The sequence below is a fragment of the Bombina bombina genome, chromosome 3 (assembly GCF_027579735.1).
Source record: "Bombina bombina isolate aBomBom1 chromosome 3, aBomBom1.pri, whole genome shotgun sequence".
NCBI lineage: Eukaryota > Metazoa > Chordata > Amphibia > Anura > Bombinatoridae > Bombina > Bombina bombina.
In genome coordinates, this window is record NC_069501.1 from 1,037,566,242 (window position 1) to 1,037,710,420 (window position 144,179).

At 36.3% G+C, this 144,179-nt stretch overlaps 1 protein-coding gene across 2 annotated transcripts; it reads left to right on the forward strand.

Annotated features, from left to right (window-relative positions):
* Positions 1-59,237: 59,237 nt before the first annotated feature.
* On the forward strand, positions 59,238-112,698 carry COL2A1 (collagen type II alpha 1 chain). 2 transcript variants are annotated; one of them, XM_053708247.1, is made up of 54 exons: positions 59,238-59,516; positions 62,540-62,749; positions 64,294-64,310; positions 65,127-65,159; positions 65,262-65,294; positions 65,403-65,456; positions 65,586-65,687; positions 72,140-72,217; positions 72,728-72,772; positions 72,867-72,920; positions 74,876-74,929; positions 75,114-75,167; positions 75,995-76,048; positions 76,390-76,443; positions 76,683-76,727; positions 77,554-77,607; positions 85,344-85,388; positions 85,611-85,664; positions 88,807-88,905; positions 89,365-89,409; positions 89,579-89,677; positions 90,073-90,126; positions 90,581-90,688; positions 92,137-92,190; positions 92,319-92,417; positions 93,313-93,366; positions 94,113-94,211; positions 94,766-94,819; positions 95,106-95,159; positions 95,265-95,318; positions 96,206-96,259; positions 96,514-96,558; positions 97,104-97,202; positions 97,323-97,430; positions 99,122-99,175; positions 99,304-99,357; positions 100,818-100,871; positions 101,949-102,002; positions 102,368-102,475; positions 102,926-102,979; positions 104,324-104,377; positions 104,752-104,913; positions 105,525-105,632; positions 105,887-105,994; positions 106,397-106,450; positions 107,409-107,516; positions 107,987-108,040; positions 108,832-108,939; positions 109,209-109,262; positions 109,354-109,461; positions 109,670-109,958; positions 110,440-110,627; positions 111,758-112,000; positions 112,135-112,698. In XM_053708247.1, the coding sequence occupies exons 1-54, from the start codon at positions 59,423-59,425 to the stop codon at positions 112,279-112,281; spliced, it is 4,476 nt and encodes a 1,491-aa protein (XP_053564222.1). In that variant the 5' UTR covers positions 59,238-59,422; the 3' UTR covers positions 112,282-112,698. The 2 variants fall into 2 exon arrangements, with proteins under 2 accessions (XP_053564222.1, XP_053564223.1); XM_053708248.1 differs by lacking the exon at positions 62,540-62,749 and having other exon boundaries at positions 59,239-59,516.
* Positions 112,699-144,179: the final 31,481 nt, after the last annotated feature.

A 144,179-nucleotide genomic window follows, 5' to 3' on the forward strand; every position in this document is an offset into this window, starting at 1 on the left:
AATGGTATAACCAAAATTACATATAATACAATGGTGTCACTGTAAGAGTTTTTCCAGTTCTGAGTTGCTCTATAGTAGAGGTGCACAATACAGCTAATTGTTCAATAAATGGTGACCTGGCTATGGAATTGTTCTGTGGGCAGTGTGTACAATACTATGTAATCCAATGACATAAAATCTACTTAAAGGGACATGGAAGTCCCTGGGCAATTGAGGCTGTGTTGGTATTGATAGTGTGGTATTTTTTTAAAAATTCTTATCTTGTTTAAAAGTTTGATTTTACTCATCTGGAAAACTCCAGCTCTACTGTCTCTAGTATTTATTATCTACTGTCCTCCAAATACCGATTCACGTGCCTTATGTATATGTGGGCTCTGTCCATGTGCCAGAATTTACGGTAAAATACTAGTATCTGCAACATGCCTTTAATTATTTAGGAACATTTATGTCCCTTTAAACAGAATTCTTACATGGTAGAAATAAAAATATAAACTAACATGTATGGCTAGTAAAATACTATATATTAAACTAATAAATAACTAATAATTGTAAATAATATGTTGTTTAAAACCATGAAGATACATTTATTAACTAAACATAGAAGTCTAAAATATATGTAAATTAAATAGCTTATTAAATATTATTTGTAGGTGAAGGTGGCACTCACAAACAATTATTTTACACCACCAGGTAACAGCTGCTAAGCAACATATTGTGAGATACTAATAATGATCTTCTAAAACCTCAAAGTTGCTGAATGTTAAATGAAAATGAAGGTAACACTGATTAAATGTTAGTGCACTTGTAAAATAGAATGAGGACGGTTGTAAACCTAGTAAAAATAATGTAAGCCAAAAACGCTTTACAACAGTCAAGCAGTTTTATGCTTTGCAGCTCAAAAGTAACCAGCAATGTAAACTTGGCCATAAATAATGACCAGCAGGAAAAAGTAGCACATAATGGCCAGCAGAGCACCATAGTATATAATTACCAACAGGATACAGTGACATAAAATAGCTAGCATGAAAAGAGATATGGCCAGCAACAAATAATGCAGAAATGCCAGGAGCAGAGGCTATCAGCAGGTCATGTATCGATCAAGTAGTCTGGTAGTAGACTGAGCAACAATGTGTCTAACAGATGCTTGTGTTGTTCTTATATAGTTTTAGCAGCTTCTTTATGAGCAAACAAACACGTCAGAAGGTTTGGCACTCTGAGAGGGACAGAAGATACCAGGGTGCAAGCACTACCCCCATTCAAGTGCAAATTCTTGAATTTTTGCTCGGATGAGCCTGTTGAAAAGTGCAAACATGTGCAGGGCATGCACATGGGCAGCAGGCTCCCATGATCTTTCTTGTAAAGCCTACACATTCTACTAAAAATATATATACAAATATATGGATGCATAGATAGAGGAAAAGGCTGCAGGAGCTTAAAGGAACATGATTAATTTGGGAAATTAAAATAGGCCTAATAAACCCATCAGACAATTGCTTGATGGGTGTATACAATTAGAAGACATTAAACATGGTCTTCAGTATTACATCCAGGAGCAGAGGGACAGGGCACATTAAAAGATTACTTTTACCAAGGCTGAGCAGAATGCAGAGCCTTTTCCACAACCTTAAAATGGTTATTTAAAAGAATGAGTCTCTCAGAAGCTACCGGAACCATAGTAGAAGCAGGGAATTCAAGATGGAAGGAATGATAAATACACAGTTAATGAAGAATTTAAAAAATTCAGTTGACTTTTAGGGGTGGTTATTATAGGTGAATTTCTACCATTTATAGTAGCCACCATGAACCAATTATCATGAAGATATGAGTAACATAGCACATGCTGCACCAGTGTCTGGTTTGTTCTTTCAGCTTAGCCTGTGATGATAGACAGATGGATAACATTTTTTGGGAAACATTTATTTTTTTCTAAAATATTGATATCAGATATGATATTAATTTCATGCAGAAGAACAACTTTTTTTCATCAATAACGAGGTAGACACATCTTCTGAAGCTATTTATGGAGTTTAGTCTTTCCTGGTGTTCAGCTAGATTGTGATCATCAGGAAATTCTAGCTGAGCTGCAGGTTCCTGCTAGATTCTTTTTGTTCCAATGTATATAGTTAACAAGTTTAGATAACAGATAGTGTCCAGAAGTTAAGAAGTATCTACATTTTCAATAGAATATCTGCTTCACCATGAAAATCAGATCTAGCAAAGAACAGTGCCCAGGGTTTATCAGACTATTAGTATTCATTAATAAAATGATTGTTTGGATGATAAAAAGGTAGATTGCTTCTTCAGAGTTGTGAAGCCACTCCTCAAGATGATTTTCATAGACATTAGCTCTTTATACCACATTTCATAGTTTACATCAACAGAATAATGTTCTTGAAAGATAAACATAATAAGATTTAGCAAGTCTTTAGGCCGAGCCTCTAGGACAAAACATTTCCATCAGATGTGTTTTTACAATAAAAGTCAAAAAAGGGTTCTAAGATACCAATATTTTTGCCGACGTAATTATTTTGTCACAAGCTCCTCAAAAGTTGACTAAAAGTCCACTGGAACTGTGTCTGTTTTATTGTCACAACAGTAACAGGCTGAATGATTTTAGAAAGATTGCATATGAATTTCCATTTTTTAACATAAGTAATGAGCTAGACATGTCTAGACTTCTAGATTTGTCTCATGCCCCCTAACTATCAGAAAAATATCGGGATATAATCTAAATAAATCAATCAAGCAAGTCTCTGAAGGTGCAATTACAAAATGCTGGAATATTACAGGAAAATTTCTAAGAGCATAATCAAATATTTGGAATGCCCATATCTGGAATCAGAAGCCATTTTCACTCATCCTCTTCCCGTACACATACAAAGTTATATAGTTTAAAGAAGATTTCAGCTGTATGAACTTTCACATAAATAAGACTACATAGCAACATAAAGATTCCTCAAGATAAAATTAGTATTTCTAAATTTTTTTAAGGGCCTAACTGTACCGACGAGACTTCTTAGAATATCTCACCTGAGCGGCAAGGTTTTGAATATCAGGACGAAAGTGAAAATTTTTAGTCCTGCAAGAAAGGTTAATTGAATTGTGAACAGTTTTCTTGTTTTTCTTGAATATATTTACAAAACTCCTGCTGTCAATTTCAAAGAAAACAGATAATGTCCATGTAGAATTTCAGATTCTGAAAGTAGATCAGTTGAGGCTATTGTAAATCCAGTGCATGGACAAACTGAAAGGAAAATGATGGGTCTATATTCATCTATTAAAATAATTTAAGATAATGTAAATGTGTTGAGTGTGTAATTACAAGACTGCTGCTTTGCAATATATTAACATATCAGTAGAGCATGAAAGTCTTTACAACAGCTTAACACCTTGTTTTATGCAATCCTTTTTCTAGAGGCAAACTGCACCCTCAACTTGCCTTATTTAGAGGAGGCTATCCATACTTACTAGTGTATACAAAGGCATGCCACTATCATTTTGTTAACAAAACCTGTATTGCAGTAACTGATCTGATAACCTCTGATGAGTTCATATAGGGACATATATATGGCAAGCGTAGGCATGTGAGGTCTTGAGGTTTGGAGTGTGCATTGGCAGTTCTCAGTATAGGAAAACCCACAACATAAGTTTAATTACATGATAAAAGTATACTGTAATGTTGTTTAACTATGAATAATTGCACATTTTATATTACTATCTCAAGGTGTTTTATTTCCCCTTAAGCTGCTCATTATGTGTTATTGGAGATCAAAAATAACTGCTTATGGGAGGCAAGGATATATCTATTATGGGAGGCGAGGATATATCTATCAATTTTGCTAAAGGTATTGTCAAAGACCAGATGGTGAAAAAGAAATTGGTAAAGTAAGTTCAGAGAATAATATACTGGACAGCATGATTATATTGAGCTAAGGCAGTAGCAAGAGGTAAAGAGGTAAGGTCTCAGTCAGATAGAAGTCTTTGCCAGTTAGGCAATATTTGAACAGAGTCCAAGCTAATAGTGGCTATGGAGAACAGGTAAAATGGGCTTGAGTCACAGGCCGAATGTCCAGCAGGGTACCTTATGGGCTCAATAGCCAGCAGAGCAAGAAAGCAATTATTGGCCAAAGAGAAACAAGTACATAATTACTTAGATTTTAAGTTAACATCCCATTTAAATGCACTATGATCCCTTGTACATTTACAATCCATAAAAAGGAGGAGCCAAATATAATAAGAGGAATATTTTTATGAGTAAGTTCGGAAGATTCACTTATAGTTCAATTTCTGTTTCTCCTCTGAAATTCTTACCTTAGATCTGGGTCTTGCTAGCCTGAACCTGATCACACCTGTGTTCTTTTGGTATTCATAAATAATTCTCCATAGTAATATATATATATATATATATATATATATATATATATTTATTTAATAGAGTTAACAAGTTGGGACATTGTACAATTTACACATAAGATGTTTCAAGATTTAAATACATGTGATAATAACAAAATGGTGAGAGAGAATTAAAATTAGTCAAACTGATTGTGTACATATAACATCCTTGATTTTTCCCTTTGCTATTTAGCACTTAAAGGGCCATGATACCCAAATGTTGAAACACTTGAAAGTGATGCAGCATAGCTGTAAAAAGCTGACTAGAAAATATCACCTAAACATCTCTATGTAAAAAAGAAAGATATTTTACCTAAAAAATTCCTCAGTAGCCACATCCCATTGTAAAGGACTTCTAAGCAGCAAATCAGTATGCCTGTCCCGGGACAGCTAAGGAAGTGAGCTTTCGTGCACACATCTTATTTCCCTATTCAGTTAAAGGAAGTTTACTATGAAATCTCATGAGAGTTAAGTGAAATCTCATGAGATCACAGTTAAAGAGTTCATGACCTCAGCACTGTTGATGCTGAGTGGTTGCTGTTCATTTCTTCATTTTTTTTTACCTGCAGCTGGGCAGCAGCTGAGGATAATTTTTTACACAGAACTTACTCTAGTGAGCTGCAGGAAATTGTGAGGTAAAATATATTCCCTTTTTACATAGAGATGCTTAGGTGATATTTTCCTGTCAGCTTTTTAAAGTCAAACTGCATCAGTTAAAAGTGATTTAGCATATGAGTATTTTGTCCCTTTAAGGTACCAACCTCACACAAGTTGATGGTGCAAAATTTGTAGCATAGGCTGCTAGGTATCTGCATTAAATTAGGTAGGAACAGAAGTTGCCTTTTTACTAAATCCTAGCCTAGATATTCTAGTGGAGATAAAATACAAGTTCTCCAATTTAGGGGTTTTCGTGTGTTTCCTTAATCATCATTCTTTAGCCTTTAGTTTGTTGAAAGCAGCTGTATTATATATTCCTAAGTCTCATACCCCTACAAGTTGCCTAATCACTTATTTTTGGCTCTAAAACTAGGCATTGTAATATGAAATTAAAAAAACATTCTCACTTAATGTAATGCTATTCACCTTGCACTCATTCTTTAGTTAATTAAAATCTTTAAAAAAATATATATGTATATCTATATCTATCTATCTATATATATATATATATATATATATATATATATATATATATATATATATATATATATATATATATATATATATATATATATATATATAAATGTGTGTAATTGGGGCAGATTGCAAGTGGCATGCTAACGGATTTTTTCGCTCGCGTGCTAACTGCACTTAAAGTATACTTTCAATGCTAGGTGATGAGCGCGTGTATTACAAGTTGAAAGTAAAAAGTAGTGCGAGAGTAATAACTTGAACTTCGCATTTCGCGACCATGTTAAATTCTTCTTCCTTAGACTTTAATGCAGCGTGTTGTTAGAAAAAAAAAGAAAGAAAACTAACACTTATCGCTCGCCGAAGGTAGTTATTAATATTTCACATTCCAATTTTCTTCACATAGATTTTTTTTAAATATATATATATATATATATATATATAAATTATTTTTTTGTAAAATAAATATCTCTACCTATATATCTAATGAATATATACAGGTATGGATATATATATATATAGAGAGAGAGATAGAAATCTAGAAATATCTATTTAAAAATATATAAAGAACAATTTCTTCTAAGTGAAGAACATTGGAATGTAAAATAGTTATTTTAAAAACATGGTAAACACATATAAATATATTAAAATGAGTAAAAAGGATATTTCCTGTGTAGGAGTATTTGACTGGAATAGGCTCAAAAGTAAATTTATATACATTTGTATATATGTATGAATATACATATTTACACATATTAACACATAAATAAAATTTAATATACAGTATATATATATATATATATACGCACACACATACACACATTATCGCCTTTTCCAGTACATTGCCAAATACCATATCCCTTTTAACCGTTATAAAAAAAATATTAATATTTGTATGAGATATTTTTATCAGAAAGTGTATGTATGAGTGTAATAATTTATTTTAATATATTTATGTTGTGTTTGGTGCAACTTTTTTTAAACCCTTACACTTTACGCAAGGGGGTCTATGTATCAAAGGTCTTGCAGACCCGATCCGACAGTGCGGATCAGGTCCGACAGACCTCACTGAATGCGGAGAGCAATATGCTCTCCGTATTCAGCATTGCACCAGCAGCTCACAAGAGCTGCTGGTGCAACGCCGCCCCCTGCAGACTCGTGGCCATTGGGTCGCCAGCAGGGAGGTGTCAATCAACCCGATCGTACTCAATCGGGTTGAATTGTGGCGACTCCTGTCTGCCTGCTCAGAGCAGGCAGACAGGGTTATGGAGCAGCAGTCTTTAGACCGCTGCTTCATAACTGCTGTTTCTGGCAAGTCTGAAGACTCACCAGAAACACGGGCCCACAAGTCAAACTCAATTTTGTATGGTCCATGCAAAGCATGTCATTTTTAAGAGACTTTTCAATGTAATTATTTTATCAAATTTTCTTCATTCACTTGGTATCCTTTGTTAAAGAGCATACCTAGATAGGCTCAGGAATAGCAGTATGCTACTGGGACATAGCTGTTTGTTGGTGGCTATACACATATACCTTTTATCATTGGCTCACCAGATAAGTTCAGCTAGCTCCTAGTAATAGTATTGCTACTCTGTAGCTGACTTGCCCACATATGTGTTTATTTCAATTTTCACTCCAATAAATATTATAAAAAATATACCTTTTATAGTTTTTCAGCTCAGTCTTCTAAACCATGTGGATCCTTTCCTATATGTGTCTCTGTGCTGCAAAGTCCATCAAAAAGTAACTCGCTGCCACTTTGTCTTCCCATTCAGCAGGTGCATGTTTGTTCTCTCTGCATGCAATTTTAAACAACTTTCCAATTTATGTCCAGATTACGAGTGCTGCGCTAAATGTTGCGGGAAAGAGATATCGGGTTTATTGTGGATGTTTGCATGCATCCGATGTATCATGCGTATTACAAGTTGAAAGTAAAAGCGTTCGCTTGAGAGCAATTTAATTTAACGTGCGTTGGAATAGCACAACCTCAATGCTCTCTTTTTTTTTAAAATAAATCTTTTATTGAGGTTCTTATATTATACAACACAAGGTATACAGTATATCCGTATACAAGAGATGCAGGGTATCATTAGACTAGGTGAAATATATAATCTAAACATCCTGCGAGTACAATATAGCAAGAAAAACATCAATGCAAACAATATTATCTAGTATGTTAAGAATAAAATTTGATATAAGAAAAAGGCCTCTCTTGTACCTTTCTTGTCTCGAGTGAGTGAGGGAGAATTGTAACGGTCACTCTTGGACTTTAGGATTAAATAAAATATTAACACCTTATATATTTTAAAGAAATTGGAATATATTAGTAAAGAATATTAATGTAGTGAATGGGGAACATTTAGTGGAAAATGGTTTCATCTATATTATAAAGGGGGGATGAGAAGCAAATTGAGATATAAGGGGAGAACTACCAATTACCGGAAGGCCTCTATTTCAAACTAGGTAGATACCATGTCAATTCTATTTAAATTACCATTCCACATTTACCAAATGCAGTGGGATTGCTTCAGTGGGAAAAATATAGGAGGCAACCTGTGGTGACTATTACACAATGAGATTGTTTAGAATATAGGCTAATAACAAGTAATATTGGGGGACCCTACCGTAAGGTGCTATATAAATATTAAGGTCAGGGTATTATGTCAATAGTACTCACCACTCTATAGCCGCTAAGTATCTAATATTGATAAGGGGGATATTAATTTTTTTGATGGGACTGCTAGATATGGGTTGTGTAAGATAATTATAGACGCCCCCATTTGCTTACTTTTATATGTGCCGTCTTTAGTATTATAGCAAGACTGCAAGCACTAAGATTAAAAGGTCTGTTGCTAGGGTAATTGTTGTAGGCTAATATGGGAAAGGATGTTATTTCAATCATAAACTGATAACGAAGAATGTCCTGATATTTGTGGTATCTTTAGCCAACTCCCAACGTATGCTTCAATAAGTTCCCTCTGGAGCCTAATGTGTTGGATCAGATAGTTGTCAGTCCCACAAACTATTGTCCCACAAGGTATATTCATGCATCCACCAAGCTTTCACTAAGCCCCATTTGCCTTGAGCGGAGTATAGCCTACAGCTCTACATATTTCCATCTTCAGCCTTGGACCGGAGTGTATGGGAAGTAACGTCCCGCCATTCAAATAGAGAATCTCTAGATTTGCAGCTCTCACTGAAGCCTCACGCTATTTCCTGGGACCAGCTGCACTTGCTGATCGGGCGTCACATGAAGGATCCGCTGCTTCCACTTGTTCAACCAAAATCTCCGCCTTTGTATCAGACCCAGCCTCAATCTGCCCAAGGCTAAATGGCATCTCTGAGCCGCTTGTTAGGTCCTCCGTGTCTACAAATCTCTCTTGGCAGTATTCCCAGGTAGGTGGGGGTTCTACATATGCACAGCGGGTTGTAGGAGCTAGGGTTCATTGTGCTGGCCAAGCTTGACCAGACATGCATAGACTCGCAACCATGATCACCAGATGTCATTGTTGTGTCTGGGGGCATTAGAATAATTTTGCACAACTCTTCCTCTAAGCTCCGGTAGTGGTCCTGTATGAGCTGCGCCTTCTTGCTTTCCCACTTATCTAGGGCCTCCATTGCAGGACGAAATTCGGGTAGTTCCCCTTCAAAAAAAAAAAAAACTCCTTAGGTTACAAATGATTGACTGATTTGCCTTGAAAGATGTTCCTTTCTTTAGTAGAGAAGGCAGTCTATAAAAGACTGTTGTACCCCGGCTTGTGGGGGAGGGGAGTCGGAATCTTGTAGAGAGGCCGCCGCCTAAGATTTCAATGGACCAGATCTGGGTCCTATTGTTCACAAGCTCTGCAAAACAGATATAATTCAGTGTAGTGCTTCTTAGTCTAACCGGAGATGAGATGGATGTCAATATAAATTGCAGAATTCCTGCTCAAATTGGTGGATTGAGCAGATCACTTTAGGAGACACAGATATTGCGACTGTTCCCGGCCGCTACCTAGCCACGCCCCCTCTGGTTAACTTTTATGCTTGAAAAAAAATTGCACAAAAAAGTACATCAAATTTACATTAAAAAGTACAGTTACACTCATATTAACACCATCTAATAAAAATTATTGGGGAAAAAGTGCATTACAATGTTATAAGGACTCAAAGATATGAGGAATCAGGTGTTAGAAACAAAAAGTCGTGCAAAGCTTTAAAATAGAGATACAGGTGTACCTCCTTTTATTGTGCTTTTCTTTATTGTGCTTCACAGATATTGCTTTTTTTACACTTTGAAGGTTTGTGGAAACCCTTTGTCAATCAAATCTATCGGCGCCATTTTTCCAACATATATACACATGTAAACAAAAAGATACACAGTAAATGGCATTTATACATACCTATATATACACACCACCAGCAAAAAGATTATGACTCGCTGAAAGCACAGATGGTGGTTAGCATTTTTTAAGCAATAAAGTATTGTTTAATTAAGGTATGTACATTGTTATTTTGGACATCATGCTATTGCACACTTAAAGGGACATAATACTCATATGCTAAATCACTTGAAACTGATGCAGTATAACTGTAAAAAGCTGACAGGAAAATATCACCTGAACATCTCTATGTAAAAAAGGAAGATATGTTCTTTATTTTACGTGGGGAAAACGACCACCCCATTCAAAGACCGAATGGCTAACCATAGATGTTCTATTAGAGATGCACTTAAAAAAGGAACATCTGATCTTCCAGTCGCTCGACACTTTGCTGTACATAAACACAATCTGTCAAGTTTGCGATGTATGATCATAGACCATCTTCCATTACTTAGGAGGGGAGGAGATCGAGCAAAATGCTATTGCAACTGGAATCCAGATGGATATATATGCTGGACACTGTGTCCCCAAAGGGGCTGAACATCAAACTTGATTTTGGACCCTTTATTGGATAAATTACTTTCTGTGCCTTAGTCTATTAAGTCCTCTACTAACTAATTTTGTATCTCCTATTATTGATGATGGGGGATGTCCTTAACTCTATAGCTCCAACTATGTACTTATTCTTTCACCTCTATGTTTATTCCTTTTCTTTTTTCTATCTTTTTTCTATCTTTCTTTTTTCTTCTTTTCTTTCTTTCTCTTTTTCTTTTTTCTATTTTCTCTCCTCTGGCTTACCTGCTGCTTTGATCATATGTTGCGCATTGTTAACTGAGATTATCCAATACCCCACATGCTGACACTCATGAATTACATATACAGAAGAACCTTGAAATAAAACATACTCTGACTAATTGTATCCACACTCTCATAATGATGTCTACATTGGATGAGTGGGGGAGTACCCGCGACTTGTGGGGCATATACTATCTTTTGGAATATGTATATGTGCAAGACACCCCATATCTCTTTGCCCTGTAGGGCTTCTGTCCGTCATGATTATTGTTGATATAATGAGAGGAGTGAGCATGCGCCACAACTTGGCTGGCCGAAAGAGGATTTTGCTTTCCGATCACTGCATTGTTATGCCAGAAGAATTCAGAACTTCTACTTACACAAGGTTTGCCATATGATTGGCTTTGGCCTCGACGAATGCATGACAAGTGGGCGTACATGGTGACGATTCAACCTCCCACAGCTGTGGGATACGCTAGCCGCAACTTTGGAGGGCGGAGAATAAGGAACCTCTCGATGTATATGGTAATTAGCCATGTGTTCAGTGCAAACAACAGCTGTGATAGACATGGAACGTATTGACCCATCACGAGCTTTGTGGGTGTGGTGGACTTCTCTTGTTAGGGCGCAAAGAGGTCTAAAATCAGCTGCAAACAGCCTCAATCCCAGTCATTATAAATTGGTAAAAGACAGCCAGAGATTTTATGCTTTCATTGGGATATCACATAGCTGATGTGCCCTCTCAGGAACTACCTCTTTTCTCTTTTGGACATTTGATAAAGATGCCAGTCAGGCATCGAAACGTCATGTTTACCCCTGGATTTTAACCCTTTGTATGATTAAAAGTTACATTTTACTTTTTTAAGACCAGTGAGTGCTGTCTTTTTTTGAGCAGTATATATATATATATATATATATATATATATATATATATATATATATATATATATATATACACAGATCAAAAAAATAAAGGGAACACTAAAATAACACATCCTAGATCTGAATGAATAAAATATTCTAATTAAATACTTTGTTCTTTACATAGTTGAATGTGCTGACAACAAAATCACACAAAAATTAAAAAATGGAAATCAAAATTTTCAACCCATGGAGGTCTGGATTTGGAGTCACACTCAAAATTAAAGTGGAAAAACACACTACAGGCAGATCCAACTTTGATGTAATGTCCTTAAAACAAGTCAAAATGAGGCTCAGTAGTGTGTGTGGCCTCCACGTGCCTGTATGACCTCCCTACAACGCCTGTGCATGCTCCTGATGAGGTGGCGGATGGTCTCCTGAGGGATCTCCTCCCAGACCTGGACTAAAGCATCCACCAACTCCTGGACAGTCTGTGGTGCAAAGTGAAGTTGGTGGATGGAGCGAGACATGATGTCCCAGATGTGCTCAATTGGATTCAGGTCTGGGGAACGGGAGGGCCAGTCCATAGCATCAATGCCTTTGTCTTGCAGGAACTGCTGACACACTCCAGCCACATGAGGTCTAGCATTGTCTTGCATTAGGAGGAACCCAGGGCCAACCGCACCAGCATATGGTCTCACAAGGGGTCTGAGGATCTCATCTTGATACCTAATGGCAGTCAGGCTACCTCTGGCGAGCACATGGAGGGCTGTTCGGACCCTCAAAGAAATGCCACCCCACACCATTACTGACCCACTGCCAAACTGGCCATGCTGGAGGAAGTTGCAGGCAGCAGAACGTTCTCCACGGCGTCTCCAGACTGTCACGTCTGTCAAATGTGCTCAGTGTGCCCCTACTTTCATCTGTGAAGAGCACAGGGCGCCAGTGGCGAATTTGCCAATCTTGGTGTTCTCTGGCAAATGTCAAACGTCCTGCACGGTGTTGGACTGTAAGCACAACCCCCACCTGTTGACGTTGGGTCCTCATACCACCCTCATGGAGTCTGTTTCTGACCGTTTGAGCAGACACATGCACATTTGTGGCCTGCTGGAGGTCATTTTGCAGGGCTCTGGCAGTGCTCCTCCTGTTCCTCCTTGCACAAAGGCGGAGGTAGAGGTCCTGCTGCTGGGTTGTTGCCCTCCTACGGCCTCCTCCACGTCTCCTGATGTACTGGCCTGTCTCCTGGTAGCGCCTCCATGCTCTGGACACTACGCTGACAGACACAGCAATCCTTCTTGCCACAGCTCGCACTGATGTGCCATCCTGGATGAGCTGCACTACCTGAGCCACTTGTGTGGGTTGTAGACTCCGTCTCATGCTACCACTAGAGTGCAAGCACCACCAGCATTCAAAAGTGACCATAACATCAGCCAGAAAGCATAGAAACTGAGAAGTGGTCTGTGGTCACCACCTGCAGAACCACTCCTTTATTGGGGGTGTCTTGCTAATTGCCTATAATTTCCACCTGTTGTCTATCCCATTTGCACAACAGCATGTGAAATTGATTGTCACTCAGTGTTGCTTCCTAAGTGGACAGTTTGATTTCACAGAAGTGTGATTGACTTGGAGATACATTGTGTTGTTTAAGTGTTCCCTTTATTTTTTTGAGCAGTGTATATATATACTAGTCCTAAAGCCCGTTTACATGGGCCATTTTTTGCAGTACAGCGGTCCCATCCCTTGCTCTCTCTCTCCCCCTCTCTTTTGTGCTCTCTCCCCCTCTCTTTTGAACTCTCTCTCGCTCCACCTCTCTTTTGCTCTCTCTCTCCCCCCTCTCTTTTGATTTCTCTCTCCCCCCCTCTCTTTTGCTCTGTCTCACCCTCTCTTTTGCGCTCTCTCTCGCTCCACCTCTCTTTTGCTCTCTCTCTCCCCCTTTTTTTTGCTTTCTCTCCCCTCTCTCTTTTGCTCTCTCTCCCCCTCTCTTTTGTGCTCTCTCTCCTCCCTCTCTTTTACGCTCTCTCTCTCCCCCCTTTCTTTTGCATTCTCTCTCTATTTTGCGCTCTCTCTCTCCCCCCCTCTTTTGTGTGCTCTCTCTCCCCCCTCTCTTTTGCGCTCTCTCTCTACCCCTCTCTTTTGCGCTCTCTCTCTCCCCCTCTCTTTTGCTCTGTCTCTTTCCCCTTTTTTTTGCTCTCTCTCCCCCTCTCTATTGCTCTCTCTCCCTACTCTCTTTTGCTCTCTCTCCCCCTCTCTTTTTCTCTTTCTCCCCCTCTTTATTGCTTTTTCTCTCCCCCTCTCTATTGCTCTTTCTCCCCCTCTCTTTTTCTCTCTCTTCCCTCTATTTTGCTCCTTCCCCTCTCTTTTGCTCTCTCTCCCCCCTCTCTTTTGCTCTTTCCCCTCTCTTTTGCTCTCTCTCCATCCCTCTCTTTTGCTCTCTCTCTTCCCCTCTCTATTGCTCTCTCTCTTCCCCTCTCTATTGCTCTCTCTCCCCCCTCTCTTTTGCTCTCTATCCCTCCTCTCTCTACTCCTCTCTTTTGCTCTCTCTCTCCCCCTCTCTTTTGCTCTCTCTCTTTCCCCCTCTTATTTTCTCTCTCCCCCTCTCTTTTGCTCTCTCTCTCTCTCCCCCCTCTCTTTTTCTCTCTCTTCCCTCTATTTTTCTCTTTCCCCTCTCTTTTGCTCTTTCCCCTCTATTTTGCTCTCTCTTCCCCCTCTCTTCTGCTCTGTCCCCTCTCGTCTGCTCTTCCCCCTCTCTTTAGCCCTATCTCTTTCCCCTCTCTCTTGCGCAGACCACGCCCGACCACGCCCCCGCTACACCGACCACACTTCCGACCATGCCCGGTCACGCAAACAGCATGTCAAGTAAGGTCAGGTGTGTTTGTCCTCGTGCTGTCTCTACTGCGCATGACAGCTTTGGACTAACACACTTGGCCTTTTATATTATAGGATATATATATATATATATATATATATATATATATATATATATATATACAGTATATATATATATATATATATATATATATATTATATGTGGGTATATATGTATTTATTTATATGTGTATATATGTATTTACAGACATATATGCACATATAAACACATAAATACATATGTATACATATATAAACATATATGCATTGGAGCCCTCTGCAGTCAAGTAGCTGAAAACATGTAAAAGCATATTTATGCAATATTCATATTTAATAAAGTGTTATAATGTGTTTTTAGTGTAAATATTTCATAATCCAATTTTCTTCACATAGGGGAATATGTTCTAAGCATTTTTAAGTATTTTTAAATAGATATATATATATATATATATATATATATGTATACCTACATATAATCATATAGATAGATGATAGATATTTTGCCAAACAAAAACATTAGATATATATAGAAATATGTATTTAAGAATAAATAGAACATATTCTATGTGAAGAACATTGGAATGTGAAATAATCACATGTCATGTCGGGTTAGCTCACTTGAGAAAATGTGATAGGGTTAGATTTTTTTTCCACTTTTCACACTCCATTGAAGTATATAGGAGAATACGTTAATGCAGTCGCAATATTCTAACTTCTGCTTATTTGCGTGCTCCAGTTAAGCGCACAAGCAAAAACTTTTTACTTTCAACTTGTAATACGTGCGGTACCCAACGTGCTTAAAAAGCTAAAGTGAAGCACAGTTAGTACCCAAGCTGGAGCGATAAATAGAGCTCCACTCGTAATCTAGCTCTTAGTTATTTTATCTAATTTGCTTTGTTTTCTTGGTATCCTTTGTGGAAGAGTAAACCTAGGTAGGCAGATAGGAGTTTAGGAGCGTGCACATGTCTTTAGCAGACTATGGCAGCAGTGTTTGCAATGATGTATAACATAAGCAATGATGCAAACACTGCTGCCAGATGGCTAAAGACGTTCACTCTCAACTAGGATTACTCTTTAACAAAGGATACTAAGAGAACTAAGCAACATTGACTATAAAAGTAGGTTAGAACGTTGTTTAAATGTGATGTTCTATCCAAGCCATGTAAGTTTAATTTTGATTTATATTATCAAGGGGGGATGGGAAATCCTGTGGTGACTATTACACAATGAGATCGTTTAGAATATAGGCTAATAACAAGTAATATTGGGGGACCCTACCGTAAGGTGCTATTTAAATATTAAGGTCAGGGTATTATGTAAATAGTACTCACCACTCTATAGCCGCTAAGTATCTAATATTGATAAGGGGGATATTAATTTTTATTTATGGGACTGCTAGATATGGGTTGTGTAAGATAATTATAGACAACCCCAGTTGCTCACTTTTATATGTGCCGTCTTTAGTGTTATAGAAGGGCTGCAAGTACTAAGATTAAATGGTCTGTTGCTAGGGTAATTGTTGTAGGCTAATATGGGAATGGATGTTATTTCAATCATAAACTGATAACGGTACTCAAGCAATGTATTGTTAGAAGTTACAGATATAACTTAGGCATCATTTGGCATCAACAATTGTTACTACATACAATGTGACCTCTAAATCATTCTTTATAGTGCAATTGGTGTTGGAATGCATAATAAAAAAGTTGGTGGTCCTCAAGGGAAAATTAAAAGGAGCAGTCTCGGCCGCAGACTGCACACTATTAAGGTAAAGTGAAGTAGAGCCAACAACCTTAATTCAACTATACAGAGTACCTATTACTTCAGGTAGGGAACATAATTCTCATGGGGTCTCAGACAGTAAAGTGTTAATTTATGTTCCGGTAAAAGCAAAATACTATAAGGTAAGTTATAAGATAATAATGAGGGAGTCCAAACCTCTCACAAAAGTGTTAAGTTATATGCCCTAGCCTGCTGCAGATTGACAATATGTTATGGTTTGGATTAAAGCTTCAGCAGTTACAGTATTAGATCTATTGTGGAAGTTCCTGCTCATATATGGGTTACAAGTCAGTGGGAAGGATGCATGAGCAGCTAGTCCTAAAATTATATAGTAACAGATTTAACTATTATCTACAATGGTGGACATTCTGAATTGGTTAAGGAGACTTTTGTAAACTACTGAAGCACAGTGGGTCAATACTGTATAGAGCCTACATATATAAACATACAGTTGCAAGAAAAAGTATGTGAACCCTTTGGAATGATATGGATTTCTGCACAAATTGGTCATAAAATGTGATCTGATCATCATCTAAGTCACAACAATAGACAATCACAGTCTGCTTAAACTAATAACACACAAAGAATGAAATGTTGCCATGTTTTTATTGAACACACCATGTAAACATTCACAGTGCAGGTGGAAAAAGTATGTGAACCCCTAGACTAATGACATCTCCAAGAGCTAATTGGAGTGAGATGTCAGCCAACTGGAGTCCAATCAATGAGATGAGATTGGAGGTGTTGGTTACAGCTGCCCTGCCCTATAAAAAACACACACCAGTTCTGGGTTTGCTTTTCACAAGAAGCATTGCCTGATGTGAATGATGCCTCGCACAAAAGAGCTCTCAGAAGACCTACGATTAAAGGGACAGTCAACACCAGAATTTTTGTTGTTTAAAAAGATAGATAATCCCTTTATTACCCATTCCCCAGTTTTGCAAAACCAACACAGTTATATTAATACACTTTTACTGCTGTGACTAGCTTGTATCTAAGCATCTCCTGACCGCCCCTAATCACATGACTTTTAGTTATTATCTATTGACTTGCATTTTAGCCAATTAGTGCAGTGTCTGCCACAACCCACGGGCGTGATCACAATTCTATCTATATGGTTTACCTGAACTACTCTCCCCTGCTGTGAAAAGCAAATACAAAGCATGTGATTAGAGGCGGCCTTCAAGGGCTTAGAAATTATCATATGAGCCTTCCTAGGTTTAGCTTTCAACTAGAATACCAAGAGAACAAAGCAAAATTGTTGATAAAAGTAAATTGGAAAGTTGTTTAAAATTACATGCCCTATTTGAAAAATAAAAGTTTTTTTTGGCCTTGACTGTCCCTTTAAGAATTGTTGACTTGCATAAAGCTGGAAAGGGTTATAAAAGTATCTCCAAAAGCCTTGCTGTTCATCAGTCCACGGTAAGACAAATTGTCTATAAATGGAGAAAGTTCAGCACTGCTTTTACTCTCCCTAGAAGTGGCCGTCATGTAAAGATGACTGCAAGAGCACAGCACAGACTGCTCAATGAGGTGAAGAAGAATCCTAGAGTGTCAGCTAAAGACTTACAAAAGTCACTGACAAATGCTAACATCCCTGTTAGCGAATCTACAATACGTAAAACACTAAACAAGAATGGATTTCATGGGAGGATACCACAGAGGAAGCCACTGCTGTCCAAACAAAACATTGCTGCATGTTTACAGTTTGCACAAGAGCACCTGGATGTTCCACAGTAGTACTGGCAAAATATTCTGTGGACAGATGAAACCAAAGTTGAGTTGTTTGGAAGAAACACACAACAGTATGTGTGGTGAAAAAGAGGCACAGCACACCAACATCAAAACCTCATCCCAACTGTGAAGTATGGTGGTGGGGGCATCATGGTTTGGGGCTGCTTTGCTGCGTCAGGGCCTGGCCAGATTGCTATCATCAAAGTAAAAATGAATTCCCAAGTTTATCAAGACATTTTGCAGGAGAACTTAAGGCCATCTGTCTATCAGCTGAAGCTCAACAGAAGATGGGTGTTGCAACAGGACAATGACCCAAAGCATAGAAGTAAATCAACAACAAAATTGGCTTAAACAGAAGAAAATACGCATTCTGAAGTGGCCCAGTCAGAGTCCTGACCTCAACCCGATTGAAATGCTGTGGCATGACCTCAAGAAAGCGATTCACACCAGACATCCCAAGAATATTGCTGAACTGAAACAGTTATGTAAAGAGGAATTGTCAAGAATTACTCCTGACCGTTGTTCACGTCTGATCTGCAACTACAGGAAACGTTTGGTTGAAGTTATTGCTGCCAAAGGAGGTTCAACCAGTTATTAAATCCAAGGGTTCACATACTTTTTCCACCTGCACTGTGAATGTTTACATGGTGTGTTCAATAAAAACATGGCAACATTTCATTCTTTGTGTGTTATTAGTTTAAGCAGACTGTGATTGTCTATTGTTGTGACTTAGATGATAATCAGATCACATTTTATGACCAATTTGTGCAGAAATCCATATCATTCCAAAGGGTTCACATACTTTTTCTTGCAACTGTATATATATAAGTGCATTGGAGCCCTCTGCAGCCAAGTAGCTGAAAACATGTAAATGCATATTTATGTAATATTCATATTTAATAAAGTGTTATAATGTGTTTTTAGTGTAAATATTTCCCAATCCAATTTTCTTCACATAGGGGAATATGTTCTAAGTATTTTTAAATAGATATTCATATATATATATATATATATATATATATATATATATATATATATATATATATATATATATGTATAAATGTATACCTATATATAATCATATAGATAGATAGATAGATAGATAGATAGATATTTTGCAAAAAAAACATTATATATATATATAGAAATATGTATTTAAGTATAAATAGAACATATTCTATGTGAAGAACATTAGCTCTTAGTTCTTTTATCTAATTTGCTGTGTTTTCTTGGTATCCTTTGTTGAAGAGTAAACCTAGGAAGGTGGATAGGAGCTTAGGAGCGTGCACGTGTCTTTAGCAGACTATGGCAGCAGTGTTTGCAATGATGTATAACATAACTATAAACAATGATGCAAACAATGCTGCCAGATGGCTAAAGATGTGCACTCTTCTGAGCTCAACTAGGATTACTCTTTAACAAAAAATACCAAGAGAACGAAGTAAAATTGACAATAAAAGTAAATTAGAACGTTATTTAAATGCCATGTTGTATTCAAGCCAAATAAGTATATACATGCTTTAAAATAATTTAAACTAATTTTGTTAGAAAATGTTGCATTATTTTGCAATCCATAGGCATATCCTTTTTAATGCTGCAGCTAATTATGGACAGAGATAAACAAGCTATAGCCGTAATCAACCATTTGCTGAGTAGAATGTTGCAGGGTTAGGCTTCTGATTTCCGAAGTACACACTAGGGCCTCTAGTTATGAAGCCGTCTACTTTCCTGCATTCGCCGGCCCAATACGCTCACCTAAGATCGCCTAACATCGCTGCCGCGGACCTGAATACATTCGCCAAAGTTATCAAGAAAGCTGTCAAGAAGCTGCGCACCAAGTACGGAGCGATGAGCAGCGGACTGTTGTTAACTGACAGTTATCGATCTCACTGCTCATCGGCTTCCTCGCAGCTTTCTTGCTAGCCTGTCACTAAGCACCCACACTATACTATACTGTTTTACCCCCTAAACCGCCGCTCCCGGAGCCCCCCGCAACTAAATAAAGTTATTACCCCCTAAACCGCCGCTCCTGGACCCCACCGCAACTCGAATAAATGTATTAACCCCTAAACCGCCGCTCCCGGACCCCGCCGCCACCTACATTACATTTATTAACCCCTATCCTGCCCCCCACTACACCGCCGCACCTACATTAAACTCATTTACCCCTAAACCACTGCTCCCGGACCCCGCCGCAACTAAATTGAATGTTTAACCTCTAAACCGCCACTCCCGGACACCGCCGCAACTAAATTAAATGTTTAACCCCTAAACCGCCACTCCCGGACCCCACCGCCACCTATATTAAACTTATTAACCCCTAAACCTAAGTCTAACACTAACACCCCCCTAACTTTTCTTTTAATAAATCTAAATAAAACTTACTATTATTAACTAAATTATTCCTATTTAAAAATAAATACTTACCTGTAAAATAAACCCTAAGATAGCTACAATATAATTAATAATTATATTGTAGCTATTTTAGGGTTTATATTTATTTTACAGGCAGCTTTGTATTTATTCTAACTAGGTACAATAGTTATTAAATAGTTAACTATTTAATAACTACCTAGCTAAAATACTTACAAAATTACCTGTAAAATAAATCCTAACCTAAGTTACAATTAAACCTAACACTACACTATCATTAAATTAATTAAATAAATTAACTACAATTACCTAACTAAATTACAGAAAATAAAAAAATACAAGACGTTTAAACTAATTACACCTAATCTAAGCCCCCTAATAAAATAATAAAGCCCCCCAAAATAAAAAAAATGCCCTACCCTATTCTAAATTACAAAGTAATCAGCTCTTTTACCAGCCCTTAAAAGGGCTTTTTGCGGGGCATTGCCCCAAAGTAATCAGCTCTTTTACCTGTAAAAAAAAATACAACCCCCCCAACATTAAATGCCACCACCCACATACCCCTACTCTAACCCACCCAAACCCCCCTTAAAAAACCTAACACTAACCCCCTGAAGATCTCCCTACCTTGAGTCGTCTTCACTCAGCCGAGCGAATTCTTCATCCAAGCGGGGCAAGAAGAGGTCCTCCATCCAGCCGAAGTCTTCATCCAAGCGGGGCAGAAGAGGTCCTCCATCCGGTAGAAGTCTTCATCCAAGCGGTGTCTTCTATCTTCATCCAACCACGGCTCCATCTTCCAGACCTCCGACGCGGAACATCCTGCTGGCCCGACGGACTAACGACGAATGAAGGTTCCTTTAAGGGACGTCATCCAAGATGGCGTCCCTCGAATTCCGATTGGCTAATAGGATTCTATCAGCCAATCTGAATTGAGGTAGGAAAAATCCGATTGGCTGATTCAATCAGCCAATCGGATTGAAGCTCAATTCGATTGGCTGATCCAATCAGCCAATCGGATTGAAGCTCAATCCGATTGGCTGATCCAATCAGCCAATCGTATTGATCTAGCATTCTATTGGCTGTTCCGATCAGCCAATAGAATGCGAGGTCAATCCGATTGGCTGATTGAATCAGCCAATCAGATTTTTCCTACCTTAATTCTGATTGGCTGATAGAATCCTATCAGCCAATCGGAATTTGAGGGACACTATCTTGGATGACGTCCCTTAATGGAACCTTCATTCGTCGTTAGTCCGTCGGGCCAGCAGGATGTTCCGCGTTGGAGGTCTGGAAGATGGAGCCGCGGTTGGATGAAGATAGAAGACACCGCTTGGATGAAGACTTCTACCGGATTGATGACCTCTTCTGCCCCGCTTGGATGAAGACTTCGGCCGGATGGAGGACCTCTTCTTGCCCCGCTTGGATGAAGACTTTGGCCGGATGGAGGACCTCTTCTTGCCCCGCTTGGATGAGGAATTCGGCTCGGCTGAGTGAAGACAACTCAAGGTAGGGAGATCTTCAGGGGGTAGGGGTATGTGGGTGGTGGGTTTTAATGTTGGGGGGGGGTGTATTTTTTTTTACAGGTAAAAGAGCTGATTACTTTGGGGCAATGCCCCGCAAAAAGCCCTTTTAAGGGCTGATAAAAGAGCTGATTACTTTGTAATTTAGAATAGGGTAGGGCATTTTTTTAGTTTGGGGGCTTTATTATTTTATTAGGGGGCTTAGATAAGGTGTAATTAGTTTAAATGTCTTGTATTTTTTTTCTGTAATTTAGTGTTTGTTTGTTTTTTGTACTATAGTTTAGTTTATTTAATTGAATGTAATTTTAGGTAATTGTAGTTAATTTATTTAATTAATTTAATAATAGTGTAGTGTTAGGTTTAATTGTAACTCAGGTTAGGATTTATTTTACAGGTAATTTTGTAAGTATTTTAGCTAGGTAGTTATTAAATAGTTAATAACTATTTAATAACTATTGTACCTGGGTAAAATAAATACAAAGTTGCCTGTAAAATAAATATAAACCCTAAAATAGCTACAATATAATTATTAGTTATATTGTAGCTATCTTAGGGTTTATTTTACAGGTAAGTATTTATTTTTAAATAGGAATAATTTAGTTAATAATAGTAATTTTTATTTCGATTTATTTAAATAATATTTAAGTTAGGGGGGTGTTAGGGTTAGACTTAGGTTTAGGGGTTAATAAGTTTAATATAGTGGCAGCGGTATAGGGGGGCAGGATAGGGGTTAATAAATTTAAGATAGGTGGCGGCGGTATAGGGGCGGCAGATTAGGGGTTAATATATTTATTATAGTTGCGGCGGTTTAGGGGTTAATATGTTTATTATAGTTGCGGCGGGGTCCGGGAGCGGCGGTTTAGGGGTTAATATATTTATTATAGTTGCGGCGGGGTCCGGGAGCGGCGGTTTAGGGGTTAATAAGTATAAAGTAGGAGGCGGCGGTGTAGGGAGGGCAGATTAGGGGTGTTTAGACTCGGGGTACATGTTAGGGTGTTAGGTGCAGACACTTCCCATAGGAATCAATGGGATATCGGGCAGCAGCGAAAATGAGCTCTCGCTGCTGTCAGACTCCCATTGATTCCTATGGGATCCGCCGTCTCCAGGGCGGCGGATTGAAAACCAGATACGCTGGCCCGGAATAGTGGCGAGCGTTCCTGGTTGTTCTTTGATAACTACCAAAAGTAGTCAGATTGTGCCGAACTTGCGTTCGGAACATCTGTAGTGACGTAACCATCGATCTGTGTCGGACTGAGTCCGGCGGATCGTAGGTTACGTCACTAAATTCTACTTTTGTCGGGCTGTAGGGCTTGATAACTACGGTGAATCAGCCTCGCCACAAATACGCTGCGGATTTCCAGCGTATTTGTGGTTGACGGCTTGATAACTAGAGGCCTAGGTATGTGCATTAGTTCATTACATACTAGGCATGTACAAATCCTGATATTTGTGTTTTCCATTTTAACACTAATTAATGCAGTGTGAAAAATAGCATACAGGAAAGGGGAGCAAAATAGATAATGCAAGCATACTACAAAGGTTTTTGCACAATATAAAAGCACAAATATTAGCAGTATTGTCCTTTAACATCACACGAGCGTAATCAACACCACTTCTATTTTTGCACTCATATTAAATCCAAAATGATATTTTATTGCGCCAGTGCTAGTCTAGGGCACGCTAACATCTGCATCTGCACCTCACATTTCAACCTCTTATTCACAGCCTGGAATTGACTGTACAATCCACAGAGTAACACAGCGTGAGCTGGAAAATGGGATGTCATCACCGTGGGCCCCGGTAGTGTATAGTAGCCAACACTGTGCAGCCAAGCGGGGTCTGGTTATTGAAGGATGAAAAAAAATAATCTGCTACTTACTGCTTAAAAGTCCAACGTTATTGTAATCCAAGGTTAAAAACAGACATTCCACACATAAAAGGAGCACGTCACGCATTTCGCAAAGGGGGTGTAATCATAACGGTAGCCATAGTAATTACAGCTCCTTGCCAGTCTGCAATGTTATGATCCTTTTATGTGTGAGATGTCTGCTTTTAACTTTAGATTACAATAAAGTCAGACCTTGTAGCAGCAAGTAGCGGATTCATTTTTTTCATACATTAATTACCTCACATAATAGACTTCTCTGGGGGCACGCAGTAAAATTAATGTTGAATAACTATCAAGCTGGAGCACAAAAATCCACTCAAGTAGTAGAGTTTAAAGAAACTTCAGCATAAAACTCTTCACCAATACATACATAGGCACACACATATACACCTTTGACCCCTTCCCAGTCCCACCCCTTTGTCTTATATACCATATCCCACAAAACCTTTTTTCATTAATAAACCTTTTGTTTATAAATATTAAGTGTAAATATAACTTAAATTTCTTAATCTAAAATTCCATGGCATTTTCATGTGTTTAGTAATGCAAACTAGCAACAATAAATGTTAACTTCAGGTCTCAATAGTTTTTTACTGCAGTATTTTGGAATGCACTTGAGAGCAACACTTAACTCACCACAATTATCAATACAAACGCAATGAGCGCACTAATATCACTCTCTGCTCTATCCATTAAAAATATAGGGCACACTTAAAATTTGGACGAGTTAAGATGCTTTGGTAAACATTTTTAACCATCCACTTGTAGTACCAGACTTGCATTATTCTTTGCCAGAGGCCAAACGCAAGATAATGGATCCTGTGCTATTGATTGTGCTCCACTTGCAAACTAGCTCTTTATGGGGAATTCAACTTTATGTCCCTTTAATTTCTTCTCATGGAGAAGTAGCATAATCAGGAAAATGAATAGGACTAGCCATGCTCTGTCCTGGAAGTTGCCATAAACAAAACTGGGCTTTGAGTAAAAATCACAGTCTCTCAGATCTTTCATTGTTGGCAGCATCAGACACTATTATTTTACAACTATCTGGGAGTAACAGCACTTTAGATTTGGAAACACTGCGGTGATATTGATTGCAGCCTTTTATGCTGCCATTAATCTTCACCTTTAAGACTATCATGCTCCTATTTCCAGATAATTAACTAGGACTGTGAGCATTATACATTTTGTATCATGTTTTTGCTAACAAGTGCCCAGATCCCAATCAGTTTGAGTTTGCACAGAATTCCAACCAAGTAGAGTTGACTTTTAAATCAGAAAAGATAAATACATTGAAAAATTATATAACACAAAAAAAAAAACAAAAGGAAAAAAAAAAGTTATTTCTTGAAAGGATTTTCACAGTTCTTCACAGAAACAAAAAATATACAACTAAAGCAAAGGTAAATCATTACAGCTAATTAATCCAATATGGATGACTTTCCAAAATGTTTCCTTAAAGGAAAATAATAAATACATTGCATTAACATATTATTGAGGTTATAACAAAATGGCTGCACCCACAATTAGAGGCAGGTGCATGAAATGCATTTAGATTTAAAGGGACACTGAACCCAATTGTTTTCTTTTGTGATTCAGATAGAGCATGACATTTTAAGCAACTTTCTAATTCATTCCTATTATTAAATTTTCTTTATTCTCTTGGTATCTTTATTTGAAATGCAAGAATGTAAGTTTAGATGCCGGCCCATTTTTTGTGAACAACCTGGGTTGTCCTTGCTGATTGGTGGATAAATTCATCCACCAATAAAAAAGTGCTGTCCAGAGTACTGAACCAAAAAAAAAAAAAAAAAAAAAAAAAAAAAAAAAAACTTAGATGCCTTTTTTTCAAATAAAGATAGCAAGAGAATGAAGAAAAATTGATAAAAAGAGTAAATTAGAAAGTTGCTTAAAATTGCATGCTCTATCCGAATCATGGAAAAAGAAAATTTGGGTTCATTATCCCTTTAAGGATGTTCATGAACTTGAAAAAAAAGCTTTGCAACTATCAAGAAATGCTCCAACAGGTCCAAAGTATCAGGGGCCCGATCCGATATAAATCGTCGCCCGCAAAAGCCGGCAACGCCAATATTTACACGGGTTTGGTATCCTATATACGGCATAACGTAGAAGTTACGAGCGTATATTTCTGACTTCGTCCGTCGTTTTTTGGCCCATAGAAACACACGCAGTTTGGTATCCAATATACAGCGTAAGTACTTACGCGCGCAGATTTCAGAAAATCTACTCCATTCTCATCTCGCCACAAATTTCAGCCACAGGAACCCTTGCACTGACTTAGAAACCAACGTAACTCTCTGAAGGCCTAGCAAGTGCATGCTTAACAACATACATATCAGCAGCTAGATCACAAATAGTTAACCTCTTCAAAGCATTTATTATTCCTGCCCCTGCAAGTTTGTCAAATCAATCACAAAGGGGTGCATCATGGGGCACAAGGGGTCAACATGGGGCACAAGGGGTCAACATGGGGCACAAGGGGTCAACATGGGGCACAAGGGGTGCTGGAAGCCCTACAATCCCCTGTTGTTATGTCTACACATGCTGATTCTATAGTTGCTGCTGAGGTCCATGGTGATGGTGCTGCCCCTGCTGCAACTGGTCATCGAATTACATACTGCGGAGTTCCACTGCATGTAAGTGAAACTACTACATCCCACCCCCATTCCCTTAACCACCCTAATTACTGAAAATATATAATTAGTTCAATTCATGTTTTGGTCATTATGATTTATTGACTATCATTTAAAGGAATGAAAATGGATGTTTATACCTTATGTTCACACCTTCTGTAAAAACATTATTATTTATTTATATATACCCATGTGCAGGGATAGGCAAGGTGTCCTTCACTAAAACTCTTTACCTTAGAAAATGTCCGCCACAGCCTTGGCTCGTGCCTATCCCTGCACATGGGTCAATTTCTATTGGATGTGAGAAACCTTGATTTACATCTTAAAAGTGATTATCACTATATGTACCCTTCATACACAACTATGTGATGTGGTTTAGAGAACATGATTATGTCATAAACATGATGATATTACCTTTTCTGGGCCATTTCCACACAGGCCTTATTATATTTTTCAAAGATATTGGTGTACTAAAACACCCCTCACATGGATGTGGATGACAATTATATGGTAAATAACAGAGGACAAGATTTAGGATGAAATATAACAATATTTTTTTTCTTCGGCTTCTTAGATGAGGGGGCTGAGGGGCCTGGAGTGGGTCTCCTGCCTCTCCTGGGTTGTGTGTATTCAGAGGATCCTGCAGGAGTGCTGGCCACAGATGAGATGCTGGAGGCAATGTCCTGCTGGTGTGTGAAATGCTCCACCAACACACCCAACAGTTGGTTTTGTTCCCTCCATCTGTTGTCACTCTGAATCTGCATGTCCGAAATAATTCTCAGCATCTGAGATTGATTCTGGACAATACTACTCAAAGATGCTGCCATGTCCCGTTGCAGCTCAATGGAACGCTGTAGTAAAGTCTGTTGGCTCCTGTAAAACCTGCATTGGTCTCTCTGCATTCTCTCGCAGGTTGATGTGAGCCTCTCGCAGGTTGATATTTGCCTCCTCTGTAGGGCAATGTATTCGTCGCCTATGGTGGAAGTGAGAGGATCTATAGGCTCTTCTACAGCAGGGACTCTAGGCACAGGTTCACCTCTATCTGCTCTTTCAACATCAATATCCTCATCTGCTGGTGCTGCCAGAGGGATCACATCTGCTGGTGCTGCCAGAGGGATCACATCTGCTGGTGCTGCCGGAAGGATCACATCTGCTGGTGCTGCCGGTGGGATCACATCTGCTGGTGCTGCCGGAGGGATCACATCTGCTGGTGCTGCCGTAGTGATCACATCTGCTGGTGCTGCCAGAGGGATCACATCTGCTGGTGTTGCCTGAGGGATGATGACAGCTCTATGCTCCTCCTCAGATGCTGGAGCTCTTCCAAGCGAAGCAGATGGTGGAGATCTCCGGATGGACTGATAGTCCCATTGCCGGCTGGTGTGCACCCACTCAGCCTGGTGGTATAATCCATGAGTGGCCTGATATTGTTGGGGGGGTAAAGGCATCTACCCTTCGGGGCTGACTTGGCTCCCCCTCCAAGCCAAAGGAATAGTCCTCCGGCCAGGGCTCATGCCAGGTATCCTCTGGCACTGCTGGCGGCATGACCTCTGGATTGTCAATAGAGGCAGTCCATCCCAGCTCATGCCTGGGAGCATACTCCTGTTGGAATCTCTGGACCGGTGGTCGAGGTGGAGAAAATCTTTGTGGCGGTGGTGGAGGTGGATGCATGGGCGTTGGCACCCTGGTGACTGGAGGTTCTGTGGAGGAGTCAAATGATGAGAGGGATTAGTACAGTCAGATATATATCCATGTGGGCATACAATGTACATGCTAGGGCCTATACACATTCTCATGTCAAATTCTATAACATGCATGTGCACATTAAGATTTGTGATATGAGGGGTTTTAATATGCAAAGTATACATGTATGTGTTTCATACAATAGTTCTGTTTACATGTCAGTGATGGTGAAAATGTGTTCTTTAAGTGACACTATGGTTGTGATGACTATAGTGTCCATTTACTGAAAACTCTACATGTGGCTTGTGGCCTGTGTTACTCTGAGACATGTTAGTATTTCACTATTCCACCTCATATCCTGAATTTCAATGTGTTAAGTAGCATTAAATTGACATTAAGCCCATTTTTATTCTTTCATGATTCAGCTAGAGCATGCAATTTTAAACAACTTTGTAATTTACTTCCATTACCTAATTTGCTTCATTCTCTTGATATTCTTATTTGAAAAGCATATCTAGATAGGCTCAGAAGCTGCTGATTGGTGGCTGCACATCAATGCCTCGTGTGATTGCCTCACCCATGTGCATTGATATTTAATAAACAAAGAATAACAAAATAATGAAGGAAATTAGATAATAGAAGTAAATTGGGATGTTGTTTAAAACTGTATTCTCTATCTGAATAATGAAATAAAAAAAATTGCTTTCATGTCCCTTTAATGTGAAATCTAATTGTAGATGTTTTTGTTAGTAGGCCAAATACCATGCTCCTCATTGTGTACATAAATGTGTGACATTATAGGATGTTATATCTCAAATACATATAATACTGGTGTGTGGGATGTTACTCACCAGCATGCTGCGCTGATGCTGCAATCCCTGAGTCACGAGCCCCTGGAAGTCCACGGGCTGCTGTGATGCTCAGGGACCTACGAATCAGCTCCTGCCACTCATTATATTCTGCCTCCTGGTGAGGCCCACCTCCTGTTGCCCTCTGTGACATTGCTTCTTGGCCCATCTTCTCCTTCACTCTCCTCTTACAATCGTTCCAACGTTTCTTGAGGCCATCCACAGTCCTCCTCTGCTGGGACACACCATTAACTGCCTCCTCCACCTTCAGCCAGGCATCTTTACGCCTTCTCTTTTCCAAAGAGGGCGGTATGGTTCTCCAGGACGGCCTGGACTAGAGCGAGGTTTTCTGCAGCCTGGCTCCCTCCCTGGGATGTCCCTGGTGTGGGTTCCTCCCTATCCTCTCCCTCCTCCCCCCTTCTATCCCCATGTGCACCCTCTATCCCTCTTCTACTGAGTGTGCCTGGCCTTGGGGCAACCCCACTCCCATCCTCCCTTCTAAGTCTCCCTCTGCCCACCCCACAGACTCCCTGACGGGGACCCTGCTGCTCTTCCTGACCATAATCCTCTCCCTGCAACTCCCCTTCCCTCCTCCCCCCCGCCCTAGCTCTCCCTGACATCCTCACACTACACACACTCACACACTCACTCCCACTTCAATCACACACAATCACAACCAAACACTCAGCCTTTCACACTGTAAAAGATAAATAAAATATGTAAGGTGTTAAGTGTTGTGTATTTTGTATATGTGTATATGCAAAATGTGTGTAATATGTAAAAAAGTGACAGTAATGTACAAGCTTAACAAATCCACCAAATCCGACCTAACTAAATCTATGCAATGCGCCTCTCTCTCTACTCTAACCACTTTCTCCTACTCGTTGTAGTGTGCTGTAGCTCCAAGAACCAACCAAACACACTAAAGAAAATGGCGGCTACGCAGGGGTTTAAGTATGATTTTTGAATGTCGTAATTACGTGGCGCATCTCTTAGAACTGGCGGTTAGTTGCGACAATTCGTTGCCTAATTTGCATAAAACTACACTTTATTGAGAGTTTACGTGAACAAAATACTGGCGTAAGTACCTGCGACGACTAAAATGTGTATTTGCGCACATTTTAGCTGATCGCCGGTTTTTCCTACTTACGCCAGTTTAGCATCTGACGGCGCAGTATATTGGATAGGTCGAGTTGCGAGGTGAAATTACGGGCGGCGCGGGTTCCTTCGCTTGCGCCGAAAACTACGCCGTATATCGGATCGCGCCCCAGATCTGAAATGTCCTAAAATCCTGGATTTTCTTATTGGTTGGAATTAAATTGTTGAATTGTCCCCATGCTACAGAATGTATTTACAAATTGGAATGGGTCTAAATTAAAAAGAAACACCAAAAGCTATGCAATACAATTTGCATGGTGTTTCTGCTGAACGAAATGGACCTTGGTGATCCTTTATTTCTCTATAATTAAAGGGACAGTCTACACCAGAATTGTTATTGTTTTAAAAGATAGATAATCCCTTTATTACCCATTTCCCAGTTTTGCATAACTAACACATTTATAATAATATACTTTAACCTCTGTGATTATCTTGTATCTAAGCCTCTGCAAACTGCCCCTTTTTTCAGTTCTTTTGACAGACTTGCAGTCTTGCAGTCTAGCCAATCAATGCCTGCTCCCAGATAACTTCTCGTGCACGAGCACAGTGTTATCTATATGAAATACGTGAACTAACACCCTCTAGTGGTGAAAAACTGTTAAAATAAAATCTGAAAGAGGTGGGCTTCAAGGTCTAAGAAATTAGCATATGAACCTCCTAGGTTAAGCTTTCAACTAAGAATACCAAGAGAACAAAGCAAAATTGGTGATAAAAGTAAATTGGAAAATTGTTTAAAATTACATGCTCTATCTGAATCATGAAAGTTTATTTTGGCCTAGACTGTCCCTTTAAGATGGTGAAATTGAGATAAACTCAGGTAGTTTAATTTCTGACAAAAACTATTTACTTTTAACTTGTAATACGCGCACTACTTGAAGAGCTCAAAAAGCTTACTTCTAGCTGAGTTAACGCGGAAGCGATAAATAGCAATAAATAGCACTCCACAAGTAATCTAGCCTTTCTTTGGGAATGGAATTTTGAGTGTTAAGTCCCTTTACAAATCTGACGTTCCTTCCTGGGAATTCTGAAGGCCTTTCTGTACCCATTGTTTTCCATTACTTTCCGTTGTGCACCCTGTGAATTATGCAGGTTGCGGGTTCACTGGAATTGCGCCTTAAGCGAATCAGGAGCTGGTTCCTACATAATGCATAGGAGCCTGTATTAGGATGGTAATGGAAAATGTTAGATGCTGCGTAGGAACATTTGGCTTTAATTGTGCTCTCTTTGCTTAATCACATAGGGCCTGATGAGAGTTTGTATACAAAAATGAGAAAAAACACGTTTAGCCACGCAATGGCAGTCTTAGTGCAATTATCAAAGAAAATAGGCTGTCCCTGCAAGTGGTAAGATGTCTCCCATAGAAATAATGAGAGCTCTGTGCTATGTAAAAGTTTGCAATGGAGGATGAAGTATCCAGGGAGAACCCAGTGTATGTTTAAACTGTAATATTACGCATAATACAAATCAAAATACTCTGTTTTCTGTGCACTGTATTTTTCCGCATGCATAGGTTTTCCTTTCCGAGTAATTAGTGTTTTACGTATTTTGATAAAAGCTCACCACCTTTTAAGTTGTTAGAATAAACAGTGAGATCCAGTAGCGGACCCTGGTGCAAAAATGTTTTGGGGCCCCCCAAAGATACTTTAGTAGTAAGCAATAGTAACACTATTCATGCTGCTCTGTATAATGATTTTGTGGATAGAGAGATAGACCTACAACCTGCACTAAAAAGTTGCTACCCTGCATTAGAATTGTACATATTCTGCACACGCCATATGTATAGGCTGGCTACTATGGGCCCCTCAGCACTTGGTAAACAATTTTGTTACAATTATTTTTTTTTTATTTTTTTTATTGTCTTGCAAGTCATACAACAAAATTTTGCAACAGAATAGCATCACAGCCATAGATACATAGTGTTGGGGATGTATTACAATATACAAATTATGACCTGGTGCTAAAATTAAATATTTTTCCTTGGGACAAAATCAAGTGGCATACATGACAAAAAGGAAAACAGTGCAAAAGAAAAAAGCTATTAGTTCAACTATATCAAATCAAATGGATTTAGATTAAATGAAATGAAATGAAATTAAATTGAAATTAAATGTCAGCCGCTAAGTAATAGACCTTCATTGTGTATTTCTTATTTATTTATAATGTTGTATTTTACCTCCTGTTCCCTTTTCTCCCACAAGAAATGTGGTTCTTTTTAAGTCCTATTTATAAGTCAACAGGTCTAAATCCCAATCCTCCAGTGTAGTTCGCAAGACAGTTAGGATAACTCACGGCACGTAGCATAGCACGCCAGAGAGGGAAGACGAGATAAAGGAGAGAAAAGGACAGAGCAGTGTCAAAGTACTTAATGTCACTTATGTGTCTTGAACCTGTCTTAAGTAAGACCCTTCCCCAGGCGTGTCAAGCCTTCTTCCCAGAGAATTCTCACTTCTGCAAGGAAACCCATTTTTTCTGTTTGGAGTAGCCATATTCTTCTAGTGTTAATAAATTGGTAATTTTGCTCGTCCAATTGGTCATTGTCGGGGGGAATTGTGTTCTCCAGTGAAGGGCTATTAGTGCCTTTGCTCCCGTCAGTCCCAACTGAAGTAAAGTGAGCCTCAATTTGCAGTGAAGGTTGGGAAACTCATTCAGTAAAGCTATTCTAGACGTTAGGGAAAAATCTCTGTGCATAAGCGCTTGGTAATAATTTCCCACTGCTTTCCATAAGGGTTGAACTTTTAGACAACTCCACCACATGTAGAGATAGTTACCCCTACCGTCACACCCTCTCCAACACTTTCCCAATGCCCCTGGATATATGGATTGCAATCTAGTGGGGGTAAGGTACCAGCGCATCAGGACTTTAAAATTGAGTTCCAGTGATTGGGGTGAGGTTGAAATCCTTTTAGTCTGTAAAAATATTTTGTGCTATTCTTCCCTTGTTAGTTTAGCCTCTAGTTCAGTCTGCCAATTGAGTGTGTAGGAGGGGAGCTGTATCATATGGTCCGTCTGTATTAATTTCCTCGCCAATGACAGGGAATGTCTTGTGTCCCCCCCGATTTGTACAGCAGCTCTCAAATGGTGTGGGTTCTCTTAAGTAGTCTTGTCTGTATGGGGAGGTGTGAATGAAGTGGACTAATTGGGAGTATTTCAACCAACTAGAATATCTACCCTCCGCCACGTCTACCAAGTCCTCCCTACTCTTCAGTTTTTTTCTTGTGTGGTAAATTTCCATAGTGGGGTAGTGTAATCCCATACCGTCAGTCTCCTCTGGCCCCTGTCTAAACCTCCTATCAGTTCTGCGTTCCTAGGTATTGGAAACATGGGAGAGCGGGTGCTCGAAATATGTTTCCTACGCTGTATAATCGAATCCCAAGACTCAAACACACAGCGATGTATCTCTAATTCTGTGCATTGGGGCGGTCTGAGATCCCTAGGGATCCAGCAGAGTGCTCCTACCTCCGGAGCCCTAAGGATGTGGGAGTATATTGCCACCCAGGCTTTGGAGTCTTTAGATCTATGCCAGCCTATTAGCCTTTGCAGGGTGATGGCATCTAGGTAGTCTGCAATACATGGTAGGCACAACCCCCCATTTCAATATGCTCTGTATAAATTCTCCTTACAGACCCTGGGTTTGATCTTTCCCCAGATGAATAAGTTAATGTGTTTCTGTAGTTGTGTTATGAACCATTTGGGTATGGGAATGGGGAGAGTCCGAAACAGGAACAAGATCCTGGGCAAGGTCGTCATCTTTACACACTGTGTTCTACCCCACCACATAATCGGTTTCGCTGCCCATGAATTTAAATCCAGCTGTATTCTATGGGAGAGTGCCAAATAGATTTCATCAAAGAGCTGGGGGATGTTAGGGGAAAGTTGGATACCTAGATATTTGAGGGATTTCTCTTGCAGGTTTAGAGGACAGATATGTTTTATAAATTGGAAAGAGGCCATCGGGAGGGATATATTTAGTATTTCTGACTTATTTTTGTTTATTAGGAAATTTGAAAATCTGCTGAAGGCATCGAATTGCTCAAGTACTTTTGGGATAGAGTTGTGAGGGTTGGAGATTGTAAAGAGTACGTTGTCTGCATACAAGGCGATTTTAAAATTATGTGGGCCAATGGGGATTCCTGTTATTTCTGGGTCCTGTCTGACGTGTGCGGCTAAAACTTCCATAGTAAGGATAAACAATATGGGCGAGAGGGGGCAACCTTGCCTTGTGCCGTTATGAATACGGAATGGCTCTGATAGCATTCCATTATCTTTACTTTTGCTGAGGGGTGTAAATATCTGGTTTATCATATTGGGGCCGAATCCTTGGGACATTAGTGTTTCCTTTAGGAATTTCCAGTTTATGCGATCGAATGCCTTTTCGGCATCCATCGATATGAGTACAGATGGGATCTTAATTCATTTGGCATATGTAGACAATGTAACCGCCCTGATGGTGCTGTCCCTCGCTTCCCTCCTGGGGACGAAACCAACCAGGTCAACCTGTATTAGCGTGTGTAGGATTTTATTGATTTGTGTGGCTAGGATTTTGCCCAGGATCTTGACATCTGTGTTTAAGAGGGATATGGGTCTGTAGCTGCCGGGGTCATTGGGGTCCTTATTGGGTTTCAGGATGACAGAAATGTGTGCCATCAGCATTTCCCGTGGGAGTGAGTGGTTGTCATCTAGCGCTTTGAATAGGGGGAGTAATTATGGGGCCAGAATATAAGATTTGTAGTAGGCGTTAGTGAATCCATCTGGCCTAGGGCTTTTCCCAGAGGGAATATCTCCTTGAGCACTTTCATGAGAGATATAGGTTCCTCTAGGGCATCCTTCTGTGATGCCTCTAGTTTGGGTAAATCTGCTTTCCCTATATAATCTCTCATTTGTTCAATGTGTTCAAGTGAAGTGTTGCTTTCTAGTTTATATAGTTTAGAGTAGAATGTACCGAAGTGATCGGCTATCTGTTTGCTATCATATAAGCTCTGGTTATCTAATGTGACCAGTTTATTTATTTGGGATCTAAGTGTTTGTGCTTTTAGGAACTTTGCTAAGAGTGGGCCTGCCCGGTTGCCTTCATACGCATATAATTTCCTAATGCCTATGACTTTTCTTTGCGTCTCCTTTGTTAATATATAACATATATATAACATATATATAATATATAAGGTCTTGTCTGACCCCCTAGTAGCTGGTTATAGAGTGTATTGTCCATTGGCGCATTTTTATGTGTAAGTTCTAGGTCTCTTAGCAGCATGGTTAGGGCTCCTACTTTCTCTTTGTATGTTTTTTTCCTGTATGCCGAGTGTTTAATGCATTCACCTCTCAATACCGATTTATGGGCCTCCCAGATGGTATTTGGGTCCATACCTGGGGTGGTGTTAGTTTGGAAATAGTCCTGTAAAGATTTTTGTGAGCGCTGTTATGGTATCTAGGTCATGGAGAAGGGAGTCATCCATTCTCCATATGTAGGGCATGGTGGAGTAATCAGGCCATCTAAGATCAATGCTTATCCAAGAGTGGTCCGACCAGGCAGTTGGTTGTATATCTGAGTCTTTAACCAGGGAGAGTTGGTTCCTGTCTATCAACAAATAATCTATTCTCGTGTACACTGACCAGGGATGAGAGTAAAAGGTGTAATTTCTGAAAGTACTGTGTTGTACTCTCCAAATGTCAATCAGACCCAGGTGTGATAGACAATTAAATATCGCGTTTGGAGGTCTAGTTTTGGTTAAGGGATTGTCTGTGGAAGAATCCAATTTAGGGTCTAAGGTGGCATTTAAAGGGACAATCTAGTATAAATTAAACTTTCATTATTCAGATAGGACTTGTAATTTTAATCAACTTTCCAATTTACTTTTAGCATCAAATTTGCTTTTTTCTCTTGGTCTTCTTAGTTTAAACTAAACATAGGTAGGCTCATATGCTATTTTCTAAGCTTTTGAGGGCTGCCTCTTATCACAGGCTTTTTAAATCTCTTTTCAACACAAAGAGACAGAAAGTACACGTGGGCCATATAGATAACACTGTGTTCAGGCACAGGGGGTTATTTAAGATTTAGCACAAAACAAAGCTAAATTTAAGACAATAGATAATAAACAGTCATGTGATCAGGGGGCTGGAAGAAGGTTCCTAGATACAAGGTAATCACAGAGGTAAAAAGTATATTAATATAACTGTGTTGTTTATGCAAAACTGGGGAATGGGTAATAAAGGGATTATCTATCTTTTAAAACAATAACAATTCTATGGTAGGCTGTCCCTTTAAGTCCCTTTCTTGTTGTCAGCTACTAATTTAGATAACTGATTAAAAAAATTTGGGATTATTACTGTTGGAGGCGTATACGTTCACTAAAGTCACTGGGTTGTTGTACAGGGTGCCTACTAGGATTAGTATTCTACCGTCCTCATCCATTATTTTGTTTTGTAACACAAAGTGGAATTTTTTGTGCATTAGATTGCCTACTCCATTTCTCTTTTTATCAGGGAGAGAGTTAAAGGGACACTGAACCCAAATTTTTTCTTTCATGATTCAGATAGATCATGTAATTGTAAGCAACTTTCTAATTTACTTCTATTATCAATTTTTCTTCATTCTCTTGCAATCTTTATTTGAAAAGAAGGCATCTCAGCTAAGGAGCCAGCAAATTGTGGGTTCAGAACCATGGACAGCACTTGTTTAAAGGGGCTGTCCAATCAGCAAGGACAACCCAGGTTGTTCACCTAAAATGGGCCGGCATCTAAACTCACATTCTTGCTTTTCAAATAAACATACCAAGAAAATGAAGACAATTTGATAATAGGAGTACATTAGAAAGTTGCTTAAAATTGCATGCTCTATCTGAATCACAAAAGAAATTTTTTGGCTACAGTGTCAATTTAAGAAAGCTCATAGGGTGAAATTTAGACCTAAGTCTGTGCTCGGCTGTCTTTGTAAAGTGGGTTTCCTGAATAAAAACAATAGAATCTCTATGTCTGGCAAAACACCTGAGCGTTACAGAGCACTTCATGGGTGAGTTGAGCCCTTTCACGTTCTGTGATATAATGCTAAGCGTCTTTTTCAGTCATGTGTGATTGCGGTGGTGTATCCGCTGTGTGTGCAGGAGGGATCTTACAGGTTGTTGACGGTCATGTAGGAGTGGAGCATATCTCCGGAAGGGAGGTCGTAGATATATATAGGAGCAAAGAGGAGAACAGGAGGAGAAGTATTGTGGCAATCTCAGCGTTATTGAGGCGGTACTGACAAACAAAACTAATATAAACAACATAATTCAACTCTAGTAATACAATTGTTGGGGCATGCACAATAAATATTGCTGGTGTAGCAAATGGTTGGGATGTAAAAAGCTGTGTTGCCCGGCAATAAAAACACCAGTAGCCATGGACGCTGCTTTGGGGGGAAAGTGAGTGGCTGGCTAAATGACAGCCAGTCCTGTCTCAGAGGAGGGTCACTTTGGGGGGGGGGGAGGGGAAGGGGTATTAAGTGGCCAAGTGGCCTAACAGATTGGCTTGATTCCAGCTTATGCTAATAAATTTGCAGAACCATAACACATTCAAACAAGTTAGCAAAACATCAATACATTTCAACAAACTGGCAAAACAACCATTTCCTTTCAGAACAGTGAAATCAGCTCTATGCTGATTCTAAGTTACTGGCTCTGGAGCCTTCAAAAGCCCCAAACCCTGGATGTAGGTAGAGTCTCATACAGTAGAAAATGGTCTCATGTTGGATCATTTTCTTCCCCAATCTGACTTTGGGTGTTGTTTGGTGTGTTCCCCTTTTTTCTTGGGAACTGTCATCCATTCTGGGTGCTGTGGCCTTGGTGGAAGATTGTTGGGGGTTTGATCATCCTTACCGTTAATTTTAAATGAAGGGAGGGAAGGCTGGGGTATTCCCAGCTGCTTACAAAAGGTGTAATCATCGGTTGGTGCTACCACGGCCTAATCCACGTAGTTTAAAATATTCACACAAGCACGTCTCACAATTTATTTATTTTCCTTTTTTTTTTTTTTTTTCTCACGGGTGGATCACTTTTGATTTTTTGTGCACTACTTTATGGATAAATATCTTTCACAAGGGAAGTCTTCTTCCCCCAGAATGCCAAGTAAAATAAAAGACAAAAGAGCGAAAGCTCCAGAGGCCAATACTGATGATTCTACAGAATTAATAGCTAATACTATTGAAACACATACCTTGATTTCCCAAATATCTGTCTTATTTTCACCTCAATTTGACATGATTAAAAAAGAATTGGGCTCTATTTCTGCAGAAATTATATCCTTGTCAGCCGAGGTAAGACAATTCTCTAATCGAATGCAGGAAGCCGAGAGTAGGATATCCGACTTAGAAGATCAGGTCAGTACTCAAGATAATATTATTACCCGACAAGATATGAAAATTAATACCCTACAGAGCCGGTTAGATGACATGGAGGATAGGGCGAGAAGGAACAATATAAGAATTGTAGGTCTCCCAGAGGCTTCGGAGTTTGAAGATTTGCTACATTTCACGTCTATGGTATTACCGCAGAGTCCCACAATCTATGCTTCCTATTGCAATTGAGAGAGCCCATAGGATTGGTCAAAAGAAATCGCTAGAATCAGTGCAGGGTAGAAATAGGATTGCTATATGCAAGGTATTGAATTTCCAAGACAAATTAGAAATAATGAAACTTTACAAAAAGTTATAGGATCCCCTGAGTTTTGGTAACAATAAAGTTATGTTGTTCCAGGATTTTTCAGTGGAAACTTCTCAGAGAAGATGGACGATGGCCCCCTTATGTACTCAAATTATCAATAAAGGAATTCAGGCACGCATGATTTATCCTGCAAAAATTATAGTTGAGTACGGAGGATCTCGTCTGACCTTCTCTGAGGCTGAGGAAGCTAAAGAATTTCTTAAAGACAAATAAGTTTGACGAGACAAATATGTGTGCCAGTCTAAGCTGGATAAAATGGCTTATGAGAACTTAAAAATGGTTGGAAATTCAGATTTATGTAGTTATTATAGGTACGCTTTAAAATTTAAGGGGTTAAACTTTAAAAAGTCAAGATTGCTTTTTATGATATGCAAGTTAAGAATATTACTCGTTTTTCCTTTTTTTTTTTTTTTTTTCCTTCTTCTTCTTCTTTTCTTCTATTCTCCTCTCCTTCTTCCTCTTCCTTCTCCGTCGTCAGGTTTAGGTGTTAAGATAATAACTCCCAGTAATTAATGACACTTAGGATTACTTCTTGGAACGTGGGGGGGATTTCTTCACCCTCCAAGCGTAAACTCATTGTTAAACTTATGGCAAGGAAGAACCCAGATATTTCTTTTCTTCAAGAAACTCATCTAGAGGAAAAGGCTGCTAATAAACTTAAGATTAAATGGGTAGGGGAGGTGATAACCTCTGCGGCTCAAGGTAGGAAATGTGGAGTAGCGATTTTGATAAATAAGACCCTTGATTATAACATTATCCAGGCTGAAATAGACCCGGAAGCCAGATTTATTATTTTACATATCAATATAAATAAGACTAAATTTACGTTATGTAATATTTATGGCCCCAATAAATTTAATAGAACGTTCTGGGATAAAATTAAGACTAAATTATTTCCTTATATTAAAGAGAACTTAATAATTGGAGGGGATTTCAATAGGACCCTATATCCGGAAATAGACAGACTATCAGCTAAAAATCTATCAGACAACAAGAGAAACTCAAATTTTTTTCAGAGATTCTGTCAGAAATTGCAGGTTCATGATGTGTGGCGCGGATTAAACCCGGGTATCCAAAGATTTACTTGTGAATCTAAAGCGTACAGAACGTTTTCGCGAATAGATCTCTTTTTGGTGGCAGGCTCAATTCCAAATAGTAAATTGGAGGCTGAAATTGGAGATTTAATGATCTCAGACCACGCGATAATTATGGTCACCTTGATTACACAAAACGGTTTGGAGGACAGGAATTTTAGATTTATCTATCCTAGATATCTATCTAATGAGCCGAGATTTATTGCCTGGTTGGAGGAGAGATGGAATGAATATTCTAGACTGAACGCGGATTATCTTTGTAAAACCGAAACCTTTTGGGAAGTAGGTAAAGTGGTCTTAAGAGGTGAAATAAAGGGATTTTTATATTTAAGGAATAAGAAAATCCGCGCTAGGGAGGTACATCTATCTGACCAGGTAAAAAATGCATTTAGGAATTATTGTGGCTCACCCTCTAGGATTAATTGGAATGTCTATTTGAATGCCAAGAAAGAGAGAGATGTTGTTTTGATACAAAAACATCAAGAAGAAGAGGTGAAAATTAACTTGCGTTTCAAGAGTATTCATGGCAGTTCTGCAAAGAGTTTGGCGAGATTAGTTAAAGTGAGGAAACATAAGAATACCATACCGGTGTTACAAGTATAAGGATAAATGCACCTCGGACTCAGAAGAAATCTCTAGAATCTTTCTTGATTTCTATAGACAATTATATTCGGAAGGGGTTTTTAATCGGGATAATGAAATGAATTTTTGGTCTACGATTTCGGTTCCTCAGGTACAATTAGAAGATTTGGCTATGTTGAATGCTCCCATTTCAACAGAAGAAATTAGTGGGGCGATTTCAAGGCTTAAATTGAATAAAGCTGCAGGCCCGGATGGGTTTCCAGCCGAATTTTACAAAACCTTGTCAGAACCACTTACTCCAATATTAGAAAAGTTATTTAACAGCTATTTTACAGCAGATAATACCCTTTCCTCATTTTTTTACAGCCGCTAATATTTCTTTGATTCTTAAAAAAGGGAAAAATCCAAAAGACCCGGCCTCATATAGGCCTATTTCTGTCCTCAATGCGGACTATAAAATTCTCGCTGCTATTTTATCGCATAGATTTGTCCTTTGTTTGGAAAAACGTATTCACCCGGATCAGGTGGGCTTTATGCCGGCCCGGTGTTCCTCTAAGAATATTAGAAAATTAATAACCTTGGTGGATTATATCTGGAATGTAGAACGGAGGGGAGAAAGAAGGGACTATAAAAACATAGTGGTTCTTATTTTAGACACGGTTAAAGCTTTTGATTGTATTTCCTGGAAGCATCTGTTCTCGTCATTGGCTAAATTTGGATTCGCCGGTAACTTTTCCAGTTTTGTGCAAAAAATATATCGAAACCCAGTATCATATTTATTAATCAATGGTAAGGTTTCTTCTGGGATCTTTTTGCAAAGAGGAACAAGACAAGGTTGTCCGCTTTCACCGCTTCTCTTTAATATAGTATTGGAACCTCTGGCTGTTAAACTACGTCAAATCCTTCCTGGGATTCCACTGGGTAGCCAAATTTTGAAAATATTACTTTATGCAGATGATATCCTTCTTTTTCTTAATAAAGTGTCTGATACAATTCCGAATGTGATCTATGCGATAAATCAATTTAGCTCATTTGCAGGTTATAAGATCAATATGGAAAAAAGCGAATTGATGTGGTTAGGGGAGCTGAATAGGGTTCATCCCCTACTATTTTTCATAAGGTGGAGGCGGTCCGATATATCTTTGATTAGAGATCAATAGAAATCCAAATTTGTGGTATCAGGCCAATTTTGAAGGATTGTTTCAGAAAATCCAAGAGGATCTTAAAATATGGGTAACATTTCCTTTATCACTTACGGCAGCGGTTAATCTTATTAAAACGATAATTTTCCCAAAAATCCTTTATTATCTTCAAAACCTACCTCTTTTGATCTCCAATAAAGATCTTAAAAAACTGACAGCCAGTTTCTCAAAATTTATTTGGAAATCCAAAAAACCACGTATATCCCTGGACAGACTTACACAAAAATACACCAGTGCTGGTTTGGCATTCCCCAATATCCAGCTCTATAATTATGCAGCGTTAAGCAAGTTCGTTTTTGATTGGATCTCGCAAGTGGAGTGGTTTACTGCCATTGACATTGAATCTTTCATGGTTAAACCTTGGTCATTAAAAGCCCTTATACATTGTCCCCCGCAGTCTCTCCCTGTGGAGGTATCGTCATTGATGTCTTTTAGGAATTTAATTATAGCTTGGGATAAAATTTGTAGACTGCTGAAAATTGATCCTTCTTTTTCGGAATATCTACCAATTAGGGGGAACCCACTATTTCCCCCGGGTATTGATCAGAAATCTTTCTATGACTGGCAGGTTAAGAGATTAGAATATGTCCAACAATTGGTTAATGATGACTTTCAGATGCTTCCATGGGATACTATTAGGGAACAATTTTCTCTTTCTAGGTGGCAGCGGTTCGCTTATTTTCAGGTCCGGCATTTTGTTAATGCTCAAGATTGGTTGGCAGGCAGAGCGAGCGATTGGACTGAGATTAAGGGCTGCATCAGGAAATTCATCCTGGGCGACTGTTCAATTTTCTTGGTCTATGATATTATGCTGACGAAGCAAGGTATACTGATGGGGGATAAAATAATCAACCCCTGGCGTCCACATATTACGTCTATTGATTTTGAGAAGGTCAGTGATAGCCTTGCAGGAGTTGCTAAACTTATGGTACCGGTTACATGGAAAGAATCCCATTTAAAGCTATTAAATAATTCTTATCTTTCGCCAGACCGCCTGGCCAAGTTCTATCCACATAAAAGTTATTGCTGTGAACATTGTGCCTTTAACCGGGCTGACCTCCGCCACATGTTATGGACCTGCCCTAAAATATTTCAGCTATGGATGAAAGTTCAATTTTGGTATAATCGAGTGTTTAATGCTACTATTTCGCTCTCGTTTCAGGATATAGTGTTACTCTTCTATGAAATAAAAAGAGGGGATAGATTAAATACTCTTAATACAATTATATTCACAGTTAGATATAATATCTTTAAAAATTGGATGGTGAAGAAGGCCCCCACTTTGTCTCAAGTTTTAAGAGATATACAAGCACAGATTATCTTTGAATCTTTCCATATACAATTTGTTTCTGAGAGGAAAATTCAAAATTTTTTGAACGATTGGGCGGTGGTTATAAAGACATTTCCTTGTGGCTCACAGAGACAGATTCTGAGACCATTTTTGGCTTCAGTAAGTTTTGCAGAACTGGTTATACATGGGGTTTTTCCAGATTCTTGGTTAAGAAATAGGAACGAGGTTGGATAATCCTTATTTGGCAATGATAGTTATAAGATAGATACATTTTTCCTGGTGTCTTGGGATTTGGGGAGGGGGGGAGGGGGAAGGAGAGGTTAGGCCCTTTTTTTTTTCTCTTTTTTCTCTTCTATGAGTGATGATTTATTTCTGAGTTATGTGGATTTTGTTAGACGCTATTGATCTGTGGAGGATATGATTATGTTATTTGTATGTTATTTCATATTCACTGCTTATGTATAGGAGGACTATTCTTGTGTATATTGTTTTTTTCTCTTTGTTGTTGCTGATTATATGGCTAATAAAGAAAAGATTTATAAAAAAAAAAAAAAAAAGGTGTCCAAATCCTCTGAGTCTCTGTAAATGTAGACTTTATCTCCCTTTGTAACTTTTATGGAAAATTGGAACCCTCATCTGTATGGAATCTCCAGATCTTCTAAGCGCAGAGTTAAGAAGCAAGCCTTTTTGCGTTTAGCCAATGTTAGGGCGCTGAAATCAGCATATACTTGAATTGAGTCTTCTCCAAATTTGATGGGTGAATTTTTTTCCCTGCTGCTTGCAGTATCCTCTCCCTGTCCACAAATTTATGGCAGCATAAGACTATGAGACCTATTCATCAAATGTCTGTCGGACCTGATCCAACAGTGCGGATCAGGTCCAACAGACATCGCTGAATGCGGACAGCAATACGCTCTCTGTATTCAGCATTGCACCAGCAGCTCTTGTGAGCTGCTGGTGCAATGCCACCCCGACCGCCAGCAGGGGGTTTCAATCAACCTGATCATACTTGATCAGGTTGAATTATGGTGATCTGTGTCAGAGCAGGTGGACAGGGTTATGGAGCAGCGGTCTTTAGACCTCTGCTCCATAACTTGTGTTTCTGGCGAGTCTGAAGATTTGCAGAAACATGGGCCCTCAAGCTCTGTTCGGAGCTTGATAAATGGGCCTCTCTGTCTCTAGGAGGCGCTGTGTTTGCGGGCCTAGCTCTCAGTGCTCTATGAGCTCTATCTATTGGTATGGTTTTGTCTGCTTTCAGGTCGAGCAAATATTTAAACAAATTTTGCAGGTAGGAAGGTATCTGTGCTGGATGTATTTGTTCAGATACCCCTCTGATGCATAGGTTCTGGCGCCGACCTCTATTGTCGAGATCTTCTACTTGTGATTGTAGTTGTAATATAGCAATATTTGTTGTTCTATAGCCATCGCCATATTGTCTGAGGTTTTAGATGTCTCCTCAATTTGTTCTTCTAGCTGTAACACTCTGTGTCCTAGGGCAGTCACTTCATGCTTCCCCTCTGCCAGACAATCTTTAATGGCTTGGTTTACTTGGGTAATAAAGTAAGAGTGGGTAACGTGCTAAGCGGTGCGGCCAGACCTAACTGGGTTGTCCGTTAAGGTGGTGTCCATGAGACTGTTGCCTGACCCCTCAAAAGGCTTAAAAAAAAGTATTTAATTTGTTTGCGTTTGCTGCTGCTGTATTAGTTTGTTTGTTCCCTTTAGGCTTATTTTTTGAGGCTATGGTAAGTGGCCAAAGGTGGTAGAGGATATGTTTTTCACCTCTTGGTAACTGGAATTAGGCAATTGTTTCCTGTAAATATTAAGGCAGTGTCCTGTGGAGGGATTTAGGCAGGATATGGTGTAGAATCTCCCAGATTGTCTAGGGAAGGCCCCTCAATAAGCCCCTTCATGATTCTAGCTGCTGCGTATAGACTAAAGTAATGTTTATAACTGGTGGAGCTAAGCCCTGTCTTTTGCGAGTTTCTATGGAGAATAAGAAGAATTTTGCTGTCCCATTTAAGGGGATAATGTGCCAGTCGGGGTTATCAGTTGAAGTGCAAGTGATAACTTGTGGGCACTGATGGTGGCTAGCAGGCCTTAAAGTGTGTCTTATTCTGGGAGCGTTGTGAAACTTTTGTGTTGCTTGACCAGTAGTTACCCACCGGGCTGCTATATTCTGCGTGTGACAGTTCACATATCAGTAATACTTGCGGTCGTTTGATCTATGGTCCGTATATTTCCAGCCTTGATGTTTGCTCCAGCTGCGCCTCTGTAATGTGTTCCGCTGATGTTACCTTCTTTTATAAGTACGCCATCAGTGACTTGCGTGGTGCTTTCATTTTTTGGCCGCTATCTACCTCCCTTGTTTTCCGGTGTTTATGCCCTTATTTCAGCAGGATCAGCCTGTATGTGGGTCCCCAGGTGGTTACCGGGTTATTAGCTACCCTTCTGCTGCATTACCGCAGAGCTGTTCCCCCTGATAGCCCAGCCACCGAGATCAGTAGCTCCGGATCTTCTTCAATATGCGGCCATGGGACCTTGTTTACAATTGCAACTTAACAATATAATTTTCCCCCGTGTATTTTTGTGTGAATGGTTTAATTATTAATTTTGTATGATATTTAAAATTATGGTTCTCAATGTGCTCTTTAGTTATATACGTATATCCTTCCCATACGAAAATGTAGTATATGCCCTTTAGCAAGACATCCTGTATTCAGGGAAAAAAGCAGCTTTAGATCATTACACCAGGGAAATAGAAGCAGTGGTGAGCATTCTTTAATAATCTCGCCAGCTCAGAGACCTTTAGATCATCGCCCCCAGAGGGTCTTACAGTAGTGCCTTAATCATGTAGGGACCCATGTGAATGAATACATTTGTCACCTATCACATTCCATGAGAGAAATCAACTCCTAACAATGAATACAGACAGGCATTGCAAGCCCTTCCAGTGCTACTGCGATACCTTTAATATAGGGCATATGGTGGTTTTATCATTAAAAAAAACATTATAATCATTTTTGTATTTTTCCATTTTGTATCTATCAGCTGCAATGAAACAAAAACAATTTTTGACAATATTACGATTTCTATAAATGAATGTCAGTTATTTATTTTATAGTTATTTTTTATTTATTGATTTGCCAAGTGACATTTTGTTACCTTTTTTAATCAGCTACCTACATGATTTATGCAATTGTAAGGCTTAAAATGACCTTATAAAATCTATCTTACCTATTGTCTACTGCAACTGGTGGCCCATAAAACACAAGCGGCCCTCTGCACAATTCTTTGTGCCCCTTGGGAAAAATCATAACTAACAATCAGGTAGATTACAAGTTATTCCTGGTTAGAGGGTATTTAATGGACGCAACAAAAATTGTGTTATTTCACCCTCCATAGCGCTGCCATTACAAGTTTTCAAACAGCCGCCTTGTGCGTGCGATATGGTTGCGTTGAGCTCCATACCGCACAAAATACAATTTTTGACGTGCTCATGGTCACTTTCCCCATAGACATCAATGGGGAGGGCGTGTTAGAAAAAAAACTATCACCTGCGATCGTGGAATGAAAAGCTCTGTAACGCAGCCCCATTGATGTCTATGGGGAAAAAAAAGTTAAGTTTAAACCTAACACCCTAACATAAAAACCACATCTAAACACTCCTAATCCGCCACCCCGACATCACCTACACCTACATAATCCACTAAGAAAATTTATTAACCCCTATTCCGCCACTCCTCGACACCGCCGCCACTATAATAAACCTATTAACCACTAAACCCCAATAAACTAATTTAAACTAGTAACCACTAACCCTAACTTTATATTAAAATTACAATTTCCCTATCTTAAATTAAATTAAAACTTACCTGTCAAATTAGAAAAACTAAGTTTAAACTAACAATTAAATTAATATAACTATTAAACTAAAATTAAACTAACTACCAATTAAAGAAAATTAAAATACACATTAAAAAAATCCTAACACTACTATTAAAATGACAAAGTATCTAATTACAAAAAATAAAAAAATACTAAATAACAAATAAATTACTAAAAATAACAAACGAAATGATCAAAAATAAAAAAGAATTACACCTAATCTAATAGCCCTATAATTATATAAAAAAGCCCACCAAAAATAAAAAAACCCTAGCCTACAATAAGCTACCAATAGCCCTTAAAAGGGCCTTTTGTGGGGCATTGACCCAAAGAAATCAGCTCTTTTACCTGTAAAAAAACACAAAGACCCCCCAACAGTAAAACCCACCACCCAACCAACCCCCCAAAATAATAAACCTAGCTCTAACAAAAACCTAAGCTACCCATTGCCCTGTAAAGGGCATTTGTATGGGCATTGCCCTTAAAAGGGCATTCAGCTCTTTTGCTAGCCCTGAAAAGGGCATTCAGCTCTTTTAAGAAAAGCCCAAACCCTAAACTAAAAAAAAAAACACCCAAAAAAGTTTAAAAAATCCTAACACTAACCCCCGAAGATCCACTTACAGTTCCTGAAGTCCGGACATCAAGGCGGTGAGAGGTCTTCATCCAGGTGGCGAGGTCTTCTATCTTCATCATGGCGGCATCTTCTATCTTCATCACGACGGCGTCTTCTATCTTCATGCTGGCGGAGCAGGTCCATCCTGAAGACATCTGGCGTGGAGCATCCTCTACATACGGTCGCCGCCATATGCTGAATCTTCAATGCAAGGGAGCCTTTTCAAAATGGCGTCCCTTGAATTCCTATTGGCTGATTTGATTTTGGAATTTCAAATTAGCCAATAGGATGAGAGCTATTTAAATCCTATTGGCTGTTCAAATCAGCCAATAGGATGAGAGCTACTGAAATTCTATTTGAATAGCCTATAAAATTTCAGTAGCTCTCATCCTATTAGCTAGAAGACACCGCCGGGATGAAGATAGAAGATGCCGCCTGGATGAAGATAGAAGACACCGCCTGGATAAATGAAGACCTCGCCGCCTGGATGTCGGGAAATCAGGAACTTTAAGTGGATCTTCGGGGGGTAGTGTTAGGATTTTTAAAACTTTTTTGGGTGGGTTTTTCTTTTAGTTTAGGGTTTGGGCTAAAAAAAAGCTGAATGCCCTTTTAAGGGCAATGCCCATACAAATGCCCTTTTCATGGCAATGGGTAGCTTAGGTTTTTGTTAGAGCTAGGTTTATTATTTTGGGGGGTTGGTTGGGGGTGGGTTTTACTGTTGGGGGGTCTTTGTGTTTTTTTTACAGGTAAAAGAGTTGATTTCTTTGGGTCAATGCCCCACAAAAGGCCCTTTTAAGGGCTATTGGTAGCTTATTGTAGGCTAGGTTTTTTTTATTTTGGGTGGGATTTTTTATTTTTATAGGGCTATTAGATTAGGTGTAATTCTTTTTTATTTTTGATATTTTTTTGTTATTTTTCTTAATTTAGTATTTTTGATTTTTTGTAATTTTAGTGTTAGGAATTTTTTTAATGTGTATTTTAGTTTTCTTTAGTTGGTAGTTAGTTGACTTTTAGTTTAATAGTTATATTAGTTTAATGGCTAGTTTAAACTTAGTTTTTTTAATTTGACATGTAAGTTTTCATTTAATTTATGATAGGGAAATTGTAATTTTAATATAAAGTTAGAGGGGAGTTAGGTTATGGGTTACTAGTTTAAATTAGTTTATTGAGATGTGGGGGCTTGCGGTTTATGGGTTAATAGTTTAATTTAGTATATTTTATTGTGGGGGCTTGCGGTTTATGGGTTAATAGGTTTATTATAGTGGTGGCAGTGTCGGGGAGCGGTGGAATAGGGGTTAATAACTTTAATATAGTGGGGGCGATGTGGTCGGATGGCAGATTAGGGGTTAATAATATTTAAATAGTGTTTGCGATGCGGGAGGGCGGCGGTTTAGGGGTTAATAACTTTATTATAGTGGTGACGATATCGGGAAGTGGCGGAATAGGGGTTAATAAATTTTATTAGTGGCGGCGATGTCGGGAGCAGCAGATTAGGGGTTAATAACTTTAATATAGAATTTGTGATGCAGGATGGCCTCGATTTAGGGGTTAATAGGTAGTTTATGGGTGTTTAGTGTACTTTATAACACTTTAGTTGTGAGTTTTATGTAACAGTTTTGTTGTGTAAAATTCATAACTACTGCTCTCAGATGGCAGTAAGGATCTTGTCGTTATAGGGTGTAACACAAGCTTTTTAACCTCACTGCAAAACTCATAATGGCAGCACTATGGAAGTCCCATAAAAAAAAGTCATTTTTACGAGTGCGGGACTGACGTTGCGTTACAGGCTAAAAGGATTGCGATACAGCTATACCGACAAGACTTAGAATCGCTGCATTGCTGTTTTAATGCTGAAATTACCATTTTTTTCAGCATTAAAAGATGAACGCACAACTCGTAATCTACCTAATAGTGCACTATAGTTTTTGTGTGCTTTGAAGGCATCTGGTGAGTGGGCAAACAAGGTGACCACAACTTAAAAGAGCGTTCTGGAAAGGAAAACCGCAGGTAGGTATCCTATAAAGGTACCTATAAACATAGCAAAATCAGTTCCTTGTGCAACTGGACATTTTTAGGAAATATTTTTTGTGTGAGTTTTTATATTTGGCCATCGCTGGTCTACAGTGTACTATACACACGACATTCAGCCTCTACAGGGCCCTATGTGTGCAACCCACCTGCATTTTTGAACAGGTTATTTACTGATTATGATCTATCTTTACATATACTATACACATGTTAGATGAGCATACATCAATAGCTTGAAAGCCTATTATGTTATATTTCTATACCCAAAAAAAGAGATCTGCATTAAAGAAATATTTAGTTAATAAAATGCTCTAACAAGAGCATTTGTTTAAGCTAGGGTGTCCCTTTATCAATCTGTAGTGTCATTGCTAAAGGGGGCCTGGTGGCCTGGGCTCCACCTGAGTCATGTCTGGTCCTTCTGGGTGCTCTGCAAAATAGAGTTTATAGTGTATAAAAGTGTATGGATTGCCTGTCACAAATATAGTGGCAGCATTTCCAATATGGCTGGCACAATGTTGTTGTACATAAAAGACTGCCACCATACTTGTATTTTTTTTTTTCATACACAAGCTAACAAAACATAATCAAAAAAAGGGAACTATTTTGGAAGCTGTTAAAGGGACATGAAACCCAACATTTTTCTATCATGATTCAGATAGAGAGTACAATTTTAAACAACTTTCTAATTTACTTCTATTATCTAATCTGTTTCATTCTCTTGGTATCATGTGTTGAAGGAACAGCAGTGCACTACTGGTTTCTAACTGAACACATGGGTGAGCCAATCACAATCAATATATATATGCAGCCACCAATCAACAGCTAGAACTTAGGTTCTCTGCTGCTCCTGAGCTTGCCTAGATAAACATTTCAGCAAATGATAACAAGAGAAGGAAGCAAATTAAATAATACAAGTAAATTGAAAAGTTGTTTAAAATTGTATTCTCTATCTGAATCATGAAAGAAAATGTTTGGGTTTCATGTCCCTTTAATCATTGCAAAAAAGATCAGAAAAGTACTTAGCCAAAAACTTATCTTCTGCTGGTTGGAAAGGCTTATGAGCAGTAATGAGGAATAATTGTGAAGGGCCATTCTGGTGTTAAAATAAAATGTTTAATTTAATTAGTGAATTTTATTTTAATCCTATTTTTCTTATATTACTGTTTATATAAATGTTTAAAGGGTTAACACCTTTATATTTGTATTTAAAATGTTGAGTTATGCATTAGGAACCAACTTTGCAATATATTTGTATTATTTATTTTGCTCCTTTATTATGTAATTTAGCTCTTAGGGGTATATTTATTAATGTGCGAGTGAACATGATATGATGTAGCGTATTATGTCCACCGCACATCGATAAATGCCGACAGCATACAATGTTGGCATTTATCATTGCACCAGTAGTTGCTGGTGCAATGCCGTCCCCTGCAGATTCATGGCCAATTGGCCGCTAGTAGGGGTGTCAATCAACCCGATCGTATTCGATCGGATTGATTTCTGTCCGCTACCTCAAAGCAGATGGACAAGTTATGGAGCAGCGGTCTTTAGACCACTGCTTCATAACTTCTGTTTCCGGACAGCCTGAAGGCTCGCCGGAAACACGGGGCATCACGCTCCATATGGAGCTTGATAAATCGGCCCCATAAAATTGAGCAGTTTGTACTTGTCAGAACTTGAAATGCACCTGCTGACTTCTTAAGGTTAACTATGCTACATATATGTGCCTAATTGGAATTATCAGATAACAACTGCAAAACAATGCACTTTATACTAACTTTATGACCGTGGCTTGCCTTATTGTCTGCAGACTAAAGTCCAAATTAGCTTCTCCAAATAAGGCAAATGGTGTGTGGAGTTTGTAAATTGAAATATAATGGCATTAAAAGGATGTTAATTTGTTTGTAAAATGTTGTTACTTCACTGATATTCTTGATACAGCAAAAATCTCTTGTAATTACAGTCGGCTAGATTTAGAGTTTGGCGTTAGCCGTCAAAAGCAGCGTTAAGGGGTCCTAACGCTGCTTTTTACCGCCCGCTGGTATTTAGAGTCAGGCAGGTAAGGGTCTAATGCTCACTTCCCTACCGCGATTCCAGGCTACCGCAGATCCCCTTACGCCAATTGCGTATCCTATCTTTTCAATGGGATCTGCCTAACGCCGGTATTTGGAGTCTTGGGAGAAGTGAGCAGGTAGACCCTCTACCAACAAGACTCCTACCGACAAAAAAAGTCAGTAGTTAAGAGCTTTATGGGCTAACGCGTGAATATAAAGCTCTTAACTACTGTGCTCTAAAGTACACTAACACCCATAAACTACCTATGTACCCCTAAACCGAGGCCCCCCCACATCGCTGCCACTATAATAAAAAATGTTAACCCCTAATCTGCAGACCGGACACCGCCGCCACCTACATTATAGCTATAAACACCTAATCTGCTGCCCCTAACATCACCGACCCCTATATTATATTTATTAACCCCTAATCTGCCCCCCCCAACGTTGCTGCTACCTACCTACACTTATTAACCCCTAATCTGCTGACCGGACCTCGCCGCCACTATAATAAATGTATTAACCCCTAAACACTCCCGCCTCGCAAACACTAGAATAAATAGTATTAACCTCTAATCTGCCCTCCCTAACATCGCCGCCACCTACCTACAATTATTAACCCCTAATCTCCCGCCCGCACCGTCACTGCTACTATAATAAAGTTATTAACCCCTAAACCTAACTCTAACCCTAACCCTAACACCCCCACTAACATAAATATAATTTAAATTAAACAAAATAATATTCCTAAAATTAAATAAATTAATCCTATTTAAAACTAAATACTTACCTATCAAATAAACCCTAATATAGCTACAATATAACTAATAATTACATTGTAGCTATTTTAGGATTTATTTTTATTTTACAGACAACTTTGTATTTATTTTAACTAGGTACAATAGCTATTAAATAGTTAATAACTATTTAATAGCTACCTAGTTAAAATAAGTACAAAATTACCTGTAAAATAAATCCTAACCTAAGTTACAATTAAACCTAACACTACACTATCATTAAATAAATTAAATAAATTACCTACAATTAGCTAAATTAAAATACAATAAAATAAACTATTCTATAATACAAAAAAAAACCACTAAATTACAAAAAATAAAAAAGAATTACAAGAAGTTTAAACTAATTACACCTAATCTAAGCCCCCTAATAAAATAAAAAAGCCCCCCAAAATAAAAAATTCCCTACCCTATTTTAAACTACCAAAGTAATCAGCTCTTTTACGAGCCCTTAAAAGGGCTTTTTGCGGGGCATTGCCCCAAAGTAATCAGCTCTTTTACCTGAAAATAAAAATACAATACCCCCCCCAACATTACAACCCACCACCCACATACCCCTACTCTTACCCACCCAAACCCCCCTTAAAAAAACCTATCGCTAACCCCCTGAAGATCTCCCTACCTTGAGTCGTCTTCACCCAGCCGAGCCGAATTCTTCATCCAAGGGGCGCAGAGGAGGTCTTTGATCCGGTAGAAGTCTTCATCCAAGCGGCAAAGAAGAGGTCCTCCATCCGGTAGAAGTGTTCATCCAGGCGGCGTCTTCAATCTTCATCCATCCGGAGCGGAGCGGAGCCATCTTCAACGGAGCCGACGCGGAGCCATCCTCTTCAACCGACGACTTCCCGACGAATGAAGGTTCCTTTAAGGGACATCATCCAAGATGGCGTCCCTTCAATCCCGATTGGCTGATAGAATTCTATCAGCCAATCGGAATTAAGGTAGAAAACAATCGGAACAGCCAATAGAATGCGAGTTCAATACGATTGGCTGATTGGATCAGCCAATCGGATAGACCTTCAATCTGATTGGCTGATTTCATCAGCCAATCAGATTTTTTTTACCTTAATTCTGATTGGCTGATAGAATCAGCCAATCAGAATTGAAGGGATGCCATCTTGGATGACGTCCCTTAAAGGAACCTTCATTCGTCGGGAAGTCGTCGGTTGAAGAGGATGGCTCCGCGTCGGCTCCGTTGAAGATGGCTCCGCTCCGGATGGATGAAGATTGAAGACGCCGCCTGGATGAACACTTCTACCGGATGGAGGACCTCTTCTTTGCCGTTTGGATGAAGACTTCTACCGGATCAAGGACCTCCTCTGCGCACCTTGGATGAAGAATTCGGCTGGGTGAAGACGACTCAATGTAGGGAGATCATCAGGGGGTTAGCGATAGGTTTTTTAAGGGGGGTTTGGGTGGGTTAGAGTAGGGGTATGTGGGTGGTGGGTTGTAATGTTGGGGGGGTATTGTGTTTTTATTTTCAGGTAAAAGAGCTGATTACTTTGGGGCAATGCCCTGCAAAAAGCCCTTTTAAGGGCTGGTAAAAGAGCTGATTACTTTGGTAGTTTAGAATAGGGTAGGGAATTTTTTATTTTGGGGGGCTTTTTTATTTTATTAGGGGGCTTAGATTAGGTGTAATTAGTTTAAACTTCTTGCAATTCTTTTTTATTTTTTGTAATTTAGTGTTTGTTTGTTTTTTGTATTATAGAATAGTTTATTTTATTGTATATTAATTTAGCTAATTGTAGGTAATTTATTTAATTTATTTAATGATAGTGTAGTGTTAGGTTTAATTGTAACTTAGGTTAGGATTTATTTTACAGGTAATTTTGTACTTATTTTAACTAGGTAGCTATTAAATAGTTATTAACTATTTAATAGCTATTGTACCTAGTTAAAATAAATACAAAGTTGCCTGTAAAATAAATATAAATCCTAAAATAGCTACAATGTAATTATTAGTTATATTGTAGCTATATTAGGGTTTATTTTATAGGTAAGTATTTATTTTTAAATAGGATTAATTTAGTTAATTTTAGGAATATTATTTTGTTTCATTTAAATTATATTTAAGTTAGGGGGGTGTTAGGGTTAGACTTAGGTTTAGGGGTTAATAAATGTATTATAGTAGCGGCGACGTTGCGGGCTGGAGATTAGGGGTTAATAATTGTAGGTAGGTGGCGGTGATGTTAGGGAGGGCAGATTAGGTGTTAATACTATTTATTATAGTGTTTGCGAGGTGGAAGTGCTGCGGTTTAGGGGTTAATACATTTATTATAGTGGCGGCGAGGTCCGGTCGGCAGATTAGGGGTTAATAAGTGTAGGTAAGGTAGCAGCAACATTGGGGGCAGATTAGGGGTTAATAAATATAATATAGGGGTCGGCAGTGTTAGGGGCAGCAGATTAGGGGTTCATATGGATAATGTAGGTTGCGGCGGTGTCCGGAGCGGCAGATTAGGGGTTAATAATATAATGCAGGTGTCAGCGATAGTGGGGGCATCAGATTAGGGGTTAATAAGTGTAAGGTTAGGGGTGTTTAGACTCGGGGTTCATGTTAGGGTGTTAGGTGCAGACTTAGATAGTGTTTCCCCATAGGAAACAATGGGGCTGCGTTAGGAGCTGAACGCTGCTTTTTTGCAGGTGTTAGGTTTTTTTTCAGCCCAAAATGCCCCATTGTTTCCTATGGGGATATCGTGCACAAGCACGTTTTTCCAGCTTACTGCTACCGTAAGCAACGCTGGTATTGAGGGTTGAAGTGGAGCTAAATTAGGCTCAACGCACCCTTTTTGAGCCTAACGCAGCCCCTGAGACAACTCTAAATACCAGCGTTGTTGGAAGGGTGCATTGGGAAAAAAAGCAGCGTTAGCTACGCGGGTCAACTCTTTACCGACAAAACTCTAAATCTAGGCGAATGTCTTTACTGTCCCTTTAAACACATAGGTGTTTAAATGTCCTTGATAAGGGTATATCAAATGATTGGAGCATATTCATGTATGCTTGCTTCTCATTTGCTCACCAGCTATATCCTGAACTGGAGTTGTACAACTTTGATTATGTATTTAACCCCTTTGCAAGAGTTAAACACATTATAATAGAAGGTAATTTCTTTTAAATTAAACTGCTCTAACAAGAGACATTTTTAAACTAGAATGTCCCTTTAAGGCTATAGTGATGCATGAGGGAGGGTAACTTTAAAGTTAAAAATGAGAATTTTATTACTGCACTCCAGCAGCTGAGGTGCTAATCTGTTGCCATGCACTGTTTGTCCTATACAGCAAACTGTGCTATTCAGACATTACATGCACACTATTATAGGGTCCCTGGAAATGTATCTGCTCCTGTCCTGACAAAGGAATAATGCACTATAGAAGCAAAATAAAATATAATCAAAAGGGACTATTAAATGCAGAACAATTGCATAACTAACAATGCGATAGCACATACGCTGAATGTCAAATAAGCAGCAGATTATTTTCTGACAAATTTATTTTGTTCCCCATTTGCCGGCCTGCTGTATTATGTGGCAGCCATCAGCCAATCACAGACTATTATCCGTATACACTGTGAACTTGTGCACATGCTCAGTATAATATGTTGCCTCAGAAAGTGTGCATATAAAAGGAGTGTGCAAAACTGGATAATCTTGAATAAAGGTACTCCAGCCTTGGCAGATGTCATAAAATGACCTTTATTATACCATGGCCCACACAAAGAAGATACAGTATTTATATATATATATATATATATATATATATATATATATATATATATATATATATATATATATATATATATATATATATATATATATATATATATATTATATATATATATATATATATATATATATATATATATATATATATATATATATATATATATATATATATATATAGGTCTGAAACATTGTTCTTTGTGTGGACCATGGTATAATAAAGGTCATTTTATGAAATCTGCTAAGGCTGGAGTACCTTTATTCAAGATTTGCTGATGGCTGACTCCTTGCTCCTGTGCCTGATTGTTTTGGTTGCTGTTCCCCATCTCTCAGCAAAATTGGATAATGGAAGTAAATTTAGGATGACCATATTGCCGCTTTAAAAAAGAGACATATATGAAAAATACATATGTCAGGGCTGTTTTCAGGGCTGTTTAAAGAAATGGTTTGTATAGGAACCCTGACATATGTATTTTTCATGTGTCCCTTTTTAAAGCGGCAATATGGTCAGCCTAAGTAAATTAGAAAGTCTCTTAAAATTGCTGCTTTATCTGAATCATGAAAGTTTAATTTTGACTTTAGTGTCGCTAAAATAAAAAATGCATTTCTATATTTTCTAAATGCCCTTTTGAGGTTTTCACAAGAGTCTACTTATGTGTGTTATATATGAATGTGATTAACTGTAAGCCAAAAATAGATTAAGCCTCAACTTCTGCTTGTTATTAATGGAAATTTCAACTCATAATGATGTACATTATTTGACTATCCTTGGTTATTTGGGATACACTCTAAATGTAAAAGGAAAGGGTGTCTTGGCCTAAAATTGTCTTATTTTATTTTAAATAAATAACAGTATTTATTCATAGAACATGAAAATGTGTGAAATATTCCCTCATTAGACAGATATTGCATCAGACTTATATTAATGTCATCTTACATCCTTACTTTCAGTCCAATGTATTAAACATTTCTGAAAAAGAACATGAAATGTAGAAATGAATAGATTAGTTCTCTCAGTTTTACACAAAATTCCATGGTAGGTTGAAGGTATTTCAAGCACCAGATATGAAAAGACTTCAGCACCATAGCTAGGAAGTTCCACAGACACTCTTTGTTCTACAGAGGACAGCAAATGAGCAGGTCTAATGTTCTATGTATTTATGGCTTTATTAGTAGTTATTTATTACTATTAATCACAGCCTGATATTATGTAAGTTGTTAGAAAGTAAATCTTAATAGTATCATTGAATAAAAATTACTACAGACAGGGAATATAAAAAGTATAATAAAAATGCATACATTTAATTATATGCCCTAACACTTTGGAGACTTGGCAACATAGAAGCACTTAAATGAAATTGAACATTCATTGGCTGAACTACCTTATTGTAATTGGCTAAGATCAGCCCCACCCTTTAGATGACTTTCATCCAATCAAATATGCAATGGAAAATAAAGAATAAATTGCAATTGGATTTATATGTGACTTTGATAAAAACCAAATATGTAATTTCTTTTGGAAGAAAAACTCCACCCTATAAAATCTAAAGGTTACATTTTAATGCATGATTTAATAATTGTATCTATTTGTAACTTGTAAAGAAAAATAACTGGGTTCATGAATATTTAAACATCTTTCCTTTGTTTACCCTTGAGATAAAAAGTTAAATTAAACTATGAACAGGCACATACATCAAATTTATTAAAAAAAAATCACTTTAAGGCAAATTCTTTAAAAACTTTCATATAATACAATATTGGTAACTGGCACTGGTAATATATAATATAATGGAATAGTGAAGTTTGAATCCATAAAGCTGGAGGCAGTAGAGATTTAAAAACTTACAATTCACAAAAAGAAAAAAAAAGAAAAATACAAACAAGCAATACAGATTTAATAAATTGCACGCAGCAGTATATAAGGAACAAAAAAGTGATCAATTAAATTGTACACAACAAAACTTGTTACACAAACATTTCAAAAGACATATACAGATTAAAAAGAAATACAATATTAACTGTTTTAATACCTGACTCAGTAGCATGAGAAGCATGCATATAAAACTAAAATTATGAGAATTTAAATATACTGGAAAATAAAAGTTCACTCTACACCCTCCCTTCCAGCACTTAGAGCCCAAAATGAAAAATCAGTCAGACATAGACCCCATTCAGTACACAGGACCACCTGGACTGCCTCACAGCATCTTGAAAACCGATGCCTAATTTTAACATAAGTTAGTTATAGGAAGAATGTTTTTGTTGTGCCTGAAATGTAACCGTTTGCAGCAGAGTCCATTACACTTAATGTTACAAAATCAGACTGCAACTTCAACCTGAAATAAAAAAGATACAGTTAGAAATTATTATTAAATAAATAACTTCAGTTGTCGAATAAGTGGGGTCTGAATCACACTTACAAAATAAACAGTGACAAATGTAACAGATGGACAGGTGACAGCTACATTGATGAAAGAGTATATAGATGAGTGAGAGAGATTGATACAGAATACAGAAATTAGATTAGAATATTAGTTTATGTTAAAAATAAAAACCTGATTTTGAAGAGAAAAAACAAATACTTTAGTGCAGCTAAATGCTTTCTTAGTTTATGACAGAAATACAAACCCTGTGACACGCAATGAAACCTGAGAAAAGACAGCATTAAAGAAGAAGTGTCAGATAGTCTTTTTAGGAAAAAGTTTGAATTGCCAGGTGGAGGAAGGATGAGACATTGAGACAGAATAGGAATTACACATGATGTGCCCTGAAAATCGTATCTATGTCACCAGAAGCCACTTGATTAAGTTGGATCGATCCACAGCCAGAAACTCTCAAGAACCGTATGAACCTGGGAGACCTCCCTAAATAAGCATAGTTAAGTTTTGCTCCTGTACCAGTGCTCCCTAGTAAAACTTGCAGCAAGCTGGGATGAGAGACCTGCTTGAGCAAATTGATTTTTTTTTTTCTGCTTCATTCTAAATGGTGGTACTTTTTTTCCTTGACAGAGCAATGAAAGAGTTTAGGTGATGGGGGAGGGAGGGGATAGGACAGGAGTGTTTGGGGCAGTGGGAGGGAGAAGGGGGCTGACAGTGGCAATGAAGGGAAAGGGACCTTGCTAGGGAAGGAGGGGTCTTGTGGGATGGAGAGAGGGCAAAGAGGAGTGGAAGGGGCTCAGATTTCAGCTCTGCTGGGGGCAGGGGAGGACTAAGATGTGGGCATATACGTTGACTTCAAGGCACTGAGGACTATAACTTCAGTACCTTGGCCCAGAGCAGACAGTACTAAGTTTCTGCTGGGGCCTGGTACTGGATTCTCCTTCTTTTCCCAAGAAGTCGGCTGCATGAGGACAAGATAACTATTGGGGACAGCATCCTCCTCCTCCCTTCCTCTAAACTTCTTCCCACAAAGACTGTGCATGTCTAATATTTAGACATGTTTCGCTTTGTGGATTCAAGGACTCTAGTGCTGTTCGCAGCCACCCAAGTCATATTATTAGCGGTTGTACGATGCCAAAAAGAAGATATCCGTAAGTTGCAACTTTTTTATACTTTATTCTGTCCTCTTGCATTTGCAGTAGGACCTGACAGCTGCCTGTGTAATTATGCGCACAGGTACACATGGCAACTTTTTGGAAGAATTATTGGAATTGAATAACTGGATAATTAATGAAGATAATTATTCTAATTATTTTGACAGACAGCTAATGCATGCAAAATACCAGGGATGTGATTGCTTTATCTGTGCCTTTAACAGTTACAAGTTTACTGCATCCCCTTTTGGAATGAGCATCAAAGTACTTGTAGACTTGGCAGATGCTAATGTAGGGCAGACTGTGCCAGTAGTGTTTAAATATGTTATTAGCTTTAGAGAAAACTACTACTACTACTAAAATAATATAGCATCAAAACTATTCATTCAGCACTGATTATAATGTACAGAAGTCAAATATTTTATTTAAAATGGTTAATATTTATTTAAACTCCTGAGATTTGAAACAAGGTGCTGAATTCATGCATAGATTTCAGATACTAGTAAATACAGCAGCTTTCTCTCTTTTTTTGTTGTTGTTCAGCTGTGTAATTCTATCCCTTCTGAAGCAGCTGAAATAACAATAAAAATGAAACTTTTAATGACAGGGAATCTGTTTTAGAAGTTGAAATTCCAAGCCTTCCACCGAAGGCTACAAATTTCAACCATCTGATTGATAGTGCAGGAGAAATAAAAATAGGCTTTTGTGTCATTTTTAGACAGAGCACAGACAAGCAGTCTGTCTGGTCATGGCAAGCAAGGTGTTTCTAGTCTACAGGGGGGAAACAGGAGCAACATTCTTGGGGAAACTGATAGCCAACAGGTTTTTAGGATGAGAAGTTTAGAGGCCACCTGAAGGTGGAATTACATTCCTAGGATATCTATTTGTTCCAAGTAACCTCCTGAAAAGATTAACAGTTCTAATAAGACTTTATAGGGCAAACTATAACCAATATTCCCCCAGTTTGCTTTCTATTCATTTTATTGTATACTATTATTCTCACTACTTTTTATGTCTAAATTCCTATATTTATAGTCTTCTTTCTTTTCCTATTTAAGTAACTATTCTGTACATTGTTAAAACAGATTCTGGCATAAAGAATAATGGAATATTTGAGAAAACACCTGGCTAGGATGCAGACTGGGCAATTCTTCTAGATAAATGCTGGAAGCTTTATTTCTTAGCAGAAATTTTTTAACTTGCTTGGGCAGGTCCCAAATGGTAAAAAAAAAAATTCCTTTACAATTTGTTTTAAGGCTTCAAATGCTGCAGATTGTAAATCCATTGCAGAGCTAATATGGAAAATGCATATTTTCTTGCATATTTTCCATCTTTTTTTTGCTTGAACTAATCTGTAATTTTATTAAAATGTTTTCTTAATCGATTTTAAAGGGTTAGAAAATGATTGTTTAGAAATGTAAAATAGGTAATACATAAACATAAGTATTCAGCTGAATTCATATGTATGGTAATACTTGAACTATAATTTAGTTATGTATATAATCAGTCTGTGGTCTAAATAAGTTATAGATCTTTTGGGTATATAAAATGTGTTTAATAATGTTTTTAAATAAAAGAAAACTGAGATATGATTTAATAATAATGTTTATATCTATCTATCTGTCTATCAACTATCCAAATAGATAGTAAGATAGATAGATAGATAGATAGATAGATAGATAGATAGATAGATAGATAGATAGATAGATAGATACAATCAAGGCAAAAAAGAGAGGTTACATTGTTATCATGTGATTCAATATTATTCATCTGAATTAAGATGTTAAATAGTTATTAAATTAGCAAACCCACTGTCAAATTTGTTCTTCCAAAAACTGAATTGTCATTGTATAGGTCTGTCAGGTTAGTGAAAAGATATAGCTATTTCCATATTTAAATGCTTCAATTCAGCATTGTGATGGTTTATTTGCACTGGGAGGGTTGGCAGGAATGGTTTCCAGATGGAGTTGAAATCCTGCCCATATTTATTTAAACTGGCCCCTGACAGTCAAATGTGAATTGAGACCTCTGTGTGTTTCATAGAAAGACCCATTCATTAAGGGTCCTTTGGGCTACCCAAGCCTGAGTATGGGACCTAAGGGGAGCTGTGTGGAATCTAATCAAGACCAATGATGGAATCACAATGGACTTATAGTATTTATTTTGTCACTTAATAAAGTTATGTCAAGTATTTTATTTTGTATTCTTAAATTTACACACATAATCTAATTTACAGGATGGAATAAATTATATTTATCTCAAAAGAAATAGTTATTCAGAAAAATAAATTGATATTTTTTTATAATTATGCTTTTTATTTACAGTAGCACTCTATCTGTAAAGATCCATGTCTTTTGGGGAAGCAATAGAAAGCTCCATATTGAAGCATTGTGGGAACTATTTAGCTACTGGTTGACCTTAGGAAAACCCAATGTTATTAACAATTCACCATAGCTCATGATGTTGTAATATTATATTACAACTTCCTAAATGTCAGGCCAACATATATTATGCTAATGACCCCCCCCCCCCTTACATCCCTATGATTTTTTAACTTAGATTACCTTGGTCTATTGGTCAACACTGCCCCCTTCTGGAAAAGTGTGATATTATATTATATTATATTATATTAAATTGACATTAAGAGCAAATTCACTAAACTATAATTAACTAATTTACATGTAATATATTAACAATGTTTCTACATATATTTACAAAAGCTTTTTTATTTTACATTAATTATATCAAACAGCAATACTGTTACTAAATATGGCTAATATCTGCGAGTGTGTGTATGAATGTGTGAATATGAGATATATATATATATATATATATCTTAAATATATATATATATATATATATATATATATATATATATATAAGCATATATATATATATATATATATATATAAACATATTTCATCATTTAAATGAACATATTTGACATTTTTATTTGCTTCCTTTTTTTTTTCTTTTGCTATCTATTTTTACCCTCTTTAACCTTCCATGCTTGAATACAGTGGACGTAGGGAGCTGCGTGCAGGATGGGCAAACATATAATGATAAAGATGTATGGAAACCAGAGCCTTGCCAAATCTGTGTCTGTGACTCTGGAACTATTCTTTGCGACGACATAATCTGCGAGGAGAATAAAGACTGCCCAAATGCTGAGATCCCCTTCGGAGAGTGCTGCCCTATCTGCCCTACTGAACAAACCTCAACCACCATTGGTCGTAATTTATTTATTTATGTTGTATAAATAAATTACTTAAGCATACCTATGGATAAAATACTAAAACCAGTGCTATTCAAATCCAGCTCTCAAGGGCCATAACCAAGCTAAGATTTATCCCCATGGGTACATCTACTTTTGAAGCAGAGATATCAAACATTTTTGGCCTATTTGAAAGCTTTAGGATTTGGATACCCCAACTACATTCTCTAATATGTTGTGTATATCCATAGGACAATGCTGGTTTTGAAAAGGTATCCTCTTGTTTAAACTTCTGCCTATAGCATAAACAGCTAGTGTAATCCCATATCTATCTATCTATCTATCTATCTATCTATCATCTATCTATTCTCTCTCTCTCTCGCTCTCTCTCTGTATCTCTCTCTCTCTCTCTCTATATATATATATATATATATATATATATATATATATATATATATATATATATATATATATATAGGTATCCATCATCTATCTATCATCTGTCTATCTGTCTATCATCTATCTATTCTCTCTCTCTCGCTCTCTCTCTGTATCTCTCTCTCTCTCGCTCTCTCTCTCTCTCTCTCTCTATATATATATATATATATATATATAATCTCTCTCTCTCTCTCTCTATATATATATATATATATATATATATATATATATATAAAACCATCAATTATGGGTAAGAACACAAGCTTAGTCTAAAACAATATGTGCTAGTTTGTTTCATGTTTGAAACCACAAGTCCAAAGCTGTTTAGTTTATACAGGCAGTGTGGTCAAAAGTACATGTTAAACAAATCATAAGAAACTATAAATACAACAAACTATGATTTTCACAACAGATAAAGATACCTTTTACAGAAAAGGCAGAAGTTAAACTATAATTGGAAGGTCCCTTTTCAATTCTTTATCTGCACAGGTTATATTGTAATTGTAAACACTACTTATAAATGTTTAATTACAAACCTGTGCAACTAATGAGCCATTGAGTTGTCTCTTTCACTCTAAATGTATGTTTAACAAAACTAAATTAAGCTTTTAACATTTATTTTGTCAGTGTTTTGGCTTCCTGTAACTAACAATTAGCTCACACCAGTCTAACTATTTATATGAGAAACTGCAAAATTTACTTCTGAAAGAATATTAAGCAACCTGACTTTTTAGTGGCAAAATATGTTTTATTTAATATTTAAATCGCATTGTTATGCCTCTTAACCTTTTCCATGCTTCATGCTGCAAGGTAGAATTTACTCCTAAATTCCATAAATTATCCAAACTATGGCAAATATTATTTGAAGAAAATCAATCATTCCTAAACAATCAATTTATACTGTAGAAATCCATCATAAATATAGGAACTGGAGTTTTATATAAGATGTCTTCTCAAGTTGGGTGTTTTTTGTCTCTCTCATTCTACTATGGTGTCACCTGTTGATCACATGTGTTACATTTCTTCAGTGTCTAAGCTACAACATATATATATATATATGTATTTGCTAGTAATATCTATGAAGTATTATCTAATGTATTCTTTTTTTATCTCTTGGAACAGGGCAAGGAGCGATAAAGGTATATATATGCTTTTTCTTGATTAACTTTAACTTTATTGGTCTTCTAAGTAAGGATTATGCAAATCAAGAATGTGGATCCTAACTAAAGAATTTCACATGGCCATTATGGCAACATCATAAAGTATCTGATATGAAGGCGATATTGATCGTTATTAGAACTATTCTACAGCTAAACATTTGCTTTAAAAGAGTAGAAAGGTCAAAATTGAAATGTACATGGATTTATTTCAATTTGAAATAGAAGCATTTTTCCAATATACTTCCATTAGCAAAAATTCTAGTAAAAGTTCATTTCTTTTTTAGTGGCATATCCATATATGCTGTGAGGCCTGTGCACCATTATTCAAACACCATACCTGCCAGATAGTCAGCTGTTGCTGGTATGACCAAATTAAGTCTTCACAAACACAATACACACCATGGACAGCTCTCTGAATACTGGTGCACGGCTCTCACAGCATATGGGCATATGCTACTGAAAAAACAGCCATAACTTTTACTAGAAGCATTTTTGCTAAGTTTATTGCAAACATTTTTTTTTAATTCAATTTGAATTGCATCTATTTAGATTTCAGTTTTGATGTTTCTTTCCCTTTAAGCTATTTTGCTTCTTGGCTGCTAGACTACAGTCAACTGTGATGCCAAAAAGTTGTACTAAGCCAAATGTGCTCAGTCTATTAAGGTCAAGTTAGGTGTTAGATGAATAATACTTATTTAATAATGTTTGTTTAACTACTTTGATGCTGGGAATTTAACACTTTTCAGTTGTGGCTCTAGTATCAGCAAGTGTTTGACATGCATTTAATTTTTTCAGGGACAAAAAGGTGAACCTGGTGATATTAAAGATGTAAGTCTATTATTACATTCAGTCATTTTGTTAGGCAACAGTTTTAGAGACATCAACAGTCTAGAAATTGTAACATTGTTATGTGCCCTTTTTCATTGACAGATTTTAGGACCAAAAGGACCTCCTGGACCACAGGTATTAAAAAAAAAGTTAATAGATAAGAAAATATTTAAAACTTGGTTGCTATTTTTGTGTTGTGATGCTTTTTATTTATAATTTCTAACCTTCATTGTTCTGTTTCAGGGACCATCTGGCGAACAAGGCCCTAGAGGTGATCGTGGCGATAAAGGCGAGAAAGTAAGTAAAATGAGTGAAAATATTAACATTAAAGTCTGAATAAATTTCTGTAATACTGCTTTAGCCTATATGTATATATAGTAGTACTAAGATGTGATATAATGTGGATCTGTTTTGTGCCATATTTAGGGTGCTCCTGGACCTCGTGGAAGAGATGGCGAACCCGGTACTCCTGGTAACCCAGGACCCCATGGCCCACCTGGACCTCCCGGACCCCCTGGCCTTGGTGGAGTAAGTAGAATTACTTTTAACACCCAACCTTTTCCACAAGTCTGTAACATTCACATAACAAGCTCATACTGACCAATGGAATTTGCTTCTGGTCTTGGTGTTCAGCTGACAATGTTGAAAGCCTGCACTGTTACAAAGTAAAGCATAACAGTCAGTCTTTGTAATCACACAGTATGTTTGCTTTCCTCTAGTACAAAACATCTACTCTGCCCAGTAAAGTTTTTCATTTATTTATTCAATGAGTGTCTATGCCTCTACTCAAGAAGTTTCTTGTTTTACTTTTAGTGCACATATTTGGCAAGCCTTAAACAGGTGCTTGATATGAATTAACAACAAATTTCAATGTTGAAAATGAAGCCTTGCAGTAGCTCACTTTTAAGTAGTACTACCACAAAAGCGTCATTATCAGATAACAGAGAAACAAAAATCCAATTGACTGGAAATATAATCCTAATATTTGAATTGCAGGACACTGCTGCCAGCTTACCCGAAGCATCCCTCATATTTTACAAATTAAAATAGTTATAGTTTTTATTGTATTTTTTTTTCCCAAATAACCAAGAATCATCTTTTCAGTTTTATACATGAATAAGGATTTTTATATTAATAATGACCTTAATTGTTCATGCATCCTAACTTCTCTTTTAAATGTTCTCATAACATGTATGTTATAATCTTACAAGAGACGTTCTAAGAGATTGTTTATGGTCCTGGGATGCCTAACTTCTGTTTCTCAGAAATATTAAAATCTGTAACAGATAGGGCTAAATTAATGGAAGATCAGAGAGCCACAAAAAAATAAAAAAAATTCTCATGAAAAGCTATAAACACTTTAATATATGTAGAAAAATACAAGCTGTATGGGATTGTCAGATCGCTAGAAAACATTTATACATACACTTTTAATTAGCTTTTAATATATTTAAATTATGAACATATCCTTGTAACTCAACGAAGACCCTATTCGGAGCTATATTTATGTAGATTTTGGGTAAATTTAGCTTACAAAAGAAATGCTCCTAAATCCCCCCAAATTGCAAAAACAATAAAAGTGATACTGAACCCAAATTTTTTATTTTGTTGATTCATATAGAGCATGCAATTTTAAGCAACTTTCTAATTTACCCCTAATATCAAGTTTTCTTTGTTCTTTTGCTATCTTTATTTGAAAAATAAGGTATCTAAGTTTTTTGGTTCAGGACTCTGGACAGCACTTTTTTTGGGTGGGTGAATTTATCCACCAATCAGCAAGGACAACCCAGGTTGTTCACCAAAAATGGCCCGGCATCTAAACTTACATTCTTGCATTTCAAATACAGATACAAAGAGAATGAAGAAAATTTGATAATAGGAGTAAATTAGAAAGTTGCTTAAAAAATCATGCTCTATCTGAATCACAAAGGAAAACTTTTGGGTTCAGTGTCCCTTTAATTAATGTATAATATTGCCACATTTTAAAGCACTTCCATCCCAGTATTAGATAGGAACAACAGACCAAATGTCCAACATGCTATATATACTTTAGATTTACATTTGTACAAACTCTTAAATCAGTGGTTAATTTTCTAGGTCCCATAGGCACACAATACTTATGTGTCTTCAGAACCTATGCGCTCATTACAGATGTGCGCTCATAACAAACATTTTAACCATATTCAGATTTGGACTGGATGTACATGATTGATATATTTTAAGCTGACACAATACAATACAGTAGGAAGCAGATTTCAAAGATGAACTTGAATAGACAGTTAGGCACCCCTAGGCAACTGCTTAGATTTTGTTATATTTCCAAACCTGTAAACCCCAATAGAGTTTGAGAACATTTGTTACTTGAACAGCATTTGTTATTAGATGTACCTCAATGAATTTTGAGTACCCCAGATTTTTTTTAACATATTTTAGAATATGTGACATCCCAAGTGTCTTACCTCAGTTCATCTAAAAAAGCAATCATTACAACTGTTAATAATGTAAATGTGTTATATAAGTAATGTTACACATTGGTTAATATAAAACTTTACCATAGCAAGATCATTTTTCCTGATAGTTATTGTAAGCAGTTTATCCTTTTATCATCCTCAGTTATAATTCATTGTCATGCTGTCAGCTAAAGACTGTCCCAACACTTGGTTTAAATTCAGTGATGTAATTTACCTGCATAGTGATAAATAGGAATAGTAACTCCTCATTCTCATACTGTCAGCATTTCAGTCCTAGATTATGGCTTGTCAGATGATAAAAGTGATGCATTCATGTGACAGCATCCCCTACCTTATTATTTTAGTTTCAATTGTACATTTGATGGCAAATTAGAGTTTGGGTATATTCCCTATGGAATGTTGGCAACCAGATTTATTTTTGTGTAATATTACACTAAATATTGATATCAACTGCCATTTAAGATCTCACTGCTTCACACAAATATTGAAGTATCTTGTAGTAGCATAGGCAACCCCCTTTCTAATCAGTGCTGACTTACTTAAAGTGATGGTAAACTCTTCCATTTTTAAAATCAGATCCGGAATATTAGTAATATTTTAGATGGAGTTTTATTCATCAAGTGCAATGTAGATGTGCTATAACTTACTTTTTAATATAGATATGAAATTCAAATACCCGGTGCTCTGCCACCCACTTCAAAAGTCAATTTCTGTGTGGGCTAAAGGTTTGAATTGTTCTCCAATCAGCTCTCTAGCTACAACAAAATCCATATGGGGAGAGAGCTGATTGGACAACAATTCAAACCGCTAGCTCACAGAAAAACTGACTTTTGAAGTGGGTGGGGTATTTGAATTTTATATCTATATTAAAAAGTAAGTTATAGTGCATCTTTGTTATAACTGATTAATGAAACTCCATCTAAAATATCACTAACATTCCAGAACTGATTTTAAATAGGGGAGAGTTTACCATAATTTTAAAGGACCATTAAATACAGTAGAATTGCATTATACACAAATAAACAATAAAAAGACAAGTCAATTACACTTATTCTGAATTTCAAGATATACAGTACATAGATTTGTTTCTGAGAAATGTCAAAGTTTGTTTTCATTTCCTTGACCATTGTACCATGTGACAGTCATCATCCAATTACTGAGTCATATATGCATACACACACGAGCAGTGGGTGCTAGTTTCTCAGAATGTGTGATTATAAAAAGATTGAGCAAAGAATGATAATGGAAGTAAATTAGAAAGTGGTTTAAAATTGTATTTTCTTTCTGAATCATGAAAGCTTAATTTTGACTTTAGTGTCCTGTAAAATACAAACTCATAAGATAGGTGAATCAATTTTACAGGTATTGTAAGTGAATTGGGAAAATAGAGAATATTAAAATGTACAACGAAAAGCAGTGAAGATTTTATGAGATGCATTACTCCGTCCTGATTAATCTATATTTAATGTATTTATTAAAGGGACAGGAAACCCAAACATTTTCATTCATGATTTGGATAGAACACATAATTTTAATTAGCTTTCCATTTTACTTCTATTATTAAATTTGCTTCATTTTGTTGTTATTCTGTTGTTATCCTTTGATGGAGGAACACCATTGCATTACTGGCAGCTAGCTAAACACATTTAGTTAGCCAATATCAAGAGACAAATTTGTACAGGCACCAACCAGAAGCTAGCTCCTACTGGTGTATGATATGTGCATATTATTTTTCAACAAAGGATACCAATAGAACAAAGCTCATTTGAAAATAGAAGTGAATTTAAAAGTGTCTGAAAATAACATGCTCTATCTGAATCATGCAAGTTTAATTTTTACTTGCCTATTCCTTTAAGTATGTGAACATCAAATAATGACACGGAGTGTGTATAAATGCTAGAGCTCTTTGAAGTAGTTTCTCAAGCACTTCCTATCTAGAAATAGCTTGAAAATGGGCTCTTTGTATTAACAAAACTATTTGTCATTGACAGAGCATACCATTTTGAACATCTTTCCAATGTACTTCTATTGTCTAATTTGCTTCCTTCTCTTGGTATCCTTTGTTGAAAAGCATACATAGGTAAGCTCAGGAGTAGCAATGCACTACTGGAAGCAAGGTAAAGTCATCAGGTGCATAAGTGACAACAACGGTCATATTTGTGAATCCACTAATCAGCAGCTAGCTCCCAGTAGTGCATTGCTCACCTAAGCCTACCTAGGTATGCTTTTCAACAAAGGATGCCAAGAGAATGAAGCTAATTAGATAATATAAGTAAAGTGGAAATTTGTTACAAAAATTTGCATGTGCTATATGAATTATTATTTATAATGTAAATTAGCAACAATGTGGTATTTAATTATCTAGTGAGACTTTGTTATACTTTACTGAACTAAATTAAATTTACTTAAATGGATGTAAAACCCAAATGTTTGTTTTCATGAATCAGATAGAGAATGCAACTTTAAACAACTTTCTAATTTACTTTTATTATCAACTTTTCTTTGTACTCTTGGTATCCTTTGTTGAAAAGCAGGGACATGTGTTTAGGGGCCGGCCCTTTTCTGGAGCACTATATGACAGCAGTTTTGCTAAAATGTTATTCATTTGCAAGAGCACTAGATGGCAGCAGTGCAGCACTATTTCCTGCCATGTAGTACTTAAGATGCCTACCTAGGTATCGCTTCAACAAAGAATATCATGAGAACAAAGCAAATTTGATAATAGAAGTAAATTGGAAACTTTTTTTAAATTGCATGATTTGTCTAAATCACAAAAGAAAATGTTTGGGTTTCCTATCCTTTTAACATCATAGTTCCTTTTATAACAGCATCTCCTTATAAAGTATATTCTTTAGTATATTTGCTGAACTATGGAAATGTAAACAACTTTACTTGCTCTGCAATCCCAAGCATAAGTCATTTCAATTATTTCTGTAACTAGAGTTTAAAGTGGCATGAAACACAAAAAAAAAATGATATCACATTTCAGATAAAGAATACGATTTTAACCAACTTTCCAAATTACTTTTATTAACATATTTGCTTCATTCTCTTGGGATTGTTTGTTGAAGGAGCAGCAATGCACTACTGTGAGCTAGCGGAATACACTGGGTGAGCCATAAATCAGCAGCTGGCTCCCAGTAGTGCATTGCTGCTCCTAAGCTTAGCTTATTATGCTTTAACAAGTGGAATGTTTCGTGCCCTATTTGAATCATGAACTTTTTAAAGGGACAGTCTACACCAGAATTTTTATTGTTTTAAAAGATAGATAATCCCTTTATTACCCATTTCCCAGTTTTGCATAACCAACACAGTTATAATAATATACTTTTAACCTCTGTGATTATCTTGTATCTAAGCCTCTGCAAACTGCCCCTTTTTTCAGTTCTTTTGACAGACTTGCAGTCTAGCCAATCGGTGCCTGCTCCCAGATAACTTCTCGTGCACGAGCACAGTGTTATCTATATGAATACGTGAACTAACACCCTCTAGTGGTGAAAAACTGTTAAAATGCAATCTGAAAGAGGTGGGCTTCAAGGTCTAAGAAATTAGCATATGAACCTCCTAGGTTAAGCTTTCAACTAAGAATACCAAGAGAACAAAGCAAAATTGGTGATAAAAGTAAACTGGAAAATTGTTTAAAATTACATGCTCTATCTGAATCATGAAAGTTTATTTTGGCCTAGACTGTCCCTTTAAGTTTGACTTTACTATTCCTTTGTGAGAACAAATACCCAATCTTGTTTAAAGGGACACTCAATCAAAATTAAACATTCATGATTCAGATAGAGCATGCCATTTTAAACAACTTTCCAATTTACTTCCATTAACAAAATGTGCACATTTTTTTATATTTAAACTTTTTGAGTCACCAGCTCCTACTGAGCATGTGCAAGAATAAGTGTGTATGTATTTGTGATTGGCTTATGCTGTCACATGGTACGTGTATGCATTTGTGAATGGCTGATGGCTGTCACATGGTACAGGGGGAGTGGAAATAGACATAACTTTTAAAATTGTCAGAAAAAAAAATCTACTACTCATTTGAAGTTCAGACTGAGTGCTATTGCATTATCTTGTTATCTTGCATTTGTTGATTATGCAAATCTACTGTGTTGACTGGTCCTTTAATTCCAAGCTATGATGTTTTAATACATTTAAAATGTATGTTTAATAATGCAGATGCAGATATAAATATAAATATAAATATAGACATTGTATAAGGCTCTTGGAATTTGTTATTCTGCAATTATCGGCTGCTTACAAATATCTGAAAACATGACAGAACATAAACACAGTTTTTTTTTCTAATATTTTTTTATATTATTTTTTTTAATTCCACATTATCAATTATTTTATATTTGTTTTGTTTTTTGTTTTGTTTTGTTTTTGCCAATAGCAAACACTACTGCCTAGATAAAAAACGGTGTTGGTAGTAAAATAGAGTTTTTTTTACTGAATGTTGCAAAATATATATTAATAATTTGTTTTTGTTTTTTGTCTCAACAGAGCTTTGCTGCTCAGATGACTGGAGGTTTTGATGAGAAAGCTGGTGGTGCTCAAATGGGTGTTATGCAAGGACCAATGGTAATAATCCTTGTCTTTATTAAGATAACCTTAAAAGGACAGTGCTGCCACCTACTGGTTTGGAGTACTGCATTGTTTCAGTTAACTATCCTGCAACACAAAATAATTATGTAACTTAATTTGTGCAAATAAGACTTATTTGCTTCCATTTATTATTATTTTTTCTGTTTACAAAACTCTAATATACTATTACACAGTTAAACACAATGAATGAATTGTTTGAAGCCTGGAGCTTTTTTTTTACTGGAGTTTAAGCATCCATATAACAGTTACTGTTTTGCAAAATCCCTAAAGAATTCCATTAGGAAATGTCTGTATTCCAGCCTTTATTGGCATGCGCTGAATGAAACATAGAGCTGGCTGCCCTCCAGTTTAAAGCTTTTCAGAAGCTACAGTAAATAAAGAAGGAAGAGTCCAATGCAATGAAACATGAATAAAGTTTTAGAGAACTTAACTGATAACAAATAATTTCTTTATTTGTATTTTAATTACATTTTATATCTATTATAGGGCCCTATGGGACCAAGAGGACCTCCTGGCCCCTCAGGATCTCCTGTAAGTATTTGCCTAATTTTAAGTTAAAAATCTTATTTATGTTATATTTTTCCATTTTTTAATTAACTCTAAACATCTTTATTTGGATTTTTAGGGGCCTCAAGGATTCCAAGGAAATCCCGGTGAACCTGGTGAACCTGGTGCTTCTGTGAGTGTTTTCATATGTTGTTTTTAGCTATATAATTATTTATTTTAGATCACAAAGGCAACATAAAGTCCTACATGTTGTTCTAAACCTTTTAAAATCATCAAATTCAATCAATTTAATAGATAAAATTAAAAAAAAATATATGCAAATGAATTAATGCTAAACATTTAAAATATATTTGCATTAAGAGGTTGAATTAAAGCTGTTTATATTAAAACTAACAGTAAGAACATGATTGTTCACAAATAAATCAACACTGGGACATCTTTTTTTTTAGTATATAATACATTTTAAAGTGGCCTCTTTAGACTCAATAATGAAAAATGTGTTTACTTTTTTTTTTAAATATATATTTAAAAATAGCTTTATTCCATGGATATTAGTGTTTAGGAAGTTAGATGAAATGCTCACATCACATTTACTTTATACTTTGTTTTGTAAATGTCTGAGCATTTAGCTGAAATATAATACAGATACTATGGTACATTTACTATGTGTAAAGTCACTATCACTGACTTAACTTCCTTTCTTTAAAATACTTTTATGTATCTTTGTTGAATTTCCTCCATGTAATATAAACAAATGATTGGCTGGAACACTGTCAAGTACAGTTCAACAATAAGTAAAGTGTTTAAAGGGACACTGAACCCAATGTTTTTTTCTTTCATGATTCAGATAGAGCATGCAATTTTAAGCAGCTTTCTAATTTACTCCTATTATACATTTGTCTTCATTCTCTTGGTATCTTTATTTGAAATGCAAGAATGTAAGTTTAGATGCCAGCCAATTTTTGGTGAACAACCTGGGTTGTTCTTGCTTATTGGTGGATAAATTCATCCACCAATAAAAAAGTGCTGTCCAGAGTCCTGAAACAAAAAAAGCTTAGAAAAGAAAAGCTTTTCAAATAAAGATAGCAATAGAACGAAGAAAGATTGATAATAGGAGTAAATTACAAAGTTGCTTAAATTTGCATGCTCTATTTGAATCACAAAAGAAAAATAAATGGGTTCAGTGTCCCTTTAAGTCCATCAAACTTATTTGTCTATACATCCCATGTGATACAGATATTGTTGACTGTGTATTTAGTTGTCTGAGTTGCAGGCAAATTACATTTCTTTTACAAACACTATAATTATATTCTTACATATATCTTGCTAAAATGATTGAAAGTAAACCACATGCATGGTTTAATCAATATGCAAAAGATGCTAACATAATCAACTATTACAAGTATTGTAACATTAGGATTAACAAACACACAATTACATATATTTAAAAAAGTCAGTCTTTCATGTTGACTTTTTGTTCTTAAAATAAAATGTAGTCTGAAAAACTTGCATGAAGTTGGCTTTAGGCTGGAGCTTCATATCATCCAAAAAGTTACACTAACCACAAAAAGACACAAATAAAAAAAGCTGACTTTTTATCGGAACAGACTTAAACTGAGAAGTTAACGTGATTTTGATTGGCTGTAATACATCTGCTCAACTTCACCCATCTTGTAACAGATCAAGATGGTTTCATTAACTTTTAAAAAATACTTTACAACCCATTCAAATTTAATAATTTTACTAAATCCTCTTTCCCTGTAAAAATAAATATCTTAAAAACTGGCACATGCGTTTTGTCACTGTGACACAAGTAGAGCTTGTGGTGTTTATTAACCTGATGACTAAATTAAGACCATGCAACATCACCAATATGAGGCATAGAGTTGCCTGGATTTCCCAAGTTGGTTTGTAGTCAGTGTTTTCTGGGTAGCTAGCTTGCTCTTGTGTTAGAAAGTCGGCCATTTTTTTGCCAAATCTACTTGAACTGACGCGGGTAGTGTGCTGCCTTTATGAATAAGCAGTTTATAGTTTTGCAAAATATGTCTTTGTCAGCAGAGATACAGTATTGCTGAAAATAAACTTTTGACAGTAACTAATATTTTCTTTATGTTTTATCTTTTATAGGGTGCTATGGGTCCTCGTGGCCCTCCTGGTCCTTCTGGAAAGCCCGGTGATGATGTAAGTTTCATTTTCAACTATCAAATTAAAGTATAATTTAACCTACCTAGCAATGATGTTTTAAAGGACAGTATTTAAATGATTTTAAACTTTGGTTGACCAAGGGGTCTCAAATAACAAATTATGTAGCACAAACTATCATATCACTGTACAAATGAAAGTAATGTTTTCTTATTTGTTTTAGGGTGAAGCTGGCAAACCTGGCAAATCTGGTGAACGTGGCCCTCCAGGACCTCAGGTAAAGAAAAGCTGATTTTAACCAATAACTACTCCTTATATAAGTATCACATTGGCATATCCATTGAGTAGAATGAAAACACAACAAAATGTATGTTAGCAATGTGTAGTAATTCAGTTTCCAATTTAAAGGACCGCTAAACACAGCAGAATAGCAGAATCAATAAATGCATGGAAAGACAACGCAGAAGCACTTAGTTTGAATTGAGAAGTAAATATTTTTTCGGACAAATTTTAGTTAGTTCCATTTTACTTCCTACTGCACCATGTGACAGCCATCAGCCAATCACAAAATGCATAAACATATATTTGGTGAATTCTTACACATGCTCAGTGGGAGCTGGATGCCTCAAAGTCTGCATAACAAAATATTATGCACATTTAGATAATGAAAGTAAATTGTAAAGTTGTTTACAATTGTGTGCTCTATCTGAATCATGAAAGTTTAATTCGGATTTTAGTGTTCCTTTAAATTATATCAGATCTTAGACAGCTCAAACAATTAGATAATGTTCCAGATATAAGTAATTAGATAATGTTCATACATATATATATATGTATGATGCTAAATAATAATATAGAAATAAAATAACATTAGCCCACAAATATCTTATTGTGCTATTGCCTGCCTTCTTATATAAATATAATAATAATAAAAGTGCAGTAACAAAAATAAGTGATCATTGGTCTGTACAAAACGAAAACTATAGGAGATTACATAATTATTTTATCATAGAAAGAATAGTAAGTTGATCATTGTAACACGGTAACTGCAGTTTCATTTCCACTTGACATACAGTTCCGCTAATGAGGTCTCTTTTTTCCCAGGGTGCAAGAGGATTCCCCGGAACTCCTGGACTTCCCGGAGTGAAAGGACACAGGGTTTGTTCAAATATTTTATCAATCAGAAGAACATTTTCTTTATTCCCTGTCATTTTACAAATTATAATTAGCACCAAGCTAGTTACAGATTGAAAAATACTTTTGTTCCTTTCATTGTTGGTTTTATTGGGGGAGGAGCAATAGTTTGCTTAATCACAGTATAATCCTGGTATCTTATATTTTAATACAGTCCTTGTTAATTAACTGGAGTTCTATTAATTTATATCAATTCCCCTCTCTCTTTTTTTTAGTTTATATTTAGAATTAGAATTGAATTGTTTATAGAATGTTCGTATTTAGTTATTTACATCTAACTAATATATTTGTTCCTTCTCATGCAGGGTTACCCAGGTTTAGATGGTTCCAAGGGTGAAGGGGGTGCTGCAGGTGCCAAGGTAAACTATGTTCTTCTCTTTAGGCCTTTAAAAGTTCAAAGAAAAGTAACATAATGCAATACTATGGCTGTAAAAGAAGCAGAAAGATAAATCTATTTTACTTCTGCTGTTCAGGACTGTAACTCAGTCTACATATGTTAATATTAATGCAATAGTAGTCTAAAATCATTGTGCCAAGACTGATAATGCATTTCTATAAAATATCCTTATATTTTCATTTGTCTCGTCTAATGTTATAGGGTGAAAGCGGAGCTGCTGGTGAAGCAGGTTCTCCTGGTCCAATGGTAAGTAGAAACGTGTTGTTATAATACATGGTGAAAGAGGAGATAAAGTAATATATATTAATGCATACGAAAGAGTAGAAAATGTGTTCAAAATATGTTTCCTGCTTGATAGAAAGCTACATTAAAGCAGTTTGAATTGACAGTGAAGCTAACTGTTCCTTAAAGGGACATTAAACACTTTGAGATGGTAATATAAAATGATAAAGTGTGTATAGATTGTAAGTTCTCACAGGAACTTAATTCCTCCTGTATGTGTTTGTAAAATGTAGTCTTCTCTCCTACAAGTTTTATATCATTGTTTTATTTAAATGAATTGTACCCATGGACAGCGCTGTGGAATATGCTGGTGCTTTATAAATAAAGTATAATAATAATAATAATAATAAGATATATAAAAACTCTGCAATATAGTTTAATTATTTATTTTGTCCCCTTTCCCAGTAATTCCATTCTGAAATGTTGAGCTTTTCAGTCCCTGATAGAAATGGAAGTGAAAAACAGTTATATTCCACACAGCCATTGGCTGCACACTTTAGTGACCTATTTATAACTATCCCTAATTGGCCACAGCAGAGAAAGTAACTTAAGTTACAAGATGGCAGCGCCCATTGTTTTTATAGACACTAGAACTTTACACTTATTTTGTCAATATTTAAACAGCTAATGCAACTTTAAAAATACATCTACATGTGATTCTCAGACTAATCTTTTCTTTGAATGATATGGGCAAAGTTTATGCTTAGCAATTATTCTGTGATTATAAATGACTTGTCTTTAGATAGACTATATGAACGATGCTTACTGATTTGTTTAACATTATATTTAGGGTCCACGTGGTCTTCCCGGTGAGAGAGGACGTCCCGGTGCTTCTGGTGCTGCTGTAAGTATTACAAATGTCCTAAACTACACAAGACACCTTATCAATGTTTTATACATGTAAAATATGACATTGTATTGGTCATTGCGCCTTATATAACCTAACCCACACAACAAACTGCTCCTAAATTTACACCGTATTTTGTAAACTCTCATCTATAAATATACATGAATATCACTCAGGAAAAATGAATGAAAACAGTATGAGCAATCACTTTGTTTATGACCAATTATGTTAGAATGCAGTAATTAGTCCGAACAATGAGATTTATCCTTACTGTAGGTACAAACTACAAGTGGATTACAATGCATCTAACTAATATGCATCCAAAGCTGTAAGCAATAGAGGAGTGTATTAGACCAATACAAAATGCAAGGAAATATAAGAAATGCTATGTAGGTGTTATTTATTTCCCTTGGGCACCTAAGATACCAGCATCCTGTAAACTCTCCAATCCTTACACACTGGTTCAGTTTGCTTTGCAAACTAATGCTTAGATTTCGTTCAAAATGCATAAAAATTGCCTAAACTAGCTATTATACCAGATGATTACTTAGAGCAGTATAAGCAGTGACTCTTGAGATATATGCTCAGTATCATTGCAGAGCAAAATAATACAAAATAAAATTAAATTTTTTTTCTTTCATTATTTAGAAAGAACATGTAATTTTAAACAACTTTCAATTTTACTTCTATTATCTAACTTGATATCCTTTGTTGAAAGGCATATCTAAATTGGCTTAGTAGCTGCTGATTGGTGGCTGCGCATAGATGCCTTGTGTGATTGGCTCATCCATGTGCATTGCTATTTCTTCAACAAATGATATCTAAAGAATGAAGCAAAATAGATAATAAAAGTAAATTGAAATGTTGTTTAAAATTGCATTCTCTATCTGAATCATTAAATTATTTTTTGGGGTTTCATGTACCTTTAATGTGTTAGAATAATTTATTATTGCATAAAGGCTTGATTATGTGTTTAACTCCAGCAATGAGGTAAAATAGATTAATCTCCCTCTGCTGACACAATCATGTACAGAACATTTCTGCATATATTTATTTTCGAGCAGTATTTTACTTTCTACTTGTGGAGATTAAACACATAGGGGTCGATTAAAATTCTGCAGAAAACTTTAAAGGGACATTAAACCCCAAAACAATATTTCATGATTCAGGTAGAGAATACAATTTTAAACAACATTCCTATTTACATCTATTATCTAATTTGCTTCATTATTTAGATATCTTTTGTTAAATAAATAGCAATACACATTGGTGAGCCAATCACATGAGGCCTCTATGGGCAGCCACCAATCAGAAGCTACTGAGCCTATCTAGATATGCTTTTCAGGAAAGAATATCAAGAGAATGAAGCAAATTAGATAATAGAAGTAAATTAGAAAGTTGTTTAAAATGGTATTCTCCATCTGAATCATGAAAGAAAAAAATTGGGTTTAATGTCCCTTTAATTAATGATTTTTCCTACAAAATTCACCATCAAATTCTAAGAAGATTTTTTGTAGATAAATCATTTGAAAATATTTTCTAAAGGCTGACTGATGCCATTGTTATTCACAAACATTTCTGCATTTATTAAAGGGACATATTACTCAAAAAATTCCAAGATGTATATGAAAGAACAGCTGTTAAAATATCCCTTGTATGAAAAAGTAAAGACCATATAGATTTAAGGTTGAACTAACAGGAAGTGCAGAATTGTGTGCATTTGGGTTATTCTCATTGGCAGATAGGGACAACTCCCAGGCATAACAGTTGGTTTATTCAACACATGAACAAACATTTTTTCAAAACAGAAAGTACTGTAATACATTTTGAAACATTCTCTTTTTTGATGGAACAGAGAAATATGTGAGTTTCATGTTCCTTTAAAAAGCTGTAACGCATTAGAGCATTTCATTATTTCTTGTTTTATGTATCAAAATTGTCACTTATTAGTTTATTAAAGGGGCAGTAAACACCTTGATATTTTTGTATAACATATTTAGTTCTGCATAATGAAACAACTATACTTTCATTATTTATTTACCCCCCTTTTCATGTAGTTCCCAGAATTTAAACTGCTCACTGCTGACTTCCTAAGGCTAGCTATGTTACATTTCTGTCCCTAATTGGCTTTTTGAGATAACAACTGCTAAACAATGCACTTTTTACCAACATAATAGCCAGGGCCTAGCCCTTTAATCTGCTGACAAAAGCCCAGATTGGCTCCTACAAATAAGGTAAATGGTGGGCGGAGTTTGGCTAAATAATTGCAGTAAAAAGGATGTTATCTAACAGGGTTTCCACACAGCCTTGTTTGCACAAAAGCAATTTTATTGCCTAATTTATATCTGTCTATAATTCTCAGCAGAAGACAGTGAAAAATAGAAAACTAGTTCAAACATGGGAGCCCCTATTTCTTTATAGAAACTACAGTTTTACACTTATATCTACTCTACTAATATAATATTTTCTTTGAATTCATCATTATCGCCAGTATGTTTTTGCTGTTTAATATCCCTTTAAATACCTTGTGGTGTTTCCTTAAAACAAATTAGAATGCATTGTATCCTTTGAAAATCCCATTTTGGTCCTAGAATCAGGAACAGAAGTGGGTTGTTATTTTAGCTGTTCTTTTCTTGGCAGACACCAGAAAGATCTTTTTTTTTACATGTGAATTTGTCTTTGAAGCAAGTTACATCTGTGGGGGAAATCTGACATGACTTAAGTTAAGGGTGTGAAATAAGGATTATGGTGCTCTTTAATTCACAAATGCTTTGTGCATGTGCAGACTAGTACCATCATACGGGCATCAGTGCCTGAGAAAGACAGGGACTTTAAATTAGTTTAACTTCTGCTTGATTTTTACCCAAGTACAACCACTCTTTTTTATTACTACAAGTCAATATAATTCCTTAAGCAAATATAATACAAAACCACATAGTTATTTTAATAGATTTGAGTAAAATAAACTATTGTGTAAGCTATTATTTTAGTAAACAGATCAAAACCACCTTAATCCCCTGCAGCTTCCAGGTAAGCGCAGCATATTTTACTCTGTACAGTGAATGGAAGAATCATTTCTGTTTAGGCTTGTCTCCAACATTCCATCATAGCTCACCTTGGCTCACAGCTGCCATGTTATATCTTGGTAATAGTAAAATAAACCACAAATCTACTATTTATTTTCCACCAATGTCAAGATTTTTTTTTTCCCAGCAGGCCCATTTCTAGATGTTGAGCATAGTAGAAATTATTTGCTATTTCAGCTAAGAGAGACTGTAGTTTTAATAATAAAATGGTCTTAAAGTTATTTGTGGTTATAATTTGAAGTGGGAAATCCCAATTCTCTCAGTGAAGTAATATCACTGAATATCTGTTAAATAACCACTAAACACGGTAGAATTGCATAATCAGTTAATGCATAGTAAAAAAGACAATACAAAAGCACTTTGAATTTTAAATGAGCAGTAGATTTCATTCTAATAAATGTTAGTTCGTTCAATTTCCTCTTCCACTACATCATATGACAGCCATCAGCCAATCACAAAATGCATATATATATATACATTCTGTGAATCTTGCTCATGCTCAGTAGGAGTTGGTGCCTCAAAAAGTGTGCATATAAATATATAGTGCACATTTAGATGATTGAAGTGAATTGGGAAGTTGTTTAAAATTGTATGCTCTATCTGAACCTTGAAAGTTTAAATTTTGACTGGAGTGTCCCTTTAAAGAGGCAGTAAACACATTTTAGTTACAATACACTTCTGTTGTCTTGCTATGGAATAAAATGGCAGCCAAGTCTAAACATTTTTAAAACAATTTAGCATCTTGTATACTAGAATTGATTTTCAACAACCAAACTTCCCTTATTTGGAGGTATCAGTATCAGGTTGCATTAAGTTAGTATAAAGCAAATTGTTTGCAGTTGTCAAAGCCAATAAGGTAAAGATATGTAGCAGGGTTAGCCGTGATAAATTTGCAGTGGTAATTTCCAACTTTAAGAATTGCATGAAAAGTGGGCAAAAGAAATGATCAAAGTATATTGCAAAGTTGTTTTGTTATACATAACTAAACATTTTATATTACAATCTCAGGGTCCAGGGAATTAACAAGAAGTCCATATTTGTGTCTCATTATATCTCCCACTATTGGAGGTATAAAAGGACATTGTACAACAACATTATCCATGTGAAAGAGAGAAGCCCATCTCTGTAAGCCTGGCAAGTAAATGCTGCTTTATTCAGAACATGGTCATTAACAAAATATCATACATTTCAATGAGCCAATTTTACCAATTCCCATTTTACACTCATGGTAGTCAACATTTAAAGGGACAGTAAAATCCAAAATAAAGACAGAGCATGCCGTTTTAAGCAACTTTCCATTTTACTTCTTTTATCTAACTTGCTTAATTCTTTTGGTATCATTTGTTGCAAAGCATACTAAGATAGGCTGAGGAGCAGCAGTGCACTACTGGGAGCTAGCTGCTGATTGGTGGCTGCACATATATGCCTCTTGTCATTGGCTCACTTGATATTTTCAGCTAGCTCCAAGTTGTGCATTGCTGCTTCTTTAACAAAAGAATACCAAGAGAATGAAGCAAATTTGATAATAGAAATAAACTGGAAAGTTTTTTTTGTTTTTTTTAAATGTATGCTCTAGCTGAATCATGAAAGAAAAATGTTGTGTTTCATGTCCCTTTAAGGTGGACTAGACCAGGTAAATGTTACAATATTAACTTATACCGGCTCATGTGCGCTAAACACAGAAGGAATATCCAGTCGCTCTAGCACTGTCAGGTTACATTATCGTTCTCAGTTGGCATTGCAGGACTGTACAATAGGATCCTTATTAGTCTGAGAGTTATTTCTAAGCTTAAATGTTTGACAAACCACTTACAGGTCAGATGTTCTCATCTCCTGTGCACATTCCACACTTCCAAGATGTGGTGCGAAAAGCAAACCCTTAAGCAATTCACATTCAGTTACTGATTTAACCAATGTATAATTTAGAAAGAGGTGACAGAATTCAGCCGGCTATAAATACTATTGATATTATTCTGTTCTTAATTTTAATCAGGAAAATATTTATCCTTTTTTCCTACCCATAGACATTTTACTGCACTAAATACAAATTGTATACAATACATACTAAAGGCCTTCCCAGAAATCCAGTTGTATATGAAAGTGAGCTGCTAAATGCCAGTAATATGTAAAACAATTGTTATAATGTATAAAACACATATAAGACAATGTGATGTATCTTTATTATTTAGTTTTAAAATATCATCTGCATTGTTATGAGTTTTATAAAGATGGCAATTCTAAAAAAAGAACCGATTAAAGCAAATTAAAGGGACATTGCATTCATCATAAAGGGGTTAATTACAATCTGTTAGAAAAACTTATCAAATTACTTATCTACAAAAATACCCATAGACATAAATGGTGATTTTTTTGTTGAAAATAATTTGATGATTGTGATTGACCTAAAATGTTTAACTATGCAGAATCAAACACTTTCTAGTGTATTTTGATTGTTATCAAATTCTCTTAATTTTCTTGTTATCCTTTGTTGAAACACAATGATATAAGCTCAGGAGTGTGCATGTGTCTGCAGCACTATATAGCAGTATTTTTTCAACAATGTTATACATAAGCAAGACCACTAGATGGCAGCACTATTTCCTGTAGTGCTTCAGGCATGTGCACACTACCTACTTAGGTATCTCTTCAGCAAAGAATATCATGAGAAGGAAGCAAATTTGATAATAGAAGTAAATTGGACACTTTTTTAAAATTGTATTCTCTATCTGAATAATGAAAGAAATATTTTGGGTTTAATGTCCCTTTAATATTTAAAAAAATACTCTAATATCCCTTTAATGTCAGAAATATTGAATTTGATTATAAATTCAATAAATAAATAAAAAAATATATGAATAATTATATATATATATATATTAAATAGTGACAAAACTATCATTAAAATCATAATTTTAACAGAGTTTACAATTTATTGCTACAATCAGATTTGCTTTGTTAGGTTGTGTGCATATGTCTGGGGCACTATTTGGCAAACACTGCTGCCATCTAGTGCCCTTGCAAATTGATAACACTGTTAAAAGTATTCTTGCAAAACTGTTCCAGACATGTGCACATTACTGAGCCTACTTACATGCTTTTCTACAAAGGATACCAAGAGAACAAATTAGTGTTGATAACATATGTAAATTGGAAACATTTTTAAAATAGTATGATATATCTGAATCATGAAATAAAAAGTTTGAGTTTTATGTCCCTTTAAAGCCTCTTAACATAATTTGTTGCTCCAAGTAAACATTTATTATGTGTATAGAAAATATTAGTTGAGGTCAAATACATTCAGGTGAAGAACAAAGAATTTAAAAGGATATTTTGGAGCTTGTGATTGTAATTTAATAGGGCACTGAGCACAAATGCTATCAAGCTGATGAAAAAAGCTGTGATCATACATTGTAAATACATTTCATGAACAAAGTAAAATCTGCTTAAATTTATATAAAAGGTCTCAGGACATTTGTGTTGAAGAGCTATTTATATAGTATTCAGACAAGTTTCCACAAACCTGACAAAGAAAAGTAGATCTATTCAGCACAGGGTCATTAAATATAAAAAAAAAAACACTTTAAATGCGAGTTGCTCCTATTCAGTGTTAAAGGAAAACATGAAAGTTTATCTAATTAGAATTACTGAACACCTGTTAGTCAATAAGTTCATGTTATAATACAAAGGCAGATGATTACTTTCCACCTTATGACTTTATCAGTTATATAGTTTTAGCTAGCAAGTTCCTATTTTTTGCAACCTAATGCATATGCAGATTCCAGGTTGTGTAATATAACATATTCTCCACTAGAGGGCATTGTAGAAACTACTTGCCTGTCTTTCTGGCTCTGCATGCATGCACAGTTGCACACACACACACATAGGGGTCTGTTCATTAAGAGGTGAAGGGCTGGTGAATTTAAACATTTCAATTCCCCCATTAAATATGCATTATGAAGGGCCAAACCCAGCGAGTATCTCCTGCAAAAACAGCTGAGTTAACTCTGTACATTGCAAAGTTAATGTTGTGTGCAATTCACCTAATATAGGAGAATTGCAAGTGAATTGTATGCAGCATTAGCTATGCATTGTGCAAAGCTAACTCAGCTCTTCTTGTGGGAGATTCTCACTGGGGTTGGCCATTGATAATGCATAGTAAATTAAAGATATTAAATCACCCACAATTCACCTGCAATGTATCTCTTTGTGAATAGAGCCCATAGTAACGATAAAGTTCCCTAAAGACCATAAATCAATAGGGTTAATCTTCCTGCCTTTAGAGTTATATTCCAAAATATAATCAGTTACAACTGCAGCAATACATCTAGTTCTAGACCTTGAAAAACTGGGGGGATTATTACCAAATATCCCAGAGATACATATCATTGGTAGTGCTTGGAGGTCATTATATTATACTTCTTATTCTTTCTTTCTTTATTTACATCCTGTATTCACCATAGCAAAGTATATTATTTTATTTTTACATTACAATATCCCTTTAAGAAGATCCATTTATTTAAGTAAAGGATTTATTTTACACATGTGGATTTCTTATCTGGTACATATCAGTATACAAAAATGTATTCATATTTTTACCTGAGCAACATGCGCTATTTACAAATAAACAATATCATTTTATTATTACAGGGTGCTCGTGGTAATGATGGTCTTCCTGGTCCTGCCGGTCCCCCAGTAAGTAATCTTCATTATTCCATCTGTACCTTTCATATGCAATGCAACAAAATAAAAGGACACTATAATTAAAAAGATTGTACAATTATTTATACAAAATCAGTATATTACATTTTGTCTAATTGATATTACCTTACCATATGTTTTTAAAATGTCTAATCCATTCACGAAAGCAGAACTATTCTCCCATGATTAAGTTGTCTTATTTTTTCACTTTTACAGGGTCCAGTTGGTCCTGCTGGTTCTCCTGGTTTCCCTGGTGCCCCTGGTTCTAAGGTAAGTGAATTTAAGAAATAATTTTAGGCAATCTATATATCATGCTAGTCTGGTTTCTTTAAAATAAGACACATTTATAATACAACCCTAAATGTGATGTAATGCATTGAAATCAAACTTTTGGCTCAAGTTGCATGACTTGCTTGACTTACAAAAGAAATGTGGTCATCTAATCTTATCTTAGTAATCAGCTTTTACTTCAAAAGTGCAGCATGTCCATTTCTTATTGTACTAATAATGTAACTTGAGAACAGAAGTAGTTCTATTTAGTGATGTTACAACATAGTTCTTTAGTAAATTAACTCATATAAATAACTCACATAAAAAAGAGCTGAGCAACTCAACATGAAATTTATGCTAACTTTGCTGACTTAAAGGTAATGCAGTATATTCTCCACTAGGGGGCCTTAATTAAGCTACATATACCATAGAGTAGTATTAGTACGAAATGGAACAAATATTTATCTACTAATGCTTTAGAATTAAAAGATAAGACGTTGGAAAGGTATATTCCAAATCCTGATTATTGAGCGGCAGTTCAGACAATTCCATATACGCACAATATATTGGAGGACTATACAGTAAAAAACTCTGCTCATAGAATGGGCTTGTCCAACATTTATCCTGGATATCTAGAATTAACCAGAATTAACCATTAATGTGGTCAGTTATTGGCTCAGTGTTTACATTTCCATATGAACAAGGATAATCCAAAAATGTGGTCTGTCTCAGGCCCTCAAGGATACATTTTGGGGAACCCAGTCCTAGGGGAATGGTTGAATTAACAGCATTTTGCATAGAACCTAATAAACTGACTGGTTACTCTAACACTGCCACATAAACTGCATCCTTTGTATAATAAACATTTTCATTGGATTTTACATTGTGCATATTTTACACAAAACACTTTTTATAGGAAAAAACATGCTCATTTTACAGTTCAGTAAAGACAAATGTGGGTTCTACAGAGAACATGCTTTAGTTTTATTGCGAAAACTTTGATTCGTAATAATGAAATCACACTTTAATCCTGTTTAATAAAAATAAAGTAGAACCAGAAATGATTTACTTCTGTCCCCTTATGTTAAAGACATCACTATTTACTATATTAGGAATTAATCATGTATGTATTACGCATAATTTGTTATTAATTCAGAAGCACATAAAGTCCTAATACTTAGCCTGTTGTTACTAGTGGACAAATGTTTACTAAGCACTTAAAAGGATTAGGCAAAAACAGTTGGAAACAAAAAAAAGTTCAGGCAAAGGCCACAGCAGAGCAAGTGTAATATGTATGAAGCAGCTTTGAGAGTTCCACAGAGGTTTCAGAATGGAGATGAATAGGAAGCTGTGTTGTTTTTGCTCTTGGTTTTTATTCCCATGAGTGTAGTTTAAGCAGTCACTATGGTAACCAGACACCTCAGGGTTCCGGCTTGGAATTTAGATAAACAAGACCCATTGTGAAAATAAGACAGGAAAGTCTATCAGTGTTTTCACTTGTTAAAAAAATGCAATATACAAACCAAAATAAGTAGTTTTGAGGAACATAAATAAAAAAACAATAATATGACTTCAGTTTTAACAATATATAAGCCACAAGTTTTACTACACTTAGCAAACAAACTGAAATAAGCATGGATACAAATAAAAAAGTAAGATGTAAAAAACTTTTTATGATATATATTTTATTCTAGCATAAAACATCTTATTTCACTTTTTTTGCACTAATATTTTTTAATTCACACTAAAACATTAAAAATGAGAAATGTTTTTGTTGCAGAAACCATGTAACTGCCACAGAAGTTAGTGCACACATTAACACTGCATTTTACTATTTTTACCAAAACATTTATGAAAAAATAAATGTAATGGCAAGAGAAATCAGAACTATTATTATTATTATTATTGATGATGATGATTGTTGTTGTTATTATTATTACATACAGCAAATATATTACAACAAATGGAGGTAGTGAACATTTTAAATGCTAGGCAAAATGTTAAAAATCTTAAACATAAAAAGTAACAGCTGTAGTTTGCATCTTGGTGAATTTTAAATGAAGCACGTTTTGAAAAAAAAGTGCAAGGCCCATAGCTTTCCACTAGATGGTGCTAGAGAGAAAATCAATCTATTTTTTTTGAAAATAGTAAAATCAACACTCAAGGACAGAAGATAAACCCCAATGTGGATACCTGGATATAGAATTATAATAAAATGAACTTAACTTTTTTTTTTCTAATTATTAATTATAATACTAGTGCTAGCTGTTTGTAGCACTTAATAGAAATGGACTATTACCATGGGTAAAAATAATATTGTTGAATTTTAAACACTTAGGGATTTTAGACTACTTTAGTACATTAATACATCAATACATTAACATATACTGTGGGCTGTTACCTTGTTTAGAAATGATGCAGCTTTTCATAATATGGCTGCATTTCACTAATGTTATTAATATTTGTTCTTTTTTATTATTGTTGGTCATACAAGAGAAGAAACAATGACAATAATAAACAAAACATTCTTAAATACATTCTCATAAACTTGACGCTTATAAATGGACAATAATTCATTCCAATTGTGTCAAAACAATTGTGGAGTGAGCCCAAGATAAATTATATAAACAATATATTAAAAAAATAATAATAACAGAGTTCACTACTCTATCTTCACTTTGAGACCTTATTTTCAACAAGGAAATCATAGATGACATAAAATCAAAACAAACCTTACCAAAGCAAGATGCAAAACACAAACAAATATAAAAAAGAAAAAAAAAGAAAGGGAAATTAATTGCCTTTAATGCTGCTAGTATACAATTTGTTTCCAATATGTAGGATAGGATTCTGTTAGCATCAGCTGCAAGAAGAGAGGAGAGGAGCAAAAGGGATATAGGGATCTGCTTTTGGGTAGGAAGAGCAAGTGATGCTATCAACCTTGTCCCATTTATTGAGGAAGGCTCTATTAATATTTGTTCTTGTTGCAACATGAACACTACGTACAAAATGATATTGAATGAGTCCTCTATCTATCTATTTTGCTATCTATCTATCTATCTATCTATCTATCTATCTATCTATCATCTATCTATCTATCTATTTATCTAATCTATCTATAATATATTTTTCTTTCCACTAGGGTGAAGCTGGTCCAACTGGTGCACGTGGTCCTGAAGGTGCTCAAGGTTCTAGAGGAGAGTCTGGTACACCTGGATCTCCAGGACCTTCTGGAGCTTCTGTAAGTGTTATAAGATATTTAAGGAAGAAAAGCTACCACTAGCATAAATGTATATATGGACCCCAGTTTTGAAACATTAGTGAAATAACTAGATATCAATAAATGATCATTTCAATTTGCTGATATATACTGGAAGAAATTCCACTAACATATTATCTTTTATCACATGAAGGGCTGCATTGCTATTTTGTTTTGTTTCTTCTTTCTTTTCTTCAATGGCAGTGAGAACATGATATAAATATTACTAAAGTAGACAAATGTGTGTAGTATACTTGTGTACTGAATACTATAGTATGTGTATTGAATAGCCTTTAGTTAGCATCTCCATTAATATATATTAATTACTTGAAAGGAATATTAAGGAAGCATTTATTTATTATTAGCCTTGTGTTTCGGATGAGCCATATACAAATATTGAATGTATTGTATTAACCACATGTTTACTTTTTCCCTCTTTAGGGAAACCCTGGTACTGATGGTATTCCTGGAGCTAAAGGTTCAACTGTAAGTAATATACTTGTTATTATTAGCATTTTATTTAATTGATAGGCAATATAGGAATTTAATTATATGACTTTATTGTTAAAAAAAAACATTGATATGTTTTGGAAACTATTTATTGTCTGTTTTTTAAACTTAGGCAATCATGATTCCTAATTCATCTAATTTTTAGGGTGCTCCTGGTATTGCTGGCGCTCCTGGTTTCCCCGGCCCACGTGGTCCACCAGGACCTCAAGGTGCTACTGGTCCTCTGGGTCCCAAAGGTCAGACGGTAAGTTGTGGATAAGGGGTTAGTTCAGAACACTCTCCACTTGCTATCAAATCTAGAATGAAAGGCTCTAGCTAAATATTTGTGCTTCATTTTATATACATAGCAAGTGTATCAAACATACTTAGCCTTCTATATATACAATAATTTAGTGGTAAAATCTAATTTAGTGACCTGTCCAACAACCATGTTAGCTACAACTACATCAGCAATCACCTTAAAGTTTAATGGAGATTTTGATTTCTAATACCAGTTTTTAAATATTAAAATATGCTCCAAACAATAGTCGACAGCAGTTTCATGTCTAATAACCCAGTTTATGTAACCTTTAACAGTATAGCCTCAGGCTGTAACATTCCATCACATTGTTAAACCTGATCATTATTGTGTTGTTTTAGGGTGACCCTGGTATTGCAGGATTTAAGGGTGAACAAGGTCCAAAAGGTGAAATTGTAAGTATGCCAACATTTTCTTTAAATATAATATTGAAAGATTACTAAAATACTTACTCACTGCACATAGACATACACATTGATATAATAATTGTTTCCTGATTAAGTCAATGCAAGAGAAATAAAACAATTTAAATGAGATATTGTACTACCATTATATTAGCATATGCATATATGCTTCCTGACATTAGCATGTTTCTTCACACACAGATATTAAAGTCTAAAATGTATTTAACATTAAGTAATTATCAATATTATATTTGGTTCTGTATATTACCAAAGGATCATATTAACATCCTAATCAAAAGTCTCTTTAAAATTCATTTAGTTGCCAAGGACAAATTATAGCCATTGGGTTGCCAGTGTATTATATGGTTTAGGATTATCCTTTTGTATGTCAAAATATGGTGATAAGATTTGTTTTGTATGTGACACTTGTATCATTGCTGTTTAGGGACCATCAGGTCCTCAGGGAGCTCCTGGCCCAGCTGGTGAAGAAGGTAAAAGAGGTGCCCGTGGTGAACCTGGTGCTGCTGGCCCACTTGGTCCTCCTGGTGAAAGAGTAAGTAATAATAGTTACAGACACATAGTTGGACTCACAAACTAATATAAAATGTCATATTATAGGGGCAGTTAGCAACTAATGCTCTGATGCAGAATTTACTCTGAATAAGCGACCCTCTTTAATTGGTTGATCTGTTTATTCACGATTCAAGAATATCTTCTTTACCACATTAGTATAAACCCAGTATCTTTGTTTAGGGGTTCTGATTATAATATCCACTTCTGGATATTCAAAATTTATTTATAAACCTGTAGAAATATATAATGTGACCTTCCCATAAACTATTTTGTGCTGGTTCTGATTTAAATTAAAGGAACAGAAAATCAATGTAATAAATTAGTTAATATAACCCAGCATAATGTTTGTAACAACTTGTCCATACAGTATTATTATTAGAAATTGTAGTACTAAGAGTATGTATATTATTATCTAAGATTAGTGTATCCTAGCGAAATCCTCAGTCTATACATATACGTATCATCTGTTGATCTTGGTGCATATAAAGAAGATGATTAAAAGGACAGTCTACTAGAACAGTTGTATTGTTTAAAAAGATTGATAAAATAATCTCTTTGTTACCCATTCCTTAGTGTTGCATTACCAACACTGTTATATTAATATACTTTGTATCTCTGTGATTACCTTGCATCTAAGCCTCTGCAGACTGCCCCCTTATCTCAGTTTTTTTGACAGTCTTGCATTTTAGACAATCAGTGCTGACTCATAAATAACTCCACAGGAGTGAGCACAGTGTTACCTATATGGAACACATGAACTAGCAGTGTCTAACTGTAAAAAACATTCAAATGCAACTGTCAATAAAGGATGCACCTACACTGTGTGTACACACCAGCTAGTTTCTATATATGCTCTAAAATTGGTGCCAGGGGCATGCAGAAGTTTCCAATCTTAGATTAGAATATATGCACACAGATGTGATATTAACAGTTTGTAGCAAATTCTTGTTACATATACTGTGCTGCAGCAATATAATCTTATTTATGAAGTGGGTGTTATGTTAAGGTTTAAAAAAGAATTAGCATTGATTGAATAGGAGTGACCACCTTACCAAGAGTTTAGAGGCTCATATGAATATACATTTATTGTATATAACATTTTGCATGTGTCATAGTAACTATAGAATTGTTAGTTGAAAGTATTACCTCTTGGATAAGTTTTTTTTCAAGTAGTGGAAAGTTATTACATGCTCTCACCCTAAATTTACTTATAAGACTTACTGAAAGCAAAATAAGCCATAAGATGATTATTATGGACTTCATAGCATATTAGCATTTATGTCACAGCTAATATAAATTATATAATAGCAGTGACATAAAGCATTAAGGTAACACATGCATTAGACTTTAATGCATCTCTCCAATAGTATTACTTTATATTTATATCCTTATAACAACCTATGTAATATTTCTTCTTATGTTGTCTAGGGTGCTCCTGGTAACCGTGGTTTCCCTGGTCAAGATGGTCTTGCTGGTCCTAAGGTGAGTAAAAGGCACAAATCATATTAATCATTGATACCTACCTTGAGTACTAAGGGAGATGTTAGAGTCTATTATGATATAAATGACCTATGGATATGACAATATGGTTTCCTTCTATCTCCTCATAGGGTGCTCCTGGAGAACGTGGTGTTCCAGGTCTTGGTGGTCCAAAAGGCTCTAATGGTGATCCAGGCCGTCCTGGTGAGCCTGGTCTTCCTGGTGCTAGAGTAAGTAAAACCAAATACACAAACTTTTCTTTTTTATCTGTAATAATGAGCAAGAGGAACATGACCTAATACTTTTCTATCTATTAAAAAAAAAAAGAAAAAGATGATTTCAGCAACTAGAAATGTTTCATATTGAAGTATGTACAATAATGAAAAAATGTATAATTTAAATCAGTGATGGGCCACTTCCTAACAAATGGGGGTCACTGATCAGTATTATAGAAGCTTTAGGGGCCACAGAGCAATATTTTAGAAGCCTCAAGAGCCGCAAATAAATTAATGGCTACACAGTAATAATAATAATATATTTCCTAAAAATATTCTGTGGCACAAGCCCTGATTTAGGTAAGGTTGCAGGGTAAATTCTCCCCTTTAGAGGAAGTGGCCACTTTGTCCATCACCAGAATTCCCCAAAGCACAAATTTGTAGTTTTGTTTTTTACTTGAGACCATGAAACTATGGTACAGACTCTTAATTTTGCTTTCCCCTTAGATGCTACATAAACTAGTTCATGAGGGATGTGGCCTAGGCCCACCAATTGGCCATTCCTAATTATAACAGTATTTAAACACAATTATTTATAAAACATGAGCATTGTTTAAGTTCCCTGCCATATCATATAGATAAATGTAACATGACAAACATTCCATAAAATGTAGCAGCCAATTACATAAACAGAACCAACATTTATTTCTGTCAAAGAACTCTGTTTTATCAGTTATACTTTTTCAGAATATAGCATTGCAAGCATTGGAGATTAATTTATGTAACACAAAGGGACTATTTCCTATGTTTTATGCTTTAGAACGCATAAAATCCAGTTGAAGTTTAAAGATGCTTTGTGACAACATGAAGTCAACATTTTTGTAACTCCTCCCCCTTCTATTTTCTATAGGGTCTTACTGGTCGCCCTGGTGATGCTGGTCCTCAAGGAAAAGTTGGTCCAAGTGTAAGTTTACATTTTTACTATCCTTTTATTCTCCATATGATTTACTTAAAGGAAAATTGTACTGTAAAATGTTCTCCCCTTTAATGTGTTCCCAATGGTCAATTTTACCTGCTGGAGTGTATTTAATTGTTTGCAAACAGATAATTTATCTTTATTTGATATAGCTACTTTTGCTTGTTGTTTCCCCACCTATACTGAAAATATGAGTAACAAACATTTTCTATATAGAAAAGCTACGCACTCAGGAGAAAATAGCACTAATTAATCTCCCTGTATGGGTTAGGAGGGAGAGGAAATGTTGTATCTGAAACAGCTCCCTGTGCTCATTCAACTCCCAGCCATAATTATAATTTAGATACCTAACATAGATAACATTAGAAGTCTGCTTTACTTGCAGGCTCAGCCTATTGTTATGGTCACCTTTACATACATTTAATACACATTATACATTATAGGGGGGGGGGGTTATAGTAGTGCTCCTTAATTGTTTGATAGGTTGTGAAAATAGCAACTGAACCATGTCAAGATATGATGTTTTTACACAGGGCTTTTATTTCAGATAATATTTTATTTTTAAATATGTTAGTGTATCAGTATGCAGACAAATATCAATAAGCCAACCATGTTTAAAACACTTGCTATTTTACTTGATATAATTAATTTAAAAACATGTAATTTGCAGGAAAATTTAAATGCATGTTTCTTATGATATGATGTAATTGATGGCTCTGTCTCCCTGACTACAGGGTGCTGCTGGTGAAGATGGCCGCCCTGGACCTCCTGGCCCACAGGGTGCCCGTGGTCAGCCTGGTGTTATGGGATTCCCAGGACCTAAGGGTGCTAATGTAAGAAATCTTGTAATCTACCCAACACTCCATATTTACATAGACACAACCTCAACACCATATCAATTTATTGCATCAATACATTTATGTTGTATATAGCTATATATAGTAAAAAGTAAAAAGTATAAATCTGGGGTATCCAAGGTTTTCATATCAAGTGCCACACACACAAAAATATTCACTGACATGATTGATGTATACATTATGTAAATGTTATTAATGAAAACTAAATTTACATACCTACATTTTTTAAGTAAACAGTCTTGTAATAAGCATCTCTTTAGCAAGATAACCACAATAACCACAAGTTCAAAAACATTTACATTTGATCTACACAAAAAAGGAAAAACAAACCTTAGATATGGAAGCTGAATGGGCAGCAAATAGACAAAAGGTTACACCTGACATAATCATATATATATATATATATATATATATATATATATTCATTTTTATTTATTTTCATTAAAAAAACCACAGCATGAAAATAAAAAAATCATGCACTATCTCATTGAAATATTCATGTTCTTGTTTTTAATTTAACTTTTTAATAGGGTGAAGCTGGCAAGCCTGGTGAGAAAGGATTGGTTGGTGCTCCTGGTCTGAGAGTAAGTATATATATATTTTTTATTATTATCATCAGATTGTTTTACATTTTCTGGAAGAGTGTATCTGCTGGTTCACCATCAAATCCCTTAAATAAATTAATATACCTGATGAAAAAATAAATTTATGTCATTAAAAAATACAATGGATAATGGGTTTCTAATTTATCTCGGATATATATTATAAAACTATGAAAATAACAAAATATATTATTGCACTTTTAGTTTTTATCTTTATATAAATATCTTTCATTTGTATAATATAGATTTTTTTTGTTCTCTCCTTTAGGGTCTCCCTGGTAAAGATGGTGAAACTGGTTCTCAAGGTCCAAATGGTCCTGCTGTAAGTTATCAATTATCTTCAGTGTTTATAAGCTTCATATTAAAAAGAGATGACCAATATTTCTAGTGATTTTATGTAAAACTAATGATCATGACTTCTCTATAGGGACCTGCAGGAGAGAGAGGAGAACAAGGTCCTCCTGGTCCGTCTGGATTCCAGGTTTGTAATTGACACCACTACACATCACAATGAATATCAGCCATGTGTATTTGTAACACTAATGTTGTGGGTATCATTGCTACTTAAGCAGTGATTGGAAGACTAAGTTGGTTTAGCTACCATCTCTCTTCACTTTCCTAAGAGCACAGCTAACCAGTCTTAAACTGACACTGAAGCCGGACAGATAGCTCAGCATGCTAAGGCACTGTGGCTGAGCTCCGTAGCAATCCAAGGGTTGCAAGTTCGATCCCTGGCGAGGTCCACTCAGCCTTTCATCCTTCCAAGGTCGATAAAATGAGCAGCGCCTTGAGACCCTTGCGGGTGATTAGCTGTGCTTTACAAGTATCCAATGCATGCATACACTAAATGTGCCACATGGATCGTGACCCCTTTTAAGCACTGTCACTACCTATTTTACTACACTATATCACTTCTCTGTCAACTTGCTGCATGCACAACTTTGTGTTAATTGTGCCAACTCATGGTGTTTAAAAAATCCCTCCTATATACCAAGAGCATTTGCATTGTTAATAATGAATATGTTAGATTAGCAAAGACGGGGTGTTCTATAAAACTTCTTAATATGCTGTAATCAATGAAAACATCAAGTCCATACGGCATATTTAGCTATTTAGTCATTTAGCTTTCAGTTATTATGTCATATATGTCTGATAGTCAGTCTCAGACATTCTACAAAAATGTACTTATGGATTCTAATATGGTTTTTATATTATATTATTTACTCTCTCGACAAATTTACACATTTAGTTTTACTATATTAAAAAACAATTCCTGTTGTTTACTATTTGAATCTGGATCTTAGTTCATTTTTACTAGTCTGCAAGACCTTATCATAATCATACATCATGGTTTTTGTCCTATTTCAGGGTCTTCCTGGTCCCCCTGGTCCTCCAGGTGAAGGTGGCAAACCAGGTGATCAGGTGGGTTAAGTTTGTATTTTTAAATAATTTATAATGCATTTTTTTTAAATTGAGTGCAATGTCTAAATAACAAATACATTAAAAACAGGGAAAAATAATAAAGAAAAGCAATTGGACCATTATCAGGGTTTAGTCTTTATAATAATATGTAGATATATTTATTGTAATTAACATATATATTTAACATTTAAGATGCTGAATGTTTATTAATAGTGTATATAAAAATAATTTGGAGTATGCTTTTATTATTTCAGGGTGTTCCCGGAGAAGCTGGTGCAGCAGGTCTTGTTGGTCCAAGAGTAAGTTTTATGTTTTTGAATAAATAATTTTATATTTAATCAACTCATTCTTATTTCTTATATTGAATGGCTACAGTGCTATTAACCTATCTCAATAATCTGCAAAAAAATAAAAACACTTTGATAATAAAAATGTATACTAAATAATAAGATTGCATTTGTACTACTGGTTCCCAAAATCCCAAGTTTAATGGACTTTCTCTGACATTTAAAACCACATATGCCCAGTGGTATCACCACCAATGTTCATTCTCCATATTGCCAGTTAACAAAACAAAATAAAAAAGTCAAATAGCTATAACTTTACTGTTTATAAATAGAACTACTAGGCTACTGAGCTTGCAGAACACTGAATGAAAGATGATAAAACTTAACCAACCAGGAAGGCGCCCTTCTAGTAATAATAAAAATTATTATTTTTTTACTTATAAAGCACCAACATATTACACAGTGATGTAACATTAGGTATAGTAAAAATAATAATTTGATGTGGATATTCCATTTTTACTGGTAGTAGAATAACCAATGGTATCATTACTTTGTAGGGTGAACGTGGTTTCCCAGGTGAGCGCGGTTCTTCTGGCCCTCAAGGTCTCCAAGGTCCACGTGGTCTTCCTGGTACTCCTGGTACTGATGGTCCCAAGGTAAGATTATTACATAATATAAATAAAAAACATAAAAAAAATAAAAAATAAAGCAGCTTTTAAAATCTAAATGGCTAAAACGGAAACTGGTTAATTACACATCATTGTTCTTATCTTTAGGGAGCAACTGGTCCATCTGGTCCCAATGGTGCTCAAGGTCCTCCTGGTCTTCAAGGTATGCCTGGTGAGAGAGGTACTAGCGGAATCCCCGGAGCAAAGGGTGACAGAGTAAGTAAATTAATTGCATATTTCGCAAATATGTTATTCTCAGGACTTGGTTGGTTATACTATTAGGATAAAAGTAATATAGAATGTGATAATTGATAAGAATTATACAATTCTAAAAAATCAAACTGGTGTTTTATAATTAGATAATCACTTAAAGGGATAGTGAACTCAAATTTTTTCTTTTGTGATTCAGATAGAACATTACATTTTAAGCAACTTTCTAATTTACTCCTATTATCAAATTGTCTTCATTCTCTTGATATCTTTATTTGAAATGCAAGAGTGTAAGTTTAGATGCCGGCCCATTTTTGGTGAACAATCTGGGTTGTTCTTGCTGATTGGTGGATACATGCATCCACCAATAAAAAAGTGCTCTCCAGAGTTCTGAATAAAAAAAAGCTTAGATGCCTTCTTTTTCAAATAAAGATAGCAAGAGAACGAAGGAAAATTGATAAGAGGAGTAAATTAGAAAGTTGCTTAAAATTGCATGCTCTATCTGAATCACGAAAGAATTTTTTTGGGTTCAGTGTCCCTTTAATGGGACAGTCTACTCCAGAATTTTTAATCCTTTTATTATCCATTCCCCAGTTTTGCATAACCAATACTGTTATATTAATATACTTTTTACTTCTGTGATTACCTTGTATCTAAGCCCCCTTATTTCAGTTCTTTTGACAGACATATATTTTAGCCAATCAGTGCTTACTCCTAGGTAACTCTACGAGAGTGAGCACAATGTTATCTATAAGTCACACCTGAACTAGCGCTATCTATCTATCTATCTATAAAAAAACCTGTCAAAATACACTGAGATAAAAGGCGGCCTTTAAGGGCTTAGAAATTAGCATATGAGCCTACATAGGTTTAGCTTTTAACAAAGAATACCAAGAGAACAAAGCAAATTTGATGATAAAAGTAAATTGGAAAGTCGTTTAAAATTGCATGCCCTATCTGAATCATGTAAGATTAAGTTTGACTAGATGGTCTCTTTATAGATTGGTTGATATGAGCCAAATAGAGTTACTTCCTAAAGTTCTGCATAATGACAATATTTCTCATAAGGAGTGACCAATAAGTTAGCAAATGATTCAGGTGCTAAAATGGGCAGTTGAAATATGTGCATATCCTATAAGGGCTAATTAATTAAAAATAGTTTTCCATAAAAAAAAAATGTTTAAAAATTGCTGGCAAGTATTTTAGAATAATTTTCAAAAAATAAGCAAAATGAATTACATAGCTAAGCTGCCTGGAGAAGCCAACCCCCCCCCCCCCCCCCATTATCAGTATTTAGACACAGGCATTGTATGTCAACTGGGTTCACAGCTTCTAGGCATGCTCCAGCAGATAATCCCTGTGCACTTTTACATTCTACCAAAATAACAATAGATATAGATACAGCCATAGAAGGAAATGTGTGTGGGGAGTTAGAGCATTACAATTCAGAAACTAAAAAGAAAGGGTTAATGGCGAGGCACTGCAGTATACATTTGCAAGTAAAGTAATTAAAGTATATTTTGTCTCTATCCCAACTTGTTTTATATCCCTTTAAGTAGCTGTTTTTTATATGTTTAAAAAGGAATGTTATTAATTGGTAGGCCTCTAGGGGCTTGTTAGAGTATCATTATTTGTCTTATTTTTACATACTTATATTAAATTACTCTTTTTTATTTGCTTCTGTCATTTTTACACAGGGTGACACTGGTGAGAAAGGTCCTGAGGGTGCTCCTGGCAAAGATGGCGCAAGAGTAAGTTTGATTATGCCACCTACATAAAATAATAACACCTGCGCATCTATCCATGTGATTTTCATGTTATCTAAACAAAATATTAGATCTAGATTTAATTTTTTTTATATGTTTATTTTTCCTTTTAGGGCTTGACTGGTCCAATTGGTCCACATGGTCCTGCTGGTCCTAATGGTGAGAAGGTTGGTATCAATTTATTTACTTCACAATATCAACACAATGCATACAATGTTTCTACTAATAACTGGTAATCATGATGTGTTTTATTACTAATATTAAGGTGCACCACTTTTATTTAATCAAATATTTAATAAGTAGGTTTTGATAACATACAATTACATTTTTTAATGCATTATTTGGCAGCACTGACAACTTAATACATGATTAAACTCTAAAAATAAAATCTAAATATTATGAAGATGAAAAAAAAACACTTTTTAAAAATGTTATAAATATATTTTGCATGAAAAAAAGGTAAAGAGACATTGTACTTTTTTTAATGTGTTCCCACTAGTCCATTTTGCCTGCTGGAGTGTATTTTATTGTTTGCATGCATCACCATTACCTTTATTCTGATATTTGAAATATCTGCTTTTGCCTGTAGAAACTGCCATCTATACTGAAAATATGAAAAAAAATCTTGTTTTCTGTCTAAAAGTTATGTAAACAGAAGACCATGTCAATAATTAATCTCTCACTGAGGAGCAGGGGAGAGAGAGAGAGGGATTTTGTATATGAAATAGCTAGTTTTGATCATTGAACCCCTAGCCATAACTAACATTTGAATACCTAACTTTTAGGCTGTGTGTTTAAACATAGATAACATTAACCTGCTACATTTTTTATGGGCATGTCCTTGAGAACAGCAGGTGATTGCTTTAATGAGCAGAACCAGCTATTTCAAATACAAAAAATAAATAAACACGAGGAAAGAATTTCCCATACATTTAATACTCTGCAGTAGGTATAACAAGTAATTTGGACAATATTATGGGGAAAACATTTACAGTACAGTGCCCCTTTAAATTAAAGCTGTTAGCAAAAAAGGAAATGCATGTAGTTGCTCAGTTGCTGATTAGCAGATCTCCCACTGTTTTATAGATAGACAGTGACAAGCCTCACAGACATGAAAACCACAAAAGATTGACTGCAAGAACATCAATTTTACAATGCTGTCTTTTGTGTTTTTTAAAACATATACAATTGTAATGGATGTTCTAGAGTTGAATAAAAAAAACACATTTGTTTCCTTTGTGTGGAGGCTTGTTCACCAATGCATCTATGGGAGTTGTACCTATTGAGCATACAGAATTAGTTGTGGTACACAGTTTTACATTTACTGCTAGTTTAAGTAAAATTTGAACTAGCATTATTAAATAAAACAAATTTAGCATGTTTGATTGCTACACATGCATCCTAAAAATAATTTAATTTGTTACCACTTTAAGGAATAATTCCTATTGTATACCATTTGATGTCTTGTTCTCATCTTTATCCAAGTTTACAGCTTAAAACTCACTAGATCCAAATAAAAACCTCTAGGTGTAAATATTTAGGTTGGCAAACCTTAGAAGCGTTGATGACATGATTATTATCATACTGCATATATATAACTTCATTTCTTTCTATTTTACCTTTTTAGGGAGAATCTGGTCCTCCTGGTCAAGCTGGCATTGTTGGTGCCCGTGGTGCTCCTGTAAGTTAATACTGACTTATAAATGGACATGTTACCCACATTTTAAATCTTGATTTTGACGCAGCATATTTGCAAAATGCTGGCTAGAAAATATCACATGAACATCTCTGCAAGAAAAGAAGCCACATTCAATTATAAAGTAACTTTTAAATGGACATTAAACACTTTGAGATGGTACTATACCATGATAAATTGTAAATATAAGAAAAACGCTACAATATACTTTAATTATTTATTTTGTCTCCTTTTCCTGTAATTCCTTTCTGAACTTGTGAGCTTTTCGGTTCCTGTTAGAAATTGAAGTGCAGAACTCTGATATATTCCACACAGCCATTGGCTGCACACTCTAGTGACCTATTTATAACTGCCCCTAATTGGCCATAGCAGAGAAGGTAATCTAAGTTACAAAATGGCATCTCCCATTATTTTATAGACACTAAAACTTTGCACATATTTTGTCAATATTTAAACAGCTAATGAAACTTTAAAAATACATATACATGTGATTCTCAGACTAATCTTTTCTTTGAAATGATCATTCTATCTAATATTTATCTAGTGTTTAATGTCCCTTTAATACCAAATCCAGATGTTTGTTCCAGGAATTTCAAGGGAGTTTGCATCTATTATATGCAGGCACAGTCCCTTTACTAGGAAATGTCATGTTATCATTGCGAAATCTCAAAAGATTATGGTGGAATTCCATGAGATCACAGTAAATCAAGGCATGCACTGATGATGCTGATTGGCTGTTTTTTTCACTATGCAGATGAAAGTAAAAAAATGCAGAATGGTAATTGCTCACATAGTGGTTACTCTGGTCAATTGATCTTAGTTTTAAATACAGAACAACCCTGATACACAACTAAATAAATGTTTGTTTAGAACTTTGCATTGGCATTATTCCTTAATTATATTTCATCTACTTCTCATTCATTAATTTAGTGTGCAACTATTTTTTTCCATTTATTTAAAGTAAAAAATGAGCCAAAAACATAAGGATAACTATGCTAGTGGAGGAACATACAATTCCATATTTTTACCATAATACTAAACTCATAATTCTTCCATTTTTAGGGTGACCGTGGTGAAACTGGCCCTCCTGGTCCCGCTGGTTTTGCTGGACCTCCTGTAAGTTTAAACATTATTCTTTTATTACTATTGTGTTTTATTCTGAATCATAATTACTTTTGTATAGTTACTTTGTATTAAGTCAATTTTTGTTTGGTCAGTTAAGTAGGTGTCTAGTTTTTTATATGTATAGTATTAAATTATTCAGCATGTTATTCATTTCAGTATGTCATCAGCATCAATGCATTAAATAGATTTTGTTTTATTTAAATTCCTATAGTAGAGGATTTCTAATATATACAGTATACACATAAGTACAATGTTAATATTCTATACAGTATATATATATATATATATATATATAGTATGTTCTCTGTGTGTCTTTTATTTGCAAGTTCTATAATAGCACCTTGTTTGTTTTATAGGGCGCTGATGGTCAACCTGGTATTAAGGGTGAGCATGGCGAGGCTGGTCAGAAGGGTGATGCTGGTGCTCCAGGTCCACAAGGTCCATCTGGCGCTCCTGGTCCACAGGTTGGTTAGATATAATATAAATATAAATAGTTCATTTACAGTTGATCAGCTAGATACAAAAAATGCGTATTGTTGTGTAAATATGGTTGTTCTTTAACAGAAAAAAGAGAACCAATTAAATGAACAAATCACACAATATATGTTGATTATGTAGTTCACATACACTTATGAAACAGACACAGCTTTTCAATAAGGTTCCCCAGTAATACAAATTGTCCCCAATATCAAACATTGGGGTTGATCAGAATCCTTTAAAAATGTTTAGCAAATGATTCATCTACAACAAATCTCTATAGACTGTAATGGGGAATTTTGTAGATAAACGAGATTGACCCTATTATCTGTAGATATAGTATTAGATGAAGGCTTTGTATGTTAGCACTTGACACATATACTGTACCATAATGAGCAAGGGACACATTTTCATGCATTTATTTTCCTTTTTTTCAGGGTCCAACTGGTGTTACAGGTCCTAAAGGAACACGTGGTGCTCAGGGTCCTCCTGTAAGTATGAAATGGCCTTTATTTTGTCAACTAAACTTTGTTACAATAAAGTTGTAGAACAAATAATGGGCGAGTTTTGTTTCTTTATAAACAATAAACGTTGCCCTCTTGGAACTTATAGACTTAAATTGACACAGATTTATTATATTGGTTGAAATACTTAACTGTTATAATCTAATATTTATTTGTGCAATATTATTAAGTCATAAACAGAGCAGATATATTTGTTGGGTCTTATTAGATCTGAGATCTACACTCTTATACTGCAAAATATTTCTGTGACTCAGGATCTTAATATCCTTTTCCACAACAGTTATGTAATGCAATACAGATACTCTGGAGCTTGATCCTGTTCGCAAAGCACCTCCTGCCTCTGACTCGTTTATTAACAAGCACCCAATAATTTTATAGCCACATCACACAATGATGAAAAAAAGACCTTAAAACGAATATATTGTAGTCTGAGGCAAATCTGATTGAAAGCAAATTATTAACACATTTGAAAAAATGTAAAGACTTTAATTTCTATTAACACACAATTGTGAAAAGGAACAAAAACAGTGCCAGATGCTGAATTTGTAATTCATTCTCATTGGCTGCTTAATTTAAAGAGACTGTAAACACCTTGATTATTTTTTTATAAATTGTTTATACATAATGGAAGAACTTTGCAATATGTTTTCATTATTTATTTTACCCACTTTTCACGTAATTTAGCTTTGAAAATTTAGCAACTTCTAATTTACTGACCTTTCAATGCACCCTGCTGACTCCCCAAAGGCTAACCCTACTACACATCTCACCCTAATTGGCTTTATCATATAACAACTGCAAAACAATTAACTTTATACTAACTTTATGACTGTGGCTAGTCTGCAGACTAAAGCAATATACTTTGATTATTTATTTTGCCCCCTTATCATGTAATTTAGCTCTGAAAACTGTGGATTTTGTATTATCAAAGTTAGAAATTCACACTGCAGACTTCTTGTGGCTAAACATGCTACATATTTTTACCTTATTGACTTTAACAACTGCAAAACAGTTTACTTTATAGTAACTTAATGATCATAACTAGTCTTGCTGTCTGGCTAATCTTGGAGTTTGGCTATTGAAAAATAATTACAGTAAAAAGTATGTTAATTTATTTTAAAAGAATTAACAGAACAGAAATGTCTTGTAATTACTGTCCTTTTAATATTGTGAAAAAAACAAGAACCTTCTCGGCTTATAGCTGAATCATACATCCACTGCCTGCTTCAATATTTTTTGCAAGAAAATATCTGAAAGGGAAATTAAATAGAAATAATGTATCTTAAATGTAAACATTTTTTTTATTTTTAGGGTGCTACTGGATTCCCTGGTGCTGCTGGTAGAGTTGGTACTCCTGGTCCCAATGTAAGTAATATTCTTAGTATAATTTATAATATTATGGAACCAATGTCCATTTTAGTCTTATAATATTTTCTTATCATTCTATATAATAATATAGATATCAATGAGAAATTGGAATACTGTGTTCAAAATATGGAAACATTTTAATGTGTAAAGTAACTTTAATGTGAGTAGATAGGTAACAAAGGATAGTAGCATGGGTTATTTATCTTGCTTTTTTTCTAATTATCTTATCATATTAAAGAAATTCACCTCAAAGAGGAAACAAGATTTCTTAGTCATATTATGTTAACTTTTATCACAAAAATATATAAGTAGTTTGTATAAATTGGCAAAAGTTACAAATGGGGGGTTGAATTATATGTCAACTTTTTTAGGGTAACCCTGGACCTCCTGGGCCTCCTGGTTCTGCTGGTAAAGATGGACCTAAAGGTGCTCGCGGTGATGGTGGTCCCCCTGGCCGTGCTGGTGATCCTGGTCTCCAAGGACCTGCTGGTACTCCTGGTGAGAAGGGAGAGCCTGGTGAAGATGGCCCAAATGTAAGTTCCCATATCTCAAGTAACTTTATACTAGTTGTTGAAGATCCTTTTCTGCCTTACTTGCTATTTATAATAATGCTGGGTAAGGCCAGGGCAGATTAGCACCTATTAAATATTTTATGAATAAATATGGGAAGAAATTGTAAGAGAATGCTTGATAGTTTCCAGTATTCAAATGAACATCATATGATTCCAGTCTTCAAGGTGACCCTATAAATCCTTAACATGACTCATGGAGTCCATGTATTCTACAAAATATCTTTGCCTTTTTCAGTGCAGGATTTGGTAGTTGTGTTGGAAATATATGTACCACCCTGAATACTGTGGAGTTATATTTGTTAGAAGTCAGTGAATGCTTTATATAGGAATATAGTACAGTTTATATAGAAGAATCCAAAAGTTTACAATCTATACATAGAATGTTAGCATACATGGCCACTTGGCTTCCAGGATTTGTCAAGGCCTGTTCTAAAGGGAGATACCTATTTAAGAACCGTAATAGGGTATTGTTAATCTATGTGAGCTGTGTATGTAATATTGATACCTGGTGTTTTTTATAATATATCTGTGCTGAGGAGCCATTTAATTTTAATCATCTTCCTCATCTTTAGGGTCCTGATGGTCCCCCTGGCCCTCAAGGTTTGGCAGGTCAGCGTGGTATTGTTGGTCTACCTGGTCAGCGTGGTGAGAGAGGTTTCCCTGGTCTGCCTGGTCCATCTGTAAGTAAAGCTCTCCAAGAAATACAATATTTTTATATTATTTTTATATTATTATACATCATAGTATGTTCTAATGACTGGATAATGTAAGAAGTATTAAAAAAAAAATTCTTGCATGCCAAAAAACACCATTATTGATACTGAATTGCATGCATCCAAATTCAATGTAATAATTCAGGATTTTCTTTTTTCCCCCAAACAACATACTTGAAAATATCTACAATATTTAATTGTATTTGTGTGATATATTTTAGGGTGAGCCTGGAAAGCAAGGAAGCACTGGCTCTTCTGGTGACCGTGGACCCCCTGGCCCTGTTGGCCCACCTGGTTTAACTGGACCTGCTGGAGAGCCTGGCCGTGAAGTAAGTGCATATTCATATAATCAGTGGCTTCTTAACACTTAGCGTACAGTTAAAATATTTACAAATTTGAGATCAATGGGCTTTGATTACGTTAACACATTTTATTGCCTTCTAAGATATAACCTTTATTTATAGTTCACTGTACAGAATTCCATATATAGATAAGAAACCAATGATTCCCCTATTATACTCTTTAATAGACTGAACCAATATCTTAGCTTCTGGAGCATCCTATGTTTTTTATAACAAATATTTAGCTCAAGCTTAGTGGAATATTTTACCAATTGTACAGTTACCAAAGTAAATTAGTCTGCATTGTATACCTTCAAATAATGTATTATGATAGTCTATGTCTTCTTGTCAGACTTTATAGTAAACAGTTTTGGAAACTATCTGTTTTAGGGTAACCCTGGTTCTGATGGTCCTCCTGGTCGTGATGGTTCCACAGGTGTTAAGGTAAGAATGTCCAATATTATAGTTTGTTTTACATTTTTTCTTGGTACTTACCTTCTGGAGAAAACACTTGTTTTACTGGTTATGCTTTTTGTATTTATTACACTTGATATTAAAAATTGCCCATCTCAGCTACTCAGAGTAACATAAGATTTATTTGTGTTTTAAAGGAAAATTGGGAATACATGCTTCACAAATCCAATCTTAATTATTAATTTGTCCATTATGTATCATGATTTCTCTAATACTACAAATAGACAGGCTTAGAGTACCTTTGCTGTTACAGTTTTCCATATAGAGGCAGTAGCTGCAAATAGTGGTGCTAATTGGAAAAAAATATATGTCTATATGTCGTATATAAATGACACTAGCTGGCTTAAAATAATTAATTAACACATTTATATTTCTATATATCATCATTTTATTTTTTATTTTTGAAATATACACTGGCCACTTTGATCAACTTGAGATTTTATGACGCATGCCTATACATGTTGCAACATCCGTACATGGTCAAATTGTAAAATTTGCTAATCATGTGCATCCACTGACAATTGTGAGAATGCACTTATTGTAAAGCTACTTTCAATATTTGAAAGTTACATTCAGTACAGCAAAACATAAACCCAAAAAAACAATAAAATGCTATATTTATTCTGTAGAAACATTTCAACAATTGAATGAATGTCAAGGGGAACATTTGTTCTACCTTTCAAATGTTAAAATGTAGGCATTGATACATCCCTATTTTTTAAATATTGGTAAAATGTAGTTATCCAGTTTTAATTAAATTTATATAGAACGGTAAAAAACACAATATTCTTCTTTTTATACCCATTAGTATGGGTATAAGAATATTATGGAATTACATCACCTTTACTGCAGGAAGGTACTGCAGCAATTCTTATTTTGAACCAGGAACAAACTCAAACATATTTAACCATTTTTATTGATATTATAGGGTGATCGTGGTGAGACAGGCCCTCTTGGTGCTCCTGGCGCTCCTGGTTCCCCTGGTGCTCCTGGTCCAGTTGGGCCTACTGGAAAACAGGGAGACAGAGGTGAAGCTGTAAGTATCACTCTCCCCTTTTGCAAATTCTAGTAAATACCATAATTCTAATGAAGCTCTTCAGCATTTAATTTTTGAATTCAAAGCCCCAATTAAATTCTGAATTTTGTAAAATGGTAAAACATGTTAAGATATTTGTTATATGGGTGAGAAAACAAACAATAATAACAGACCGTGGGGTATATTCTAATATTTAAAAACCTTTTCAAATGCTTTATCTACGAAAATTTCTAGACCATTATGTTGAATTTTGTAGAAAAAAAATCTTCATAAACTATTCTAATGGATTGAATTATAACTCAGTGTTATTTATAGACAATAAAACAGAATTACAAAACTTGAAAATATATGTTGGGATTAAATACTCAGAGTAATGAAAAAATATGCTTTAGGTTTTAGAAACTTTATTTTTGTGTGAAAAGTCCTGCTTAAATAAAGCAATCAAATAAATATATATTTCTTTTGTTTAGGGTCCACAAGGTCCTCTGGGTCCATCTGGTCCTGCTGGTGCTCGTGGTCTGAATGTGAGTATATTTTATTTTCATACATTTTCTCATATATTATTCTAAAGGAAATTGTAACCATGACAAATACATATACATGACATACTACATTTTATTGTGTGGAGTTTAGACTCTTCAAGATATATTCATAACTAAGCTTCCAATGGAATACTCAGTCAACCAGCTATATGATGAAGATATCTGAGTTTTTAACTGCCATGTATACTCCCTGATAACTTCTGCTCACCTCAGAGGACAAGTAATATAATTACATATCATAACCGGCACCAGGAATTGTTATCAGGCAATTTACACGTTATCTTGTTTTATGGATTAAAATAGGCAGTACAGCGTGGTATAGGGAGAATTAAACCACTTAAATTAACCACTCAATTGCAAAATATTGCATTTTGTTACTATGCTTAATTAAAAATTAAATGAGAGATTTCATTTTTACTTTAATGTCCCCTTAATTATATGGGCTGAATAATAGAACTAACATTTTTTTTCCCCATTTAATTTGCTCTGCCCAATGGGCACCTTATGACATCAAAAAGGAGGTGATATAAGGAAGCAATATAGCATCTTGCATTCTTCTAGGAAAACATCAGAAATGCAAGAGAACACTTCTATATTTATAAAAGTACCAAAAACTTACATTATTTATCAAATAACACAATTTTTTAAGAAGGATTTTCTTAGTTAACAACAGAATTAACATATTTATGGTGTGAAATATAAATAATAGGTAATAATCTTACAGTCTTTATATTTTTATTTACTTGGAAAGTGCACTGTTTTTTTTATTTTAGGGTCCTCAAGGTCCCCGTGGTGATAAGGGTGAGGCTGGTGAAGCTGGTGAGAGAGGACAGAAGGGTCATAGAGGATTCACTGGTCTTCAGGGTCTTCCTGGGCCTCCTGTAAGTAAACCATTACAGAAATGTATAATACTATTGGTAGCTAACATCTAAGGCAATGCCAAGGAAACATACTTTGTAGTGACACCTTACCAAGAAAGGGATTGTTCCCATTACTTTTGATACTCATTAGAATAGGTATAAAGTTTTTCTAATTTTAAATGTATATTTTACTTAACAACTAATATTAAATAGAATTTAATTCAGACATAAACTAAAGTAAAAATGCCATGTGCCATGATATTTTGAAACATATATGTTGTTTTCTACAGGGTACTGCTGGTGATCAAGGTGCTACTGGTCCTGCCGGTCCTTCTGGTCCTAGAGTAAGTTTTCAAAATGTATTTTAAGTAAGAAGTGTAATTATCTTCAGTTTAATTTAATAACCACTTAATATGTCACTTTATTACTTAATAGGGTCCCCCTGGTCCTGTTGGTCCCTCTGGCAAAGATGGCTCTAATGGTATTCCTGGTCCAATTGGTCCACCTGGTCCACGTGGTCGTGGTGGTGAAACTGGTCCTGCTGTAAGTATAGATGGCATAGATATCTTATAGTATAGATAATGTTTTAATTTGTAAAATGTTATTATGGAATACACAATGATAATACAAAGCCAATTAGACTTAAATTCATTGCAACATTATCTAATTATAACATATAATTTTTTTCTCTTCAATAAATGAAAATATTTTATATACTACAATACTGGAGTATTTATCCTTTGTCTAATAGGGTCCACCTGGTAATCCTGGTCCACCTGGTCCTCCTGGTCCTCCCGGCCCTGGAATTGACATGTCTGCTTTTGCTGGCCTTTCCCAACCTGAGAAAGGACCTGATCCTATGCGTTACATGCGTGCTGACCAAGCCTCCAGTAATCTCAGACAACATGATGTTGAGGTTGATGCCACTCTGAAATCCCTGAACAACCAGATTGAGAGCATTCGTAGCCCAGATGGAAGCAAGAAGAACCCTGCCCGCACTTGCCGCGACTTGAAATTGTGCCACCCAGACTGGAAGAGCGGTACGTTTAACATATTTGAGACCTAAATTTAATACAATATTTTTATAGAATAATTTGGATACAATGGTATTATTTATATTTAAAATGCATAAATATTGAATTGTTATTGTTATGCTCATTAGATGCAATTGCAGTATTTTTTATGGTGTGTTGATGAACACCATAGATCACCATACCATAGATCAACTTTAAAGAGACCATGAACACTAAATATATTATACATCAGCACTTGAATCTAGTTGAAGACAGAGTTTAACATGGTAGTACCCATGACTAGAGAAAGGTGGGGAATAACCTCAATAATATGTTTATAAAATGTATTTAATGTCCCTTTAATTAGTGGAAAGTTTTTAGGATTAAAAATTCTTAGGATTCAGGATACAATATAATTGAAAACATGTGGTATTATAGTATACAATACTCATTTTATAAATAATGTAAAAAAATAATACCTATACCCTTAATTATGTTTTTCATATAGGAGACTACTGGATCGATCCTAACCAAGGCTGCACTGTGGATGCTATTAAGGTCTTCTGTAACATGGAAACTGGAGAGACCTGTGTCTATCCAAACCCAACCAAGATTCCCAAGAAGAACTGGTGGACAAGCAAGATCAAGGAAAAGAAACACATATGGTTTGGAGAGACAATCAATGGAGGCTTCCAAGTAAGTTTTACTTAGATATTTCAAGCAATATTTCAAGCAATCTATGAAATCTTTCTTAAAAATGTAATTTAAATAATTATTTTTCATATATTGTATATTTATATGTTTATATGTGTATATTTATATGTGTGTAAATATGTATTTACATGTGTATATATGTATTTACAGGCATATATACACATATAAACACATAAATACATATGTATATATATATATAAGTGCATTGGAGCCCTTTGAAGTTAAGTACATGAAAACACATTAAAGCATATTTATTCAATATTAATTAATAATAAAGATTTTAACGATGTATTCAGTGTAAATATTTGACATTCCAATGTTCTGCACATAGCAGAATATGTTCTTTGTATTTCTAAATAGATATTCATATATATCTGTATATATCTAATAATTTATATATATATGTATAGATATATATTTTACCAAAAAAAAACATCAGCTATATGTAGAATTATGTATTTATGAATAAATAGAACATATTTTGTTATTTGAAGAACATTTGAATGTGAAATACTCATATTTTGATGTCGAGTTAGTGCAAATGAGAATATTCAATCGCGTTTGCACAAGAGTTGGGTGTTAGATTTTTTTTCTCCTTTACTTTTTTTTCTCCTTGACTTCTATACTTCTATGGGGGAATATGTGAACTCACATGCGATATTCTAACGTAGGCTTTTTGCACTTGTCGGGTTAGCAAAACCAGTTTACTTTCGACTCTTAATATGGGCTCAACCCGACAAGCGCAAAAACCTTACTTCTAGCATAATTAATGCTAGAGGGGAAGCGTTAATTTGAGGTTCTCACGGAATCTGGCCCGTAGTCTTTATATTATAAGCTTGAATTCTTCTATATGGTTTATATACATTTAAATATTGCCAATCATGGAACTACAAAATACTGTAGCAGCAATTTTGGGTGTTCTGTTAAATATGAAAATTTTTAAGAAAAAGCACCTTGAAAAAGCTAGCAAGTTGTAGTGGGAAAGAGGAAACAGCAGCTAACGGAAAAAAGGAAACTATAATGAGGAGAAGAGTGAGAAAATATATAAATAGATAAAGATAACAGAATGCATATATCACTTGAACCTACAAGTCTTTGTCTTTGGTTTTCAGTTCAGCTATGGTGATGACAGCTCAGCACCTAACACTGCAAGTATTCAGATGACCTTCCTCCGCCTGCTGTCTACTGATGCATCTCAGAACATCACCTACCACTGCAAGAACAGCGTTGCCTTTATGGATGAAGCTACAGGCAACTTGAAAAAGGCTCTCTTACTTCAGGGATCCAATGATGTTGAAATCAGAGCCGAAGGCAACAGCCGATTTACATACAATGCCTTGGAAGATGGTTGCAAGGTAAATAACTGTAATGAAACCTATAACCTCCAAATAGAGAAAGTTTAGAATGTAATTTACTATGTAAAAGTCCACTTTTTATTTACAATGACCAAGAAGAATTGTTGTTTAACCAATTTTTTTTTTAATTGTAGAAACATACAGGCAAATGGGGCAAGACAGTTATTGAATACAGGACACAGAAAACATCTCGCCTGCCCATCGTAGACATTGCACCTATGGATATTGGGGGAGCTGATCAGGAATTTGGCGTTGACATTGGCCCAGTTTGCTTCTTGTAAAAACAAAAATAATAAAATAATTAAAACCTTAAGGACCTGAGTACTTTCCAATCACTTTTAGGACTTCTGCACTGAATGGCTGAACCGACCCCAAATTTGAATTCATCCACGCGCTTACATTTTGGACTTATTCATTTTGTATTTCAATGCCAGAACTGGGCAGACTGCGAAATAAAATCATGGTATTATTTATTTATTGTCTTCCTGTAAGACCTATGGGTCAGGTGTGAAACTATCTGGCATGTTTGAAGGCCCCATTACCGAAGTACGAAGTGCAGTTAATAACAGCCCCTCCCCCCTCGCAGTGTATATCAGCAGGAGTACTGTGTTTAACTGAATGAAATGGTGCTATTGTTGTAAAACAAATTTGTATTTTATAACATCAACTGATATAAAAACTTTTTTTGGAAAGTACAAGTTGATCTGGCTTTTGTGTTTCTAATTTTTATTTTTAATTATACTGTAGATAGACGAAAGATTGAAAAGTTCCAGGATTACAGATTACCTGCCCTTGGCTTTTTTTCCAATATGAGATAAAGGAAGTTTAGGGCAAATTCTTAAACTTCCCAGGTTTAAGCTACCTCACACTAATAAAGAAGTATAAAGACGAGTCAAATCTTGAAGCTGTACTAAACACGCAGCAAGTCACAGAAAGATTAAAGAAAACAATCATGGGTACTATTAAAGTACAGATGCTTATAGCTTCAGAGTTATGAATTTTATAGCGAGATAACAGAAAAGAAAGAGGAATAAAGTGGAAAGTAAAATGGCATCTTAAATGTTGCTGTTTTGTGGTATAACAACTTGGAGAATGCCAAAGTTTAGCAGCTAGAGTCTCAAAAAATCAGTATTGTAGTAGGCAAGTGGATGATGTATACAATTATGGTCTTAGCCATTCAATATATATATTTTTTTAATTTTCCCAAATTATATTTGTGAATAATCTATCTCAAAACTCCTTTTTAAACATTTAATATCCAAAGTTTTGGGGGACACCAGGTAGATATTTTGGCCAGAGGGGGGAGGTGGGGCAGAATAAAATAAAAGAACAGTTAAAAAAAACTAAGAATATGTACTATTTTGTATATGTAAAATAGATTTTTTTTTTATTTTGCAAACTGATTTTTCAGCATGGTAGGCTAGTAAACATGTCCAACACCAACACTAATCTTTCTTGTGAAATAATTGCCTTACTGTGTCTTTTTTTTCTCATTTTCCATTCTCTTTTACTTTTCTTCAATAAAGATAGAAAGCTTTTTCTATAAAAAATAAAACAAGTTTGATTTTTTTATTTGTATTAAATTTCCATCCTATGATGTAATCTTTGTTGAATGATGTTAATCTTAAATGGGATATTTCCTGACAAAAATGAAACAACACAAATAAAAATTTTAATTAAAAAAAACACAAGGCTTTTTATTTTCATGAATCCCCTTTGGTGATCGAAATCTTTAAGTCATAAAATATTCCATGCTAAATATTTGTTAGCTTGTATTATTTTTGTCCTTTTATATTTCACATCTACAGTGACAATAGCTTCCTTGAGCTTTATGTATAGATAGATGTTAGAATCAAGGATAGCGAGAGCTTTCTGGTTTTATAGACACATTGATACCATTTTGTGCAACATATCATACTCTCCTAAACTGTCATTGATTTGTAACAAAAAAGACCCCAAACAAAGGGATCTAGTTATCAGTCCTCTGCGATCACTTGATATGCAATTGCCCTCTATTGTTACCTATCCAATCTGTATGTGGGTTTAATCATTATATTATGGTTTACTATAAAAAGAATACAAATTCTATATAAATACAAAGGGGCATATTTTTTAAGCTCTGTACGTAGCTTGATGCCCCGTGTTTCTGGCAAGCCTGAAGAAGTTATGAAGCAGCGGTTTAAAGACCGCTGCTCCATAACCTGTCTACCTGCTCTGAGGCGGTAGAGAGAAATCGACAGAAATCAACCCAATCAGGTTGATTGACACCCCCTGCTAGCGGCAGGGGGCGGCATTGCACCAGCAGTTCACAAGAACTGCTGGTGCAATTATAAATGCCAACAGAATATCCTGTCAGCATTTATCGATGTGCAGCGGACATGATCCGCTATATCGGATCATGTCCACTCGCACCATAATAATTAGGCCCCATAATATTTAATGCCTCTATACTCTCTCTGTATGTGAGAACACTAGATGTATTCCAGAATTTGCTATGAAATGTTAATGCATATTTATCATCTGTTATTTCTAAATAAACACAATGTGCCAGATTACAAGTGGAACAATATTTAACGCTCCTGCTCGTGCACTAACTCTGCTAGAAGTAAGCTCCTTGGGCGCGTCAGGTAGGGCTTATATTACAAGTTGAAAGTAAACTGTTTTCGCACAAGGAGTACCCCGATGCACGCAAAAAGCCAAACTTAGGATGTAGCGCGTGCTTTAACGTAATTTCTCCATAGAAGTCACCCAATCCCATATTCTCAAGTGCACTAACCAAACATGGCAGAATATGTTCTATTTATTGATAAATACATATTTCTTCATATATCTGATGATATTTTAGTAAAATATATAGATATATATATATATATATATATATATGATAATATATAGGTCTAGATATATACAGATATATATATATATATATATATATATATATATAAATTTAATATATATATATATATATATATATATGAATATCTATAAATACTTAGAACATATTCTGCGATGTGCAGAACATTGGAATGTGAAATAATGACTGTACATACACAGTAAAACACTTTATTAAATATGAATATTGCATAAATATGCTTTTCATGTTTTCTGCTTAAAGTGAATGTAAATTTTGATGCTAAAGTGCCCGGTTTTTAAAAATTTGATTAAAAACAGGGGCACATTAATTCATCAAAATTTACATTTCACTCCTGTTGAGAAAAAAAAACTTACCTTTTAATCTTGACAGCAGCTCCAGCTTCCTCCACCTGTTGCAAAGCCTCTTCCTGGGTCTAAAATGAGGAATCCGGCTTCCTCCAATCACGGCGTTGAATCAGACACTGATTCCCCCCAGGGGGAAGCCATCAGAAATGGCTTGCAATGACCGGAGGAAGCTGGAGCTGCTGTCAAGTTTAAAAGGTAAGTTTTTTTCACAACAGGAGTGAAATGTAAATTTTGATGAATTAAAGTGCCCCTGTTTTGAATCAAATTTTTAAAAACCGGGCACTTTAGCATCAAAATTTACATTCACTTTAACTGCAAAGGGCTCCAATGCACTTCTATGTATGTTTATATATGTATACATATGTATTTATGTGTTTACATGTAAATATATGACTGTAAATATATATATACACACATTTGTATGTATGTATCTCTATGCTGAAGCCCTTTGGCTGCCTTCTTTTTTTCTAACACCTAAGACCTCATAGCTTTGAGCCTTTAAAACTTGTTTTTGTGCATTTTTTTTTTAAGCATTTTTTCAGATAGTGTTCTTATGAGTGTAACAGTACTTTTTAATGTATTTTTTATGTTTTTTTGTGAACCAGAGCCCTGAGGATGCGCTATCCCAACATGCGCTAACTTAAATTGAGCTCAGATAGTGTTTACTTTCATTGTGTAATACGAGCGCTGAAACACGATGAGCGCAAACACCAGTGATAAACCCCTTTTCGCTTGCGCATAACTGTTATTGCTCCACTCATAATCTGGCCCAATATGAGCTAAGAAGCCTGTATAATAAAAATCTAAATTGACCCTACAACAATAATGTTTGCTATGCTATGTTGATAAGGAAACCCACAGGACATGAAACCAGTATGTCCCCTGTTATCTTCTACCTAGGAGGGAAACATGGTATTTAGTGATTGTATTTCAAAATGCTGTAATAATGTGTGTAATGTAACCATTGTGCTAGGTGCCATTATCTTCTTCCAACAGCAAGATTAATCTGTCTTACAAATGGTGCAGGTAAGCACCATGTACCTCCCAACTAGACAACATTCTACAGAGTGTACCAACTTCCTGAGGCATTGTTTTTTAGGGGAGTCAGGTAATTTTAGTATAGCAGAGAATAATACCGGGAGCAAGAAAAGATGAGTGAAAGAATGAAATATGGGAAAGATGTAGAAGCAGGAGAAAAAGATGAAAAGGAATACAGTAAGAATGGAAAAGGGAGAGGGAACTCATGTAGGGGAAAAGGCTTGTGATGTATAGAGGAGGGAAACTATGTAAAAAAATGCAGTGATTGAGATTGAGGGGAGAAGATCAGTGCAGAAATTAAGGAAGTCAAAAAATATTTTAAGAAGTGAGCATGAAAAACTGTTATGGTTGAATGGAAAGATAAAGACAATCAGGGGAACGGAAGAGCACCTGTTGATGCAATTAGATACACTGGGCTGTATCCATTGATGCTTGTTAGGCAGCTGAGGGTCTTCGTTGCTGAGGCAACATAATGTTCTAAATTCATTGAAGTTTATTACTTCACATATCTTTTCCAACCTTTTGTTAGTGGGCATTCCTTCCATTAAAATCTATTGCTCATATTTTGTACATAACATATCAACTGATAGCAACTTGGAAAAATAATAATTACAACTGCAGCACTTTGTGAAATATTCATGTCTGCTTATTTAGGGTAAAGCAGTCTCCATGGATAGAACAAGAGGTACCTTATACATTTTCAGAGGTTTATAATGGGCTGGCTGTGTGTGTTCTGTTGTTTTTTTCTAGAGGTGTGGTTAGGGTTTTTCACCTAAGACTTGTTTAAACATCATGAATTCATACAGACTCTATTGCCCTTGTAAAGTATCTTGTCTTGTGGTCAAGTCTCACTATTTCTATGCTAGCAAGGTTGTCTTTTTAATTTTATTTTGTTAAGCAGTGGTCCTTCAATAAAAAAAAAATATGTTGAACCAAAGTAAACATAAAAAGATTGTGTAAAACAAAAAGCAAACAACTTATTTGTTTTCTTGCAAAATGAACTCTTAGAAATTCTCAGTGTAGCCTCAGAGAAATGAGAGAGATTACATGTTGGTTGCATTCTCCCTCTTCTGAGCATGGGCAGATCTGACTCCCTGTTTATCTAGTATTACTTTAATAGTAAACCAGTTCATGTTAGTCTAGACAATTTATGATATCACTCTAGACATGTCTTCATGTAGAGACCCCAGCCTCCTTGTAGGGCTGTGAAAGGAAATAACAGGCACTGCACAAAATAAGTTTAAAAAACAAAGTAAAAGGTAAAATCCATTTAAATTAATGACTGAACCCAATTTTTTTCTTTCATGATTCAGATAGAGCATGCAATTTTAAACAACTTTCCAGTTTACTGTTATCATCAATTTTGCTTTGTTCTCTTGGTATTCTTAATTGAAACCTAAACCTAGGTAGGCTCATATGCTAATTTCTTAGCCCTTGAAGGTCGGCTCTTATTTGAATGCATTTTGACATTTTTTCACAACTATAGGGTGTTAGTTCATGTGTGTCATATAGATAAAATTGTGCTCATGCCCGGGCAGTTACCTAGGAGTCAGCACTGATTGGCTAAAATGCAAGTCTATCAAAAGAACTTAAATAAGGGGGCAGTCTTCGGAGGTGTATCTACAAGGTAATCACAGAGGTAAAAAGTGTATTAATATAACTGTGGTTATGCAAAACTGGGGATTGGGTAATAAAGGGATTATCTACCTTTTAAAAAAATACAAATTCTGGTGTAGTTTGTCCCTTTAAGCAACTTTCTAATTTACTCCTATTATCAATTTTTCTTCTTTCTCTTGCTATCTTTATTTTAAAAAGCAGGAATGTAAAGCTTAGAAGCCAGCCCATTTTAGGTTCAGCACCCTGGATAGCAGTTGCTTATTGGTGGTTACATTTAGCCACCAATAAGGAAGCATAACCCAGGTTCTGAACCAAAAATGGGCCGGTTCCTAAGCTTTGCATAAAGATATAATGAGAACGAAGAAAAATTAATAATAGGAGTAAATAAGAAAGTTGCTTAAAATTGCATGCTGTATCTGAATCATGAAAGTGCTTAGTGCTTTTTATTACAACAATGAAACAGACTTTCCTACCCCTTTAACTGTTTTCAATTTTTCTTTTTTTGCTAATGTTAGAGTGGACTGTTTTAAAGGGGCAGTAAACTTACAAACTAATGTTATATAATTCTGCACATAGTGGAGAATTATATAACATTAGCTTAGTGGCATATGTATACATTAAAGGATTGCAAAGTATTTTTATTAAGAAGTTCATTTTTCAGAACGCCGCTCCTTTCTCTACTGAGCGGGTCTGGTTTTTCCTAAGCGCATGGCAGCAAAACACTGTCTAGTCACATCGTGCCCGGTCGCACCATTAAACAAAATGTAGCTCGCTCCTGCTACTAGACCAGAACGGGAGCGAACTACATTCGCTGTGACTAGACAGTGTTGCCGCGATGCGCTGAGGAAAAACCAGACCCGCTCAATAGATCAAGGAGCGGCATTCTGGAAAAATGAACTTTTAAATAAAAATCCTCTGCAATCCTTAAATGTATAATTATAAAAAAATCATCCAGGATATAATAAAGCAATACAATGTATTCTATAGGTATCCTATGTATATAATAAGAAATTACTATTATAAATGCAATTAATAAAGTTTACACATAAAAATTATATAAAAACCACAGGTGGTCTAAAAACTCATTAAAACAAAAATAGCAGCATTTGTGCAACCATATACTGTATAATTGCAGTATAGGAATATTCCAGATATTGACAATGTCCACAAAAACAGCTAATACCGGATATTTTGCATTGGAAAAGTCACTGCACTTAGTTCTTTGATGGTCTGTGTATGAACCTCTGTAATAGATATTATGTCCCCCTTAATTAGGGTAAGTGTGGATTCATTAATTCCCCCGGTTCAAACAACTGTATCGGACTGTGTATTTTACTTGCCTTGTCTCCCGGCTTACACTTGTCTGAGTTAATGTCTTTTAGGGGCTATTAAGAATTCTTACCACACTATGTTTTCCTTGGTCTTGGTTAGGTGAGGTAACTTCGGACTTCTGTGGGTTCAGCTGCTGGCGTTTGCTCGCTGTTCCATCTCTGTTGTGCCACTTCTGTGTTGTTTGTCACGTGTGTGGATTCGACCAACTGGAACACTTGTTATGCCGTCAAGTGAAATTCCAGCAGCTTGCTGTGTATTTCCTCCCATACAATTCACAGAGTGCTCTGTGTTCAAACTGTAAGGGTATCCAGGTGTGTCTACGCATTTCAGCCAATCACAGGCCTTTATCAAGATGACCTTGTCTTTCAATATCCTTTATTTTATAGTGATTCTCACTTTTATTGTGGGAGTATGCTTATACAGTGCGACTTTCCAATTGGTTCTGGTTTATGTCCATCATTGTCTTAATACCTTGTTTTACAAGGTGAGCTGCCATTTAAATTGCATCAATACTTAACAGATGACATAATAAATTAAATAAAATGTCAGAATAAATCAAGAATGTAAATTAAAATCAAAAAGTAAAACATAAATAAAATCTATATCAAATCTATATAAGAAGCTATAGAGGGTGTATAAAGGAATATTAGTATCTATTGTAAATAGAAAACATTACTATATTCTATCTACAGGTAAAGAGATTCCCTTTAAAACTAAAGGGAATTTAAAAAGAAAGTATATATATTTTTTATGTAAGATATCTTCCCTTTATTCCTAAAAAGACTATAATTATAGATAAACTAATGCTTATGTCTGTAGATGCGAATATGCAAACTATTTGGATATATATATGTATAAATTTATATGCACGCACATGTGTCAGTTTGGCTATGGTATGTGCTATTAAACTAAAACCTAGTATGAATATGCATGGAATAAGTGTACTTTAAATGATACCTATAATATATCCAATATTAATTCCGTCTGTATCGTATCTAATAGAAAGGGATTTAGACTCTGCATTAAGACCCTCAGGTGTGAGACTACTAAATTCAATTATCAGGTGGGCTTCTTGATACAGTAATTTCTTTTCATAGTCTCCACCTCTCCAGTCTTTCTCTACTTTTTTGATGCCCTAAAATTGAAATCCTGCCACATCGCTGTTGTGTTTGTCTTTAAAGTGTTTCGAGAGGAAATGTCCCTCAAAACCCCTTTTTATGTTCTCTGATCCTTTCTTGTAATATTCGTTGGGTTTGTCCTAAATATTGTTTATTACAAGGACACTGAATTAAATATATGATTCCTTTATTTCTGCATCTAATGGTGTTAACAATGGTGTATTTGAACTCCCTGGTTGATGTTACCTATTTTTTCTTTGTACTTTGTTTACATGAAATGCAAGCGTAGCATGGAAAAAAACCTTTTACCATATTTCCTTGTAAATCTTGATATTTAGTTATTTTCTTATTTTTATTGAATTCACTAGTGGCCAGCCAGTTTTTTAAATTATCAGCTTTATTAAAGATAATATCTGGGTGTTCCTTTACTTTATCTCCCAATAAGTGATCTTTTTTAATTAAGTGCCAATGTTTATTTAAAATTGTTCTCATACATTTGTGTTGTTCACTATATTTCGTGATAAATGGTATGAATAGTTTTTCTTCTTCTTCTCTATCTTTCTTCGGTTTAGGAGACATAGGGGCCCATTTATCAAGCTCCGGATGGAGCTTGAGGGCCCATGTTTCTGGAGAGCCTGCAGGCTCACCAGAAACACCAGTTATGAAGCAGCGGTCTAAAGATCGCTGCTCCATAACCTGTCCGCCTGCTCTGAGCAGGCGGACAGACATCGCCGCAATTTAACCTGATCGAGTACGATTGGGTTGATTGACACCCCCTGGTGGCCAATTGGCTGTGAATCTCCAGGGGGCAGTGTTGTGCCAGCAGCTCACAAGAGCTGCTGGTGCAATGCTGAATACGGAGAGCATATTGCTCTCCGCATTCAGCAAGGTCTGACGGACCTGATCCGCACTGTCGGTTCCTTAATTTCATTTTCTATGTCTAAAAAATTAATCTTGTTTCTGCTTACATCACTAGTAAAATGTAAGCCGAGATTATTACAATTAATAGGTGGGTGATAGAGTGGCGCACAAGGCTAAGTTCCCAGAACAAATAAATAAAAAAGATAAATACCAATATCCTTATAAGAATGTATATATATATATATATATAAAAATGCTAGTTAGGCACTAAATAGACATTGAATCAATAAGATTATTTATTAATCGAATCGCAAACTCAATACCATAGATTAGATAAAACAGATTAAATAAAATAAGTTAAACAGACAAACATATGATAATGAATAAATAATAAATGAATATATTCTGGCAGTTGAAAAAGAAACAGCTACTAAAATTTCATATATTCTGATAAGATGTGGCCACATCGTCTAAAATCAGCTAATTAAATACTAAAACCAAACATTTAATCATAGATATAAAATGTAGAGAATGATAAGATGCGTGTTCTAAAGAGGCTAATACTCTAATATATAACCGCTAAATACAAAAGGAGAACTCTCACAGAAGTTATAAGTGATATATAATTGTACTTCTGCTAACATCAAAACATTGAAAAATGGCAATCCGATTTATTGGCTTTAGAAGTTCAAATTTCCCTTTTTGTGCACAAAAAGGAAAGTGCCAAGTGCAAAAGTCACCAAGAGCAAATGTAATAATATATAGCTCATAGGTTATAGTGAATCTCAAAGTAGTGAGTCTCTCCAAGTACTTGTAGGGTATTAGTGTAGATTACTGACCGGTCAGATAAATGTTAGCTCCAAAAGTAATAACGGTATAGTTGAAAGTATATAAGGAAACTAACACTTAAACGGTACTTTTTAAAAAAATCCTATAGAGCGCACATCCAACAGTATGAATATGAGTCAGAAACAAACACAGGATTATTATAATCACACAGATCTTAAAAATAAGTCCTCATTTTATCCCACCCAAGAAAAGGGTAAATACTTAGAGCTGTTTGAGAAATCAGTAAAAGAAGATATAAGTAAAATTAATATTAAAAGTAAACAAAGACAGAAATTTAATTTAACTAAAAAAGAAAATGAAATATTAAAAGATCTTAAAAATAACCCAGAGATCATCATTAAAGCAGCGGATAAGGGGGGGGCTTAGTACTACTTGATACGGAAGATTACTTAATAGAAGCATATTGTTTACTAAATGACACTGATACATATACTAAATTAAAGACTAACCCAGTGAAGAAATTCAGTCTAGAACTTGATAAACTATTGTTCTATGCTAAAAAAGAGAAGATTTTAAATGAGAAAGAACTAAGTTTTTTAAAAATTGAACATCCAATAACCCCCATTTTTTATTACCTGCCTAAAACACACAAATCCTTAACCAAACCCCCAGGGAGGCCAATTTTCTCTGGGATCAATTCCCTCACTGCTAATTTATCGCAATATGTAGACAAATTTCTGCAACCTTATGTAACCACTTTACCCTCTTATCTTAAAGACTCCACTGCATTACTTCATGAGCTAGAAAATATAACATGGCAGAAGAACTTTCTTCTAGTCACATGCGACGTCAATGCACTTTATACTAACATTACACATAGCATAGGATTAGATGCAACGAGATTTTATTTATATGAGGACAAAGATATGCACCTCAATCAGGCTGATTTTATCTTACAATGTATTCATTTTATACTCACTAATAATTATTTTAATTTTAATGGAGATTTTTTTCTACAAAAGAAAGGCACTGTGATGGGTACGAGGTTTGCGCCCAGTTATGCTAATCTTTTTATGGGCAGATTTGAACATGTTAATATTTTAACCAGCCCTTGGAGCGCAAACCTCGTACTCATCAAACGCTATATAGATGATTTGTTTTTTATTTGGAAAGGGGGGGAAGATTTACTTAAATTATTTATGGAAGATATTAATAATAATGAGTGGGGAATCTCTTTTACTCATGATTTTAATACCAGATCCATTGATTTTTTAGACCTCACTATTGAAATTTTAGATAATAAAGTTCAGACAAAAACATTTTTTTAAAAAGTGGATACTAACAATTATATACATTTTAATAGTTGTCATCTTGACCAATGGAAGTTAAACATTCCGAAGGGCCAGTTTTTAAGGTTACGGAAAAATTGCTCCACTTTAGAGGACTTTAAGGACCAGTCGAATATATTAAAAGAAAGATTTACGGAAAAAGGATATAATGAGGAACTAATTGAACAGTCCATACAGAGTGTAGAGAAAATAGAAAGAACTTCACTTCTAAACAAGAAAGAGAAAAAACAAACGAACCCCAAAGAATTTGAAACTACATTTATTACGCAATACAGTGCAGATTTTAAATTAATAAAGAGAATTATACATAAGCACTGGCATATAGCCCAGAAAGACCCTATTTTATATGATATTACTGATAATAAACCCAGGATTATTTATAGGAAAGCTAAAACACTAAAATCCATTTTAGCCCCCAGTGAGTTTAGAAAAAAGAAAAATCAAGATTTAGATATTCAAGGCAATAAATTGGAAGGCTTTTTTTCCATGCCATCAGTGTAAAGCCTGTAGTTTTAGTAATAAGTGCAAACAGATAGAGGCCAGTAACTCAGACTATAAAATTAAAATTAGAGACACTATTAGATGCTGTGATAAAAATGTGGTTTATATGATACAGTGTCCGTGCAAAAAACAATATTTTGGACAAACAAGCAGACCTGTAAGAGATAGAATAAGACAACACCTCCTTAATATAAAGTGGGGATATGAGGACCACCTACTTTCAAAGCATTTTAAAGAATGTCATGGCCAGAAGACTGATGGCCTATTGTATTGGGGTGTTAAAAAGGTAAAACCACATAGAGGAGGAAATATATTAAAACAACTTTTAATGACAGAAGCTGAGCTTATTTTTAATTTTGCCACCCTGACCCCTGGGGGATTGAACGCTGAACTTGATCTAAATCCTTTTAATTGAATATTTGCTTATATATTTTTAATCCTCTGTACTGTTTTTATGGCCAAATCTATATAGTAGTTTTATCCAGCTTTTTACCATTTTATAGTAAATTGGACTTTTGTACGACTTTAAGAGAAATAATACGTTATTTATTCATTTATTTTGCAAGTAGTAATCAGATTCATCAAATGATACCAATCATTTTAATATTTTTATACATCAACTATGAATTATTTTATAATTATAACTAATTTATACTTTTTAATTTAATATTGCAGTTATTATATTTATTTGTGTGAGCATTTTGGCTTTTAAAAAATGGGAGATTCTCATGATTATAGATATTCAGGCTAAAACGAACAATGTCTATTGAATAAAGTTTATTGACACAGCCCTCAAACAGTTAAAACAAAAAATGGCATCCAGATTAACCCTATAAAAATAGGTATCAGGTACCCTGTAAGTCATCTTGATAAAGGCACAACGTGCCGAAACGCGTAGAAGAGACTTACTAACTTTTGGATCCCACATTGGACACCTTTTACTTTCTACATTTGAAAGTGACATTTGAATCCGGACCGCTTTTGGAGAGTCCCCATTGGATGCTAACTGTCAGGTGACAAAGCACGTACGCAGATAGTGAAGACGCTGGAGTCACGCTTGGGAGCAGGAAAACAAGCTCAGCGTGTAGTGCTCATAGCCGCCCACTCTGCCGTGAGCGCGGGTACAATATCGTAGCCACTCTTAGCCGTAAATCTGTCAGGTACGTAGGATTATACTTTCAACTATACCGTTATTACTTTTGGAGCTAACATTTATCTGACTGGTCAGTAATCTACACTAATACCCTACAAGTACTTGGAGAGACTCACTACTTTGAGATTCACTATAACCTATGAGCTATATATTATTACATTTGCTCTTGGTGACTTTTGCACTTGGCACTTTCCTTTTTGTGCACAAAAAGGGAAATTTGAACTTCTAAAGCCAATAAATCGGATTGCCATTTTTCAATGTTTTGATGTTAGCAGAAGTACAATTATATATCACTTATAACTTCTGTGAGAGTTCTCCTTTTGTATTTAGCAGTTATATATTAGAGTATTAGCCTCTTTAGAACACGCATCTTATCATTCTCTACATTTTATATCTATGATTAAATGTTTGGTTTTAGTATTTAATTAGCTGATTTTAGACGATGTGGCCACATCTTATCAGAATATATTAAATTTTATTAGCTATTTCTTTTTCAACTGCCAGAATATATTCATTTATTATTTATTCATTATTATATGTTTGTCTGTTTAACTTATTTTATTTAATCTGTTTTATCTAATCTATGGTATTGAGTTTGTGATTCGATTAATAAATAATCTTATTGATTCAACGTCTATTTAGTGCCTAACTAGCATTTTTATATATATATATATACATTCTTATAAGGATATTGGTATTTATCTTTTTTATTTATTTGTTCTGGGAACTTAGCCTTGTGCGCCACTCTATCACCCACCTATTTTCTGTTTGACCTTTTACTGGACTGTGTTTGAGAGATCACAGTTCTTTTAGAGTTGGCCTGAGTTCTTTTTTAGTACCTGTCCAGACTTATTCCCCACTGTTCTTTAGAGATTATTACAATAAATATCTTCTAGAAACAAGTGTAATAATTCACTGTTACCTTTCCAAATAATAAAAATATTGTCAATGAATCTTTTGAACAGTACCAAGTTCGCGCTCCAGGGGCCCTCTTCGATATTAGTTTTCTTGAAGAAACTCATGAAGAGATTGGCGTAACTGGGCGCGAACTTGGTACCCATAGCTGTCCCTTTCTGTTGTACAAAGTATTTTCCGTCAAAATTATAAGAATTATTTTTTAAGATAAGGTCTATATATTGGATGATATATTCTGCTTGTTCTTTTAGCATTTCAGGGTCTTTATTTAGAAAATGTTTTACTGAAAATTGTCCTAATTGGTTGTCAATACAGGTATAGAAAGATGCAACAACACTTGTAACCATGATATAATTTTCCTCCCATTTGATTTTGTCTATCTCTTTTAGGAAATGGGTCTAGTCCCTTAAGTAAAATGGAAGATGTTTAACATATTTTTGGAGGAACTGGTCTATATATTTAGACAGGTTCGCTGTAAGTGAATCTATGCCCAATATAATTGGTCTGCCCGGTGGATCTTTGGGCAGAAAATAAAATATAGGTGTTCTTGGAAATTCTATGGTCAGAAATGCTTTTCCTTTCTCATTAATAAGGCTTTTTTCAAAACCATTTTGTATAAGGATATTTAATTCTTTCTTTTGTTTTTCTATGGGGTTGGATAAGAGTTTTTTTTTATAGGTTTCTCCATCTCCTAGGATTCTCCAAGCTTCCTTTAGATAATTGTCTGTGTTAATGATGACGATCCCCCCTCCCTTGTCAGCCTGTTTAATCATTACGTCTTTGTTCTCCCTAAGATCTTTTAGTGTATTATACTCTTCTTTTGTCAAATAAAATTTGATATCTTTATTTTTATACTTTTCTAAATCTTTCTTTACTCTATTTTCAAACAATTTAATATTATCTCCCTTATCACTTGTGGGATAAAAGGTTGATTTATTTTTATGTGTGGTGTGTACATACTTTTGATTTTCATTAATGCTGGTTTCACATGAATTTTTTATGAAGTACCTTTTTAAAAGTAACTTACTTATATATTGATTTATGTTAATGAGTGTTTCAAATTTATTGATTTTTTTCGAAGGGGCAAAAGATAGAGCTTTTTTGAGTACCTGATCTTGTTTTTCATTTAATTCAAGATTACTAAAATTAAAAATGCCATTATTTTTAGGATCACTATTTATCTTGATCTTTTCTGGTTCTCTTATTTTTCGTCTCCCTCCTCTATTTCCTCTCTGTTTCTTTTTCCTTTTTGTTTCACATATGGTCTTCTGTCCTGCTCTAAAAAGTCTTTTGAAGTTCCAGCTCTTTCTGGACTATTTTCATCTTCCCTTTCTGGTTTATCTTTGATGGGGTCAAATCTATTTTGGAGTGGTATTCCCACTTTTTTATGTTGGTAAGTTTGTTGTCTGGGATACCAATTTCTATTCCTGGTAAAGCTTTTATACTCCCCTCTATAATCTTTGTCTTCGCTATAGTTTCTATCTCGCTTTCTATATGAATGTGGATTTGAATAGTGATTCTGGTGCTCTCTATCTGTGTAGTACGTGTGAGTGTGTTCTCTATCTATATAGTGGATGTAGGAGTCATCAAATTGATTATTTCTCCAATTGTTATTTCTCCTAGAATTATAGTCGTGTTTATTATTATAATTAAAAGGTCCAAGGTGTAGAAATTGAAAGGATCAAAAAGTGTTTTATTATGATTAGAATATGGATGTCAAAAGATATGTGATTTAGGGACATTCACTAATCTGCAAAGATATAAATAAAAAGTGACCAAAGCGACAGGCATTCGTTTTTTTGGCTGGCCTTAAATTGATGGTAAACTCTTCTCTTTATAAAAACAGATCCGGAATGTTAGCGATCAGTTGTAATGTGCGCTATAACACTTTTTAATATAGAAATAAAATTCAAATACCCCGCTATCCACTGCCCACGTTTCTCCAATCAGCGATCTCCCCTTAAGGCACTTTTGTTGTAGCTAGAGCACTGGACAACAATCTCTTAAATTGGATACTATGGGGCCGAATTATCAATGAGCGGACGGACATGATCCACTGTAGCGATCATGTCCACCGCACATTGATAAATGTCGGTATTTATAACTGCACAAGCATTTCACAAGAAATGCTTGTGCAATGCCGCCCTCTGCAGATTTGCGGCCAATCGTCCGCTAGCAGGGGGTGTCAATCAACCCGATCGTATGTGATCGGGCGGATTGCTGTCCACCGCCTCAGAGGTGGTGGACGAGTTAAGGTTTAAACTTGTTGTTATATCATTTGTGAGGAATTGTCTATATTCATATAATCATGTCATTATCAGAAGGATTTATTACAACCACTTATAAGAAAATAAATTTATACAGGAACTTATCTATGTCTGTGATTCCAATAATTCATTTACAAGGAAGTTTACCCCTGATTGAAACTGCATCCATAACCTTTTACCATTTGTTCACATCCATTGAAGCAACAAGCCTCTGAACTTTGTTTAAAGGGACAGTATACTTTAAAATGGTTTTTCCCTTAATGTCTTTCCAATCACTTTTTTTTCAAACTGCTGAGTATAAAATGTATGAGAGTTTGCTTTTTAAGGTTTATTTGTGTATATAAAAAGCTGAATTTGTGTTTTTAAGACACAACCTAATAAAATGGGTTGAGCTTGTAGGTATAATCAGATCTCATTACATTATCAGATTGTTTACATATACCTGCTTCTTTATCTTATATCTGACCATAAAGCAAAGACCATAACTTGCAGAGAACAATGGAAAATTACCATTTTATTACCTTATCTCTTCTATACCCCACTGGGAATGTTTTTTCTTCTGCTGGCTGTGTTTATCCAGTGCCAGATTGGCCTGCCAGGAAACCGGGAGATTTCCTGGTGGGCAGTAGCAGCTGGGCAGGCTGGCCATGTCAACAATTTAGGGAACAGTCCCTACTGTGCACTAGTGTGGCTGTGTGTGTGGTCGGCTGCTACATGTGGATGGTGCTTGTTTTACCTGCTCCATCACTTGCACTTTAGCTTCACACTGTGTGGCAGACTGGACTGGGGCCCCCGGGCTATCATTCCTGTTGAAATCAGGGCCGTCACAGGCATAGATGGCTTAGTTGTTGCTAAAAGAAGCCCCTGCAGGGGGCACAGTGCCATACGTTTTGGATCTCCAGGCTTTATTCTGGTGCAGCAGTTAGTGTATGTCATACAGGTCCTGACCTTAACACTGTGCATGCTTACTGAGAAGTGCATATTGCTAAAATATCCCCTTACAGCTTACCGTTCATACAGCCTACCCTAGTATACAGTGCTGCTGACTGCCAGAGCAAGAAGCAAGAAGAAGAGGTCCAGATGTTCCTGCTGTTACATTCCACTCTTTTCAGGTATGTGCTGTTGACGGTTGTAGAAGTTGTAGTAGCAGGGTAAACTAATACAACTTGCATTATGGTCCCTCTTCCTCCTGCTTATTTGGGAGTATAAAGTTCACAAACCAAAGCTTGAACATTACTTACTGATTTGTCCAGCTTCTTTCCATACACTTTTTTAACTACTTTTTCTGCAACAGTCAAGCGACAAATTTGAATAAATAAAAATCAAATAATTACTTCCTATCAGTTAAACAAAAAATATAAAAAATGTAATTGCTATATTGAGCACATTGAAACTCCAAACAAAATCTGAAAAATTAGGAAAGATCAAAAGCTGAGAAAATACTTAAAAAAAAAAAAACCCAGAAAAAATAAAAGAAATTTGTATAATATATATATATATATATATATATATACAAGAAAGGGGGTTTCAGTGCTTAAGATAAACAGAATACAACATGCGAAATGCAATAGTCACTAATGGTACTATATACTGTAGATAATAAAAACATTCCTGGTAGGTAATCCACTTACTAGAGAATACCTCAATCACTTTGAGGTTGGTTGCCACATCTGTGAGGGAGAGACCTCCGGTAGCTCTCTATGGCTAATATTCACACAGTCTGAACTGGTATATGCTTTGTGCTGGTAAATGCTTTAAGGGAAGGTATTGAGATTTTACACAGAGTTCCCAAAGTGTCACACCTAAGGTACTATCACTCATATATATATTTGTACTTATATTTTTACTTTTGGGAACTCTGTGTACAATCCCAATACATTCCCTTTAAGCATTTGCCAGCTCAAAGCATATACCAGCTAAGACTGTGTGAATATTAGCCTTAGAGAGCTATAACCACCCACTGTTTTATACCTCATGACAATTGAGGTTTTTTAAAGGGATTGTATGAGCATTATGAGTACTGTGTTTATTTAATAAAACAATCCAGGTACACAAATAACTCACCCGGGGAGCACATAAAACAACAACTTTATTTCAAATAATTCAAATACCATCACAAGGGATACAATGTGTCAGTGTAGCACACACTGGTGCTTTTAGATCACTAAGGGTAACAGGTACAAACATAAAGGAAACTATGCGTGTGGTAGTCCATTGTTACAGACCGCATGAAGCTCCACACCGTATCTGTAGTCTTTCTGTACTGGACAAGTACCCCTCCTTGTGTCCAATTTGAACAATGCTTAAAATGACTCCAACAATCTTTTCACCAACTGCTGTAAGCTTTTTCAAGGAGAATGTTCCAGTCCTAACCTCCTGTTTCTCAACCTCCTACCCTTCTAGATTGTAAGTTCTCACGGGAATAGGGCCCTCGATTCCTCCTGTATGTGTTTGTAAATTTTGTCCTGTCTCTTTGAAGTTTTATATTATTGTTTTATTTAAATTAACTGTATCCATGGACAGCTCTTCGGATTATGATGGCGCTTCATAATTAAAGTATAATAATAATAATATCCAGGTCACAATATTTAAATCCAATCGGCATTCAGGTTTCTCAGGTTTTGATAGTTAAAAAACTGTTTTGTTAGTTAAAAACAAACATCTCCAATATAAATTCAAATTACCAGCATTTTGTGAATGTATCCTTATAAACACAATTAAAAATAAATATTTAACGAAAAATACAGTTTAATACAAATTAAAATACAAATAACAGTTTGAAATACAAGTGGCAGTTTGTAATTCAGGTATTTGTTCTGTCTTTTGCTTGGATTCAAAGCCTTGTCTCTGGGTCTCAAGGTTAAAAATTAAACCTCTAGCCTATAAAGGCTTTAAGAAAGTTACTATCTATTATAACAGACTAGTCCTAAAGCCCATTTACACGGGCCATGTATTGCAGTACAGTGGTCCCATCCCTTGCTCTCTCTCTCCCCCTCTCTTTTGTGCTCTCTCCCCCTCTCTTTTGCACTCTCTCTCGCTCTACCTCTCTTTTGCTCTCTCTCTCCCCCCTCTCTTATGCGCTCGCTCTCGCTCCACCTCTTTTGCTCACTCTCTCCCCCTCTCTTTTGCTTTCTCTCCCCCCTCTCTTTTGCTTTTCTCTCCCCCCTCTCTTTTACGCTCTCTCTCCCCTCTCTTTTGCATTCTCTCTCTCTTTTGTGCTCTCTCTCCCCCTCTTTTTGCGCTCTCTCCCCTCTCTTTTGCGCTCTCTCTCTCCCCTCTCTTTTGCGCTCTCTCTCTCCCCTCTCTTTTGCACTATCTCTCTCCCCCCTCTCTTTTGCTCTGTCTCTCTCCCCTTTTTTTGCTCTCTCTCTCCATCCTTCTCTTTTGATCTTTCTCTCCATCTCTCTCTTTTGCTCTGTCTCTCTCCCCTCTCTTTTACTCTCTCTCTCCATCCCTCTCTTTTGCTCTCTCTCTCCCCCTCTCTATTGCTCTCTCTCCCCCTATCTTTTTCTCTCTCTCCCTCTCTCTATTGCTCTCTCTCTCCCCCTCTCTATTGCTCTCTCTCTCCCCCTCTCTATTGCTCTCTCTCTCCCCCTCTCTATTGCTCTCTCTCCCCCTCTTTTTTTCTCTCTTTCCCCTCTCTTTTGCTCTCTCTCCTCCCTCTCTTTTGCTCTCTCTCCTCCCTCTCTTTTGCTCTCTCTCCCCCCTCTCTTTTGCTCTTTCCCCTCTCTTTTGCTCTCTCTCATCCCTCTCTTTTGCTCTCTCTATTCCCCTCTCTATTGCTCTCTCTCCCCCCTCTCTTTTGCTCTCTCTCTCTCCCCCTCTCTCCCCCATCTTCTTTTGCTCTCTCTCCCCCTCTCTTTTACTCTCTCTATTTCCCCCTCTTATTTTCTCTCTCCCCCTCTGTTTTGCTCTCTCTCTCCCCCTCTCTTTTGCTCTCTCTCTCTCCCCCCCCCCCTTTCTTTTTCTCTCTCTTTTCTCTATTTTGCTCTTTCCCCTCTATTTTGCCCTTTCCTATCTCTTTTTTGTCTCTCCCCCTCTCTTTCTATGTCTCTCCCTTCTCTCTTGTGCCGACCGCTCCCGGCCATGCCCCCGCCACGCCCGGCCACGCCCCTGATCATACCTGGTCATGCCCACGCTCCCGTCCGGCCACGCCCACTTTCACCCCACTGCCGCAAACAGAAACAGCATGTCAGGTAAGGCCAGGTGTGTTTGTACTTGTGCTGTCTCTACTGCGCATGACAGCTTTGGACAAACACACTTGGCCTTTTATAGTATAGGATTAATGATGGAGAAAATCAGTGTTAATAGTATTTCAACCATACACACTTTACATCATAATCCTCTCATGTCAACTTATGTCAGTAAACAACAAATACATATTCAAACATAACTGAATTGCATATCGACATCACTTAAGTGATCCTTTAATGGGATTCAAACTCATGTCTCTGAGTCCCCATTCACAAACAAAACCCTGTATCTATAGAAGTATACAGTAAATACCCTACCAATTATACTAAAGAAATATTTAACAATGATATGATATTACTTGGATACATTTTTTAACAATTCACATTAGAGGATCAAAGGAATAGTATAACAAATAGCATCATAAAAGTAAAAATGAATTCAAATGAAATAAAAATAAACATCAATAACACTTGCTGTGACTTAAACTCATAACCTCTGATGTTGGAATCCTTTTTCCTTACCACAATGCCAACATAATTACACTGTCACTTTCTCCCACAAACATATCCATTACATTCTATTATGCTTTATTAGCTTGTTTCAACTTCTCATTAATACTGGTTATGTAATGCTACATACAAACATCCTATTAATCTTCCATAGGAATTACAAATAACCTTTTATTACAAATGACTTTCACAACTTCCAATGCTCATATAAAACTTTCTCAAGATAATCTTTTTGGTCCTAACTATTTATTCTCATTAAGCTATTAAGCTAGTCACTGTCCATACCTTAACTAATACTTACTATTTGCCTTTGTACTTTAGATTGTCACAGTTTTCATTGCCAGAAATTGATCAGGGAAAAAATAAGATTCTTTAGATGTTATATAGATGACCTACTGTTTGTTTGGACAGGGGAGGAAAAGTCTGCATATACATTCATCACCTGGCTGAATTATATTAGTATAGGGATCAGCTTCACTCATCAGTTTGAGAGAACAATGATTGAATATCTAGATGTCAAGTTGTCCATTAAGATAGGAGAAGGGGTGAAGACTACCATTTACAGAAAACCTATCTCAGGGAATAAATTGTTCCATGCAAAAAAGGGTGTTTAGGGCAGTAACAAAGGGACAGTTTGACCATTTGAAGGGACAGTTTGACCGTTTGAGAAGAAATTGCATCGAGGTAGGACAATATGATATACATGCAAGTGACTTGGAAAAAAGGTTGAGGTCTAGTGGTTACTGTGGTTCCATGGTACAAATTGTGAGACAACAGGTACATGACTTAAAAAAGAGAGAATCTGTTAAATGTACCAAAGGGGAAGTTGAAAGAAAAAAGTTTAATGGAGTTACTTTTGTAACAGACTATAGTGATCAGTATCACTCAATATGTAATATAATTCGTAATCATCTTCCTCTTATGATGGCGGATGATCTGCTACTGGATACCATAAGAGAAGTGTGTAGATTGTTATATCTAAAACTATGTGTAACCAGGTTGCTCCTACCAAATTGCCATCTATGAATAAGACAATCAGCTCATGGCTCTCTTGCAAAGGGGTGTATGTTTGCAGTAATCTGGCCTGTAAAGCATGTGAATATTTGACCCCAGGCAACCACTTTGTAAGTGAAGCCACGGGAAGGCAGTTTAAACATAGAGAATACCTAAATTTTAGATCAACTTACTGTATTTATTTGCCTACAAGTGTGGAGTGTCAGGTACAGTATGTAGGGTTAACTACCCGTGAAGTCAGAACAAGAATAAGGGAACATCTAATAAATATTAAAACAGGCACCCTATCTTCACATTTAATACAGAATTGTACAAGGAAGCGCCAAAAAAAAGTAGGATCTCTGAGATGGACTATTATTCAGAAGGTGACAGCATCAGAGAGAAGAGTAAACCTAGATTATATGCTTGCAAAGAGAAAATTATTTTGGATTTCTAAGCTACAAACTATAGTATACCAAAAGGGCTAAATTCAGAAAATTATATGATCATTTCAGGCAATAAAAAAGAAAAAAAGATTATCCTGAGAAATCTTTATATGAGCAATGGAAGTTGTAAAAGTCATTTGTAATAAAAGGTTATTTGTAATTCCTATAGAAGAGTAATAAGTGGTTTGTATGTAGCATTACGTAACCCATATTAATGAGAAGTTGAAACAAGGTAATAAAGCATAATAGAATGTAATGGATTTGGTTGTGGGAGAAAGTGACAGCGTAATTATGTTTTAAAACAATAGGAGTGAAGCTCTTGTTTTTAATAAAGGGCTAATATGATGCACAGATCATCCAGCTATGACTACGGCTATAGGCCGAAATGCGTCAGCTGATCTGTGATGTTGTCGAGCACTGGCGTGTGCTACACTGACACATTGTATCCCTTGTGATGGCATTTTAATTATTTGAAATAAGGTTGTTGTTTTATGTGTTGTTTTATGGATGAGTTATTATGTTGCCTGGAACCGGGTTGAGCAATTCTCTGAGAGCGGCATGAAGATCCAAGGAAGAGTGAGAATACCTGTACTGCTGAGTAGGGGAGGGGTGGTAGCTAATAAAGGAGAAGTCCGGATGAGCTGAGAAAGAAGACGCCATGGTAGTGAGTTGCCCTAGAATACCGTAATCCCTCCCTGTGGACCAGAGAATAAGGTACAGATTGTTACTTGTCTATAATAAGGTGCACAAAAGTGGATTATTAGGCTTGTCATATGACTGATATTACAATAGGTTGAAATCGCTGTTGTGCATGGTTCTTACTTGACTAAGAGGGACTGTTGTGTTCTGGTGTTTAATAAAATAATATCACACGGGGGGCGGAGTTAACTGCCAAGCTGAGCGGCTGCAAGTGAGAAGAGCTCCGCAAGTAAATTAGCAAAAGTGGAATTTAATCGCTTGTTAAGTGTCCAGCTTTATAGATATATCAACCTATCTGCCACTGATCATATAGAGGAAACTTCTGAGCGGGCTACTTTATAACTGAAAGTCATTGACCTCTCCTGCACAAGGGAATCAGACCGCTGCAGCCGACAGTTACTACTGCTCATATCCCAGGCAGACCTGAATCAAGCAAAAGGCACCGGAGGGTCAGGGCTCCGCTCCAGAGCCTATCTCGCTACAAGACCAGAAAAGGAGGAAGATCCCTGTGTACTCACAACGGCCGACACCGGCCCAAGCCACTCCACACGACTTGCGGGTTTGCCCCTACTGCATCGGACCTGCTGATCGGCTGCCTGATGCTTCCCCGGACTTGGCCATCGAATATTGGGAGGGCTCTACCGAGGTTACTCATGCCTGTTTGAGTCCCGAGGGTAACACAAGGGCAACATCAGTGCTTCCGGAGTGGCGCGAACGGTCGCCATCTTGGCCCAGCTCACTGCAGGGGTTATACACGGGCCGCAGTAAGACAGGACCCATTCAGAGTACAGCTAAGGCACTTATCTTCTCTTTACTAACGAGCACGTACGCCCAGGGTTGCTCAGGCCGGTCACCGCTGGCATCTTTTCACAAGCCATACCACTAGAGAGTGCATGTGGGGCCTGCAGTAGTTGAAAGAGCCATACCTTGTGCTTTCAAAAGAACTAGCTTACACTGTTTCCCCAGCCAGCTTGGGCCACCCTATCCTATCTCACTAGATTACAACAAGAGACTGTGAGGTTCTACCAAGAAGGCTTGCTGGGGTTTGCAGAGCTTAGGGGCCGCATATTAAATAACAAACAGTAACACCACTTAACACATATCCCTCTACTGTTCACTCCTGGTTTGAGGAAATACAGACTCATAAGGGACTCTAAAAGTATACGTCTCAAGGCTTCTCACTCACAAGGGGTCCTGACACTGATTCCAGGATAACTGCAGGTAGCATCTCCATACCAGGTCCCAACCCACTCTCCCCCATTTCCCACCTGCCATCGGGTGGGGTCATATCCCAGCTCCCTTTTCCAACATCGCTGATAGGAGGCAAGCCCCGCTAGCATACACAGGTACTGAAGTCATCTAACACTACCCCCGCATTACTATAAGCTCTGTATGACCAGAGATACGCAGCATTCATATACTACCACCAGCAACTAGAACATAAGCACTAAACTCCTAGCCTGCTCTTCCCCATTTCCCACCTGCCCATACAGGTGGGTCATATCCCTAGATCCCTACCCAGCTTTGTCGATAGGAGACACGCCCCTGGGAGAGTGGGTTTAGGAAGCTGGCCTTGAATCTGCACTATGTCAGCCTAACATAAGAAGGTTTGGATGGAGGGGCCTACATATTCTATGCTGTATTATCACACTGAGACCTAATCACATATTTCTGATGCACAGCTAACCTTCCTGCTGGCTGCTCTCACAGTCCACACAGGTGCAAAGGCCATCACAGTTGCAAAGGTCATCATGACCCCATAATCTAATAACTCCAAGATCCTAACACCTAGAACACTGACTATACAGAGTAGCTGCACCATGTCCCAGAACCAGAGGAGGAAATCCAAGGTACAGAACTCTCAAAAAAAGACTTTCTTAGATCACTTTCACCCAGCTGCTCCAGCACCACCGGAACCCTCGGACGAAGATATGTCTGACTCTAACATTCCATATGAGACCTGCACTAGGAAACAATCGTAATAATAATAACAGTGATTCCGTGTCTTTTTTTTTTAAAACAATTTTTTATTGAGGTTGTTAAATGATACAGCATTAAGGAGAGCACATAGTTTGTAAGTCAACAATTAAGGAAATATACAGTGACATCTCAGATAAAGATATTAATATCTACAGGCAACTGCATGTTTTGGTAGTAATAATACAACAATCTGGGGAATAGGAGAACTAAAAATCTAAATTGAGTAGCAATTCACTGATAAAGAATTTTTCATATATATTTCACAAACTTCATGGTTCTCCATTGCACAAACAACGGTAAGGCATAAATAATGACTACCTGTATGTGGAAGATAGGAAATTAGACATTCTTTACAACAATAGGAAACTGAGATAGGGATAACATTAACAAAAGGACTATACAAACGTAACTGGAACCTATTTTTCTTTTAGGGGGTATTGGGGAAGAGGGTCAGTGGGCAAGAGACACTCGTATAAGGGAGAAGAGGGGTAGATAAAGTAACATGGTTTCAAGTTGGGCTAGTGAGTATACTATGACATGGAGAGGGTATTGAGTATATTCATATAGAGGGAGTAGTATATGCCTAGAATATGTATATATATATATGTATTCTTGAACAGATCAGGGTACAGATGTGATAAAAGTTCAATTGTATACATAATTCATAATGCTGAAGTAGAACTGATAGTGGCTAAGGACCTAAGTAACAAGAATTAAGGCATAAAACTTGGGGTGACTGTGAGCTAGGTGCAGGTAAGGTACAGGCCCTAGTCCTCACATCCAATAAGGGAACCTTTAACCAAAGCTATAACAGATATCTGCCCCAAAGTGATATTGCTTCCTGTTTCTCTCATAGAGTACCTAGACTGTCTATCTAATAGGTGCATAAAAAAAGGAAAACATTATCCTAGATATCTAGCAGCAATATCCATTATGATTTATCTAACAATACAGCTTAATGGTCACCCTTTGAGTATAGCATGACATCACCATCCAACTGTAAGACAACATATACCCCCACTATATGCTAGACTGGAGACTCATCAATAAATCTTGTACATCAGTAGAAAAAAAAAAAGAAAAAGTGATTCCCTCAGTTGGGTTTGGATGTAAAACAATTAATGAGGCTATCCTAATACCATTCAAACTGCATCAAAACTGTGGCTGGGGAAATAATTGAGCTATATCAGAGGTTAAAAGCGTCAACATGAGTAATGAATGGAGCACAACATACTCAAGAGTGCTAAAACATATATATATAGGGATTTGCATCAACAAGTAGGGCTCAGAAACATATACATATAAAAGAGTGGGTTGTAACTTAGAGCAGCAATGTACAGTACTTCAGATGGGAAAGTAGGTCCTAATGATTAGCCCACTCCTCTCCTGAAGAGCTGGTCTGGATCGGGACAATTACGTCTGAAAAAATCAGCAACCCCGCTTGAAGGCCCAGGAATCGATAATCCTGCATAGATCAGGACTTCAGATGTGAGCTGCTTGTGAAAATAATCTCCACATAACCCATTCCGCTGGATCGCCGACCGCCACTCCGTTGCTTATTAACAGAAATAGACTTCTTCCCTGAGGTCCTATCTCCCCTCCGGAGGCTGGCCGCACCATCCAGAGAGATGATCAAGGGGAGTCTAGTGGCATTCTTCGACTGGTAGATATGAGTGCAGGAGGCGGCTCCAGCAGAATAGGAAACTCAATGTTGCTGAAAGCTCGGATGTTCTCTAGTTTCTCCATACTGTCCCCACTCTGAAAATCACAATTAGCTGTAGCTAGAGGGTGAGTACTGGATCCGTCCTGTAGCGGTGCATGTTCTCATGTAGAGAAGGCCCCCTGCGGGGCTACTAGCTCCTCCATTTCCAGACCAGGCAGAGGATCGCATGTGAGCTTCAGTAAGCGGTGTTGCCTATCTAGGTTAGACTTCTCCTGCTGCGTAGCGATTCCTATTACCTCTGCTGTTCCAGATGGCTCGTGATCTTCCTTACCCCTGGCTGTTTGCAAGGTACGATGTAAATCCTCAAAGTTGCGGAGCATCTGTAGTTCCAGCCCTTCAAGCATTATCCGCATCTGCACCTGAAAATCCCCCTCCATATCTAGGTATAAGGTGCTGAGGAAAAGTTAAGATATTCACTAGCATGAGACTATTTTACCTGGCTGCTAATAAACTGGGGGGGGGGGGATGGTTGGATGAAAAGTAAATATGAGGCCGCAGCCGTCGTTCTTTGAAACCTCAGATTGTTTTTTGCTGCCGATGTAAACAGGGCAATATGTGGTATCAGACAACTCCTTGGCTTTTTCTCTGTTAGGTTCGCAATTTATGTGTAATTATAGCTGGATAGAGAAGAAATAACTAACAAATTATGAAGTTATAGAGAGAGCTTCTCAATCTTGCGACTACTCACGGCTGCGGCTAGGACACGCCCCCAGTGATTCCGTGTCTTTAATTGATACCATGAAAAACCTGCTAGCGGGACATCATGATTCAATGGCAAAGAAATTTGATAGATCCCATGCAGACCTTAAGAGGGATATAGCCTCAATTGGAGAACGTATGGATACCCTGGAGAGGAAACAAGAGGACATAATAATAGACCATACCAATCTTCTCTCCTACTCTGAGAACTTGGCTACCCAAATCTCCTCTCTGGAGGCTAAACTTACAGATCTCAAGGATAGATCCAGAAGAAACAACTTAAGAATCAGGGGGATCTCTGAAACAATCCCTCCCCAGGATCTGGATGGCTATCTGAAAGAACTCTTTAAAGAACTAGTCCCAGAGGCGAAAGACTCAGATCTCCTGCTGGACAGGGCCCACAGAGTGGCCCGCCCACGCTCCCTTTCAACAGATAAACCTAGAGATGTGGTGACCAGGCTCCATTATTTCACGTTTAAAAATCAGATCATCAATGTTGACATGAGATCCAAAACCCTTCCAGAGAATTTTGAACAAATACAGATCTTCCCGGACTTGTCAGCACACACATTATATCTTATAAGAACTTATGCAGACTACACAAGAAAAAGAGCCAAGGGCATAAGACACCGGTAGGGTTTCCCGGTGAGACTCCTCATTACAAAAGACAGCCACCTGCACACAATCTCAACGCCAGATGAGGCACGACTTCTCCTGCAAAAGTGGGGTCTTCTCCCAGAGGACCGAGAGGACCAAGAAATACCCTCCTCACAGTTGCTCCCACTGAGAGCTGGAGTTCCTGAATGGCAACCCCTTCCACGCAGACCTTCCCCGACAGCTAGACGGCATCTTACCAGCCACAGCAACCCTCCATGAGGACGAACTTTCCATGTCCCAGCTTCCTCCTCTGAGCCAGGAGACCCAGTAAGATGTAAGCTGGGACAAGAAATGGGAGTCTTTGTGGCTCCAAAGTATCCTTTACAGCATGCTTCCTTAGTCCATGGAGAAGCCTCAGGACTTTGAGGTATACATGTTTTGTTATGCTATGTTTTTGTGCAGTTCTAAAGATTAGCAGTTCAGAGACTTTTCAGTTAGATTAGTTAATAGTGACTTAGCTGAGGATATCTGGCCAGCCATAAGAGACTTGTGTCCTTGTGTTCCTATCTATATGGTCAAGTTACTGTTGATGTTTGCACTGTTTATGTTTCCCTTTTCTCACAGGTTTGTACCCAGCAGGTCCTGGAGCCACTATCTCTCCTTAAGTTAGGAACCCCCTTAGCACTAAACCAATGCCACCTGCCTGTTTAAACCCCGGAGGTATGGCAAATAGAGTAGCTAACTATAAGCACCTTACCTATCCCCCTCTAATACCTTAACTAAACTGGCCTAACAGCCCACACCTTAGCTAATGGCTCACCTTCTCCCTACAGTAATCATTTCCCCTGAAGACTATGCAGGTTAGCTGATGCTGCTACGTAAGGTTTTGAAAACCCTCACACAGGTGTGGGTCTCTCCTGAATCCAAATCCCAAACCTCATTACCCTTCCCCCCCCCCAATTTATAAGCACTTAAATAAACGCTTATATAAGAGTAGTCCTAGGACCCTAAAGCTAGCTTCCTTAGAGCTACCCTGAGCAGTGCTATTACGAACTGATGATTCTTCAATTTGTGACAATTAATGTATGATGCAGATATGTTTCTTTTTCTCTTCTACTTCTTTTTCTCTGTTTCTCCTTCACCTCTCCTCTCTTTCCACCACCCCAACAGGTTAAACGAACAGATATACACCGAGACCACTTTGAGGTTGACCCATGACAGAGTTAACAATTACCACCCTAAACACAAAAGGACTTAATACCCCCATGAAACGAAGCCTTCTGGTAAGATATTTGGAAAAAAAAATCGTCAATAGCATACATACAAGAGACACATTGGACTGACCCATCCCCACATAAACTCAGTTCCACCCTATACACAATTTGTGAGACGGCCTCCTATACAAACAAAAAAAGAGGTGTCGCCATACTCATAAGACAAGGCATCAAGTATACCCCCATCACTATAGACAGGGATCCAGAGGGCAGATACTTGATACTCGTCTGCTACTTGGATGATAACCTATACACCCTAGTTAATATTTATGCCCCTAACACACATCAGATCCCATTTTTGAGACAATTACTGGAGAGGGTGGATCAGCTTAAGAGGGGCTCCGTGCTCCTAGGTGGAGATTTTAATGCGGCTTGGGACCCCTCACTAGACAGGCAGACTAGTAAAGACCCAGACCTTGATAGAGGGGTGTGCCTTCTATCTAAGAAATTTCGTAACCTCATAATGTGACATAACTACTTCGACATCTGGCGATGCTTACACACAATGGAGAGGGATTATACATTCTACTCTAGGGCGCACCACTCTTACTCCCGTATAGACTATATGTTTACAGACTCATGGACCCTAGACAAAGCTCGCTCTGCAAGAATAGTGGTGTGCCCGTGGTCTGATCATGACATGTTGACTGTCAGCATAAACCCATTCCCCTCTGATGGTAACTCGCATTCGTGGAGGCTAGCTGACTACCTCGTTAAAAACCCTTGGACGCAACAGAGAGCCTCTGACTTACGGGACTTTTTCACGCTGAATGACACCAAACAAATGACAGACACTAACTTATGGGCGACTTATGGGAAGACTTTCCTTAGAGGTACATTTCTAAAAAGAGCGGTGCAGTTGAGGCGAGATAGGAGTGCCACTCTGGCACAACTTTTCGGAGAGCTCAGGCCCCTAGAACTACAGAATAAACTACACCCTGACCCTACTCTGGCAAGCCGTATTGGACAGATTCGAGCTGAGATCACACTTAAGGAGACGACCCATATGCAGGAATCGTTACTCAAATTTAGAAAACTGTTTTATTATCAGGAAAATAGGACAGATAGATTATTGGCAACTAAACTTAGGGCTAGAACCAAAACTACACAAATCCAAAAGATTACCCACCTCTGCAAAACTCTCCATGCCCCTAGAGATATAAGGGAGGCTTTTATTGCCTACTATAGAGACCTGTACAATATAGATACCTGCCCACACATCCCTAGAGCGGACTTGCACTCCATCACAGCTTTTCTTTCATCCCTTAACCTCCCCAGCCTAGATACAGATACCCCCTTATTTTACAAGACATATGCCAATGCCCTCATACCATACCTAAAGCGCTTGTTCGCTAAAACCTCAAAAGCGGCTCCCTACCCCGAGAATTTCTGGAGCCTCCATATTGACCATACCAAAAGAAGGCAAAAGCCCGTTATTGTGCCAAAGTTACCAACCCATATCACTCATCAACCTAGACATAAAGATTTTTTCAAAGATATTGGCCACTAGACTAGGTCAGCTACTCCCGGACATAGTCCATAGAGATCAGGTAGGCTTTGTAATAAATCACCACGGCACCAGATAGCACACGCCGCATACTGAATATATTCACAGAGGAAAATGGCTCTGGAAGACCGTTTGATGCTGAGAAGGCTTTTGACAGGGTGAGGTGGGACTATCTCATGGAGGTCCTAAAAGTGGTGGGTCTACCTGAGGGCTACCGCAGAGCAGTAGGAGCTCTCTACTCAAGTCTGACTGCCAGAGTTAGAGGTCTGGGATTTTGCTCCCGATCTTTTGACCTCAAGAATGGCACCCGACAGGGTTGCCCCCTGTTGCCCCTCCTATTTGTGCTTGCTATTGAGCCGTTAGCTGCCTCCATTCGAGCAAACAAGGATATCAAGGGAACATATATACATGGGACATATCAGAAGCTCAGCCTATTTGCAGATGACTTGACTGTCTTCCTGACGGACCCAGACCAATCTCTCCCTCACCTCCTTGACCTGTCTTACTATAAACTTAATGTCATTAAGACAGAGGCCTACCCATTAAATATCCTCAGGACCCAACTAAGTACCTTACAGGGTCAATTCAAGTTTAAATAGAATTTAAAGGGAATCAGACACCTAGGTGTCTTCCTTTCACATGACTTCAAAGATGTAGTAATGACTAACTATGGTCATCTCCTGCAGAATCTCAAACAGATACTAATACTCCCTAGATACAAAGAGATCTCCTAGATAGAAAGGATTTTTGCATTCAAAATGATGCTTCTCCCGAAACTTACCTGTACAGATCCCTCCCCCTACAACTCCCTAACACATACTTAGATAGCTTCCAATCGATATTAAACAGATACGTTTGGTCGAAAATGTGCTCCCACATGTAGCAGGCAAAATATTACAGGCACCAATAGACAGAGGAGGTTTAGGCCTCCCCAACCTCCGAACATACTATGAGGCTGCCATGTTTACGCATATAGCGGGCTGGGGTTCCAACTGAGAACTTCCCCCGTGGTAAGACATGGAACAAGCTTCCTTGCCGCATGGTATTCTATTGTCAGACCTGATATGGATCCCACAACACTGTAGACTTCTTCCCTCTCCACCTAATCCGGTGATAAAACACTGTCTCTCCATGTGGTATAAGCTGCACCACTCCCCTCAGGTGGTCCCTCATCCATACCCTATACATGGTATACGGGGCCTCCATGCTCCTCTGGCTGGTCTGCTCTCTTCATCACGACCATACAAGACATACATATAGGTGGTGCCTGGGCCTCAGGCCCTGAGCTTATTGCACACTATAAGATCCCACGTAAACTACACTTCAAAGTCACCAGCTTTAGATCCATACTACACAGTTGGAATTTCCTCAAAACTGCACCACGTAATCCAACAATATG

Excerpts from the sequence above, each read along its gene's own strand:
- COL2A1 (XM_053708247.1), top strand. The coding sequence starts at position 59,423 with ATGTTTCGCTTTGTGGATTCAAGGACTCTAGTGCTGTTCGCAGCCACC. Across the intron at positions 96,260-96,513 it reads GTGGCAAACCAGGTGATCAG|GGTGTTCCCGGAGAAGCTGG; the intron begins GTGGGTTAAGTT and ends TTATTATTTCAG. Across the intron at positions 99,358-100,817 it reads CTGGTCCTAATGGTGAGAAG|GGAGAATCTGGTCCTCCTGG; the intron begins GTTGGTATCAAT and ends TTACCTTTTTAG.